The sequence below is a fragment of the Podarcis bocagei genome (genome assembly GCF_964188305.1).
Source record: "Podarcis bocagei genome assembly, chromosome: 17".
NCBI classification, from domain to species: domain Eukaryota; kingdom Metazoa; phylum Chordata; class Lepidosauria; order Squamata; family Lacertidae; genus Podarcis; species Podarcis bocagei.
Genome location: NC_138143.1, coordinates 5,094,971 through 5,208,253, shown reverse-complemented (window position 1 = coordinate 5,208,253; position 113,283 = coordinate 5,094,971). Strand labels below are relative to the sequence as shown.

Genomic DNA, 113,283 nt, shown 5'->3' with positions numbered 1-113,283 from the left:
ATAAACCAGCAGCTATTATGTTGGTGGACGCTGAAAAAGCTTTTGACAACGTGTCCTGGAAATTTATGAAAAAATTAATGGAAGAAATTGGACTGGGAGAAAATATTTGTAAAGGAATAAATGCCATCTATTCGGAACAATATGCAAAATTGATCATCAACGGAAGAATTACTGAGGTGTGCAAAATAAACAAGGGAACCAGACAGGGCTGCCCACTGTCACCACTGATATTTATCTTGGTAATGGAAGTCTTGAACAATCAGATAAGAAAGGATCAGCTTGTTAAAGGTATCACTCTGGGAAACAAAACATATAAAATTAAAGCTTTTGCGGACGATTTACTTGTTATGACTGAAAACCCTATAGAAAGTCTGAAAAGAGTGCTGGAATTGATTAAAGAATTTGGAGAAGTGGCAGGCTTTAAGCTGAATATAACAAAAACAAAAATGCTTGTTAAAAATGTAACCACAGAAGAAAAGGACGAATTAGAAAAAATATTGGGCCTGAAAATCTCCTCAAAAGCGAAATACTTGGGTATTTGGATCACCCCAAAGAACAAAAACTTATTTCAGGATAATTACACCAAAACCTGGTTAGAGATTAGAAAAAAACTTTTTAACCTGGAGTAAACTAAAATTAACATTTCTGGGTAGGATTTCCATTATAAAGATGAATGTGCTTCCAAAATTAATCTTTTTATTTCAAATGATTCCAATACTGGGCAAAGCAGGTTGTCTTAGGATATGGCAAAGAGAAATTTCCAAATTCCTGTGGGAAGGGAAGAAACCTAGGATTAAACACCTGATCTTAATAGACATAAAAGAGAGAGGAGGCTTTTCTCTACCCGACTTAAAACTTTACTATGAGGCAGCCTGTTTCACCTGGCTAAAAGATTGGTGCACGTTGCAGGATCCGGACCTCTTGGACCTGGAAGGTTTTGACAACCGTTGGGGATGGCACACCTACCTGATATATGGAAAAGCGAAAATTCATAAAAATTTTACCAACCATATAATAAGAAAATCACTCTTTGCTGTATGGGAAAAATATAAAGACCTGATGGAACCTACAGTCCCGTGGTGGACTTCTCCAATAGAAGCCGTAGCAGTAAAACGGAAAAATACTCAGGAAAGCTGGCCAACATATAAAACACTTCTAAAAAATGAAGATAACCAAATAAAATTAAAAAACTTTGAGGAAATAAGAGAACACATCTCAGACTGGTTCCAATACCATCAGTTATTTGAAAAATTTAAATCTGACAAACAAAAGGGGTCCTCAACAGAAATTTCCCGATTCGAATCTGATCTTGTAAATTCTAAAAGAAAAACTCTTTCCAAAACTTATCGACCCCTTCTTGACTGGACAGTCAAGGAGGAGGAGGTAACAGTGGCAATGGTGAGGTGGTCCCAGGATTTTGGCCATTCAATAACCATGGCCCAATGGGAAAATTTATGGAAGATCAATTGGAAATTCACAAATTGTTACACGATTAGAGAGAACTTTCAAAAAATGCAACATCGATGGTATTTTACACCATGGAAACTTTCGAAAATGTATAAAAATGTGTCAAGTAATTGTTGGAGATGCGGTGAATCAGGAACATTCTACCATATGTGGTGGATATGTAGGAAAATACAGGTATTCTGGGAGAGTATCCATGTAGAACTGCAAAAAATGCTAAAGATCTCTTTCAATAAAAAACCAGAGGCCTACCTCCTGGGAATAACAGATTTGGATATTCCACAAAAGAGGAAGGGTATCTTTTTTTTATGTGACAGCGGCAGCAAGAGTTTTGATCGCAGCAAAATGGAAGAGTAATGAAATTCCCTCTATACAAGACTGGATCCAAAAGCTGACAGAATATGCCGAATTAGATGGTTTATCAGAAAAAATAAAGAATAAATCAAAACAGGAATTTGTTTCAAAATGGGAGGTTTTCAAAGATTATCTGAAAAATATAGTAGTTTAAATTCTGTTGCAGCATTCGAGGAACTTCAGTAATATAAGAAATTAGATTTATTGAGAATAAGTTTAATTATGATAAAAGTGTGCACTGGCAAAAAGTAATATGAATTTGAAATATGGAATAGACGGGAGGTTGGGTCTTTAGTGTTAAGACCAATAGATGTTTTATTGTTTGCTAAGAAAATTATGTGTCTATGGTTATTTTTGTAATTTGTGTGTAATTTGGTATTTGTGTGTGGTTTTTTTTCTTGTTGTATAAAATTTTTTTTCCCCAAAAAAAGACATGCTTTCAAACTGCTAGGTGGGCAGGAGCAGGGACCGAGCAACGGGAGCTCACCCCGTAGCGGGCATTTGAACTGCCGACCTTCCAATTGGCAAGCCCTAGGCTCAGTGGTTTAGACCAGGAGTCAGCAAACTTTTTCAGCAGGGAGCTGATCCACTGTCCCTCAGACCTTGGGGGGCGGGGGGGGGGGAGCGGCGGACTATATTTTGGAAAAAATAATTAACAAATTCCTATGCCCCACAAATAACCCAGAGATGCATTTTAAATAAAATGACACATTTTACTCATGTAAAAACACAGATTCTGGGACCGTCTGCAGGCCAGATTGAGGTGGTGATTGGGCCGGATCCGGCCCCCAGGCCTTACTTTGCCTACCCATGGTTTAGACCACAGCGCCAAAGCCCTTGACAACTTGGGACTCATCTTACGCCACTTGCCCACTTTGACTGGCGGAATAGCCAGGTACACTCGCCCCAGGCCTTGGGAGGGCTAAACTGGTGTGAGTTTTTAACTTTTTTTCTAAGAAGACTCCCGCCCTGGGCCTCAGAGGAGCTCTGCACAGCTGGATTACAGATGCCACACAACCCGTTCTGCATTTGTAAGAACACAGCCCTTGAGTGTGGCACCACCAACACTTCGGAACTCCCTGCCTATGGAGATCAAGCAGGCACCTTCACTGTCCTCTTCTCGGTGCCTGCTAAAAACACATTCCTGCTTAGACAAGGCCACCCAAAGGCTTAGAAAGATGAGGTAATTTTAATCTGTTTTGGCATTTTAACTTTTGTACCTTGGGTTGGGTTTTTCGATTTTACTGTTTTATCTTTTTTAAGCCGCTTTGAGGGTTCTTTCTTTTTTAAAAAAAATTATTTAATCATTTTTTCAATACAAACAACCACCACAAAAGACATACAACAAAAACCATAACACTAATAACACAATTTGACAATTCAACTTTGAATACTGATGTACCTATGACTACAACTTTTCAACAATATTCCCCCCCCCCCACTTCCCACCACTGTCCACCTTATCACTTAAATATTCCGTCCAGATTTCTTCATATTTATCCATTCTTGGCCTGGGGCGGGGCCTGGGGCCTCACAAGGACTGCTCTGCTGCCCAGGAGGACTCCCCTGTGGTGAGTGCCTGAGGGCCCTGCTCTTGCCACTTACCATCTGGCCTGGGGCGGGGCCTGGGGCCTCACAAGGACTGCTCTGCTGCCCAGGAGGACTCCCCTGTGGTGAGTGCCTGAGGGCCCTGCTCTTGCCACTTACCATCTGGCTTGGGGCGGGGCCTGGGGCCTCACAAGGACTGCTCTGCTGCCCAGGAGGACTCCCCTGTGGTGAGTGCCTGAGGGCCCTGCTCTTGCCACTTACCATCTGGCTTGGGGCGGGGCCTGGGGCCTCACAAGGACTGCTCTGCTGCCCAGGAAGACTCCCCTGTGGTGAGTGCCTGAGGGCCCTGCTCTTGCCACTTACCATCTGGCTTGGGGCGGGGCCTGGGGCCTCACAAGGACTGCTCTGCTGCCCAGGAAGACTCCCCTGTGGTGAGTGCCTGAGGGCCCTGCTCTTGCCACTTACCATCTGGCTTGGGGCGGGGCCTGGGGCCTCACAAGGACTGCTCTGCTGCCCAGGAGGACTCCCCTGTGGTGAGTGCCTGAGGGCCCTGCTCTTGCCACTTACCATCTGGCTTGGGGCGGGGCCTGGGGCCTCACAAGGACTGCTCTGCTGCCCAGGAAGACTCCCCTGTGGTGAGTGCCTGAGGGCCCTGCTCTTGCCACTTACCATCTGGCTTGGGGCGGGGCCTGGGGCCTCACAAGGACTGCTCTGCTGCCCAGGAAGACTCCCCTGTGGTGAGTGCCTGAGGGCCCTGCTCTTGCCACTTACCATCTGGCCTGGGGCGGGGCCTGGGGCCTCACAAGGACTGCTCTGCTGCCCAGGAGGACTCCCCTGTGGTGAGTGCCTGAGGGCCCTGCTCTTGCCACTTACCATCTGGCTTGGGGCGGGGCCTGGGGCCTCACAAGGACTGCTCTGCTGCCCAGGAAGACTCCCCTGTGGTGAGTGCCTGAGGGCCCTGCTCTTGCCACTTACCATCTGGCTTGGGGCGGGGCCTGGGGCCTCACAAGGACTGCTCTGCTGCCCAGGAGGACTCCCCTGTGGTGAGTGCCTGAGGGCCCTGCTCTTGCCACTTACCATCTGGCTTGGGGCGGGGCCTGGGGCCTCACAAGGACTGCTCTGCTGCCCAGGAAGACTCCCCTGTGGTGAGTGCCTGAGGGCCCTGCTCTTGCCACTTACCATCTGGCTTGGGGCGGGGCCTGGGGCCTCACAAGGACTGCTCTGCTGCCCAGGAAGACTCCCCTGTGGTGAGTGCCTGAGGGCCCTGCTCTTGCCACTTACCATCTGGCTTGGGGCGGGGCCTGGGGCCTCACAAGGACTGCTCTGCTGCCCAGGAGGACTCCCCTGTGGTGAGTGCCTGAGGGCCCTGCTCTTGCCACTTACCATCTGGCTTGGGGCGGGGCCTGGGGCCTCACAAGGACTGCTCTGCTGCCCAGGAAGACTCCCCTGTGGTGAGTGCCTGAGGGCCCTGCTCTTGCCACTTACCATCTGGCTTGGGGCGGGGCCTGGGGCCTCACAAGGACTGCTCTGCTGCCCAGGAAGACTCCCCTGTGGTGAGTGCCTGAGGGCCCTGCTCTTGCCACTTACCATCTGGCCTGGGGCGGGGCCTGGGGCCTCACAAGGACTGCTCTGCTGCCCAGGAGGACTCCCCTGTGGTGAGTGCCTGAGGGCCCTGCTCTTGCCACTTACCATCTGGCTTGGGGCGGGGCCTGGGGCCTCACAAGGACTGCTCTGCTGCCCAGGAAGACTCCCCTGTGGTGAGTGCCTGAGGGCCCTGCTCTTGCCACTTACCATCTGGCTTGGGGCGGGGCCTGGGGCCTCACAAGGACTGCTCTGCTGCCCAGGAGGACTCCCCTGTGGTGAGTGCCTGAGGGCCCTGCTCTTGCCACTTACCATCTGGCTTGGGGCGGGGCCTGGGGCCTCACAAGGACTGCTCTGCTGCCCAGGAAGACTCCCCTGTGGTGAGTGCCTGAGGGCCCTGCTCTTGCCACTTACCATCTGGCCTGGGGCGGGGCCTGGGGCCTCACAAGGACTGCTCTGCTGCCCAGGAAGACTCCCCTGTGGTGAGTGCCTGAGGGCCCTGCTCTTGCCACTTGCCATCTGGCTTGGGGCGGGGCCTGGGGCCTCACAAGGACTGCTCTGCTGCCCAGGAAGACTCCCCTGTGGTGAGTGCCTGAGGGCCCTGCTCTTGCCACTTACCATCTGGCTTGGGGCGGGGCCTGGGGCCTCACAAGGACTGCTCTGCTGCCCAGGAAGACTCTCCTGCGTGAGTGCCTGAGGGCCCTGCTCCTTCTTGCCACTTACCACCTGGCCTAGGGAGGGCCTGACAGGCCTCACAAGGACTGCTCCTGCCACTTACTATCTGGCCCAGGGTGGGGCCTCACAAGGATGGTTGTTGCCATTGATGCTGCTACTGCCCAGGAGGACCCAGAGGAGTGCAGAGCTCTTTTTAACATGTTTTGTTTTGTTTTTGTTTTTAATATTTCCCTTTCCCTTTCGATTCTATATATGGGGGTGGGATGGATGTTTGGGTGGGCTGGGGAATTTGTTAGATTTTGATGAATTTGTAATTTTTGCAGTTTTTGTTTGTATTGTTTTATTGTTTTCTGGGTTGTTTTTGTTTTTTGTTTTTATTGTTTTAAGGTTTTATTGTTCTAGGCTGCGAAAGAATAATATTAATTGCCATCAATGGAGGCCACTATGAGGCCTGGGATTGCTACCGTGGAGGGGCGAGGGAGGTATGGCGGTGGGGGCAGATGTTACAGGCGAAGGGGATCGAGATATGGATACGCTCGTACCCTTTCCAATCTGCGCCCCATCCCGAGGGACGAGGGTAGGGTGAGCAAGGATTACTCACCTCCGTCACTGGTGCTGTGCAATGCCAGGTCTATAGGCAATAAAACCGCCACCCTGCGAGATTTCTTTATCTCGCAGGGGGTCGATCTGGCTTGTGTGACGGAGACCTGGGTGCGCGAAGGGGCAACAGTTACCTTACGAGAGATGGCGCCCCCGGGTTTCTCTGTCCTCCACCAGTCGCGGACTGTGGGCCGGGGGGGAGGGGTGGCATTATTAATCCGGGAAGATTGTCCTTTCAGGGCTCTACCATCGCCATCGATCCCCGGCATCGAATGTGTTGGCCTAGTGTGGGGCTCCGAGGAGAGCTTGGCTGTCTGGCTGGTGTACCGGCCACCTAGCACACCAGCAGCCACCCTGTCAGGCCTATTGGAGGCGGTGGCCGGCTGGGCCTTGGAGTTCCCTAACCTATTGGTATTGGGGGACTTCAACATCCATGCTGATGCCACTCCCTCCTCACAGGCTCTGGACCTGGTGTCTTCCATGGCGACACTAGGGCTCTCCCAGTTTGTTTCGGGCCCCACACATCAAGCAGGCCACACGCTGGATTTGATCTTTGGCGTCGGTATAGATGTGATCATGTCTCCTTCGATTAAGGTGCCATGGTCTGATCACTACGCTCTGAAAGCCAGGATTGACTTTCCACCCCCACCCTGCTTAGGTGGCGAGCCAATTTGGGCTCGCCCGCAGAGGCTGATGGACCCTGAGAGATTCCGCCAAGCCTTGCGGGACCTTGCTCCCCCTGGCGACTCATTGACTGAGCTTGTTGAGGGCTGGAATGCCCAGCTCCTGGCAGCCATCGATGAGATCGCACCTAAGCGCCCTCTGCGACCCCGCAGAAACCGGGCTCCCTGGTTTACCGAGGAGCTCCGGAAAATGAAGCGGGACCTCAGACGGCTAGAGCGAGTATGGCGGGGTGCCCGTGACGGAGCCTCAAGAACATCTTATAGGGCTTTTATGAAAACCTACGAGATGGCGGTGAAGGCTGCTAAGAAGTCATACTTCTCGGCCTCCATTGCATCCGCTAGCTCTCGCCCAGCGCAATTATTTAGTATAATCAGGTCTTTAACGTCCCTTGAGGGACAGCCAAATTTAAATAACAAATTGACACACGGCTGTGAGGCATTTGCGAGCTTTTTTGCGGAGAAGGTCTTGTCGCTCCGCCATGACCTCCCTGCCAATTTGGATACAATAAAGGAACTGGAGGCCCCTCGACTGTCCTCGGGTCCAGTATTGGACCACTTCGACCAGATATCCCCAGCCGATGTGGACAGACTCCTCCGAGCTGGAAAGCCCACCACCTGTCCTCTCGACCCGTGCCCGTCTTGGCTGATTAGAGCGTGTCCAGACGAGGTGCGGGCCCTCCTGGGGGATATCATCAATTTGTCCCTTGGCACGGGGACATTCCCAGGGGAACTGAAGGAGGCAGTGGTGCGCCCGCTCTTAAAGAAAACATCATTAGATCCTTTAGATCTATCCAATTACCGCCCGGTTTCGAATCTTCCGTTCCTGGGTAAGGTGATTGAGAGAGCGGTTGCTGAACAGCTTGGTGGGTTTCTGGATGAAACATCGGCTCTGGATCCATTCCAGTCCGGCTTCCGCGCTGGTCATGGGACCGAGACGGCTCTGGTCGCCCTAACAGATGACCTTCGTAGACAGCTGGATCGAGGCGGGTCGGGGCTGCTGATTCTTCTAGATCTATCAGCAGCTTTCGACATGGTCGATCACGAACTTCTGGACCACCGCCTTGCCGACGTGGGGATCCAGGGCACAGTCCTTCAATGGCTGCGCTCGTTTCTCTCTGGTCGGGGACAGAGGGTGGCGCTTGGGGGGGAATTGTCATCGCGCCACTCCTTGGTGTGTGGAGTACCTCAGGGTGCAATTCTCTCCCCGATGCTTTTTAACATCTTTATGCGCCCCCTCGCCCAGCTTGTTCGGAGTTTTGGGCTGGGTTGTCATCAGTATGCCGATGACACCCAACTCTATCTGTTGATGGATGGCCATCCTGACTCGGCCCCAGACACACTGACCAGATGTTTGGAAGCTGTGGCTGGATGGTTACGTGGGAGCCGGTTGAAGCTAAATCCTTCGAAGACAGAGGTCCTGTGGCTGGGACGGGGCGATATGGGATTGGGGGGGCAACTCCCATCTCTTGCGGGGGCGCAATTAGTGCCAGCACCGTCCGTTAAGAGTTTGGGTGTAATCTTCGACACCTCCCTTTCCATGGAGGCGCAGATTGCAGCTATAACAAAGGCGGCATTTTTCCATCTCCGCCAAGCTAAGCAGTTGGCTCCTTACCTCTCTCGCCCTGACCTAGCCACTGTGATCCATGCGACGGTCACCTCCAGACTGGATTATTGTAACTCGCTCTACGTGGGGCTGCCCTTGAGACTGACCCAGAAACTCCAGCGGGTGCAGAATGCTGCAGCGAGACTCCTTACGAGGTCTTCGCTGCGAGATCACATTCACCCGGTGCTATACCAGCTGCACTGGCTCCCGGTGGAGTACAGGATCAGGTTTAAGGTGCTGGTTTTAACCTTTAAAGCCCTATATGGCCTAGGACCCTCGTACCTACGGGACCGCCTCTCCTGGTATGCCCCACAGAGAAACCTACGGTCTTCAAATAAAAACATCTTGAAGGTCCCAGGCCTCAGAGAGGTTAGGCTGGCCTCAACTAGAGCCAGGGCTTTTTCGGCTGTGGCTCCGATCTGGTGGAACGCTCTGTCACAAGAGACCAGGGCCTTGCGGGACTTGACATCTTTCCGCAGGGCCTGCAAGACAGAGCTGTTCCACCAGGCCTTTGGCCAGGGCACAGCCTGACTCCCTCCCTCGGCAATCTTCGCAGAGCTCTGGCCCAATGGTTGCCAGTGGCTTGAATTAATTAATTTTTATAATGAATGATTTTAGAATGTTGTTTATGTTGTACTTTTGTACTGTTTTATTGTTGTTAGCCGCCCTGAGCCCGGCTTCGGCTGGGGAGGGCGGGATATAAATAAAATTTATTATTATTATTATTATTATTATTATTAATTTGCGTCGACATGCAATTTGTTCGTATGTGGCTAGTCTGTCCATATTACCAATCCATGTGCTCAGTGGAATCTTCCAATTCATCAAAACAAGTTTTTTTGCTTCTAATATGGCACGGTACATCCATATTTCCCCCCCCCTTGTAATCTCCCACATTTCCAGAATATAATTTAGAATTCAATTCCCCTAAATAACAATTTCTTTTTATTACTTTTTATAACTATCATCATATGTACTAAGTTCCCTTTTTTACTCCCAGCAGTTGTCTGCACTTGTTATTTTCTTCTGGTATAGTTTTGCTGGAGTCCAGTGGATTCTGAATATTACCGTATTTTTCGCTCTATAACACGCACCCGACCATAACACGCACAGTTTTTAGAGGAGGAAAATCCGTAGGCATGCCACCCGTAGGCATTCCCTCCATAACACGCACAGACATTTCCCCTTACTTTTTAGGAGGAAAAAAGTGAGTGTTATGGTGCAAAAAATACAGTATTTTCTGTTGTCTAAGTCTTAGTCTGTTTTATCTTTTTTAAGCCGCTTTGAGGGTTCTTTCTCACAATCAAGCGCTGTGTAAATTTTTAGAAACAGATAAAAATCAATATAGCATGAAAACAGCACGTAAAGGGAGAGCCATCCCCCTCCCTCACACCAACGACACCCGCGAAAGCAGCTTCCATAAGCAGAAAACAACAGCGTAGCAGGCTCTCGCGAGAGTTCAGCCCACTTCCTGCGTGATTACGCGAGCGGAAGAAAACCCGTCGCTCCTTCCCTCGTGCGCAGAATTGCTGAACAATCCGTCACGTTCTTTTAGCTCCCTGTTCCCGCGAGATTTCGTGGCTGGAGCTGCGCGCGCCACTCAGCCCCTTCCCTCGCAGGAGGAGCCACTGCGGACTTCCGCGTGACGTCATTCCCGTGATATTTCTCCTCAGCCGTCCCCATTACTCTGAAGCTCAGGGAGGCAGATCTCGTGACCAGATCTGCGAGCTCTCGCGGGAGCTTCCTCGAGATCCCAGTCCCCTCCCCCAACTCCATATCCCTTTATGGCTCCACATCTCAACCATAACCGAAGACATGTATGTATCTGAGGAGTTTCGTCACTAGAAGCAAAGGACGGCTACCCGCGTGATTTTATTCTCCAAATCTCGTGAGGTTTCCAATAAGCAAAAGTAGGAGGAGACCTAGTCCGCCAGAATTGCTCGAACTCTCGCGGCTCTTTGGGTTCTCGCGTGGAATATTTTGCCTCAGTTCTCACGGCAAGTATCGCGATAAACGCTCGTTAAGTAGCTCCCTTCCGAGGTCACAGACCTGCGGCAGAATAGGAAAACAACTCTGCCCTGTTTCCCGCCGCCTCATCCCTAGTAGTAACATCCTCCACCAGAGGGGGAACGTCACCGAAATCTCGCGTGATTTCAACTTCCTCTTTTCCCGTCTCGCAGGAAGCTGCCTTCTCAGTCATTGTATCGCGAGACTGTACTTTCCGCCATAACTCGCTTCGCCCTCCTCCTCCTCCTCCTCCCGCAATTCTCGTGGGCTCTTGTGTTTCCTCAGTTATCGCGTCTCTTCCTCCCTCCCTACCCGGTGGCGAGTTCTCGCGCGACCTGGCTAGGGCTGAGGCTCAGGGGCTGCTGTTAAGATGGCGGCGGCGGGAGGCAACGGGGTACGGCATTGACACCCCCTCCATTTCTGTCCCGGAGCAGGTACCCGCGTTCTGGGGCGGGGAACGGGAGAGCGGCGGCTGCGGAGGAGGGGACCCGTTGGGGAAAGGCCCGAGGCGGGAGACGCTCTGGCGGCACGGGAAGAGCGGTGTGAGCTGAGGCGGGACAATGGGGCCTGGCTTTTCCCCGTGGGGAAAGGGCGGCGGTGGTTGAAGTCAGGAGGGAGGGGGGGGCGCTTCTGCCTGGGCCTTTCCGTCAACTGGGACCTCGCTTCCAAGTGGGGAAGGAGTACGTCTCTCTGCCTACTAGGAGGCACTTCTCAATTCTCAACACCCCCCAACCCCCGCCGAAGCAGCTCTGTGGGCCTTATCACCCTTCACGCGCTTCCTACTCGCCTCATGTAGGGCTTCATCCCCTCCGCTCCTCAGTAGACATTTAATCTATAGTCGCATCTCGTGAGGAAAGCCGGTATTTTCCGGTTTGAGACAGGGAGCTTCGTCGTTTATGCAAGAAAACAAGTCTGGTCAACATCCCGTTGAATTCATTAGGAAACATTGCAGAGGATGCTCATAGTTGCAGCCTTGACCTGCAGCCTCCTTGGTTTCATTTGGGTCTAATTTCAAAACCTAAGGATAGATCCACACCATTGATTGAAAGCACATGACTTTTCCCAAAGAACTCTGGGAACGGTAGTTTCTCCCTCACAGAAGTACAATCCCCAGAACCATTAAGGAAACCTTAGTTCCCTGGACTGGGGGGGGGGGAGTCATGTGTTTTTAATGTACAATAGTGTGGATCTGGCCTAATTGGCAGGTAATTTCTCTTGTTTCTTCTCTCCTCAAAGGTGTAGGGCTACTTACACCTTTTGTCCTGGTACAGTGGGAGCTTTTGGCACCCATTCCATCTGTTCCTGTAAACTTGTGATAAAATCGCCCTTCCATTTCCCAGTGTAGGACAGTACTCAAAAATCTCTCTTTTGCCTGGGCTAGCTCATGTGGTATATTAGTTTATTCTTATAAGAAGTCTGGTAAAGATTGGTGTTCTTCTTTGTCCCTTTACCTGGTAGTTCCAAGCATCTTTGGAGTACCATTTATATGTGCTACATCAGTCTCCATTCCTATTTTCCTGGATAGAAAAATTATTGGGATATAAGCAAGATGTGTTCACACAGATGAGAAAAACTATTATCTGAGTCAGGACAAATGACTCAAATTGAATAGCACATTTCATTTGCATTAAGTAAGCCTTTTATTTTAACTGCATATACACTATGGTAGTTCTTATACCAGAGAGCCAAAAAGGGCAAGAACAGATTTAATTCTTACCCAGGCATTAGCTTATGTTGCTCCTAGCCTCTGAGGAGTATTAGTATAGTTCTAAGTTCTTTTTAAATATATTTTCCTATGATTCAGATGAGTTAATCCATGACACGATGGTCCCATTATAGTTTCATAGGTGCAGTTTACTCATTTTTCAGTAGGAATAGATATTGCTGGCAAGGAAAGTTGGGCACCTTATGGCATGGTTCTGGCAAGAAACTGATCCATGATCAGTTTTACAAATTGATTATTTTTAGTAGATATAGTTGATATGGCCATATTTGTCTCTGAAAACTTGCTTCCTAAGGATGCACAAGCTGACCATTTAATCTGAAAAAAAGAAAAGAAATCAAGCCTTTGGGGAAAATAGTACACAATGTAGAGCAAAAGCTGGTCATCTTAAAATTATTAAAAACTGTTACTTTACCACAGTAGAAGTAAACATCCTGTGAAAGCTTGTTTCTGCTGTCTCCTTCATTGTATGGAAAGCTTGCTAGATGCACAAAATGCCAAAGTAATGTGCTGAGTTTACAGCATTTCTTAGTTCTACTTGGCCAGTTCACTTTGGTATGATTAGGATGTCAAAATGTTCTTCCTATCAGTGAACTGTGCACCTCCTTGCTTGTATTCTAAGTTGTCCTGCATTTAAGACAAATATCCTAGCCAAGGGGAGCTAGATTAGCAAAGTCCAAAGCTATACCAACCTGAATGTCTTTTCAAAAAATACCTGTCAGTACCTTGAACTCTGCCCGCCTGAAGCCCAGTACTAACTTGTGTGGTTTTGTTGCAGACCCTAAAATAGTCTGACATAAGTGGATTAGAGTGACTGTGAAACCAGAAGGTGTTACCCTTGGCTGACTAGGGTGAGGCAAAGGTGCCAGAACAGTGACTTGGATAGTAGACCAGGCCAAGTATGGATTGGCTGTGATTCCAGGTTAGTATTGAACTTTCTTTGTTTAATCCTGCTTCTCTTCAAATGGTAGCGATTCCCTGAAATTTTCTTTTTCCTAAAAGGTACCCTCTGATCTCAGAACAACACTCGTTTAAGAAAGGCTTCAGAGTCTAACCTTGGTTTGTATGGGGTTATGGCTGGTTGTTTATGTGGAGTGAATGTAATTCCTTAGTGGGGTGGTCATGCCCCTTCTTTTTTCTTGTCCAAATGCAAATGGTAGCTTTATTTGCTGCATTAGAACTATTACTGTGCACCAGTTATTCTTTCATTTCAATGCTGTAACAGAAACCCGCAACCACATATGGTACAATTCTGCATCTGTTGATGCTACTTAAGAGTGTAATCTGAGGCTGAAGAGGCAACTTGTCCCAAGCCATCAACAAATAGTTTGTTTGCATACCAAAATCCTGACCAAATTTGGGAATGGGAGTTGATATTGCTTTCTATATTCTTTCTGTGTAGAGGGCTGCAAAACTAGGGATTCAAAAACCCACTTTGATTTTTCAAAGCTTATTGAAAGGAGTGCTCAGTTGGTAGAGCATGAGACTCTTAACCTCAGTTCCCTGGGTTCAAGCCCCATGTTGGGCAAAATATTCCTGCATTGCAGGGGGTTGGGCTAGACCCTGATGATCCCCTTCCAACTCTACAATTCTGTGATTCAACTAAGTAGGAGTGGTTAAACTTTTAATGTTTGCTTGTTGATTTTTTATTTTTATTTTAAAAATCTTGTTCACTGCTCATGTCTACAAATATCTTTTCACTACACTAACATTTTCATCAGTTTTAGATCTTAGTTCATTGTGGTTTTGCTGGATTAGACCAAACTTCATTAGTTCAGTATTTTCTATAGAGACTAGCCAGAGGCCTGTGGAAACTTGCAAACATTGTACAAAAGTGATGACAATGTCTTATTTATCTCAATATCTGTTGTTGGAATGTATATTGCTTCTATGTTGAGGTTCTGTTTAGCTGTTGTGGCAAATAATTTTCTTCCTTGATGCATCCCTTATTGATGTAATACAGAGATTACTTTCTCCCATTGCTGAATGATTTCCCAAATATTTCTATGTTGCAGTAGTATGCATTTGTTACTGTGTAGCTGTATGTGTATTTGATAAGCATTTGTACAAGGCTCTTGAGCGTTCAGAGCATTTCACATACTGATATCCTTGCAATAGGTAGATGTTATCCCTTTATTGCTTGAGGCTGAGAATTCATAGCTTGCCTAAAGCTTCATTGGCAGAGGTGAGATTCCAAGCAGGGACTTCCTCACTCATAGGTCTGTCTCGGAATGGTAGTATGTTAGTAAAGGTTAGTAAATATTTTTTTGGGTAAAGTGGATATTTGGTAGCATTTCTGTCCCCCACTGTAATTGTTATACAGTATTAACTTTAAAGTAAGAAAGGCAAAATAGATTGGTTCTGCATGGCAGTTCACACAACTCGTGATCTCCAGTGGCATTTATAACATCTTCTAATCTAACAGGTACAAGGAAATTTTAATTAAATGAGTGCAAGTTAGGGCCATTGAGTGATGGGGTTCATGCAGGAGAATATCCTAAAGTCCTTGGCTATCCCTAAGGAGAATGAATAATAATAAATATATTAAGCCATAATTCTCCTGCTGTATTGTGTGTGTATCCTCTGGAACATTTGATCCTTGTTTCTTTTTGTAGGCAACAAACTAGGTTAGATATTTCATAATCACCCATGGTGTATTCAGCTCTTGGGAATGTGAGTTTTTGCTTAATAGATTTCTTTGGGTCTTTGAAAGGCATTATGATTTGACACCTAGAGATCTAGTGTCCAACTTATCTTGGGCTATCTATCAAATCATTTAACTTTCTGTGTTTGTCAAATTCATCCTGAAACAATTCAGCTGGAGCTAGTGCTTCTAGAGAGCACTTGGTGTTTACATATTACTCATTCATAAGCATGAGGGCAGACCAGTTTTTTCTTTTTGCAAGGTCCAGTAGTCCTGTTTTGATTCACCATATGCTGACAGACTGGATATATGACCTGAAGGCTTTGTTTAAGGTTCTGGAAGGTAGATGTATGTCAATTATCCTGTGACAGCTAGAAATAAAGTATTTGGGGATGTGTCCCAGGTGTTTTTGAGCGTAATAAAATGTGCTATATTTATATATTATCCAGTGCTTTCTTGGGACTTAGGACTGATAATGTATTATAGCTATCAAAAGTTTCCTTTCCTGTACATACACAGCATAAATTACAGAACTAGTTGCTCCAGTTGTTGATCAGATGATTATCTCAAACGTACAAATAAGTCCACAGATCTTAGCACCTTAAGATTTAACCACCCCTGTCTCTAGCTGATATTTGCTTCTCAACATAGGCCATTAGAGAAGGGCCAAAGTATACATGTTGGCCTTGCTGTTACCATGACTGAGGAAACTGACTTGATTTTTTTTTGTACATGTATTAGTAATGGTTATTTTGTGCATGTTAGCTACTTTTATTCTGAGTTCCTACATACTGTATAAATGGCTTCTTGGCTTAATAGCTACAATATCACTGTCAGAGCCAGTTTTGCCCTCTGTCTCAGAGACTCTTAATTTGATGTGTCATAATAGTAGAGTTGCTAAAACCTGATATACTTGTTGACCAGCTTAACACATCTGGCTGTTGGAGTGACTTGCAAACTTGCAAACAAATGTTCACAGTGAGGAGATTAGCTCTGTCTTCTTTTTTGAAGGTCTCTCCTATTAAATCCCTCAGTTTCCATTGTTACTACATTATTCCAAGATGACCATTGGCCAGAATGCTCAAGATATGTGTGATTGTAGCAGGATAGAGGCTGTGGTAAAGAGCATTAGCCTCTTAGTTTACTGCATGTAGAGAATGTCTAAAAGTGCCACTATGCTAAACTGTACAGCCATGTGAAACAGCTTAAAATATTTATTTCAGGCTTCATTGTTTGCCCAGATCTGTGTGAATACAGTACAATTGTCAGGAGATAGACATTCTCTTAGATTGGCATGTCTGTTTACTTTTTCTTCTTCTTTGGTGATCACTCATAGCCGAGTAAGATTGTCTTCTATTATTGATACCTTTGTATACAGCACCCTGAAAAATGCTTTTGAAGGGCAGTATATAAATTCCACATATGGTTGTAACCATTTTCTCCTGAGACAGATGTATGCCAACAACATGTATCCAACATCGCCTTCCACTTGTGCAGTAGGACTTCCTCTTCCTCTCTTTGGCAGTCCTATAGATGGTTTTGCTGAATTGAATTGGATTTTAGAACTTCTGTCAAGGTTTTGTTAATGTGCTTGAAATACCAAAAATTATTGTATATTGTTAGTTGTGGCTATGCTGGGATGTAAGATGGATTGTGGTGGCACTTTTCCATTCAAACTGAAGTGTAATCCTTTATTTCCTTAGCTGTGCAACTTACTGCATGTTTGGCCTTGGTGGAATTGTTCTGCCATGTATCAGCTCCATCTCCTGTCTTGTTTATACTACACAGTTCCAAAGGGAAGTGATTTGTTGACCTTCCCTCTAAAACGTGGTAGGGATGCAGAATTCTAAAACATACAAAGACTTGATCAGGAGTGACAGATTTGTTTAACTGAAGAAACTTAAATATTATGGCAAGCTAAGAAGAAATCTCATTAAGAACCTAGTGAGGTGAACCTTTGGAGTACATGAAATCCAGAATATGGTCCTAAATTCACTAACAGAAAAGAAAGAATTTCAAGAGATGTTAATCTGAAATTGGTAGAGAATGAATGAATGAATGAATCTTTATTTGCATCAGGCATCGGCCATAGCAATAAAACAACAATACGATATACAAAGAATAGATTTTAATCGAGTGGTAGAGGCATGGTACCCTGTCTCTCTTTCACTTGATATTGGACAGATTTGCTAACGCTGGTAGTCATGGGTAGTTATACATTTTGAATCTGAAAGAAATCACTTCACACAACAGATCACAGAAACTTCCTTTGTATTATCTGCACCAAGCATTTAATGTATGGCAGAGGTTGAACCAGATAAGTAAATTATGCTCTTTAAAAAGAATTCTTACCTCTTCTCAAGAGGCAAGTTTGCAGAGCAGTTCCACTTATTATAAAACTTTGAATAAGGAAAGACCATGGATCATGTGTTTACTACTTGTACTGTAGATCAGCTATTTTCACCCACCCCCAATGTTTTGGGGAAACCTGTGCTTTCAGTTGGAGCTTATCAAGGATTAATGAGAAGATCACAACGTGCAGCCATAGTCTGGTGTTAAGTGTGCGTGCGTTCTAAGTCTTCTACTGTGCACTGAATTTCTATGATTGAGGTTCAGGAGTTCCATGAAGGTAGAACACTTTTGAAAACAGCAAGACTTCTTAATTCTTCTGATGAGGTTTTTTGAACTTCAGCAACTACAACGTGTACCACTGAGACTTGCTTGGTCTTTGAGTAAAATTTAATAAGCCAACCAAAAGCTTTTGCGTGTTAGAAAAATCTATAACTTGAATCAGAAATGTCAATTGATTTGAAGAAATGTCTGTTTCAGCAGTCTTTTTGAAGGAACACACTGCATAAAGTGGAATTAAAATGGAAGCTTATATCTTTGAAACTGCATCGAGTTTTCACTCCCACACTGCATTCCAGTTGAGGGACATGCACTGTTTGATGTTCGCTTTCATTCTGATATTCCAATCCAGAGGTTTTCAACCTTTTTGAGTCCATGGCTCTTGACCAACTGCATTCTTTCTGTGGCACCTCTGAGGCTTAGGAGCCCAGATTTGTCACCCCTTGCCTGCAGAGCTGGCAACCCCTCACCCCTTTTTGAACACTCTCTTGTGGACTGTTCCCTCAGCCTCCTCTCTTCTCCCCTCTCCTTGGGAGTCTTTCAGGCAGCCGCTGCTGCTGTCCCTGGTCTCTGAGCTGCCTGCCCCCCCCCCCTGAAAGAGAGGTGCCTCCTCACACTGCCTCACAGGGGCCTGGGAAGAGGATGCCCCCAGCCTTAGTGGCCCAACAGAGATTGGCCAAAGTTGAATGTGAGGCCAGCACCTTTACCTTGGGAGGCAGCAGCAAGCGCTGCTAGTCCTGCATGGCAAAAAGGCGCTCAGCACCAGGCACTCGGCTCCCTGGCAGGCCTTGCACACAGCAAGCACAAGAAAGGTCAGCGCACTGCCTGCCTCCCTGCCCAGCCTCCTACTTGTCTGTCCATTCCCAACAGCAAGGGCTGGTGGACCGGCTGGCTGGGCTCCCTAGTCTGCTTGCTTCCTTACTCCAAGGTCACCTCAGCTCCTGACAACCAGCACCCGTTGGCCAGCCCCAGAGGCACCATTCACCTGGGGAGCTTATAACCAGCACTGCTGCAACAAACAGCTGTGCAAGCCTTTGGGAGGCAGAGACGCGAGGGCATCAGAGGAGAGGGAGGGAAGGAGGCCAGTGTTGTCCGCGGCACCCTTGACCATCATTCAAGGCACCCCAAGGTACCATGGCACACTGGTTGAAAACCACTGTTCTAATCTAACAATTGAACACTTTCTGTGCTGGTTTGTTTTAAATGTCACTTACTGGGTTTTGGTTACCACCTGCAAGCTGATGGTGTTGAACCTTTACAGATCAGGTAGTTTCTGAAGCCATTTCAAGAAGAGTTAACAGTGCTTGGCCTCTGCTTACTTGGAGCTGCAGCACAGGATGTGTAAACTTAGTCTCTCCTTTGCTGCATGGTCCTGTCAGACCTCTATGTATGCTGTTGATGCTTCAGTAGCTGGGGGCACAATGAGTCACAACAGACAAAATGCAAAGGATGGTGCTGGGAGTTCCATCACTTGTGGACACTGTATGCCTTGCTTTTGGTGATGTGTTATGTTTCATAAATGAAACTTAAACTCGAAGTTGTTGCAATGACTAAGCATGTATATTACAGGTCTCATAGGAGTCTAAGAGGAAATCTGGCAAGACATGCTAGTCTTTTGGGATTTCCAGAGTGTTTGCTGTAGTTAGCCTCTAGGGTTTCTCATCATTCTTATCTGAGTAATTTTGACCCTTCAAAGGCAAGTACATGGATCTAATTCTGTCTTCATCTAGACTGTGTTTTTTTCGAAGTCTGAAGATTTGAGACAACAGTGAACAGAGAACTTGTGGTACTTTCTTTTTGGAACCGTGTTGCTGCAAGGTGCAGGGCATCCATATCAGAATGCTTCCATGGTCGCTCTATACAGTGGTACCTCGGGTTAAGTACTTAATACGTTCCGGAGGTCTGTTCTTACCCTGAAACTGTTCTTAACCTGAAGCACCACTTTAGCTAATGGGGCCTCCTGCTGCTGCCGCGCCGCCGGAGCACGATTTCTGTTCTCATCCTGAAGCAAAGTTCTTAACCCGAGGTACTACTTCTGGGCTAGCAGAGTCTAACCTGAAGTGTATGTAACCCGAGGTACCACTGTAATTACTTATTTATACTTAGACCCCACCCTTCACCAAATGGTCCCAGGGTAGTAAGTACAATTGCAGTATAATAATAAAAGAAAACCACAGAAACAGCCACTATCAGAATAACAAGACAGCAGCATAGAACAGCAGCGTTCAGCAGTATAAAAGGAAGGAATGCATCTACTTAACCAAAAACTTGGGTAAAGAGGTACATTTTTGCTCATATCTTGCACATGGAAAGATAACGCCTTGGGAAGACAGAATGTCTTAGCCTAATGTTTTGTCTACGGTGAACTTTTGATATGGGAGAGCTTTCAAAATCTCAAGCTTACATGCCCAGCTAGAATGTACCTCTTGCTTTTTCTTCTCATTAGGGGGCCTTCATATAAACTCTGTAACAGAGATTACAAGGTCATGGATGGATTATGTATTTTATCCAGGAAATATAGTGGCTGCTCCAGTGGTCAGATAAGTCCTTTTTTTAAAAGCATGAATCCTGTGGAAATGACAGTGTTATTTCTGTTTTATAAATGGTGGTTTGATTGCAGAAGGGTCCCTTGTTCAATCATCACTCAGATAGCAGGACAGTCTCTTAGACTTGAGAATCACCTACTCACAATTTTTGTGCTGGGCTAAAATTCAGTGTAATGCTTGTTATTTATGGTCCTCCTCAGTAGACCTGGAGAGCCACTCTTTTCTCATGTCCCTACCAAGATGTCTGAACATTGTTAACAAGTTAAAATGCCTAGAATGGCAGTGGGGCAGGGAGAGAAGAAAAATGTTAATTGTGTGCTTCACAATGGAAGTAATACAGTGGTGCCTCGCAAGACGAAATTAATTCGTTCCGCAAGTCTCTTCGTCTTGCGGTTTTTTCGTCTTGCGATGCACGGTTTCCCATAGGAATGCATTGAAAATCAATTAATGCGTTCCTAGGGAAACCGCCTTCAGACCAGGTCCGGGGACAGTCTGTCTCCGGACCTCTTCTGAAGGCTGGGGGGGGGGGAACAAGGGCTTTTCTTTTCACCCCCAGCATTTTAAAAAACCCTGGGACAGCGGAGGACTTCTCCGCTGTCCGGGCGATCTTAAAATGCTGGCAGGCAGCATTTTAAAATCGCCCCGGACAGCGGAGGACTTCTCCGCTGTCCGGGGCGATGTAAAAGCCCCTGGGAAGGCAGGCAGGGGGGGACAAAGACTTTCGCCCCCCGCCCGCCTTCAGAAGGTGTTCCCACCCCCCCGCCCGGCTTCGCAGCAGCGCTACGAAGCCGGGCGGCTGGGGCAGGTGTTCCCGCCCCCCGCTTCGGAGCAGCGTTCCGAAGCGGGGTGGCTGGGGCAGGTGTTCCCACCCCCCGCCCGGCTTCGCAGCAGCGCTACGAAGCCGGGCGGCTGGGGCAGGTGCTCCCGCCCCCCCACCCCGCTTCGGAGCAGCGTTCTGAAGCGGGGTGGCTGGGGCAGGTGTTCCCACCCCCCGCCCGGCTTCGCAGCAGCGCTACGAATCCCGGCGGCTGGGGCAGGTGCTCCCGCCCCCCCACCCCGCTTCGGAGCAGCGTTCCGAAGCGGGGTGGCTGGGGCAGGTGTTCCCAACCCCCCCGCTCGGCTTCGGAGCACGGGGAGATCGCTTCTCCCCACCACCCCTTGCTTCAAAAGAGGTCCGGGGGCAGCGGGAAGCGCTCCCGCTGCCCCCGGACCTCTTTTGAAGCAAGCGGCTGCGGAGAGAAGCGATCTCCCCGCAGCCGCTTGCTTCAAAAGAGGTCTGGGGGCAGCGGGAGCGCTTCCCGCTGCCCCCGGACCTCTTTTGAAGCAAGGGGCGGTGGGGAGAAGCGATCTCCCGGCCGCCCCTTGCTTCAAAAGAGAAGACCCGCTGTCCCCGGGGCAAGCTTCGTTTTGCGAAGCAAGCCCATAGGGAAATTCATCTTGCGAGGCAACTCGAAAACGAAAAAACCTTTCGTTTTGCGAGTTTTTCGTCTCGCGAGGCGTTCGTCTTGCGGGGTACCACTGTATGGCTACGTAAAGTTGAGGATCTAAAATTCCCTAAGTGTACCACTAACTGGAGCTCCAGCCAAACAGCGCAGAGTGAATCCACATGCCTCTGCTGCCCCCACTAGCTCCAGAGCTAGAGAAGGACAACAGAGGAGCTTCTGTTGGGTCCCAATCTTGTGCTGATGTTTACAGATGAAGGATAAAGTTGAGGGCAAGATCCTGTCCTTTAAGGGAAAGTGCATGTCCTGGTGAATACAGTTTTTTAGCTGACTATCATTGCTGCCCCAAATTTGTTGGCCATTATTTATCTCCCAGTTTGGGGTATGAGTTGCTCACGTGGCAAATTCTTTATCAGTGCTATGCATTCTAATTTACTTCCTTTTGGCGGACAGGTTCATTCCCTCACAGTTGCAGTGGACACTGGTTTCTCAAACTTGAACACTTCTTTCAACTAGGGTTTGTGTAGATAGAACATCTGGCATGGATAGAGGACGTTAAAATGTTCTTCAGTTATGGCCTGCTCTTTGTGGAAGTCCTATCTGACGTGTGTTGCCTGCTTTTTCAAATTGTTACTTTTAGGGCAGAAGAGAAAACGTTGCGCATGATTTATTCCTGTTAGTTTGAAAAAGCTAGTGGAAAGCGCTGTAGCTAGCAGATGTTGGTGTTTTCATGTGTACTGAATTTCTCTTGTATCATGAAGAGAGATTGGGAGCCAACAGAAACCTTCATTAAGTTATATTGATGTGTGACAAAGTGTCTTGGGTTATGGTTATGTTTTGTGTCTAGTCAGGATGCTTCAAGCATGAATGATGTGTCTGATCATGTAGATTTCTTAGCTGGGAATGCATATGGAATGGAGAGGAGAGAAACAGGCAACCGGCTGTTTCTAATGGGTGCAGGATGATTTGTGGAAATAGCTTTTGTGTTTTTTGTTGCTCTTTAGTGTTGAGCACACTTTGTTAGAACTGTAGAAAGATTTTGGAACCTTTGTGTCTGCAAGAGTATGAAGTTCATATTAGATGGATTGAGTGATACCCTTGATTCTCCAGAGAGGGTACCATGTTTTTACTGCATGAGACTAACAGAGTTTTGTGGCACCTTTAAGGCTAACAAATTTATGAAAGTTAACACTTCCATAGACACATGAAGTGTAACTTTTCTTCCGTATCCAGTGAATTGGATTATAGTTTGTGAAGCTTATGCCATAAGTTGGTTAACATTTAAAGTATCACAATATTTTGTTTCCTCTTCATTCTGGTATTCTTGGGTGATCTGTGAATGAAAATCCAGCTGCTAGAGCAATTTGAATAGGTTTGTTGTAAACTTGCTTAAGGATGTGTACTGGTGCGGGCATGTCATAAGGATCTCTAGAAATATGAGTCTTAAGTGTGTGCTTTTTATAGCAGAATTCTTTTCAGGGTCTTAAGGCACTTTCCCAATAGCTTAGTAGGTAGAGCATGAGACTTAATCTCAGGGTTGGCCCCACGTTGGGCAGAAGATCCCTTCATTGCAGGGAGTTGGACTAGATGACTCACATGGTCTCTTCCAACTCTTCCAACTTGGGACCGGTAAAGGGATCACATGGTGCAGCATTTTTTCATTGTGATTATATGATTCTAAGACTAACCACTGAAATGACTTGATGAGTTCCATCTATTCAGTTTGGAGTGCGTTTGGGTGTTTATGCAGCCCCATTCTTCCTACTTCAGACTGTAGCAAATTGTTTTGGTGCCAAGAATTGTTAGCATACTGGCCTTATGTAGGCATAATTTCTAATTACTTCTGAATACACATGCCATGGTTAAGAAAATAATAACATGGGATTGTATCCTTGTTAATCCTACTTAGAGTAGACTTATTGAAATCAAAAAGTGTGTCCAACTAAAGCAGTATGGTGTAATGATTAGAGATTCAGACTCAGAGCAGGATTGAAATCGCCACTTGGTCATGAAACTCACTGGTTGACCTTTGGCAAGAAACTGCGTCTCAGTCTATGGGAGGACAGGCAGGGTGTAGTAGCAGTGAAATAGCAGGTAGAACATAATGGCAAAATCCTGTTGTTGGAAGTAAGCCCTGCCCCCTGTTATGCTCAATATAGTTTCCTTCCTTTGTGAGAAGAGCACTTGCCTTTTATTTTGGAGTTTTCAGTGGCAAGATTCAGGTAGGTAGCCATGTTGGTCTGACTCAAGTCAAAATAAAATATCTGAAGAAGTGTGCATGCACATGAAATTTTATACCCAGAACAAACTTAGTTGGTCTCCAAGGTACTACTGGACAATTTTTTAATTTTTAATTAATGCAAGTAACTGTAACGGGACATACCTTTTCTCCATGCCTTCTTGATGTTCTAACTGTGTAAACCTATCTGTGTTTGAACAGCAGTTCTGTTTGGAATAGGGAATATTGTTGAGGTGCACATCTATTGAAAGTGCTGTATGTTTGAGAGTACGTATTATAAACCGATCCTCACAACAGTTTTAGGTATCTAGATATTGACTCTTGAGGCTGCTGTGTTCTGGACAATATCAGAACACAGCTGAAAGATTCTTTTTTGTTGGGACCGGTAAAGGGATCACATGATGCAGCATTTTTTCATTTACCATTTCTTGGTCCATTTCAAGCCTGCAAATCCCAGGTTGAATCCTGAATGCTCCTACCATCTTGTTGAAACTGGTGATGACTGGCTAGAGGACCATCAATTGTGGTTCCATTATTTTATATTTATGACCCACCTTTTTTCTTGACAGGGATTCAAGGCTGTTTACAGATAAAATAAAAGCAGCTTAAAATATGGGGGAGGGACTCATTAAAAAAGAAGTGAAGCATTAATATAAATAAATAATATTAGAATATTACAATATTATTATTTTTTTAAGTACAGTATTTCTCTCCCTAAGGAAGCTTGCCTGATGTGTATACTGTCTTTTTGTCACCAGGCTTTTAATCTTTAATCTGTGATGAGACTTTGTAGCCAGTTCTGCTTTGTGAATGTAAGTTGCCTTGAGAATTTGTATTGAAGGGTGGTATGCATATTTAATAAATATTGATTCCACAGTAAGTATGAAATCACTTCCATAATGGAGAGAGGCTGGCCAGTGAGGATTTACATAATGAGTTAATGTCACCAAACCTAAAATCTTCCAGGATTTAACTATTCTTTTAGAGAGATCTTACCAGAATATGTGTGTTAAAGAAATAAATCTGCTTAGCGTTTTATGCATACTATAAGTCTTCTCCACCAGAAGCTTAGCTGGCAACTTTTAATGAAGATGCAATTATTCACCCTTATATCTCTCTTCACTTCCTATTCCTTTTATCAGTTTTCCTTCCCCTCATCCTTCTGGACGACACTCGTTTCTTAAGACTGGGGTAGCTCAGTTGGGAGAGCATGAGACTCTTAATCTCAGGGTCATGGGTTTGAGCCCTGCGTTGGGTGAAATATTCCTGAATTGCAGGGGATTGAACTAGAAGACCCTCATGATTCCTTCCAACTCTACAATTCTATGATTCTATAATTCTGCTCTCCTTGGCCTGCCGCTGCTTATAGATTAGCCCTGTGCTACTAGTCTGTCATGATGAAGCAAAACCAGAGAGATAAAAAATTGGAAATTGTCAGGGAACTGCCATCAGCTCAGAGAGGAGAGGTGGAAGGGCAGTTGTGTTATAGGGAACCTCCGAAGATCTTGCGAAGCAGTTCCTCCTCTGGCGAGGAGGAAAGCCCCGCCTCCAGTGGGGAGGAGGTGCAGGGACCAGGAGATGCTAGGGAGAGCCTCAATACCGAGCCTGAGCAAAGCGGAGGGGAGGGAAGTACCCCTTTGCCAGCGCCCACTCTGCGCAGTAGGTTTCAGCGCAGAGAGGGGAGGAGAAGGATGGGGGGTCATGCGACTGTTATGCTGGGGGAGGTACAAGGACCGGCTGCTCCCAGATTCTGCTAGCGACTGAACCAGACACGAACTAGCGACGCTCTTCACTGTAAATAGTTTGCACTAAGAATAAAGCTTGGAAAAGACAGGTTGGAGTCTTGCCTGTTTGCTCTCAAGCAACCACACCACCACCTGACAGAAATCTTTACTCCTCCAATAGCATTAGATTTCATTTTCATGTGACTGAATATCTTTCCCCTCATCTTAAAGCAAGGCTATTGCTTGCCCTCCTTGAAGAACATGGCATCAGCTACATGCACACAATCAAGATCTGTGACCTGCTAAATGCAGCTAACTCATGTACTTATTTCAGCCAAATAAATGGAGATTTGCAGAATCACTCAGTGTTGTAATGGGCAGGAGTTCTATTTCAGGTAGTAGATTTAAAATAGTAACTAATTTGATCTTGGGAATGTTAAGTCTTTCAGCGTTTTTAGTTGAGGGTGGGGAAGGGGAATCTTTCAAGTAGTGCTTGAAAATTGTCTATTTTCTAATCATCACTTGGTTTTTGTGAGCCTTCTTCTTTCTTTCTTTCACATTCATTGTTGCGGGGAGTAGCTGCCATCTCCTGATCAGATGGCTTCAGAGCCAAGTGTCAATCTTAACTATGTTGCATCCTGGGATTTGCAGTTCACTCTGCCTACAGCAGATGGGAACGTACTAGTGTCTGTCTAACGGCAGACATTTATCCAGAGAAAGCTGTGCTTAAATTTTGACCCAGATGTATTAAGATAAAAACAGAAAACTGGAATGAAGCACTACTAGGTTAGCAGATGGAACAAGTTGTGATTTATGGACAAACACAGTCATTATTAAATGCTGTGGTAACTAATTTTATAGCTGATCTTTCCACAAGTTTGACTTGGCATGTGAATAAAAATGCTCATCATCCATCTGGCCCACAGAATTAAGCAGTTGACTATGTGGAGGGCCAATACATTGTGGAGATTTGCTGAGTCTGTGGCAAACCAACCCCTAGGGGTTGTAGGGGCTTCGGCCCCGACAATAAAATACTGTCTAGTGTGTAGTATCTGTAGTTCTACAAAGGAGAGTTAATGCTGTGGCAGCAGGGACACTAAGATCACAGTCCTTTGCACACTTGATAGGAAGGCTCATTGAACACAATGAATTTTCCTTCCAAGTAAGCATGCATAGTAACAGTGCAGCCCTTTGCATGCAAGTCACACTGTTCAATAGGAATTACTCTCCAGTAAGTGTGCAGAGACACACGCACAACAACAAAATAGGCCTTCCAATATAAGGATATAGTACCTTGAGAAGGGGAACACATCAACCATGAAGTTGTTGCTCCAGAACCAGCAGATGTGAAGCTAAGTAAAAGCTGAAAAGTTGGTCTGTTAGACTCCAGTATAGTCATGTTTGGGGGGGGGGAATCCACACACTTGGGTGTCTAGGTTTCTGTAGTTTTGATGTAGGTCATAAATTTTTCTATTGTTACAGCATTTTTTAAAAATATGCTAGGTATCTAACAAATATCGCAGTGACAGGTTTCTGTCACCAGGACCTTCCAGTTTAAAAGCAAAAGCTTTTGACTGTATGACAACCCAACCAGAAGTAAAATGTGGCTAAGCCAGAAAAGACAGTGGTGCAATAGCCATTCCCAACACCAATTTGCTACCCATAATGTGGAGAGACTGGGTTGCTTGAGAGTCACAGCTCTAGGTAACCTGACAGCGCTCAGTGTTGAGCTGAACTGATTCTCCACCAGAAGGTCTTAAAAAAAATTATTAAATTTTTTAATGAAATACAAAAGAACGTGCAACATCTGTTCTTTATGTTCATATTTTAAGTCTTTTGGTTACGTTCAGTGTAAGACAATATGGTCTCCAGAGGTAGGGGGAGAGGGTGGATGATAAACTTGCACACCATTTTTTCATTTTTCCAGCTTTGTATAAGTGTGAGGTTTTTATGTCAGCATCATTTGGGTAGGTTCTCTTTCTGTATATTTGTCAGCAAGGTCTTCCTTAATTTGATCTGGCTTGCCAGTGAAATGAGAATGTATTCATATTTTTGTGGCATAGGTACTCTATATACTATTAAATACAGTTAGATATGTTTTTCAGCATTTCTCTTTTTGGCAGTTTAAGACATTAATGCTGACACCTAAAAGTAAATTCCAGTGGAATAAAATTGAGCAGGCTCTGACCAGTCCCTACTTGAACTTGTGCATGACCCTTGGGGTCCCTTCCAGTTCTACAATGCTATGGTTCTTTGTTCAACCCTGTGCCTTACTGTCCTTCTCTATTGGAATAGATTTTCCTCTGCAACAACCTTTCAGTTTCTTGGTAGCTTTACTGGTCCCGTCCCCCCCCCCCCAGTTTGTGCCTCTTATTGCTCTCCCACAACCGGTATGCAATATTTAGGGTAACTGCGGACAGTGTCTTGGTCTAAGGATAAAATGTGTTAAGAGAATAGAAGCCTTTTCCTTTTGGGGTGGGTGGAAAATAAATGTCAGTAGTCCGCAGCTATTGTCCTGATTTCCAAAATGTGGCTGCCAACCTGTTTGTATGATTCCAGCATGAATCTGTAGTAGTAGCAAATTTGAGAGATGTACAACAAAGAGGTGCCTACAATGAAATCAGAATAAAGCAGGAAGTATTTTGGTAGCCTTGTGTGCTAATGAAGCGTTCATGTGAGCAGTGGAAGCTTAGTACAGTGGTACCTTGGGTTACATATGCTTCAGGTTACAGACTCCGCTAACCCAGAAATAGTACCTTGGGTTAAGAACTTTGCTTCAGGATGAGAACAGAAATCGTCCTCTGGCGGTGCAGCAGCAGTGGGAGGCCCCATTAGCTAAAGTGGTGCTTCAGGTTAAGAACAGTTAAGAACGGACCTCCAGAACAAATTAAGTACTTAACCCTAGGTGCCACTGTATAGAGGTCTTTGGTATACATTCAACCTCAGAAATTGCTTTTGATTCCTTATGTTTATCTAAGACTGCCCCCATTCTATGTAGTTTGAGCTTTTTAGGCTACCTTTGTTCTTTTGCACTGTCACTTATTTGTTAACTGATTAAAATATATCCTGTTGACAGTCAACTCTGTCATTTTTTTTTTACCAAGCAGGACCAGGAAGCGGAAAACTAATAAAAATGAAAGTGGACCGAACTAAGCTGAAGAAAACACCTACAGAGGCTGTAAGTATCACCTCTTGTTACCTTGAGCTCATCATAGGAAAAGTGTGAGAATATACTGCAATGGGATCAAGGAGATTACAGATTTGACTGTATCTACAGCAGTGCATTTCTGACATTCCAGTTTTGAATGTCTTGGGTTGTGTGATAGTTTATTGCTGGGATAGTCAATCCGTTGTAGGCTGCATTCCCTCAAGGGTAATCTTTTGGGAGGGGGTGCATGCTTTTAGTTGGTAGAGCCATACACAGTGATGAGCACAGACAGAAAATAAACCTCTGTGTTCCATTAACTAAACTGAAATAAAGACTGCCCTGCCTGGTTCAATTTTTACATGGCCACCTCACATGAGAATTCCTAATCCTATGCAAATCTACTCATAAGTAAGCATCACTACCTTTGGTGAGATTACTCTCAGATAAGGATTCAAGAGTTTTTTCATACAACAGATCAATATAGCTACTGTTCTGGAAAGCAAAGACAGTAAAAGCAGTTCCTTTCTGCCTTTGTGTGATATGGACACACCCATACTCCAGAAAACTACCATTTTGTTTTCAGACAGTTGGGGAGAAACTTGTTTTTTGTAAGCCATACAAAAAGTTGTTTTAAACAATCAATTTGTTTTTATCAAACACCACCCAATGGCTCTGAAACTACATAGAGGAAAAGAGGGAAGGGGAGTTTAAAGCCCAGAAAAATTAGGAAGTAAACAGGATTCTGGGATTTCAAGAGTGAGGTATCTTCAGGAAGCATGAGTGTATGTGCATAAAATGAGATTGGGTGCTGCAAGCCTCTTCAAAACGGAAAGTTCCCATCTGTGTTTTACTGAGTGCATGTTCCTTAGCAGCAAATGTGAAGATAAATGGGAGAAACTGGAGATCACTGTGTGCTAGAAATAAACAGACTTTCTTCCACTTGGCAGGTTATGATTGCCAGTATCTCAGAAGCTATAGAAATTGGTTTCTAATATACATTACTCCTACAAAATGGATTCCAAAAGAAATGGAATGAAGGCTGCTTTCTTTGATCAGTATCTTGTAGTAGATTGCAACTCAGCGTACCCCTTAATTGAGTTTAGTAACTCATTTAGTGCAGACAGTGAAGTGCTTTTTCTGATATTACATATCTGACTGTTTAAGCGTCACACAATGGGAAAAGGTAGAAATATGGGGGCATTTTGTTTTCTATAAATATAAACACAGACACCCAAGTTGTTGTTGGTAGGATCACATGTCTGTTTGTGCACATTAGGGTGAGGGAGAGAAATAAATATTTTTTTAAATTTAAAACAACACAACTCATTGCTTACCAGCATTTTCTTTTATGAAGAAGCATCCGTCGATGTGTAGCAATTAGTGTTCCTTATGCAGTTTCTTCACCTTTCAGCCTGCAGATTGCAGAGCCTTGATTGACAAACTCAAGGTTTGCAATGATGAGCAGCTGCTGCTGGAACTTCAACAGATCAAAACATGGAACATCGGCAAGGTATGTGGTAGCAGCAGATCATGTAGTAAAAAAGCAACTTGAGAAAATGCAATGCCTCTTGTCTTTTTTCCGACAAGCCTTGCGGAACCCTGCTCCTCCTGGCGACTCATTAGATGACCTTGTTGAGGACTGGAATAACCGGCTCTTGACAGCCATTGATGAGATCGCGCCTAAGCGCCCTCTGCGACCCCGTCGAAACCGGGCCCCTTGGTTTACTGAGGAGCTCCGGAAAATGAAGCGGGATCTCAGACGGCTAGAGCGAGTATGGCGACGGACTCGTGACGGAGCCTCAAGAACATCTTATAGGACGCTTATGAAAGCCTATGAGATGGCTATGAAAGCTGCTAAGAAATCTTACTTTGCAGCTTCCATTGCATCCGCTAGCTCTCGCCCGGCACAACTTTTTAGAATAATTAGGTCAATAACGTCCTTAGGAGGACAACCAAATTTAAGCACAAATTCGACCCACAGCTGTGAGGCATTCGCGAGCTTTTTTGCGGAGAAAGTCCTGTTGCTCCGCCGTGACCTCCCTGCCAATTTAGACACAGTGACTGAACTGGAGGCCCCTCGACTGACTTCAGGTCCAGTGTTGGACCATTTCGATCGGATACTCCCTACTGATGTGGATAGATACCTCCAAGTTGGTAGGCCCACCACCTGCCTCCTTGATCCGTGCCCGTCTTGGCTGATTAGGGAGTATCCAGATGTTGCGCGGACCCCCCTGGTTGAAATTATCAATTTGTCCCTTGACACGGGGACATTCCCAGGGGAACTGAAGGAAGCAGTGGTGCGTCCACTCTTAAAGAAAACTTCATTAGATCCCTTAGACCTATCCAATTACCGCCCAGTTTCAAATCTTCCATACCTGGGTAAGGTAATTGAGAGAGCGGTTGCTGAACAGCTTGGTAAGTTTCTGGAGGAAACATCGGCATTAGATCCATTTCAGTCCGGTTTCCGTCCTGGTTTTGGGACGGAGACGGCTCTGGTTGCCCTAACAGATGATATTCGTAGACAACTGGATCGAGGCGGGTCAGGACTGCTGATCCTTTTAGATTTGTCAGCAGCCTTTGACATGGTCGATCATGATCTTCTGGACCATCGCCTTGCAGACGTGGGGATACAGGGCATAGCCCGTAACTGGTTGTGCTCTTTTATCTCTGGTCGGGGACAGAGGGTGGCACTAGGGAGGGAAATGTCGTCACGCCACTCCTTGGTGTGTGGAGTGCCGCAGGGCGCAATTCTCTCCCCAATGCTTTTTAACATCTTTATGCGCCCTCTTGCCCAGATTATCCGGAGCTTTGGGCTGGGCTGTCATCAATATGCTGATGACACTCAGCTCTATCTACTGATGGATGGCCACACCAACTCGGCCCCTTACACACTGACCAGATGCTTGGAAGCTGTGGCTGGATGGTTTCGTGGGAGCCGATTGAAACTAAATCCTTCGAAGACAGAGGTCCTATGGCTAGGTCGGGATAGCATGGGGATGAGGGACCAACTCCCTTCTCTTGCGGGGGCCCAATTAGTGCCATTGCCTTCCGTTAAGAGTTTGGGTGTAATCCTTGACGCCTCCCTTTCCATGGAGGCGCAAGTCACAGCAACAGCCAAGGCGACATTTTTCCACCTTCGCCGCATCAAGCAGTTGGTCCCTTACCTTTCCCGCCCCGACCTGGCCACAGTGATCCATGCAACAGTCATCTCCAGGCTTGACTACTGTAACTCGCTCTACGCGGGGCTGCCCTTGAAGCTGTCCCAGAAACTCCAGCGGGTACAGAATGCTGCAGCGAGGCTCCTCACAGGGTCTCTACCATGGGAGCATATTCATCCAGTGCTTTTCAAGCTGCACTGGCTCCCGGTGGAGTACAGGGTCAGATTTAAGGTGCTGCTTTTGACCTTTAAAGCCCTTCACGGCCTAGGACCCTCGTACCTACGGGACCGCCTCGCCTGGTATGCCCCACGGAGAGCCTCAAGGTCCATAAATAACAACACCCTAGTGGTCCCAGGCCCTAAGGAAGTTAGATTGGCTTCAACCAGAGCCAGGGCCTTTTCAGCACTGGCCCCAACTTGGTGGAACGCTCTGTCTCATGAGACCAGGGCCCTGCAGGATCTGATCTCTTTCCGCAGGGCCTGTAAGACAGAGTTGTTCCGCCTGGCCTTTGGATTGGAGCCAATTTGATTCCCTCCGCCCCCTTTTTCTTTTTTCTTTTCCTTCTCCTACAATGAGGCTCCATTTTAATATTTTAATGTTCCATTATTTTAATGTTGTATTTTATTTTTGTTTTTAAGTTGTAATCACTCATCTTGTTTTTATTATTGCTTGTAAGCCGCTCTGAGCCCGGCCTTGGCTGGGGAGGGCGGGGTATAAATAAATATTATTATTATTATTATTATTTTAATTTATATTCATTTTGAGGCTTTATTATACAGCATTTTTTTCCAACTTGGTGTCCTCCGTGTGCTCTAGCACTTCAATTCCCATCATCTGACCATTGACCATGCTGCCTAGGGCTGATGGGAGTCCAACAAGTTTGGGGAAAGCTGTTGTGGAAGGTTGAGGATGGCATGGGCTTCAGACAACCATGACTGGTCCCAGAGGATTAAAACTTTATGATGCACTTCTGGTTCTGCAAACCAATTTATAGCTTTATCTGTTGTTGTTGTTGTTGTTGTTGTTGTTGTTGTTGTTGTTGTTGTTGTTATTTATTATTATTTTACAATATTACATTCAGTTGCACATTTTATCACTCTTTAGAATACATTCCAAATTGTGCTATATGTATATGTATATGTATATTTTCCTTATTTCTACCATTGTGTCTTCCCTTCACCAGAGCTCGACTTCTTTTGTTTTTCTTTACTTTTATATTGTGTTATAAATACTATTTATTTATTCCCCATTAGCCAACTTTCCATATTTTACCTTTAACTTTGTGGACTTCAGTCAGTGCATATCAAAAACTTTGTTTTATCATATATTGTTCTACACATTCCCATTCTTTCCTCAGTTTCTGATTTGATTGGATAGCTGCTGTCATTTTGGCCAACTCTATAAACTCACAGAGCTTGTTTTGCCACTCCGCTATTGAGGGAACAATGTCCCCTTTCCAATTTTTAGCTATTAGTATTCTGGTGGCAGCTATAGCATATAAAAACACTTCTTATCTCCAGGGATGTCTGTTGAGATTATACCTAATAGGAACTCTTCTGGCTTTTTCTCAAATGATGTTTTAAACATATTTTTTAGTTCTTCATGGATGCTACTCCAGAATTTTTTTTATTTTCCTGCATCACCACCATAGATGGTACATCATTCCTTCTGCCTTATTACATCTCCAACACATATTTGATTTTAATCTGTGTATCTTGCCCAGTCAGTCTGATGGGGGTCATATACCACCTGTACATCATCTTTATCAGATTTTCTCTTATTGTGTAGCAAGCAGTAAATCTAACGTCTTGCTTCCACAATTTTTCCCATTGCTCCATCTGGATATTATAACCGAAATCATGGGCCCACCTGCTTTATTTCCTCATCTTTTAATTCCCACTCTAACAGTAAATTATAGAAAATTCCTTCCAGTAGCACCTTAAAGACCAACTAAGTTAGTTCTTGGTATGAGCTTTCGTGTGCATGCACACTTCTTCAGATACACAGTGTATCTGAAGAAGTGTGCATGCACACGAAAGCTCATACCAAGAACTAACTTAGTTGGTCTTTAAGGTGCTACTGGAAGGAATTTTTTATTTTGACTATGGCAGACCAACACGGCTACCTATCTGTAACAGTAAATTATAGGTTTTAGATAATAATTTCCTTTTGTTTTGTAATAGTTCTTTTTGTATTTAGATTCTTCTTTTCTAAAGCCGATTTTTTTGTCCAAATTAAATATGTCGCGTAATTGATGGTATTGCCTCCAACCAGTACAATGTTGTTTAATTTCCTCAAAAGTTTTCAGTTTCAATTGGACATGTTCTTCTTTTAGTAGTTGGTTGTATGTAGCCCAGTTTTTCTCCATATTTTTCTTTTTTACTGAGATTGCCTCCAGAGATGACACCCACCACGGTGTTTTGGGTTCTAGTAAATTTTGATATTTCTCTTAATTCTTTTTTGTATGGCATTTTGTTGTATGTAATATCCTCTTATGAAGGCCTTACTTTCGTCCCATATCACTCTCCTATCTGTTCCTGAGCCATATTTATTTCGAAGAATTCCTTTAGCAGATCTTGAGCTTTGTTCAGTATCTTTTCATCATTTAAGATCTTTTCATTCATTCTCCATCTCCTATTTATTTTCCTGTTGCCCCTTAATTCTAACATAATTGAGTTGTAAAAGTTATAGCTTTATCCTATTTAGGCTTCCTTGCTGTGCCAGTTGGACTTCCAAATAAGCACACATGGGGGTTGGATCTAAAGTTTTACTCTCCAGTGACTTAGTCAGCTCTTGAGTCCACTGTATTTGGCTGATGAATATGGGGATATTGGTTTCCTCCCCCGCGAGGTATAGCTGACCCTTTCCCAAGAAGTCCAGTTATCTCTCCTTGTCACTGTCATTCTTTCCTGAATGTGCTTTTTCCCCTCTTTAAGTGCGAACTTTACCACTGGGTGGACCTGCTAGACAGATTCGATGGGATCCTAGCAGATGCTGGGCAGACAGTGGAGAACATGTCATGGATGCTGGTTTGCGACAGGCCGGAGAGGGAACAGCTGAAATCCTTACTGCTGTCAGTGTTGAACTTCACTGCCCTGCTAATAGAATACAGTTTTTCTCGCCACCTGTACAGCTCTATCGAGGTAAAGAACTCTAAAGTAGCAGGGTTGGGATTTAGATGGGCTGAAGGGCCTCTCATCTGAAACATGTTTTAGAAGCAGATGATGGCTTTAATAGTGTGAAGCCGCTTTTCTGTTGGGACAAGAATGACAGCCCCACTATATTGTTGATTGTGGGAGGCAGATGGACTCAAATATTTAATACTTAAATACTTAGCAATTTTATACAATGCTTTAAAGCATTCAAGAGGTTTACATAGCATACATTTAATTTTTAAATTTTAAAGCCAGAAGGCAGGGTAGTATTATGCTCCCCATATTGTAGGTTGAGGATGGTAGCTGATCTAAGGCTGCATATGGAGTCCATAGCAAAAGCAAGGTTTGAATTATGGACTTCTGGTTGATAACTTAGTCTGTTAGCTACGACACTACAGTGACTGAACATGGCAAGGAAGACCAGAGTATTTATCTGCTATAACAGGATAATATTAATCTCTTTGGAAATTAAGATTGTGGTAGTTTCAGGAATGTTTCAAATACTTTGCTCTTCGTTTAGCACTTGACAACATTGTTGGCATCCTCGGATATGCAAGTGGTGCTTGCAGTGCTCAACCTCCTGTATGTGTTTAGCAAACGCTCCAATTACATCACACGCCTGGGCTCTGACAAGAGGATGCCTCTTCTGTCCCGGCTACAGCATTTGGCAGAGGTAAGGAGCTGTAAAGAGAACTGCAAGAAAGTTGAAGTTCATTGTCTTAATGGCTTCTTTAGATAATGCACCTTTAGAAGCCATATTGATGGATCAAAAATGTAAAGAATTATTCTAATCCATTTCTCTCACATGGGACACACTTGGAGCTTTGGCAGTCATAATATAAATGGATTTGCTCAAAGCAATAGAAAATGGAAGATCTCTGACACATTTTCTACCTCTGCTTCCTAAATTTAAGGCTTTAGGCATCACATCTTAAATCTGGTTTGTCCTTTTGGGCTGTTTGCATCAGCCCATCTTACTTAGTGTTTTATTATGTACTGAGGTTTCCAGACAGGTATGTAGTTATTTGTAGTATTCCCATTGTCAAAGTATTAAGACTTAAAAGCCTGAATTGTCTAATTTTATTTGCTTTGGGGTCTTCTTCATATAGTCAACTTTTTATTTGTTGTGGGAGCAATTCCTTTTGAAAGGTTGTGTATTGTTAAACAGACTTTTGAGCCTAATGATGAAGCTAGTAATCCTGAAGATCATTGTGCTACAGTTTAGCCTGCTCTTGTGGCCTTCTGTCACATTGCAGGTGTGGTGGAATCTGAGACAGAGAGCAGGCGTCAGATTCCTTGAGCGCGGCCTTTTTATCTGCTATGTGATGAAAGCAGCATGCAGCCAGGGTATATAAAGGAAGTTCAGTCTGTGACTAGCTTCAGAGGTGGTATGTTTTTGGCCGACCAGACCTCTGAGCATGCTGAGAGGTACAGTCCTGTAACTGATTGTGAGATGGACTGTTTCACGTGATGTGTTTTCCCACCAATCCTTCTGCACAGTACAATGTAAAAATGTATGGTACAAAAGGTCTGAAGGCAGATGAAGAAAAATTGAGAGGTTAAAAAAAGCGGGCCGGCGGGACAGACACACAGCTAAAACAAAGTACTTTGAGGGAATTGTGTACTTTCAGGGGGAAAACAGGAGTGGCTTTGTAAAACTTTGCTTTGGAAACAATGTTTAAATACTATATCTGTTCTCTGTCTGCTCTATTTTATGTTCTTGATTTATTTTCTGTATTTTATTGGTGGTATTTCTGTTTTGTTTATAATTGGAAACTATAATAAAGTAAAATATAAGCCACTTCATTGGTGGCTCCACTCATCTTTCTCTGGATCCAACCTACTAAGTTTTAATCTGTTTGTGGCTTGATTACACATCCAGATTACAAAACAAAGGTAACTCAATTCCTTCTCTCATTTTCAAAGCAGTTGAAATTTACTCTCTGGTGTCACTTGTAATTGCAGTTATCACAGGAAGCAATGATGTACATGACACTGCAATGTGCAGCTGGTTGTTTTCTTAAAAGGTCCAGTTTAGGTGTGCCTGTGGCAAAGACCAAGTACTATCATCACAGGTGCAAACTATGATTCAGTGAGTCATTTCAAGCAGCTCTGAAGGCAGCTGAGCACTGGCGCTCTTTATCATAGCCTGTGACAGTTACTTAGCTCTCAAACTTCTGTTTTACCAGTCAACATTGTTGCATTGGGTCATGTTGGATGGTACCTTGGCAGTTTCTCAGTGGTATGTTGGCTTTCATTTTGGGTAGCCTTCATTACCACAAAGCAGATCTTGTCAATTGCTTTTTGGAAACAATCATGAGGACTGTTTACATAAAGTAGAATTTTGGAGTCATGGGAAGGGGGGCACTTAGTGAGATTTTAAATGCAGCTGTGAATAGAACATGCATGCCAGAACTTCACATAGCCAATTTTCTATTGATCAAGTCCAACTGAAGTGTACAGTTGAGTTTTCCTTCTGGATTGTTTTTTGTAGGGTTTTGGGGTTCATTCATCCTTTATGTTCTCCTCCTTCTGTCCTGCAGAGTTGGGGTGGCAAGGAGAATGGCTTTGGTCTGGCAGAATGTTGTAGAGATTTGCACATGCTGGTAAGTATTCTATTTTGAATTTTATCTCTTCTGCTACTTTGTGGTTGGTAGCTTGACTCATGGTGTGTAGAACTAATTCCCAGTTGCTTTTCTGATTTACGTGAATACATTGATAGTCCTTTCCCAAGTGTGTCTTTTATAGTGCCTCTCACGCTGTTCGTATTTAATAGCAAATTGGCAAATAGTTCATACTCTGCTCTTGCAGGAAGAAAATTTGGTCTTCCTAACGGGCAAGAGTCCATTAAAACACAGTAGGATTCTGCAATATATTTGATATAAAAGCCACTTTGCATTGTCTGGCATAGGCTTTGGAAAAGTTTGACTCCAAACAATGTTTTAGGGTTAGGGATTCTGACACCAAGATTTGGACACTGAAGCTCTCATTTTTTGCTGGTATATATAATCTTCCTTCTTGAGGGTAAGCATTGTGTGATTTGGAAGAATATTGTGTATTTGGGGGCGGGAGTTCTTGGGTGCCCTTTCCTTGCTCACTTTGCATAATCCTTTCCCCCGTCCATGGTGGTCCCCTGAACCGGAAGATATGCCAGCTTGTGGTCGTTCTGATAGTTACTAGCCTCATCAGAACTGCCCTGTTGCTTTAAAACTTTCCAGTGCCTGCTTTGCTGATTTTTGCTATGTTTTGAAATGGCTACACTCTGGAGTGAAGCAGCATCATTGTGGGCAGGATCATACATAGTGCATTTTCAAGATGTATTGTTTTTGAGAATGATCAGAGTAACAGTCCTTTACAACATACACATTCTGGGTGTTGATCCTGGTGGAGATCATTTTTTGCCCCAGTTGGGTTAGCATGATCAACACAGATGGTACAGCTGCTATCATACCAAAACAGTGGCAGTTACTGTAAACTTCTGGAAATAGGAAGCAAATCATTTTTAAGGTGCTTCCTGGTTTGCCGCTACCGTCACTGCTGACAGCGATGTCAGGAAGTGCACCAACTGTAGGGCTCATGAGTTGTGAGGCCCATAAGGTCTGATGACATGTTCTGAAATACTGCCCTTGACCTGGGGCCAGCAAAATTCTCCCCCACCTCGACTGCTTCAACTTTTACATTAAGCTTGCATGAGCTGAGTGATGCAAGGCTGAGTAGTCTTATATGCAGTGCTACTCGTACCCTGTGGGGCTGCTGGAGGCACAGGTCTAGGCCATTGTTCCATGTCTGTGCATCTTCTTGGATATTGCTGTTGTGATCCTAGATATCAGCAGGGCTCCCTCTGCATCACCATGTCTTCATACCTAATCCTAACTTCTTACATCTTAACTCTCTTCCTCCTCCCACGTGCACAAAAAGATGTAAGGAGAGTTGGGGTGGTGGTTATACTCACACTTCTGCAAGTGGGTGCTCTTAGCACCAGGGTGCATTGTCCTTTGTTACGCTAACGCCCCTCCCTTAACCTCCCCCTAGTCCAGGGTGAGAGTGGTTTGATTTTTTTTGGAGGGAGTGTTTGCCATCTGGTTTGTTCTGATTCCATACTGTGATCTGTACACAGAAATACCCTCCCAGTGCAACTACACTACACTTTGAATTCTATGCAGAGCCAGGGGCCGAGGTCAAAGTGGACAAAAGGGTGAGTCTCCTACAGACTTGTTCTTGTAGGGTTCTGAGGGAAGTGGGTGGGAGCAAGATTTGGCAAATAAGCCCACATTGGATTGAAAAAGGCTATAGCACGTTGCTCCCTATTCAGTTTCTAAGAGAAGTGGGGATCTCTACTCCCAGTGAGTGAATACTAAGATGGAGGAAGTTACTTTAGGTATGAGAAGATGCTGGCAGCCAGTCTTCCTATTCTCAGATGCTTTCAGTAGCTTGATCAACTCATTTTGGAGGTTGTCATGGTCCACTCAGTGTCCTACCTCTGCTGTAGCTGCTGTGCCCTGCAATCAAACATGCTGCTTTTAACTCTTGGAGGTGGTGGTGATGGTGGTAGGGATTCAGTGGTGTTGAAGGCCCACTTTGTTGCCCTCATATTTCAGGGAGAGTTTGTTTTCCTATGTCTTGATAAACACTCTATGAAAGGTCTCTTGTCAGGTGCAAACAGTTCAAACTTTGTCCTCCCCAGATTCCACACTAGGCCCTGTGAGGACCCTTACATAGTAGCTCCAGTTCCCTGAGTATTTGGGTGTAAAGTAGATGGCACACCTTGACAGTGTTCCCAAATTAAATGGGAACACTTCAGTGCCAGGTACATACACCATTGACACTTTCAAGGTAACATCTCTGTCCACCTGTGAAGAGACTTCTCCATTTTGCTTCTCTAAATGCTTGTTTTTTCTAGGTATGGGTTTATGGGGCAGATGTGGATTTATGGGGCAGCAGCTCTTTCTCAAATAGGGGTTGCCAGCACAGTAATCCATATTGGGATATGATTAAAATACCCCACGAAAGCCAGGTCTGATTGTTGGCCAAAGGCACAACTCATTTTTGAGCTGTTGCTCTTGGTGGCTGCCCTTAAGCAGTTCTGTGGCACAGTTATGACTTTGCCATGGCTTCCGAATGAGAGATCGGAAATGAACTCCAAAACCTTTTTGTTTCCTTTTCAGACTACCAGCAACACACTACATTATATTCACATAGAACAACTTGACAAGGTAAGCTAACTCCCCCTGCTTAATTGAATGATATTTTTAATTTTGCCTTTGTATTGGCTTCTAAGCCTCTCTTATTTACCCAATGCAGATTTCAGAAAGTCCCTCTGAAATTATGGAATCCCTCACCAAAATGTACAGCATCCCAAAGGATAAACAGGTACATTGACAGGAAAGACCAATGTGGTGCTCTGGGTGCATTACAGAATGAGGCTTCTGGTTTAGTTTCAAGGAAAACAAATTTGCTGTGCTTCGGAGATTTTCAGTAGCTAAACTGAGTTAATGAATCTCCTTGGTACTTGAAATGGATTTTTTTCTGGGCTTGGTGGGGCGCTTAATGAGTTGAGAGCTCTAGCTTCCAATACTGCTAACTTTGGTGTGGTTTCCACATTGTGTCCTCAAAATGGGGAGAGTGTGATGAGATAGAGAAATGGAAACCCATTGAGAATGACATGGTTACACAAGGTAGCAGCAGATACTGCCCTGGATTGCATCAGGTTGAGTGCATTAGGGCCACCTTTATACAGATGGCTAAATGAGATAATAGAGTAAATTGTATCATCTGGGACTTCAGAATAGGAATTGCATTTTGAACGTGTGCTCTGTAGACAAAACAAGGGCATTGGGGAGACTGGTTCATGCCCTGCCCTTGTTCTAGTTTTCTGCTTGCAATATTTACTTATATACACATATGACTGAAGTAATAAAATTCATTGCATCTCATTCTGCTGCATATGTAGATCCTGCCAGGTGACTGGTGTCAGTTGTAACCCTGTGAGGGATGCACTGTCCTGGTGGGTGCTTGGGCCTTTATTGCAACACTGCTAACTGTTTTCTTCTTGTAGATGCTGTTGTTTACACACATTCGCCTGGCCCATGGCTTTTCCAATCATAAAAAGCGGTTGCAAGCTGTTCAGGCCAGACTGCATGCCATTTCTATATTAGGTGAGCATGTGGCAGATGGATTCTTATCTGTGGCGCTGCCAAAGTAAAGGGGAAGAATATGAGTTTCTACAAGTGGACATTGGGATAGCTTTAAAGTGATACTTTTTATTTTGTTGCACGTGATTGTGTTTTCATGTACTGCCATGAAATAAATAGGCGTTTGATCAACCAGTGGGGCAGGACAGGAGGCATCTTCTCCCTGCCACTCTTGTCACATGTCCATGCCCCCATCCTGGCACTATTTCTGCTTTTGGCCCTCTCCTTCCATGGCCAGCTGCCGCCAGTGCATGCACTGGCTCCCCTCAGGCAGGCAGGCTTGGGACAGGCTAGGCAGTGGCCCCAAGCAATTTCCAGGGTGAGAGTCTGTCTCTGTCTGTGTCTCTCCTCCTCATGTGCCCTCCCCGTTAAAGTGGAGAGCTCTCCACTTTATGTAATTTCACATGCATGTGCGGGGTCCTAGAACATAACCCCTGCGTAAGGGCGGGGGAACGCCTGTACTATGCATTTCTGGGGACTCTTGAGTCACATAGTTTACTTAGGTATTCAAGCTGCTTTTTAACTGATAGATGTAGTGGCTCACAACAAATGAAGTGAGCAAGTCTGTGTATCAAGGAAATCCTACAGTGTAGCTACCATTGCTGAAAAAAGACTTGGCCCTGGACATGTCAGCCTGTGCTCTCTATATATCAGTATTTAGACCCGGATGAGTTAGAGCTATCAAGTCTTGACTTATTTCCCAGAGACTAACCGGTAACCAGCTGAGATCTTTTGGTACCAAGGAGATGATTCTAATAGTTCAGGCATAGGCAAACTCGGCCCTCCAGATGCTATGGGACTACAACTCCCATCATCCCTGACCACTGGTCCTGCTAGCTTGGGATGATGGGAGTTGTAGTCCAAAAACATCTGAAGGGCCGAGTTTGCCTATGCCTACAATAGTCAGTCCCAGCCACTAGCTTGGCTGCTGCACTAACTGAAGTTTATGAACAGCTTTCAAGGGTAGCCCCAAACTGAATATATTACAGTAATATAATATGGAAATTACTGTAGTGCAGATGTCTGCTGCTCCTACAGAGAAGGCATAACTGGTTGTACCTGGTAAAAAGGTACTACTTGTCATAGTGCCACCTTTATATATAAAAGCAGCAGTATCTTAAGATACAATCTTAATTTGTGATCTCTCCCCACCCCCCGAATCTAGATAAGATCTATTCCCAGTCCCCAAGATTAACAGGGGAGCAAACACCACAATATTGTCAATGAGATAAGTTTAAGTTTGCTGTAAGCTTCTTTCCTACTTAAGTACAGCTGCAGATACCAATTCAGGAATTTCACTGCCCCATATGGATCTGCAAAAAGGGCAAGCATTAATTGTTGCCTGTATATTGATGATACACCATTCAAATTCTGTGAAACATCTCCCAACAGTTTCATAAACATATTAAAAACATAGGAGAGAAGCCCAAGCCAAGATGGTTTTTAAGTAGTCTGAGAAAAATAAAGAACTTTACACTAAATTGCCATCTTTGAAAGCTGTAGTCTCTTCCCACCCCCTAATTTTTTAACAGGCCAGGGAACAAATGTTATTGTGCTTATTTGTGATGTTGCTTCATAGAGGCCTAGTTGACTTAAATGCTTGTTCCTTCATGGCCAGTTGGTGGGGTTGTGGTTATGTTCATAGCAATGAGAATTTTAGGTTGTGGACTAACAAATGCAAGGACCAGAGGGAAGCCAAACAAAGCCATATAGAACCATGTTTGCTTTCTTCCTCTGATCTGGAGCACCTGGACATAGCTTGTACAGTAGAAGCTTGTGCTTCTGGATCAGAGACCATAATTGTATTAACCAGCTATGTGTCACTTAAAATAATGGATAGGTTTGTCCGTCCCCCCCCCCCAATGTCTGTCACCTGCTGCAAATTCTTAACAAAGCCTCTCTCTCTTTCCACAGTGTATTCAAATGCCTTGCAGGAATCCGCCAACAGCATTCTATACAATGGGTTGATAGAGGAGCTAGTGGATGTACTGCAGATAACAGATAAACAGTTAATGGTACGTCATCTATCAACCTGCTTCTCCTGCCCAGACTTGTTGGTAAGGAAAGCTAGCTCAATGCTACTCACCTTAGTTCCTTCCCAAGGTATCGGCATTGGGTTGGACTGTAAAGATTCTAGAGTTTTTTTCTGCCGTTTTCCCTGGAGCTTGTCACTAGCCTATTCAGCTTCCTTTGATACTGACTGAATGTGTGGATATTTATAAATTATAGTATAGCACACGATTCTCCTCGGAGCTAAATCCCTAATCTCCCCATTTCTCATTGACAGGACATCAAAGCCGCCTCACTGAGGACGTTAACTTCCATTGTGCACTTGGAGAGGACTCCAAAACTCAGTAGTATTATTGATTGCACTGGAACTGCCTCCTACCACGGATTTTTGCCAGTCCTAGTCCGGAACTGTATACAGGCCATGATCGGCAAGTATTTCTAGATCTCACATGTATTTCGGTTGTATTCTGCTTGTTGTATTCTATTTTTTTTTAATACATTTTTATTAAAGTTTCACAAATTTTTAAACAAACACAAAAACACAAACAAACACAACACAAATAACAAGTATAGTTTCGGATCCTTATTTTCTTAACATCTTTCCCTGACTTCCCCACACCTCCCCTTCTTGTATTCCAATTCCAATAGTTAGCTCAGCAAGTTCTTGTCCCCAACTTTACCTTATTATTATTATACTTAATTCATCTTAATTAATCAATTTTAACTTATAGACCTCAATTTAAACAACAATACTCATTCTTTACACCCTTTTCTAAGGTCGACCCAGATTCCCTTCCACAAATTTCCCAATTTTTATATTAATTACAAAACAAAATAACAGAGAGAGAACATATAATTATACACCCTTTGGATTCCAAAACTCTCACCCCCCCCTTTCCCGGTTTCGATCCCCCAAAAATGTCCATCAGTCTATCAACTATCAGCCTGGAGATCTCACGTCCGAGGCCCTCAAATCTCTCTCAGTCCCTCTCTGCCGGTTTTTTTGGTAGTCCTTTATATTAGACATCAAGTCTCGGAGAAGCTCTGTCCCTATAGGGTCTATGTTTCTTCCAACCAGCCCTCCATGTTCAAAAGTGGAGCCCAAATCTTGTTTCTTGTTCCTTTTAAGTCCAAATGTCCCAAAAGCTCCAACTTTCGCCTTGATCAGATTTGTAATCCATAGGTCTTCAGATCTCCCCATAGGGAGAACCCTCCATTCTTCATTCTCCGATTCAAACCAAATTCTCATCATCCAGGTCTTGTTTTTCTTAGTATCCATCTTAGCAGGCCTCTGGCTCTCCTTTATCGTCTGTGGCATTTCAGCTCCTCCTTCCCACTCCTCTGAAACAGCACATATCTCTTCTTGTTCAGCTGCATGGGTTTCTTGAGTCAAGTCCTTGACAAATTCAGCAAGTTTGTTTACTTTTAAATTCAAAGTTGTAGCATTTGTAGCCAAAGCTTCACTCTGACCTTGTAACTTTCCCAAGAGAAAAAACATTCTGTCCAGCTCAGCCTGTATTTTTCCACCTGCAGCCATTGTAATGACTCAGAACCCCCTCTAGAGGGATTCTGGTTACTCAATATTCCTTCCAACTCCAAACCAACAGTCAAGTTAATTTGTTTCTATTCTTTGTTTTCAACAGTTTAAAATCAAATTGTAACAAAAATAACCAGCAAAGATAACAGAAGCCAATTTTTCTTTTTTTTTCAACTTTGACAGCTAATTTGACAGCTGTCAAACTCTTTATGTCTCCTCAACAGGCTCTCTCGCGGATCGCTCCCGGGTCCCGGGGGGTTGCACTTCAGCTCTTAAAATCGACTCTTATCCTCCAGCAAAATTACTTATACTGCCAAGTCGTGAAATTAGTAGCTTTTATCCAATAAAGAGAAGAATGTTCTCTCGACCTTAGTTATCTACTTCTTGCTTTAATTTATCTACAGGAAGGGGAGACGGACTTCCTTTTAGCACCTCCCCCGATCGTGCCTAATTCAGAAAAAAAAAATTAGTTCCAATTTCCGTACTACTCACGGGTTGTTACTTTTAAAGTCCAAATGTTCAAAGAAATAAGTCAGCGCTCTCCGGCCATGGCATGCGGCTTCGCTCCGTAGGAGAAGCGGTCTACTTTCAGACCACGCCTCTCCCCGTCCCCCGCTCCGCAGCCTTTAAAAAGGCTCCTTCGCGGGTCGGGGGGCGCAAATGGTGCCCGCCGAGTCACCAAGTCCACAGGCTTCAGCGCCTGTGGTTTCTGAGGGTCCCCACGTCACCGCCGCGGCAAGACCCGTCTTCTACAGAGCCGATTCCCTCCGGAGCTCGGAGGGAATCCGCCATTAGTCGATGGCGCTGACCCGGAAGTCTCTGCTTGTTGTATTCTAATGGTGCTTCCTTCCCTCTTCCCAGATCCCTCCATGGAGCCATATCCACATCAGTTTGCCACAGCACTCTTCTCCTTCTTGTATCACCTGGCAAGCTATGATGCAGGAGGTGAAGCTCTAGTCTCCTGTGGCATGATGGAGGCCTTACTGAAGGTAATGTATGCTCAGAAGAATGAGTAAGGCAGCCAGTTCCAAAAAATTAGAGAACTTTTTGCTGGACTCCGGTCAGACAAAAATTGGACATGCAGTTCTTTTGACTGTTGTCCAGAAAACTGGAGCACTGTTGTGTGTACAGATACCCTTCTCTGTCCCTTGCTTCCACATCTTGCTGCTGCTGTTCCCGTTAGACTACAGATGTTTGCCAATTTGTTTCTATTGAATTAAAACTGGTAAATCTTGAATGCCAGCCATAGGGAAGCCCAGTTTCTGGGCTGTTGAGGCCAAGAAACTATCTAAGAGTAGAAAAGATTGGCTCATAAGTATTGGAGCCTAAAGCATGCATGCATATGTGTATCTGGTTTGTCTCAACTGAAATACCTGTTCTGTCAAGCCAAGCTCTGATTTAATAGCATTTGAGATTAGGCATAGTAGCTGCCCTTTGAGAAATCAAACATGTTCATTTTCCTCCGTGGGGGGAAAAAAGCATCCCCACGTGTGCTGTCATGACCTGGTGGAGTCTCCTTCTTTGGAGGTCTTTAAGCAGAGGCTTGACAACCATATGTTAGGAGTGCTCTGATGGTGTTTCCTGCTTGGCAGGGGGTTGGACTCGATGGCCCTTGTGGTCTATTCCAACTCTATGATTCTATGGTGAGAGTCGATTGCCGCTCGGCTGCCGCCGCCACCCTGCTACATGGGTGTTTTGGAAGCCCCAGCCAGCAGGCTGCGACAAGTTAACTTGGGCAGGATCACGGATCCCTGGCCATGCCAGTTTACTCATGTGATCAGGTGGCTGTAGGCTGTTCCTGGCACTTGGCCTCTGGTTTCCTGCAACAGTTCGACCGGAGGGGAGTGGTCACAGGGACGAAGGCCCGTCTAAGCACTGTGTTGGAGGCGAGGGGAGAGTGGTGTATTGCTTAATGTTTTTAAAGCGATTTATGGTGTCCCCCCCCCAAAAACTCAACAAATTTGGCCTGGCCCCCCTAAAAAAGCTCAACAACTTTGGTCGCCCCCCCATGGGCAGATCACTGCCAGTTTTTCAAGAAGTGAAAATCTGGACACAAAAGTTGTTACAAGTTGTTGAGCTTCCCTCCCCCCGTCCCTCCCCCAACACATGGGCTGCCACACACCTGGGTTTTCATGGACATTTTAACCAACTTTTGAAAATAGCGCTTGGTGCCCTTTTCAGCGGATGAATCCTGACTTTGTCTGGGAAATTCCGAACTTATGGCACCCCTCTGGTTACTAGCAAAGATGGCCATATGTTAACCTCCAGTATGGAGGCAGCGTGCCTCTGAATACCAGTTGCTGGGGAATTTGAGAAGGGAAGAGTTGAGTTATATTGTGCCTCGGTCCTGCTTCATTCACATGGAGGCATCTGGTTGGCCACTGTGAGAACTGAATGCTGGACTAGATGAACCATTTATCTGATGCAAGAGACTTCTTAGGCGTTTTCTTTCGAAATTCTGGATTCTCCCCAGTGTCAGTTGAAAATGGTGGGTTGTTGTACCCATGGGTTTATCACTTTTGTGGCTCCTGCATTCACATGTTCTTGTCTGCTTTTACATCTTTCTTCCCAGGTGATCAAGTTCTTAGGAGATGAACAGGACCAGATCACTTTTGTGACCAGAGCAGTCCGTGTGGTGGACTTAATCACAAACCTAGACATGGCAGCTTTCCAGTCTCATAGCGGCCTCTCCATCTTCATCTATAGACTAGAGGTAGCTGTCCTTTATTCTTGTGTCAGCTGCTATTCATTGCATACTCTTCATGTAGGCCTGACTTCAGAGCCATTGTTTATTTTTATTGCAGAGTTCACCATCACTGATACCAGTGATTCAGTTAACTCTACTCAGGTTGTTTTAAAGCTCTTTTTACATATAGGTCCCTTTGTGTTTTAGCATGAGGCAGACCTGTGTCGGAGGGAATGTCCCTTTGTAATAAAGCCAAAGATCCAGAGACCTGCTGCTACCACTACACAGGAGGGTGAAGAGATGGAGACAGACATAGAAGGTATCTCAGAAGAGCTATTGGTTACTTTTACAGAGATGTTTATAGCTTACTGAACTAATAAATGTAGAGAGGAAAATCTACAGAAACAGTATCTGTTGATAGTATTGGATTTTATTTTAATTGCAACTTGATGTATTTCTGTTAGCTTTTATTACGTTTTAAAGATTTAATAATCCTATATTTTATAGAGCTATAGCTAAAATGTTACATGTTAGATACAGTTGGGATGCTTCTGCTGCCTTTCAAGAACTGGATTTTGAAATAAAATGAATTAAGTAGAATTGTGAGATGAAAGGTAAACTTCATGCATTCTCCATAGATGGCAGATTTGACATGCTTAGCCAGTTTTGTTGGGGTGTGTGGTTTGGCAGAGTTGGTTCAGCACTTTTTGAGTGTTGGGGGATCCTCTGGGATTTTTGCTTTAGAAAATGGGTGAGGTAGGGTGAGACAAGATAGAATTATACATGGTGTAGAGAGAATGAATAGGGAGTACTATTAGTCTGTTGCTCTGGGGCAGGGTAGGTTGTTGAGTTTTGAAAAATGATAATAAAGAAGTCATGCCTACTGTCATCTTGTGTCGGCAAAGAGAAGATACAGCTTCTAAATGAAAGATAGGGTATTCCAACAGCTATAGCTTTGCAGACATAGGGTGGAACTTGTGAAGGGCCTGTGCTAATTTGTCTTATGCAGAGTACCGTATTTTTCGCTCTATAAGTCGCACCAGACCATAAGACACACTTAGTTTTTGGAGGAGGAAAACGAGAAAAAAAATATTCTGAATCTCAGAAGCCAGAACAACAAGAGGGATCGCTGCGCAGTGAAAGCAGCAATCCCTCTTGCTGTTCTGGCTTCTGGGATAGCTGCGCAGCCTGCATTTGCTCCATAAGACGCACACACATTTCCCCTTACTTTTTAGGAGGGAAAAAGTGAGTCTTACAGAGCAAAAAATACTGTATATCTCTCCCTCCCCAGCGCCCACGCACAATTGAGTCCAATTATTTCCTTTAAAATATCTTTCCATTTCTCTAGTTTCTGACGTAGCCATGGAGAGCAGCCCTGGGCCTTCCACCTCTGGAGAACATCGACAAGAAGTTGTGGTTGAAACAAGGGCCCCAAGTGCCATCACTCCTAGCAGCAGCAGCAGCAGCAGCACAAACATGGTAGTCTCACCCCGAAGTGGTACGTATTGACTTGTATAAAATAGCTTTTGTTGTACCACTGGAGTGTTTGCCATTGATTGATTTCATTTTCTGGATTCCTTCTTTATTCCAGGAGTTCAGTGTATCCCTCAGCGAGCAGCACTTCTCAAGTCCATGTTGAACTTCTTGAAAAAGGCCATCCAGGACCCAGCTTTTTCAGATGGCATACGGCATGGTGAGAGACTGCCTTAGCATTTGGGCTAAGCCGCAGTTCTTGAACCAGCTTTTCCCTTGACCATCTTCTCATAATGACAAGATGCTTGTCTCTTTGTGGTGTATAGTAGCCTGTAAATGCTGGTGGCTACACAACTAAAGGCAGGAGTCTCCTGGGACGCTTCCATCCTCCTCCAGTTTGGTTCTACTTGGGCAACAGATCTCTCTGAATTCATTAGCTTTCTTTTCTTTATTTTTTTGTAAATATTTTTTATTAAATTTTACATCTCAGATGGTGAATGTTATGTTTGAATGGAAATCTGAGAATTCATTAGCTTTCTTTGGTGACTTTTGTATTTCTATCCTACACAGATATAAAAGTGTGAAATGTCACACTAGACCTCTTTTTGGAAGTTGCTCTTGTTCTGTGGAATGAACTTCCCAGCAATAGTCACCAGTGTCTAATCTTGTGCAAAGCAAACCACAAAATGTGGAACTGGGGGTGGAATGTGACTTCCTTAGAATCCCAGTTTCATTGTTTAAACCCAGAGAAATTTGCTAGCCCATTATTGTAAAGATATGATTGGAACCGTGCAGAGAATAGTTACTGACATCCTTGGAAGCCAAATGAGTTGTTGAATAATATTTCTGGTGGTTTGGGGGTGGGGATTTAATTGCGCTATGAAGCTCCTTGTCCTTTACCATTACTAGTAAAACCAGAATAAATTGTACAGAGTGAATATTTTGTACATTTCTGCATATTATAAAGGTGATAAAGTAAAACTTATTGGTGCAGCATTTTTAGTGGAAACTTTGCTGAAAGAGCTTTATGTAATTACTGCATTATCCATGCCTTATTCATTATGTCTCCTCCTTGCAGTGATGGATGGCTCTCTGCCTACCTCTCTGAAGCACATCATCAGCAATGCAGAATACTATGGGCCATCACTCTTCTTGCTTGGTAAGTGTGTCTTTCATGCATAATAAATAATACATTTCTTAGCTGGTTTCCCTGGACCACATCCCTCTTGATTTGCTTCCCAGGAGTGACAGCATACTCTGGGAATGGGCCATTGTAATGGGAGGTGTCATCTCTCAGCCTAGCTGCGAAGTTGTCCTGCCTAGGAAGACCTGTACTGGTCAGTGACTCACCTCATTCTCTCTTCTCTCCTGACAGCCACTGAGGTGGTAACGGTCTTTGTATTCCAAGAGCCTTCGCTGCTATCCTCGCTACAGGACAATGGCCTAACAGATGTCATGCTGCATGCTCTCCTTATAAAAGACGTGAGTTTTATTATTTTTGTTACCTGTGTTCCTATAAAAGCCTCATGTTGTTGGTTTTTTTAATCTGGGAGCTGAAAGTCTTAGTAATTTTTACACTTCCCATTTTGCATTCCAGCAGTTGCTAATTTCTGGCACTGCAATCTAATTCATTTCGTAAATGAATATACTTGATAAAAGCACTTCATATAGTTCATGTTAAGTCTACTCTGCTGGCCCATTTAGGGGTTCATGGCACAGTTGGAATTGCACTTGTGCTACTTTTTTGACATATCTCCTCAGCTACTCTTTTATTCTGCTCAAATGGAGGGTGAATGTGGAAATACGTGGATTTACCGTATTTTTCGCCCTATAGGACGCACTTTTTCCCCTCCAAAAATGAAGGGGAAATGTGTGTGCATCCTATGGGGCGAATGCAGGCTTTCGCTGAAGCTTGGAGAGCAAGAGGGGTCGGTGTGCACCGACCCCTCTCGCTCTCCAGGCTTCAGGAAGCTATCCGTAAGCCTGGGGAGCCCGTGGGAGTTCCTGCAGGGCTTCCTAGGCTGCGGATAGCAGCCTGCTTGCCTGGAGCGCGGGGCGCACTGAAGCAGAGCACCCCACGCTTCGGGCAGATATCCGCAACCTAGGGAGCCCTGCGGGAGTTCCCGCGGCGGCGGGGGGGAATAATTTTTTCCCCTTTATTCCCCCCCCCCCAAAAAAAAACTAGGTGCATCCTATGGGCCGGTGCGTCCTATAGGGCGAAAAATACGTCCCATTTCGTCTTTCCACTTTATTTACACTCCTGCTCAGTCAGTTCACTCTACCATTTCTTTCCAATTTCCACCTTTGAATCTCTGCTTTCCTGTTTATATTGTTTTCTCTCAACGTAGTCCCTTGAAGCTACTATTTTTCTCTCAAGTCATTCAACTCAGTTAAGAGAGTTCTCTGGCTCCTATACATAAGAATGGGTTCCCCATTCCACATAAAAATTCCTCTTTTCCCACATTGCTTTTATGCCATATCTCACTGCATTTTGTAACGTTAGGCCAAAGGTGAGCAGATGGTTGATCAGGATCTGCTGGCAGATTTGTGTGATAGGAAGGAGATTGGAAAAAGGTTCCGACTCCCAGTTCATTAAGAATAGCAGCAACAAATTGTCTTTTCCATGTAAATCAGGTACTGGGGGCAAATTCCTAGGCTCAGAATGTGCTTGGAGGCAAACCTCTTTTCAGAATTTCAAGATCTTCCATGGAGTAGCCATGATTATGTGTGTCTCCTCTTTCTCCAAACAGCTCAAGGCGACTGACCTTGTGTTATCCTTGTGAGATAGGCTAGGCTGAGGGTTTCTGACTGGCCCAAGTTCATTCAGGGATTCTCATGGTCTCCATCTGCTAAACAACTTTGCTCCATTAGATAAACAACTTTTATCTACAAGGACATGTAGCTAGAACTGAAAAAGCAAAGTAGATCTGACAAGCCTGAAGTCTAACCACCCTTGTGTTAGGTTGTTAGGCCTCATTTGCATCAAATAGTCGTTTATAAAGAAATGTTACTTTTATAGCTCAAGTGCAACTTTGTGACCCTTTTGGCATTGCGGTGCACGTCTCTCCTGACAGGTCCCAGCCACACGGGAAGTTCTGGGCTCCCTTCCTAATGTCTTCAGTGCCCTGTGCCTGAATGCCCGGGGCCTCCAATCCTTCGTTCAGTGTCAGCCTTTTGAACGCCTCTTCAAAGTGTTGCTCTCACCAGACTACCTCCCAGCAATGAGGAGGCGTCGCAGTTCAGATCCACTTGGTGAGTATCTTCCGGGGTCCATTTGTGTTGGGCATTTCTCCCTACTTGTCACCATCCTGTGGTCCAGATAAAAAGGTAAAGGTAAAGGTATCCCTGCCCGTACGGGCCAGTCGTGTCCGACTCTGGGGTTGCGCGCCCATCTCGCTTAAGAGGCCAGGGGCCAGTGCTGTCCGAAGACACTTCTGGGTCACATGGCCAGCGTGACAAGCTGCATCTGGCGAGCCAGCGCAGCAAACGGAAACGCCATTTACCTTCCCGCTAGTAAGCGGTCCCTATTTATCTACTTGCACCCGAGGGTGCTTTCGAACTGCTAGGTTGGCAGGCGCTGGGACCGAACGACGGGAGCGCACCCCGCCGCGGGGATTCGAACCGCCGACCTGACGATCAGCAAGTCCTAGGCGCTGAGGTTTTACCCACAGCGCCACCCGCGTCCCGTGGTCCAGATAGCCATCTTCAAATATATTAAGGGCTGTCACGTGGAAGAGGGAAAAGTTTGTTTTATCCTGCTCCCTGGAGACAACTAGAGGGGGTCCCCCCATTTTAACTTTTGGAAATCGTTTTGAATTTTACTATTATCCAGTCTAATTAACAAATTAATCCTAGTGTTTTATGGCTCATATGTCGGCTCTGTTCCTAGGTGAAATTCTTATAAAGTGGACTGTTAACAACCTGTGATGAGGAATTCCCCATTTCCCTTTTGAAAACAAGCTTCTATTGTTTACCATTTCTAATGATTAAGTTGAATGGAAGTGCAGTTTTTCTGCCTCAGAATCCTACTTTCCTGATGACTTAATACAGCACCCAATGTTGTGCTGCTTGTGGTGTTTTAACACGTGAATGTGCAGCTTTCCACCTGGCATCTTTGTCTTCACAGTGGGTGATCTTGTAATCACAGCCAGAAATTGTACTAGCAGCAAACAAAATGAGATGGCTATGAATCTGAAAGGTTTCATTCCATCATTGATGGAGCCTTAGAAATGTAATGTATTTGGCATACTTTTATCAGTTACAGCAAGAGTTGCCAATCCTTACTATTATTATTATTATTATTATTATTAGGAATAAAATTTTATTAGTTTTCAATTACAGTCCAATAATAGCCTCATTATAGCAATACCAATTTATAATACAATTATTAATACCAATCATTCAAGTACTGAATTATATAATTTAAAGTGGCCCCCTGCATGCTTGATTTGATGATTTGATAATTTTCTTTATTTCTGCTTTCCAAAATCTTTTTAGTGTCAATTGCATTCTGGTTATAATAATAATCCCTTATACAACATCTGCAATATTAATAACTCTAATCGTGTTGATACATTAAATGATTTTTAAATTTCAAGTGATGATCGCCAGCCATATCCTTGTTCTTGTGTGTGGCAGTGTTCAGAATGGAGGGAAGGATGGGTGTCCAATGCTGGCATCCAGTGAAATATGGGCATGTTTAAGGAATGTGTTCTGTGTAGAAGAGGCTGAGCATGTATAAACAGAAAGTGAACAGAAGGAACATACACTACTCGGGCTGCCGTGGTTGTGTAGAAAAATAGATTCTTTTGACCTGTGGGGACCCATATCTGATTCTTAAAAAGAAATGCAACCCCACTCAATCTTGAATTAGTAGCATACCCAGCCAACGGTGCTTCCATCTTGTTTGGTCAGCTTGTTTACTCACATCCAGTTCATCACCTTAGACACCAGTTCGGAACCTTAGTTAACTCGTTGAAAGCAGATGTAAAGGAGAGATAGCATTGAGTGTCCAAAATCTCCAGACAGTTTTGTGTAGATTGAACCTTTTGGCATTCTGCACGTGGAAGGCCTTTGGATGGAACAGTAACTCCACCTGCCACCTTTGTAGACCCAACTTGCATGAAGGAGAGACCACAGTATGTCTCCTCTTTGCTCCAAACACAAGAGGCAATCCAGAAGCATATCAGGGGATCTTAGAGAATAAACAAGATCTTATTCTCACTTTCCATCTCCTATCTATGCTCACCCACAGTTTATAATAAAGACATTCGTGCCTGAAGATTAAACACCACATGTAGAAGTTGGTATTCTTGAAAATATTATGCTAACTTTTTATGAAAGCAAGTTCCAGGCTTATGGATTTGGAGATTAATAGGTGGAAAACTCACACAGTGTCTGCAAAAGAGTCATACCTAGAAATTAGCTGTTACTACCATCTGGCCTTCTGTTATTTTCCCTTATACCTTGTTTCCCTTTCATGCAACACTGAACCTTTTTTTTTTTTAAGTTTCATTAGAATATTGAGTTATGTAGACTAAGAGGACAAAAATAAATTGTTACTTACTTGACTGGGCTGGTTTATGCCAAGTACCACAGTCCTTTATAGCGTAAATCTAATTTGCTCCCCTTTCCCGGTGTTCATTCTAGGGGACACTGCTTCCAATCTTGGAAGTGCTGTGGATGAGCTCATGAGGCACCAGCCCACACTCAAGACAGATGCTACTACAGCCATAATTAAGGTAGGAAACAGAACAGAATGGTTCCTATGCTGTTTGTGTCTCTATCTTGCCAACCTCCCAAGTTGTGCACCTAGATGTTGCCTCTTTTACACTGTTTTTTCCTGAATGCAGTCTTATTTGGAGAATAACATCCTAGACTGGTATTCTGGAAGTCCTAACAAGAACCTGTTCCATGCCAACATGCTTGTTCACTGTTCTGCAGTTACTAGAAGAAATCTGCAATCTGGGCCGAGACCCTAAATACATCTGCCAGAAGCCCTCCATTCAGAAGGCTGATGGAACAGCCACTGCTCCACCACCTCGCTCAACTCATGCAGCAGAGGAGGCCTCCAGTGAGGATGAAGAAGAGGAAGAGGTGCAAGCTATGCAGAGTTTCAATGCCACGCAGCAGAGTGAAGCAGAATCCAGCCAGCAGTGAGTAGCTGAGGCTAAAAGTAACATACAGCAATCCTGTGAATGGTGGCTTGCTGCAAAGTCTAGCCTGCACTTGCTTTCTGATCAGTTTTTAAAGCTGCTTGAAAACAACCTGTATTTGAGGGTAGGGTGGGTGGGGGGCTTGGCAAAACAACTGGGCTGCCCTTCATGTTTAGGAAGAGCACGGTGATGGTTCAAAGAACCCATTAAGTTAATTCCATGAATCCAATGGGGTCTTGTTTTTCTTCAGTGGCAATCCAACATGCCACATGGCAATTAGTTTTGAAACGGAGAGTTTCAGAGCAGCTGGAGCCGGCACGGGGTGTGTTGGGACGGGTAAGCTATACAAAAGTTACATCCCACTGGATTAGCAGAGGTTCTCTGAGTAAGCTGAAGCAACTCTCTGGATCCTAGTCAACGTGCTTCACATAACTGTCAAGGTTGCTGCATATAGCAGAAAATGTACTTGGGCAGCTGTTACCCATGTTGACTGGCAAGTACATTGTACACAGCAGAAAATGCATTTGCATAGCTCTTCGTGTGTTAGCAAAGCATGCATTTTCCTGTGTGCTATGATCACTACATTGAGGGAAAAGCAGAATTTGAGGCAACTCATTTAGTGAAGTGTACTGTTGCAAAAAAGAAAAAAGCCCTTCATAAGAGTAAAGTTTGATTCCTTTGAGCATTTTTGGTAGAGTGTTTGAGAAATGGTGCATTTGTTTGAGTGTATGTTGACTTGTCTTGCTGTTCATGCCTGCCTTGTGGTTTTGAATCAAGACAGGATAAGACCATGGTCATTTTACTGTTTAGCATTATTGTGATATTGACCCTTCAATACAAGGTTGCTAACATTTAATACCTGTTTGGTATTGAAGCAGGCCACAGATTCACAAATAACGCTTTAGATTCATGGTTTGCATTTGTTTATTTAGTAGGTTTACAGTGCCACACAATGAACAGAGTATCTAGGCAGTGAACATAATATAGCCAGTGAATGGTAGAGTGGGCTTCTGGATTTATAGCCCTGAGATGTGATTGAAGTGATATATTACACCAGGGGTCAGCAACCTTTTTCAGCCATGGGCCGATCCACCGTCCCTCAGACCATGTGGTGTGCCGGACTATATTTTGAAGAAAAAAATGAACAAATTCCTATGCCCCACAAATAACCCAGAAATGCATTTTAAATAAAAGGACACATTCTACTCATGTAAAAACACGCTGATTCCTGGACCATCCGTGGGCCGGATTGAGAAGGCGATTGGGCTGCATGTGGCCCACGGGCCTTAGGTTGCCTACCCCTGTATTATACAAAGCACAATTCTAAGAAAAGAGGGTGGGTGAAGCTGTTATAAAGATCACTTGGACCACAGCAGAACCCAGAGGTGGGTTTCAGTCAAAGTGGTACTGTTAGCTTTTCTTTCTTGTTTCTGCAAGCTGATTCTTCACTTACCTATTTCCTGCCTTACATACATTTTACTCGGAAGTAAGCAGCACTGGCTTTCAGAGAAATTCACTTGCAAGTGAGAGTGGGTGGGAATATTTAATTTCCTCCTCTCAGTTTCATTCTGTGCTGTGCATGTGTAATCTTCCTGCTCTCCTGGCAGGCTTAATTTTTCTCTGGGGAATGTGCTCATAATTCTATTGGCTTGTGACTAGGAGAAATTGGCTTTTGTGAGCTTATGGGTAGGGTTGGCATGCCAGTCAATTGACAGATTAGACATTATAAATTTGCTATCTGTTATCATTTGACCACAATCACATACCTCATCAAGCCACAATGGTTGAACTTACTAGCTGCCTAATTAGCACAACTGCATTAAAAACCTACTTTTTAGTTGGTTGCTGTTGCTATACTTTATTTGGGATTTTATTTCATTATGTAGTCATAGATTGATCCTGGTGTTCGGGATAAAAGCTAGAGAACAGTTCAGCGAATTCACATTTCAAATGATTGAAAGTTATAATTCACTACAGTTCTTTTTGTTTTAAATATGGTAGTAACTTTATTATTTCATTAACAGATAATTTTGTTTTTGTAGTTAGTATAAATATAAAATATGTTTATCTTTCTGTTTTTGTTCTAATTAATACTTTCACAGTTAACCACTATTTGGTCAGTTGACTAAATCTTTTTTTGATCGTTCAGATGACCAAACCTATCTGCAAGTGCTTTCTAAAAATTGCATCAACACAGAGTACTCATTGCTTTGGAGAAACTCCCAAATTATAACTTACCAAGGACCACAACGTGGCTGGATCTTTTCAAACCTTGATAAACCTGCTTAATCCCACGACTGGGCTTTCAGATTGGCCATGTGACTAAAACATGACAGGAAGGAGCTGCTGTGAGCCTTGGGCTTGTGTTCTTCCTCTCACCCCAGAGGACATCTACAGGGTTTAGTTTCACTTTCACAAAACCTGACTTATTACATATAAATCAGAGATTGTGATTTTTAAAAACCTGTTCTGTGTAAACCAGCCAACTTCAAACCATGGACTGTGAAACTGTCTTATTTAACTAGCCCAGGGCGTGGGAAACCTGTGGCCCTCCAGATGTTATGGGACTCAGTCAGCCTCAGGTAGCATGGCCCAGTGGCCAGGTATGATAGGGGCTGGAGTGCAGCAACATGTAGTGCAACCACAGGTTCCTCAATCCTGTTTTTACACAGGTTCCTCATTCCTTTTTTACACCATGATACCTGGTTCATAGGACATGATAAGCCAGGTTTTGTGGAAAGTGAAACTAAATTCTCTCAGCCATGTAGTAAGTGGTGTGTGAATTGTGTTTCCCCTCCTAAATGTGGTAGAACCCTAGAAACATGATGCTTCAGGTACCTTCTGTTTTTACTGGAGTTTTATGTTTGATTGTTTTACAGAGAAGAGACTTGGGCTGTGGTCTTTTGCAGACTTACAAGGGAGTGAGAACAATTTTACTCAGTAGAACATACACTATAAGTAAACATTCATAGGATCAGTCTGCTTTCTTTAGCTCTGCCTCATGATTGTGTAGATGCTGAGGAATAATTTTTATCACTAAAATGTGTTTCTGGTGACTAGAATTCTGTACTTAATGTGTTTTGTTGTGAGTATGACATAGATTGAGGAAAGTCTGTAGCTGAGCTCGTGAAATCTAGTCTGCTGACTGTTTACAGGTAGAATGCTGAGATCTTGGCAAAACCAGTTATAGAGAAGGTCCCTGAGCCAATACATATTTCATCGAACTGGTTTTGATCAATGATTGCATTAGTTCTTGGGACAAGGAGCCCCCTATTGCACTAGCAAAGGGCAGGATTACATTTGGGGTGGATGGAGGGTCGCCTTGAACATTTTTGGCATAGTTTTGCTTGCTCCCTGGCACCCTGATCCCAGCTGCGCTGAAGGCCTTACTCAGAGACTCTTGGCTCTGCAATGCTTTGGCAAGCTCTGCAGCAGCTTCTGAGTGCCTGCCAGCTGTTTCTTTGTAAACTTCTGAACTCTGAAGTTTCCTGTCTATGGGGTTTCTTAACCCCATAAACTCCTGGCTATGTGGTACTTTGTATGTGTGCCATATGCTGGGTAATGCCGCGGGGGAAATGAGAGAGGAGTAGTTGCGGTCCTGCATTGAGAACCTGCTGGCCCCGAGATGGCATGATGCTTTGCAGAGTGGGTGGGTGGAGGAAGAATGTTCAGGCACTGGGAAAAAGTTTGCCCTGGCAGTTCTGGTTTATAGGGAGTTTTCTGGCTTAAGAAGCTCTGGATCCAGTTGTTTGCTGGCTTGAGGATCCTTGTTTAGAGTAGACTGTTTTGAATTAAGCATTTGTTTCTTTGTATTGCCTTAGTTGAGAACAGACCTGTGTGCGTGGCGGTTTAGAAACAGTTAAACTTCCTTCTAGTTTCAGGGAGGCAGCCATGTTTCTTCTGGCCAAACTTGCAGGGCCGGATTTCCTTTTGGCTTGCTTGCTGCCATGTGGCAGGTGCCTGGTGCAGACTGGAGAGGTCCCAGTATCCTCCACTTTTCTCCCCCCCCCCCCCGCCCATCCACCCCAAGCATTTTGCCTGGCCCCTCCTTGCCTGTGTCAGACTTCTCTTTCTTCTCTTCCTTCTCCGACCAAACCTTGCACCGAGCATGCTCTTTACGTCACTGCCCAACTGTTCCCTCCCCTCCTTCTCCTCCTCCCCAGCTCCATTTTGCTGCAGAACTCCATGGCGCCTGGCAGTCGACCATTCATGGCCCCTGCCACATTCCCATCTTTAATCCAATTTGAGGCCAGCAGCCAAGATGGGCAGCACAGTTATCCCCCTCCTTTTGCCTTTTTCTGGTGTCTCCTCAATGCTGGTATCTTTTGTCACCATGATGCATTCTGGACTGCTTCAGGCGCGGTTTTGCCGCAGTCCTGGCGCAGGGCTGCCCTCTGGAATTTTTGTTGTTGTTGGAAGAGAACGATGGTACTTTTGTTCTCCCAGTTTATCTTTTTGGGAAACCTTAATAGGAGACAGCTTTGCATAAAACCTGGGATGTGGGAGCTGGATATTGCGCGTCTAGGACTAAGAAAGGTGAGCAAAAAATTTGATAGTGTCTTTCGTGCAGTTGCCCTCTGATAAATTTGATTGGGAGCTGGGGGAGAATACTGTAAGGGGACCGCTAGCTCACATATATACAACCCAAAATCGAGTGTCTGGAGGCCTGTATTGAACAATATGGTTGCAGTAATGGGCTTTTTCCCCCCATCTAGGGTGGTCGGGACAGAAGAACGGATACCAATCCCACTCATGGACTACATCCTTAATGTGGTAAGTTCTCTATTAGTGGGTGGTCCTTGAGGGATACCTTGGCAGGATTGGCTTCAGTGTGTCTAGGGCAGGGGTCAGCAAGGTTTAACTTGCCTGGGCCAGATGGGTCCTGCGGAGATCCCTCTGTGGGCCGGATTGCGCGCCCGTGTGAGCTTATGCCCCCCATGATTTTCGGTGTCTGCGCATGTGCAGACGCAGTATTCGGTGCCGCGGAAGCGAGTCCCCACGCTGCACCAGTTTAGCGCAGCACGTGAGCAGGCAGCTAAGTTTGGCGGCAACTCATGGGCTGGTCAAATGACCTCCGTGGGCCACTTCCAGCCCATGGGCCTTAAGTTGCTGACCCCTGGTCTAGGGAGATATTCAGGCATCCCCAGCTCTTTTGGCTGACACCTTTTTTGTCTCCAGCCTCACATGCCATGTTGTTAGAATGAATTTGTATGGCTCTTGTAGCCACAGTTTTGTCACTCAGTAATGCTTCCTGAACTTGCTTGGTGTTGGTCTTATTTAAAGACACAAATACATGTTCAAAATAGCAATATTTTATCATTTTTTTCCAGCTATAGAATTATTTTAAGAGGTAGGAGTTTGAGCATGTAATATTCACTTTCTTAACATATCAGTTAAATAAAAAAAAGATACTGCAGGTTTGCTGATTATCTGCAGAGAGAGAGTGGTTTCCTTTTAATTAAACCTGGAATGTCAAAGTAAACTTTGCTTTACTGATTGCTTTTTTTGGAGCAGCTAGCCTTGGAACCCATCTATCACAGGGTTGTGAGGATATTGGACCAAGAAAACACTCCTTCTTTGGCTTTACGTAGTTGCCTCTTGAAAGATGGATGAATTTGGATTTAGAGAGTGTGTCATAGAATCTAAGAAACTATGGAGTTGAGAGCTCTCCATGCTTCACTCTCCATTTGGCCTTGGTCTGGGTGTAGGCTACCCAACCTTCTGTTTTTGTATGAAGTGTTGATTATTTTCTTCCCTACCCTCCTTCTTCTGTCTCCCAGATGAAATTTGTGGAGTCCATCCTCAGCAACAATACAACAGATGACCATTGTCAGGAGTTTGTGAATCAGAAGGGCCTGCTGCCCCTAGTCACCATCTTGGGCCTGCCCAACCTGCCTATAGACTTCCCCACCTCAGCAGCCTGCCAAGCTGTGGCTGGAGTCTGCAAATCCATATTGGTAAGGAGGAGAATACAACATTTCCCTTTCCAGAAGGTAATTATCACTGCCATCAAGTTGGAAGTACACACAAGCCTCTGGAAATCCTACTCTTTAACTCCTACTCCCACCCCAAAATGCATCTCCTAGACGTTCCTGTTGACTGTGTCATTACAGCAAACAGGTCATATTTTTGAAGGGCTAAGAAGCCCTTTAATTGGAGATAGAGCTTTTTGAGAAATGTAGCTTGGCAGAGGACCTCTGCACCTCTCCCAGCATTCGTTGTGGTCTTGTGCATAATTTTAGTGTATTGCCAGAGAAGGGCCAGTGTCTCAAGACTCTGTCACCTGGATGGAGTTGTAGAACTCTTTTGTAGGAGCATGGGAAACCTGTAGAATACGGTACCAGCTGAAGAATTATGTTTCCTAAGAATCTCAGCTTTTTATTTGATTTCACTGACTGGGGTGGAGTTGGGAGAGCAGCAACAATTTTATGGTTTAAAGAAACGTTTTGAGGGTAAAACCTCAAATCAGAAGGGCTAGGATAACGTTTCTGGGGAACAGAGCTTTAACATTCTGTTTTAGCTCTTGGCTATTCCATATGATTTTCAGAAGCAGAATAATTTATGCTTCAACAGTTTAAACTGCATGATTATGCAAAACAAACCCTGCTGATTTGCTTGGGTTCCAGAATTTATACCAATTGCAAAGTTCAGCTTTTGGGGTTGCGGAACTTGGGCTATGTTGTTACAGAATGCTTAGTTTCTTTTTAGGACAGAGGCCACTCAGCCTTAACTGGTTTTTCTGATGAAACATTTTACTTTAGTTTAAAAGAGCAGCCTGTTCTCTGGAAGAAGCCAGGAATTAGTTGAAGCAATTAAAAGATGTCCGACGGTGACAGTGATTCCATGTGGTGGCAGCTCCACATTTTGGCATGTGCAGTAGTATTCATAAACTGGTCATCATGTGGATCTCAATTGCATGAAGTCTCTGCCGGGGCTTAATTTGTGCCAGAACTCACTAAGCTGCAGCCTCATTGTCTGTTGGTTTAGAGTTCATTTCCTTCAGACACTGCACACATCAAGAATGGCCCTAGTGGCCCTAGATCAGAAATGACTGTTTGGAAACAGACTTGAGGCATAGCATTTTCCCCTTAGAAATTAAGACTGGTCTTTTATGCTGCTCCTGCTCTTGTTAAACTGATCAAGGAATAATAAACTTTAGGTGACCAGAACCACTACTTGATCAAAAGCAATTTTAGAGCCCTTTTGATGAAATTGCTCCTCAGGCAAATCCGCTAATGTTGCATCACCACATGACATAAATGCAATGATCAAGGAAGTAAAAAATCAACAAACCAGTTACTGTAGTTTTAGTAGCAGTGCCAAAAATCTTCTTAATCCTCAAAGCAATACAAACCAAAGCCAGTTTTTCCTAGATAAGCACTGTCAAATTGGTTCCATAGATAGACTTCTTACTTTCAGCAAAATAACCAACAATTTTTCATTTTCCAGCTTTGCATATAGAAGCTTAAAATAACAAAAGCATTGAGTGAGTGTTCTCAGCTGATGCTGATTAGCAAATGTACAGCTGCTAATTCAAGTTCATTCTTTTATAGTGTCTGTCCAGGTGACATAGTCTGGCTGTCAAGGCTTCCCTGTATAAACTCTGAGCAATGATGCAGGGCCACCACATATAAAAGTTTAGTAGTGATATACACACTGCTGGAAAGACTCTGCCTATTCCCTCCCCTCAAACAATGCTTGGTGAGGGTTGCAGGGAAAGCAAACAACACCCTTACCATCCTATTTGTTTGCTATGATCTATTGCTTACAAGTCTTTGTAGTCTCAAATAGGCTGTGGCCTCCACTTCATTGAAACCCAGTTCTTCACTTTAACATTCAACATTTGCTTGCAGTGACTGTTGATACGTTCATAAGTGTTGCTTGTCTCCAAAAGACCTGGCAAGTGACATGGTACTTGATTCCTGGATCTCAGGCCATATTAGAACATAAGAGGAATCCTTGTGGCCCAGAGTCCAGCACTCTCTTTTCACAGTGGCCAACCAGATGCCATCCAGTTTGGGTTAGTTTAGAGCATGTGTCAACTGCATGAAACCAAGGTGTATTATGGGATGTGTGCTGGAGAAAGGGGCTTTGTGCATTCATAGAAACAAGACAAAGCTAAATCAATCAGTACTTTAAATGCTGACTGGTGAATAAGCTGTGGCAGCACCTTATACAGCCTTCTGGTGTTCAGCAATCCATGGTAGCGACACTTCCTTGAAGCTCTGGGTATAATGTTATGCTCGGCTTCTGGGTGTTGGAAGGCCTTTTTATGCAGAAGATGTGCATTTATAATAGCGCTTACTGACATGCAGTTGTGTCGGGTCATTCTCAGCACTTGCTGTTTTGTTCTGAGAATATGTGTGCCCATTTGTATACCAATATCATTCCACATGCCCACAATCTCCCACCATCTTTGCTTCATTCAGTGTGCCAATATTACAGACTTTCTTACCTTGCAACCTGTTTCTAGATCCATGATTAGCCCAATCATCACATTCATTTCTCTTCAGGAAGGCCAGTTTAACTTTGACAGTTGAGGAGTGGTAATAATTAAACTTGGAAATCCACAGAGTTTACTTGGAGCAGTGAACTTTAGGGGTTTTGTTTTTCTCATTCAGTGTACCTGACGTGCTATAACTTTTTGTAGACACCTGAAGGCAGTCCTGTTTGGGGAAGCTTTTAATGTTTGGTGTTTTGTTGTGCTCCTCTATATTTTGCTGGAAGCCGCCCAGAGTGGTTGGGGCAACCCAGTCAGATGGGCTAGGAACAAGAAATAAGTTATTGTTGTCATTGTTGTTATTATTATCTACATAGCACCACTTTTCTTACCAGGTCCGCTTCTGCCAATCTAAGCAATACCTAAACAGATCAAGGGACCAAAAAGGTCATGTATCAAGGATGCTGTTGTGGCATGAGTTTAAACATCTGTCCCATCAGGGATAAAACCACATAATTTAGATTACCGTGTTCTTTGCAGGAGCTCAACATCTCTATTAGTTTGAGCAGGCAGTGATCAATATGCTGTGATCTCTTGACTTGGGGAAACCACATCTGAACTGTAATATGATCAGCCACTGCTCTTCTAATTCTGTCATGGTAGCTTAGTGGGTGGGTTTGGAGTGCGAGTCTGCGCACTTGTTGCTTAGCCTTGTGTGGGCTAGTGAGTAAGCTGGTGGTACTAGCTTGATTAGTGGGGAAACATTATCTGTATTTAGCCTTAAGTCACTAAATGTTAACAATGTGGCCTTAACAGCTAGGAAAGTTTCCAATATTTCCCTGAGAGAAAGTGATGAATACTTTCTGAGTGCTGCTAGGTATTCAGTAATCCACAGGCCACTACTGTAAAATGAACATCCTGAACCAGAGATTGGTATAGTGGGTGGTTTTGAGGCAGAGATCTGCACTTACTGAGCCTTCTTTAATGGATGTCACTATTTATCTTTTCTACCTTAGACGCTATCTCATGAACCGAAGGTCCTGCAGGAAGGCCTGCTCCAGCTGGACTCCATCCTGTCTTCCCTGGAGCCTCTACACCGGCCCATTGAGGCGCCTGGTGGCTCGGTCCTGCTGCGGGAGTTGGCATGTGCTGGCAATGTGGCTGATGCCACCCTCTCAGCCCAGGCCACACCCTTACTTCATGCCCTGACAGCTGCCCATGCTTACATCATGATGTTCGTACATACCTGCCGGGTAGGACAGGTAAGAGCAGCCCCCACACCTTGTTAATGACCCACCTGGTCTGGCCGCTGCTTTCTGTCAGCAGAATGTAGTCCAGGCACTTAACAGCGAGCAATCTCTTCTATTACAGAGTGAGATCAGAGCCATCTCGGTAAACCAGTGGGGTTCCCAGTTGGGCCTGAGTGTTCTGAGCAAGTTGAGCCAACTCTACTGTTCCCTGGTGTGGGAAAGCACGGTGCTGCTGTCACTGTGTACACCAAACAGGTATGGAGCATTTGGTGGTTGAGAGGCTTGGGCTTGGCAGCGGTGGACAGTTTTATCATTTACTCCCAGAATTTGAAATCAGTAGCAGCCAGGTTAATGTCTTCCAAGAAGTCATTTGGCAGACAAGAATTTTGAGGGCTGAAGAGAGCTAAATGTCTTAGTCTTGTTCAAATGCATGCCTTCCTTGGGTCCCTTAAGGAGTTTATGTGTAACATAATATGGTAAAGTAGAAGCCATTAGTACATGCTCCCTTGGCAAGCAAAGGCTACAAGGAGCTTTCTCTTGTCCATCATACCTAGAGTCAGTTTCTTGGGGAAAACTCATCTGTAGATTAAGTGAATTTTGACCCAGATTCCATTTAGCAGCTTTGGAGCATACTCAGCAATTTCAGTTCTTATTTAGCCAGACTTGTTCAATCATTCTAAAAGCTGATGTGGCTAAAATGATCAAAAGCATGGGAGGAAAACGCAAGAATCCAGATGGAAATGTGGAGAGGGCTTCATCTAGCCCAAGGAGCATAAACAGCTCAGCACTGACTAGAGAGATGTCTGTGATCCTTCATTTCTGTGCCCCATGCATGAAGGGTAGTGCATCCCCTTGCTCCATATTGCTAAATGTTTTTCTACGGTGCTGTAGGCTAACGTGCCCTGCCAGATGAGTGCCACCTGTGGCTGTGTCTTACCTTTCCATGCTTGCAGTTTGCCTTCAGGTTGTGAATTTGGCCAAGCTGATATGCAGAAGCTGGTGCCGAAAGAAGAGAAAGCAGCCCCCAATTCCACCCAGGGAGCCAAAAAAGCAGGTACGAGTGGGAAGCAGGATCCTTATCCTGGACATATTGAATACTGTGGCATCTCTAGAGGAACTTTGATTTTGTGGTACCTATGCAGTGCAACATGAGCATGGTTGTAGAAGATATGTTTTGTAGTTCAGTCACTATATATACTACATGCCAAAATATAAACACCCTCTAAGACATACTCTGTGTGGTCATAAAACACTGATTACATTTTACACATTATTCAGGGCTACAAAACAGATGTCTTTAGCAGGGTGAGCACAATTGACCTAACGAAGGGTATTGCATTCTGTAGCATCAGCGCGCTACTAATATTTCTGTGATTTCAAACTTCACTGTCTGAGCTGCAGTCAAAACTTTGGTGTATCAATTCAGATTGCCCTGAAGGTTTTTGGTGGAAAACTAAAAGTTTAAATGTGTGATATTTTAATGTATTTTTAATCTTTGTTGGAAGCCACCCAGAGTGGCTGGGGAAACCCAGCCAGATAGCCGGGGTTGTTGTTTAGTCGTTTAGTCATGTCCGACTCTTCGTGACCCCATGGACCAGAGCACGCCAGGCACTTCTGTCTTCCACTGCCTCCCGCAGTTTGGTTAGACTCATGTTTGTAGCTTCAAGAACACTGTCCAACCATCTCATCCTCTGTCGTCCCCTTCTCCTTGTGCCCTCCATCTTTCCCAACATCAGGGTCTTTTCCAGGGAGTCTTCTCTGCTAATGAGGTGGCCAAAGTATTGGAGCCTCAGCTTCACGATCTGTCCTTCCAGTGGGCACTCAGGGCTAATTTCCTTAAGAATGGATGCGTTTGATCTTCTTGCAGTCCATGGGACTCTTAAGAGTCTCCTCCAGCACCATAATTCAAAAGCATCAATTCTTCAGCGATTAGCCTTCTTTATGGTCCCGCTCTCACTTCCATACATCGATAGCCGGGGTACAAATAATAAATTATTATTATTTTTAAAAGCCCCCTGGTGCCACGTGAATTAGTAAATTGTGTGTGAGGTGTGTGTGTAAAAATAAATAATAAAACTAGTGTGGCCCCTGGGGGAGTATGACCCTAACAACCCATTTAAGTTTGACACCTCTGCCCTTCCATGTGCCCTTTGTTGTCCAGTCCAGTTCCTGATTCTCTTGGCTCTAAAGTACTTCACTTGAAATGACAATGTTGTAAGATGCAGACATTTTTGAACCAGTGGGCACATTTGGAATTTTGAGGATGCTGTGGATGCCAGTCACAAGATAGTTGCTGTGGGTGTACGGTTTAACACAAAATGTTTGCCATACCTGAAGGAGTAGGAGGGAAATATATAGATAAAAAAGACAGGACCACAGAATTATGTGAGCATGCCCCTCCCCAGTCAGTGTGGGAAGGAAGACATCTAGATCCATCATTGATGTGCTCGGTCACAGAAGCTCTTCGCATCTTTCCTCTGGTATCCAGTGACATGTACATGCTTAAGGGGGCATGTTCAGTGTTGGAGAGGCTGAACCAGTCAGGGCAAACAGGCACTCATAAGGAAGAGCAAGCCATGTTTCATGCATTATGAATATTTAAGGATTATTTACTGAGACCTTTGTGGTGCCATAGGAGGTACCTGTGAACAGAGTGACATCTGCTGGCACCACGTTGGTGACCCCAATGTAAAAAAATTAATAAATCCCTTTCCAAACTCCTAAACTCAACTGATAGAGCTACATTCTTCAGTGCTTTCTTTACCTAGGACCTTTTGCCTGCACATTTGAATTTATGGACTCTCGGTACCTCCTAAGTAGAATTGTGGAAAATAGGCTGGCAGAACCAGTTTTCCAAGTGATCTTGACTTAGAACTGGAAGAATACAAGACTAGTAATTTAACATATTCTTCTTGCAGATGGTGAATCGGAAGCAGTCACAGCTGGGAGCATGGAAGCCTCTGCTCAAGGCCTGCTAGAAGGAATTGGCCTGGATGGTGACACACTGGCACCAATGGAAACAGATGAGCCCAGTTCCTCTGATCCCAAGGGGAAGTCAAAGATCACTCCAGCCATGGCAGCCAGGATCAAACAGATCAAGCCCCTCTTGTCAGGTGAGAGCAGGAGAATATTGGGGGTGGTTAAGAAAAGAGACAAGAGCTTAAGCAGAATATGCAGCTGGGAGTCAAAAATTCTTTGTATGCTATTTTGCTCCTTGTTTTCCTTTTTATGCTGAAGTACAAAGAGAAGGCACTGGAATATAACATGTCCCTTCCCTTACTGAAGCTATAAGATGTGTTAGGTTTTGGGTACCCTTTTTAAGAAAGAAAGAATAAAGTATGTCTCTGGAGCTACAGAATTGATTTCATGCTCTCACTGTGGACACCGCTTCTCGGCCAGAGGAGCAAGAACAACTGTTGCAGACCTCAGAACACACTGAGGTGGCGGTGGAAGCTACAGTGTACAAAACGATTCCTGCTGCTCCTTAGAGAAGGAAGAGAGGGGTGGTGGTGACGGGGGACAGAGGCAGCAGTGTGCAGAAGAATGACTCTTGGCTTCAGTTGTCTCTACATGAATGCAGTTGTCTCTATGGGAGACGAGAAATAAGAACTTGAGCTCTTAATGCAGGATGGCAAACATGACCTGACGGGCATTACTGAAACCTGGTGGGATGAGTCTCATGACTGAAATGTAGAAATTGAGGGGTACAACCTGCTCAAAAGCAATAGATCAAACCGGAAGTGGGGAGAGGCCGCATTATATGTAAGGGATATGTACACTTGTGAAGAGATTCATGACTTGGAGCATGGAAGGCAGGTTGAGAGTACATGGGTAAAAATTGTAGGGGAGGAAAACAACAGTGACCTTACTATGGGTGTCTTCTATAGACTTCCAAGCCGGACTGAGGACTTGGATAATGCATTCCTCGAGCAGGTTACCAAACGTTCAAAAAGGAGAGGTACAGGGAACTTTGGAAGGAAGTGATCATGTCTTCTTGGCTTTTATTACACACAGACAAGGGAAAGCTGAGTGTAGTCAGACATGCACTCTGGACTTTAAGAAGGCTGATTTCAAAAAGCTTAAGGAACTACTGGGTGTAGTCCCATGGTCAGAAGAGAAGGGAGTCCAAGTTGGATGGGAGTTTTTTAAAGGTGAAATATTGAAGGCACAAAAGCATACAATTCTGGCAAGAAAGAAAAGTGGGAGGCACTTGAAGAAACCAGTGTGGCTGCATAAGGAGTTTACAGATGAGCTGAGATTTAAGAAGGAAATGTAAAAGTAATGGAAGAAAGGAGAAATCACAAAGGAGGAGTATACACGAGTTGCTTGGAAGAGAGGTTAAAAATAATAATAAAAGGTTTCATTGGCTATGTTTGAAGCAAGAGGAAGAACAAGCAAGTAGTATGTCTCTTGCGTGGAGAAGATGGAGAAATGTTATTGGATGACAGAGAGAAGGTGAAACTGTTCAACACCTACTTTGCCTCTGCACCCAAAAGGAAAGTAGTGCCCAACCAGGTGATAACAGAAGAAACGATGCAAGGAGGGAGCTGAAGCGCAAGATAAGAAAAGAGGTAGTAAGGGAACACCTTGCTACCTTAAATGAATTCAGTTCTCCAGGGCCTGATAAGCTACGCCCATCTTGTTGCCCTCCAGCTGTTGCTGGACTCCAGCTGCCATCACCCCTAACTATTGACCATGCAAATGAGCTTGGAGGTGTACTCTCAGAGCTTTTGTCTATAATCTTTGAGAATTCTTGGACAACAGGTGAGGTCCCTGCGGGCTGGAGGCGGGCAAATGTTCCCATCTTCTAAAAGCAGAAAAAAGAATACCCAAGTAACTACCGACAAGTGAGCTTGACATTAGTAGCAGGAGAAGTGCTAGAACATATAATTAAATAGTTGGTCTGTGAGCACTTAGAAAAGGATGCTGTGGTTACTAAGACCCAGCATGGGTTTCTCAAAAACGAGTTCTGCCAGAAGAATCTCATTTTGAGAGGGAGAGTATGTTATAAGGTTGGTGGATCAGGGGAATGCGCTGGACATAGTGTATCTTGATTTCAGTGAGGCTTTTGATGTCCCCCATGGTATTCTTGCAGATAAGCTGGTGAAATGTGGGCTGGATGAGGTAGCTCTTAGGTGGGTTTGTAGCTGGTAACAGCTCCTCACCATCCTGGGAAAAAGTGGCGTGCCACAGGGTTCTTGGGCCTGTTGTTCAACATCTTTATAAACAACTTGGATGAAGGAATTGGGGGGCTGCTCATCCAATTTTCAGATGACACCAAACTGGGAGGGGTAGCTAGTGCCTCAGAAGATAGAATCAGGATTCAAGATGATTAAGGGAAGTAATAGTCCTGCTCAATTCTGGCTTGGTCAGACCACACCTGGAATGATGTGTCCAGTTATGGGCATCAAAATGTAATAAGGATATTGACAAGTTGAAACATGTGCAGAGGAGGACAACCAAGAGATTATCAAGGGCCTGGAAACCAAGCCTTATGAGGAACGGTTGAGGGAGTTATGTATGTTTAGCTTAGAAAAGAGGAGATTGAGAGAAGATATGATAGCTTTCTTTAAGTATCTAAAGGGCTGTCATATGAAAGATGGAGCAAGCTTGTTTTCTCCTGCTCTGGAGGGTGCGACCTAAACCAAAGGCTCCAAGTTACAATAAATTCCTACTAAACATCAGGAAGAACTTGCTGACAGTAAGAGCTGTTCAACAGTGGAACAGACTCCTACGAGAGGTGGTGGACTGTTCTTCCTTTGAGGTTTTTAAGCAAAGGTTGGATACTCGTCTCATTATGATCTAGCTGAGATGCCTGCATTGTAGGAGGTTGGACTAGTTGAACCTCTCCAGTTCTATGATTTTATAAGTTTATGGTTCTCAGTAAAGCAGGAAATTAGAGATTATGCCAACACCAGGTGGAATGTCCTCATAAGCTTCTTTATTTTGCCACAGTTTACTCTACCAAGAGTTCCTGCAAGTAAAGAAAATCACTTCTTCATTCTCTCTCTGTATCTCAGCTTCGTCTAGGTTAGGCCGTGCCTTGGCTGAACTGTTTGGGTTGCTGGTCAAGCTGTGTGTGGGTTCTCCAGTAAGACAACGCCGGAGCCACCATGCTGCTAGCACCACTACTGCTCCCACACCGGCTGCTCGCTCGACAGCATCAGCACTAACCAAACTACTCACAAAGGGGCTTTCCTGGCAGCCCCCACCATACACGCCCACCCCCCGCTTCCGGTGAGTCCTGTCTACTATAAATTGATCTCAAGTTCCACAGTGTTTGCAGGAAGAAAGGAAATTTTAGACTTGGATGCTTGTAAATACTCTTCCTGAGGTGCTGGGACTCAGAGAATACAGTGTTTAATCTTGCAGAATCATCAGCCTAACTATCTAAATCTGTTTTATTTCTAGGTTGACTTTTTTCATCTGTTCTGTGGGTTTCACCTCGCCAATGTTGTTTGATGAGCGGAAGTATCCCTACCACCTAATGCTGCAGAAATTTTTGTGCTCAGGGGGCCACAACGCACTCTTTGAGTAAGCATCTATCTACTGCACGCCACATTTTCTAGTGTAGGAGACTGAAAATTGGGTTTGAAGGTTCTGTAGTTTTATGTGCTGTAGTCAAAAAATGAGATTGAAAAACTAAGGCCTCTGTCATCCATTGTTTGCTCAATTACTTAATATAACATACATTGCTAATGACACTAATTGTGTGGCTGATGGAGGTGGCACAAGGAGTATGTGAAAAGTAGCTTTCAAGTCAGTGGGAAGATCAATAAATGGGGCCCAAATGCGGGTGCATAACATTGTGGAATCCTGTAGGAAAAACATTCAAGTCCAAATGCTTAGAGGTTGTGACACTGTTTGTGTTCATTCCCTTGTTCTTTTAGAACATTCAACTGGGCCCTTTCCATGGGTGGCAAAGTTCCTGTCGCTGAGGGCCTGGAACACCCAGACCTACCTGATGGCACAGGAGAGTTTCTGGATGCCTGGCTTATGCTGGTGGAGAAAATGGTGAATCCCACCACAGTGCTGGAATCTCCCCATTCATTGCCTGCCAAGCTGCCAGGTGGGCAGAACTACCTGCAGTTCAGTGCCCTGCGCTTCCTCGTGGTAACACAGAAGGTGAGCAGCCTCTCCTATCTAGTTTATACTATAGGTCTGTAGGCACCATTATACCAGAATCTGGTGCAATGTGACTTGACTGTGGCAAGGACTTTCAAATCATTTATTTTATTCTAATGTTAAAGCTGACCTATGTGGTGCTCTCGGTAGTCCTTACAACAGACCTGTTCATCAAACGCTTTATAGAGAGTTCAAAATGCTATATAAATGCTAAATTATAAACATTTAATTTTGTTAATATCCCTAGCCAGGGTTTTGTGTTGCACAAAATTTGCAAGCACAGAATTTGCTACTTAATGCGGAATGCACCATACTGAGAAATCTCTTGCTCTTTTCTTTTTGAATGATTCCCCTCCCCTCCACACGGACACATATTTTGCCACCTTCTGCTCTAAGGAATGTAACCCAGGTAGGACTAAGTTTGCTAATTCTTTCTCCGTGGTGCAGGCAGCCTTCACTTGCATCAAGAACTTATGGAACCGCAAGCCACTGAAGGTATATGGAGGACGCATGGCAGAGTCCATGTTGGCCATTCTGTGCCACATCCTGCGTGGAGAGCCTGTCATCCGTGAGCGCCTTGGGAAGGAGAAAGAAGGAGCACGCAGTGAGGAGGAGGCAGGGCAAGAGGAAGGTGGTGCCCGAAGGGAGCCCCAGGTCAACCAACAGCAGCTGCAGCAGGTAGAAATCAACTTATTATTCCACAAAACATCACCCTCCCATCCAAAGATACTCCATCCAAACTGTGTCTTCCACGACAGTCTCTTCAGTCTGCATTTCTGATCTTTTAAAAACCTGTCTCTCTCTCTTCAGTTGATGGATATGGGCTTTACACGGGAGCATGCCATGGAAGCTCTGCTGAATACCAGCACCATGGAACAAGCTACAGAGTATCTGCTGACCCATCCTCCTCCACTTATGGGTGGTGTTGTTAGGGTAAGGCCACTTAGCAGCTAACACTAAGTAGCAGGGGAAGGGCATATTCCTGGGCTGCCACTCTCTCCAGCTTGATACTTCTGAAGGAAAATGTGTACTGCAAGCTAATTTAATGTAGTTGTGGTGGCCTTAGCCAGGAGGATAAGCAGTGTACCCAAAGGGTAGTCTCTTCCTACTTGAATTCTGTAATTTAGGCCCTGTAGACTGTTTGGAGAACTGTTTAGTTTCCCTTGCATTGAGTTCTGTAACCTCACAGGGTTATTTCTGTGTTGTATGACAGGATCTGAGTATGTCTGAAGAAGATCAAATGATGAGGGCCATTGCTATGTCACTGGGACAAGACATCCCCATGGACCAAAGAGCTGAATCACCAGAGGTAAAGGCATCATAAGGGGATTCCATAAAGTGCTGGGTTGAAGGAATACTGGTGAGGTTTTTGGAAAGAAGTTGGGAGTGGGCTGGCATATGCATCCTGGAATTCTAAGGTTGCAGAAATGTGGTGAGAACCTGTGGTCATGACAATGTAAATATCACAGACTCGATTTTCTTTGATAATAATAGGACAGCTGCAAATAGCAGAGGAACCGTGCCTTATCCTTGAGGGAGGGAGGCAGGTGAGTCTGTGGTGCTGTGAAAGCAATATTTATAACCAGCCATTTCTGCTCTCTAGGAAGCTGCCTGCCGAAAAGAGGAGGAAGAACGTAAGGCCAGGGAGAAGCAAGAGGAGGAGGAGGCAAAGTGTCTAGAGAAGTTCCAGGATGCCGAACCTCTGGAGCAAGAAGAGCTGCACAGCTTTACAGACACCATGCTTCCTGGCTGCTTCCACCTGTTGGATGAGCTGCCAGACACGGTGTACCGTGTCTGTGACCTCATCATGACTGCCATCAAGCGCAATGGGGCTGACTACAGAGACATGATCCTCAAGCAAGTGGTGAATCAGGTGAGTGTATCTACCAAGACCACACAATCTCTTTACATTGGGAGGCGTTCTGAACAATACATTTTATGCTATTCTTGCCCTGAACAAGACTGCATTATCCCAGTGCTCTGTTAGCCTAGGTGATTATCCAAGATGCTCTAGAAGAGGAAAAGGCTTCTTTAGGTACTTAAGTTCACCTGGTTTTCAGGGACAACCTGGAAGACAGGCTGCAAGCATTGGGTTCAGTTAGAGCTTGGATTTGAGATCCTAGAAGATAATGATATCTGAATTGGGCCTCACAATGTGTGCTGGATGACAGGACTCCCAAGGACTGCTTAATGTACGATACATTAGGAAAAATCCAGAACCCAATTGAAAACTGCATGTTTTCTTCTTTGTGTACAAAGCAGGAAGCTCAGTTGGCCACAGAGGCTTTGAGGTAGATGTGTACACACATGGGTAACTCAGTGTAACGGTACAGGCGACTCCCCAATTATGTAGCGGCTACGTTCCGAATCCCTGCACGTGTCACTGAAATCTCATAAAATGGGGAGTTGCCTGTCAGCTCAACAAAGCCCCGCTGATGTGTGTGGAAGAAGTTTCTTCCCTGTGCATCAGCTGAGCTGGTCAAGAAGACCCGCTGCCACTTTGGCTCGCGTGAGCCGGAGGCACAGCGGGGCTTTCTGCCTGATGTGCAGGAAGCTGCAGCAGCAGCCGCTTTGCCACACGTCAGCTGTCAGCTGGGAGCCTCAGCAAAGCCCTGTTGCATCTCTGGCTCATCCCCAGAGTCCAAAAGATGTCCCCTTCGGGGAGGGTCTCCTCACGAGCTAGAGGCGCAGCAGGGCTTTGCTGAGGGTCATCAGGTATCTCCCCCCACTTTCAGGTTTCTGGAGCCATGCATATGTGCGGTCACACGTGAATTGAACACATGTAAGCGGGGGGATACCTGAATATACATGCTATACGTCTCTTTTGAAATATAAGCATTTATCTCAGTGGGGAAAACTCTGTTTAAGTAGCTGGGGGGCAGCAGGGAGATAATGTGGAACCCAAGGTATAACAAATTAACAAGAGCATGTCTCCAGGTAGAATTCATAGAGGTCAGTGTTTGATATGCTTAGGTCTTAATTTTAGAAGTTAACTTCCTGTTGCCACCAGATGCCTGTGGAGCCTAGCGTCATAGCCTTCTGAGCAAATACCTTAGTGCCATTGTGTTCTGGATGTTCTGTAATGGATTAAGACTACTGTCCAAGAAAGGCTATCTTGCTGATAATCCACTCCATTCATAACATGCCCTTTCTTTGGCAGGTGTGGGAAGCCGCTGATGTCCTCATAAAAGCAGCTCTGCCCCTCACCACTAGCGACACCAAGACTGTCTCGGAGTGGATCAGCCAGATGGCTACCCTGCCACAGGCCTCCAACCTGGCCACACGCATCCTGCTGTTAACTTTACTTTTTGAGGTGAGTCCAAGGAAAGGGGAAGGAGACGTACCCACCCCCCACCAGTTGCCCCGTGTCTTTGTTCAACTTTTACCTGGGGTGGGGTTGGAGGGTCAGGACTGGACTTTCAAGCCTTTGAGGTGATGGTTATCATGTTTTCCTATAGAATTTGGATTGCTCTTTACATATAGCATTTATCTCATAGCCCTCTCTTGCTGTTTTATTGCTTTAATCACTAGATGCTTTCACTTCCCAAAGTCCAGGATATAGAGCATAAGGAATGTAATTATTTGATAGAGAGAGTGGACCTGATCACTTTAGTTCATGATACTTCGTCATTTAGGGTTTTCCATTGTAACTGCTTAGGCATCTATATGTTAAGCAGTGTCTGTATGTGTTATATAACATTAACATTAATAAATTCATATTTCATATTTGACACTGAAATATATATACAACCACAAAATACTCAACTTCAAATAATTTTGGTGAACACAGCTACAGATTGCATTCTACTAGGCCAGCCTTCCCCAACCTGATGCCTTCCAAATTCTTGCTGGTACTGATGGGAGCTGTTGCTAACATCTGGAGGGCACCTGGTTGAGGAATGCTGTATTACAGCATACAGTTGTGTGGGATGGGGTAATTTTTACAGGACAGTTGTGCTTTTCATTCATTCATCATCATCAACAATTATTATTATTATTAGTAGTAGTATTAGTATTACCACCCTACCCATCTGGCTGGGGTTCCCCAGCCACTGTGGGCGGCTTACAGTATGTCAAAAAACACTTTAATAAACTTTGGATAAAGAGGTTGATGTATGCTGTTAGATGTGAACTACTCTGAGGACCTGTACAATAGAGCATGCACTTGAAAAGAAAATGCCTCACGTTCTCCCTTCACTTGGCTGTAAAGTGATGATAGCACTTAGAACTTTGAATGTAATGGTCAATTTGTGCTCCGATTAGTCCTATCTGCTGCATGGTTGCCAACCTCTTTACCTTTGTTTCCCTGCAGGAGCTTAAGTTGCCATGTGCTCGTGTTGTAGAATCTAGCGGCATCCTCAACGTTCTGATCAAACTGCTAGAAGTGGTGCAGCCCTGCCTGCAAGCTGCCAAGGAGCAAAAGGAAGTGCAGACACCAAAGTAAGCAACAAAACAGGATATAGGGTGGAGCTAGAAAGCCCCAAGCCAGGCTTACCCACACTTTGATATACAGCACCTGGGTTTTGCTTCTGGTCTTACTTGTGAGGAGAAGCTACCAGTTTTGTATTTGTACCTAATGAAATACATAATGGTTTAATACATAATGGATGCAGTTACTAACCTGGAATGAAATTGGGTTTGCCTCCCTCCTTGAGTCCAGTGTGTTTTTTTAAGCTAGCTTGCCTGGTGGCCAAAAGGTCTTGCTACTGTTTCCTTGACAGGGTTTTAGTCCCAAAAATGGCTGCAGTATCTTGGCTTAGGAACCCGTGCAATATATTTTGTTGGATGCCTTAGCTGATGTCATTAACTTGCCTCCCACAGGTGGATCACCCCAGTGCTGTTGCTGATTGACTTCTATGAGAAGACAGCTATCTCCTCCAAGAGGAGGGCCCAGATGAACAAGGTATGAGCTCAGGGTGGTGGTGTGGGAAATGCAAGCTATTACGAAGGGGACTGGGAGAAAGGATCCTGGCCACTGTGGAATTGTGAGTGTGCACAGCAAATAAGCTGTGGCATTTGCAATACACCCTGATACAACCAGGCTGCAATCTTTTATTAGAACTGGGAGCAAGTTCCATTGAACTTTATGGATCTCACTTCTGAGTAGACATGGAGAGAACTGCAGTGTAGGTCTGCAAATGCTAAGAATCTGTATTCTTTCTCTCCAGTACCTCCAAGCCAATGGCAACAACTGGCGCTGGTTTGACGATCGCTCAGGCCGTTGGTGTAGCTATAGTGCAAGCAACAACAGCACCATCGACACAGCGTGGAAAGCAGGAGAGACCAGTGTTCGTTTCACTGCTGGCCGTCGGCGCTATACTGTGCAATTCACTACAATGGTGCAGGTATAGGCATTGGGAATGTTGTCATGGGTGTTCTCTGAGGTCGTTGGGCACATGGGGTATGGTAGTCTTAACCTCCCTCTTGTTTCCTTAATCAGGTGAATGAAGAAACTGGGAACAGGCGTCCAGTAATGTTGACTTTGCTCAGGGTGCCCCGGCTCAGTAAGAGTATGAAAGAGGGCAATGGACAAGAGCTGGAGAGAACCTTGGAGGAAGGCAAGGAGGTCGAAAGCAAGCCAAAGGAGGAGAAAGCAAATGGTACTGAATATGTAGTCTCATCACTGAGTTACCTATAAAGTAGGAGACTGGAACTTGTAACCTCAGACCTATTTTATCTTCCCTTAACAGATAGCCCTGCTTCTACTGAGAGTCTCACCCTGGAGAAGGAAGCACCTTCCGAAGAGGCCAAACCATCAGAGATCCTCATCCAGGGCCTGACAGAGGAAATGGTTACCGTGTTGATCCGTGCCTGTGTCAGCATGTTGGGTGTTCCTGTGGAACCAGACACACTACACGCCACGTTGCGCCTCTGTCTGCGCCTCACCCGCCACCACAAATACGCCATGATGTTTGCAGAGCTCAAGAGCACACGCATGATCCTGGGTCTCACGCAGAGCTCTGGCTTCAACGGCTTCACGCCTCTTGTCACCCTTCTTTTCCGACACATAATCGAGGATCCCTGCACACTCCATCACACCATGGAGAAGGTATGGCTTGCTTCTGCTGACTTCACCATAGAGAAGGTAGAGTCTTAGAAGCTTTCTTCTGTATAGGTCTTGCACACTAAAGAGGAGACTTGACTCAGCTCAGACAGCATATGGAAAGTGTTGCTGCTTCAGTAATTGCTCAGGCTTCCTGAAATCCCCATTGACTTGTCCAGTAGAACTGGCTTTTTCAATTGCCAGTATGAACGCACATTTTTGTTTTTGTCTGTTTCAGGTTGTGCGCTCAGCAGCCACCAGTGGAGCAGGCAGCACAACTTCAGGTGTCGTGTCAGGCAGTTTGGGTTCTCGGGAGATCAACTACATTTTGCGAGTGCTGGGCCCAGCTGCTTGCCGCAACCCAGAGATCTTCACTGAGGTGGCCAATGGCTGCATTCGCATTGCCCTGCCTGCTCCCCGTGGCTCTGGAACTGGTAAGTAATTCAGAACCCTGCTGGTTTTCCTACAGTGTCCGCGCTAATGCTGTGTGCCCATTTGCACATGGAACTTCTTCATAATTTGAGGTAGAAGGAGGTCTGGGTCAGGGATTTTTAGCGGCAGCTAAAAAAGCCAATGCAATTCTGGGCCTCATCAATAGGAGTATAGCATCTAGATCAAGGGAAGTAATAGTGCCACTGTATTCTGCTCTGGTCAGACCTCACCTGGAGTACTGTGTCCAGTTCTGGGCACCACAATTCAAGAAGGACACTGACAAACTGGAACGTGTCCAGAGGAGGGCAACCAAAATGGTCAAAGGCCTGGAAACGATGCCTTATGAGGAACGGCTAAGGGAGCTGGGCATGTTTAGCCTGGAGAAGAGGAGGTTAAGGGGTGATATGATAGCCATGTTCAAATATATAAAAGGATGTCACATAGAGGAGGGAGAAAGGTTGTTTTCTGCTGCTCCAGAGAAGCGGACATGGAGCAATGGATCCAAACTACAAGAAAGAAGATTCCACCTAAACATTAGGAAGAACTTCCTGACAGTAAGAGCTGTTCGACAGTGGAATTTGCTGCCAAGGAGTGTGGTGGAGTCTCCTACTTTGGAGGTTTTTAAGCAGAGGCTTGACAACCATATGTCAGGAGTGCTCTGATGGTGTTTCCTGCTTGGCAGGGGGTTGGACTCGATGGCCCTTGTGGTCTCTTCCAACTCTATGATTCTATAGAAGAGAAGTGTGAATCCTATAGTAATCTTGTGCCAAAATAAAAAGCAGCTGGAAAAATCGCAAAGAACTAAGCCCCTTCCCTCCTTAAGTCCCAGGTTCCTTTACCAGTGTTGGCTGCTCTAGTTTTTTTTATTATTTCTCCTTTTGCTCCCCAAGCCTCTGATGACGAATTCGAGAACCTGCGGATCAAGGGCCCCAACGCTGTGCAGCTGGTAAAAACCACTCCAGTAAAGCCCTCACCGCTGCCTGTCATACCTGACACTATCAAGGAGGTGATCTATGACATGCTGAATGCTCTGGCTGCCTACCATGCCCCTGATGAAGGTACATGACAGGATGGGTGGGAATTTCCGTGCATGGGGGAACCAAGGGCCTCGTTCCGTTGAGGAGGACTTCATGTTGCCTGAACAGAAGCTCCCTTCTGATCAGTCCTTTTTATTAAAGCTGGAACCCAGTATTAACCATTTCACTTCCCATCCCCAAAAGACTAGTAATAACGGAGTGCTTTTCTTTCAGCAAGTCTTCAGATCATGGAATTGGGTGTAAGATAAAAACCACACCAGCTTCTTGAAATAAACACTTTGAATTTGCCATGTATATATGTATAACCGTTCTCTGAAGAGACATTGTCATTGGTGGTCATGGTTTCATTTCCCCTCTCCAGCAGACAAGTCTGAACCCAAGGCAAGCAGTACTAACCAGGAGATGAGCCAGATCCTGCAAGAAATTGGAGATGATATGTACCAGCAGTATCGCTCTCTAACCCGTCAGGGCAGTGACTTTGACTCTCAGACCGGCTTTGGCATCAATGTGAGTCTGCCAGAAGCAAAAACCCAAACTCGACAGTAACATCTATCAGCTGTCAAAATCATTGAGCCATTTTTTCTGCAGCAGTATCATAAATCCCATAGCATCTCATTTTTGGCTCTTTTATTTCCTTTTGCTTTTTGAGGTTTTCAGTTGTTGGGGGTTGTGGACTGTTTCTGAAGCATTGTTTAGATGTTGACTGCTCCTCTGATTTCTTATGGTTTGAGACCTCTGTGTATTCCACCTCTCTGTTGCTCCAAAGTAGCAGATGGCAGTGAAAACTGTAGTGCCTTGTCATGTGTGGAACTCTGTTGGTGGATTTTAGGCCATTCGGCACCATTTTGTTCATTGCCTTTGTTCTTCTTCTCTAGGCTCAGGTTTTTGCTGCTGATAGTGCAGCTGCTGAGACTCCCCAGTCTGGAACTCCCCAAGGAGATGGTAAGTCTCATTTTTGTTGATTAGACACAACAGTGTCTTAATGCCTCTCCGGGGATCTCCCTTCAAGCTACCCTGCGATTGGAAATACTAGTCCCTGATTAAAACAGACCCAAAATGACATTCCCCTGCTCAGTCACTTCAAGTGATGGGACGCCAGTCTCATTTCTCTTAGTTGTAAAGATGGGGCCCCTCAGTCTTTTTCCTGAAAGTGAGATCAAGCCCCATCTGCCATACTGGAACCACATCTCTCCTGAAACTTTGTGGGGAGGGAGGCAGGGACCAGTTCTTTCACTGGTTCTCCTTTTCCCTTGTGTCCTACAGCCTCCACTCCTGAAGAATCAAGAGAAAACAAGAAGGATAAGGAGGGTGATAAAGCAGCAGAGGAGAACAAGCAGAAGGCTAAGGGAAGCAAGCCACTTATGCCTACATCCACCATCTTGAGGCTGCTGGCAGAGCTTGTGCGCTCGTATGTTGGCATTGCCACCTTAATTGCCAACTACAACTATACTGTGGGCCAGTCTGAGCTGATAAAGGAGGTGAGAAGCTCTGGAAGAACGAAACAAACCTAAGGAACTGTGGATTAGGAGTGGGGTAAATGCAAAATAAGACTTGAGGCCAGCACTGCTAGGTTCCAGAGAAGAGGAGTGAGTTTGGGTAGACTGCTTGGGAGGAGGAGCTGCTGATGAAAGAAGATGACTAGGCCATCCTGGCCTGCTCTCGCTACTATCTTTCATTTTGTCTTTCCAGGACTGTAGTGTGTTGGCCTTTGTGCTGGACCATTTGCTCCCTCACACCCAGAATGCAGAAGACAAAGATACACCAGCCTTGGCGCGCCTCTTCCTAGCCAGCTTGGCTGCCGCAGGTAGTGGCACAGATGCCCAGGTGGCCCTGGTGAATGAGGTGAAGGCAGCCCTGGGTCGGGCACTGGCCATGACAGAGAGTACTGAAAAGCATGCCAGGTGAGCTGGAAGGTGTTGAGGATTGATTAGCACTTGAGAAGAGGATGTTGTATGACAACTCTCCTGTAATAGGTTCCTTTAGCTTTGCACCCCAGCAAAGGTCTTGACTAAATCATGTTTCTTTTTAGTAGTACCGTCGTACCTTGGAAGTTGAACGGAAACCGTTCTGGAAGTCCATTCAACTTCCAAAATGTTCAGAAACCATAGCATGGCTTCTGATTGGCTGCAGGAACCTCCTGCAGCCAATCGGAAGCCACGTTGGACGTTCGGGTTCCAAAGAATGTTAGCAAACCGGAACACTCACTTCCGGGTTTGTGGCGTTTGGGAGCCAAAATGTCCAATTACCAAGGCATCCAGGAGCCAAGGTACGACTGTATAAAATTTTCAGGTACAATATTTTGTAAATCAGGGATGGGGAATTTCTGGCCCACCAAAAGTTGTCGGACACTAGCTCCCACTGGTCCCAGCCAGCATGGCTAATGGCAGGGAGGATGGGAGCTGTAGAATATCTGGAGGGTCACAGGTTCTTTGTCACTTCATTAAATTAGAATACTTGCTGCAGGAAAATAGATCTTTCCTGTTACAAGGATTAGGGCAGGTTATTGCAGGATTTGCTAACCATGACACTGTTCTGGAAGTAAAGAAATGTCACTTTCCACTTTGACACTCTCTAGGCTGCAAGCTGTCATGTGCATCATCAGCACCATTATGGAATCATGCCCATCCACCTCTAGCTTCTACAGCAATGCCACAGCAAAGACCCAGCATAATGGCATGAACAACATCATCCGCCTCTTCCTCAAGAAGGGGTTGGTCAATGACCTGGCCAGGGTGCCTCACAGCCTTGATCTGTCCAGGTAAGTGGCTTATTTAACCGCAAGGAGACGGAACGGAGCCTCCTTCATGATCAGGGATGATGTTGAACAGTTGGTGTAGGGGACAAGTACAAGACCAAATGTAGAAGACAGATACAATCCCTTCCATTAAGATTTGGCCTTAGAAAGTTTTTTTCCCCTATCTCTAGAACATAATTGAATTGGCATATTGAGAGAGCAGGCAGAATCATGACATCTTCCCACTAGAGGTTTCTCTTCGTTCTACCCCAGCTAAGGTTAGCTTTGCTATTAAGACCTTTGTTCACAGTCTGGAAACTCATATTGGCATGTGTTTTTCCTCCAAGTCCCAACATGGCCAACACAGTAAATGCAGCCCTGAAACCCTTGGAAACGTTATCACGAATTGTCAATCAGCCCAGTAGTTTCTTCGGTAGCAAAAGTGCCTCGAGCAAGAGCAAGGCGGAGCAGGATGCTCAGGGAGCAGCACAAGATGCCAACAGTGGCCAACAAGATGCAGGTATGCCATCCTCAGCATCCATTGTTTATGGGTCACGTACCTCTTCTCTGTGATTTTTCATCAACCTGTTCCACGATAAGATCCACACCTGCCATCCCCTCCTTTCTTTGGCCTGGAATTTTTCTGACTTCCATTATGAGTCTCCATTAGTCTGTCTGCCACTTAAGCTAATTCAAGGATGACTTGAGAAGGTAATATTGAGACCTTGACTTACAGGGGAGAGCGGGGAAGCAGAGGCCCCGGAGGAGGACCATGATGTGGCCCAAGCAGAAGTGACAGATGGTGACATCATGGATGGTGAAACGGAGAGTGATGCCGTGGTGATTGCTGGACAGCCTGAGGTGCTGAGCACGCAGGAGATGCAGGTATTGATGGTGGCTTGCAGGGACCCTGCCTGTATTGCATGCAGGAGGTGGCCACAGGTTTTAAGGCATGGGATGTTGGTGACATATAGCTGGGATCACTTCCATTCCTGCTTGTGTTGCTTAAAGTTGCAATTTATTTAGGGCTATATGCAGAGGAGTGTGTAAATGAAGACTTGTTGATCACAGCTTTGCTCTGAGATTAATGAGTACAATCTGGATAGCTGCACAAACTGAAATGACCCTTTGCTTGCTTAATTTAGATTGTGATACCTGAGGCTGGGGTGCCTGTCGTATATAGCATGTGACTTGGGTAGAGCACAAATCAGACTTGTTTCAGAAGTCAGGGTGATGCAGCTTGTTTTACGGTTTTGAGACTTGATTGTAAAGAACTGGAGATCACCAGTGTGTTTGTCTTTACCATCTTCTAGGTGGAAAATGAGCTAGAGGACCTGATCGATGAGCTTTTAGAGCAGGATGGTGGCTCAGGGAATAGTACAATAATAGGTGAGTACAAAGCCCCAACACTTTGCCTCAGAACTTTCCTTCAGGATCTCTGGACTCTCTGCCTTTCCTCTTCTGTGTGGCCTCTGAGGGAACCAAATGCATTTTTTGCTTTGCTGTAGAGAATCCTACCTCACAAGACCACTCCAGGTAGAGATCATCTACTGTTCTTCTCTCTTCCTCCTCCCTGCAGCTCTTCTTTATCACACAGCATGGGTGCTGTATCAGACATATGTCCGTGTTGCTTTTTCGCCCATTATAGACATAATCTATTCCTATACAATTATTGGTGGGTGGGGTGACTTCTGAGAGGCAAGAGGCTTGTCATGGTAGCTTTATAACTGCCAAGAAAATCGCCATCTGTATATGGAAAGCAGCATCACATCAGGACCATAACGGGCACTCAAAGATAAATGGCCATCAAGTTTAGGGACTGCCCAGAAGGTCCTCTAAAGGGAGAGGGTTGTTTGCTCATAACTTTGCTAAGCCCTATACACTTCCTTTATGTCCTTCAGTGGGCCGAAGTGGAGAGGATGAGTCTCAGGAGGATGTGTTGATGGATGAGGCACCTTCCAATCTCAGCCAGGCTTCCACATTACAGGCCAACAGGGAAGGTGAGGCATTGCCTACGATGTTACATGGAGTCAGTAGAAGTGCCTATAGTCCCTGGAGGGGGAGGGGGAGGGTAAGTGCAAGAGAAGGGTGAACTAGCATGATGCAGAAGGGTTGTTATAGGCTTGCGCTCTCATAAGAGAAGCGGGAGGAGGGGGAGGTTTCTGAGACCTGGCTTTGTGAGGTTTTGCCTGTCTGGCAAAAGGAGTTTGAAGATAGAACTTGCCAGAAAGGTAACTGGAAGAATCTTCGCTTGACCTGCAGGGGCCAACTCACCATAGCTACACTCTCTAATCTTCTCTAGATTCTATGAATATTCTGGATCCTGAAGATGAAGAGGAGCACACACAGGAGGAAGACAGCAGTGGCAGCAATGAGGATGAAGATGATAGTCAGGATGAAGAGGAAGAAGAGGAGGAGGAGGATGAAGATGACCAGGTAAGGGCATTGAAGGAAAGGCAGTGCAGAAGTCTTTCCAGTGGGTGCTTTATGATCTTAACAGGAGGCTGTGGGACAGATGTCAAAAATAACGGGGAAGGGGTGGTCACAATTGAGGACAGCATGTAATAGGTTTTTATTGGGGAGCTAATGGGAGCTAGGCACCATGATGTTTGGGTTTTAGATCTAGAGTAATTTATAGTGTGAGAGCCAACAATTTCCTTGCCTCAGTTTGTGGTTCCAGGTAAAGAGAGTGACTAAAGTTGGAGTGAGGAGGTATGAAGACTGGTTTTCAGGATGCCATATTCTAGCCGGCATTTGCTTAGCCTTGTGTTTGGTGATAACTTTCCCTCCAGGATGATGAAGAAGGTGAGGAAGGCGAAGAGGAGGAAGATGACGATGATGGCTCCGAGATGGAGTTAGATGAAGACTACCCTGATATGAATGCCTCCCCACTGGTGCGTTTTGAGCGCTTTGACCGTGAAGATGACCTCATCATTGAGTTTGACAACATGTTCTCCAGCGCCAGTAAGAACTCTAAAAACTGGAAAGCCACAGGACATGGCTGATTCTGGGGGGGCTGGGAGCCAGGATGCTAAGCTTTCCCCCACATTCTATGGACTAGGGAGCTGGGGTTTTATTTGAAATGGAATAGCATTCTCTGTCCAGTGGGACGGAAGCATCCACATAATGGGTTGTCTCCTCCCACTGCCCAGAACAGGCAGGATCAGGCAACCAGGCTTTGGCCACATTCAGCTTCATCTCAGTTCCTTTTCCTGCCTTATCCATGATCAGTGCTGTGTTCTAGCACATGATCTGTTTTCTAGCTCCAAAATGTTGCTCTGAAATTTGGGAGGCTTTGTAATTATGGCTTTGTTGACCCTATTTCAGGCTAGTTCTTGTCTCCAGGGAAATTATATTTGTATGTCTTCAAAGCTCCATCTTGGCTTGCTAACTTTGCCTATTTCTATTTCCAGCGGATATTCCTCCATCACCTGGTAATATTCCTGCCACTCATCCACTCATGGTACGGCATGCAGACCATAGCTCCTTGACTTTGGGTAGTGGCTCCTCCACGACGCGATTGGCGCAAGGCATTGGCCGCAGCCAGAGGACCCTTCGGCAGCTGACAGCAAACACTGGCCATACCATCCATGTTCATTACCCTGGCACCCGCCAGCCCAACCCACCTCTGATCCTGCAGAGGTGAGACTTGAGGGAGTGGAGGAGTATCACATTTTGCCAAAAGCTGTAGAATACAGAACAGTGAATTGTTCTGGCAACATCCCAACCCAGTTTGGTTTGCCTCAGTGTTCCCCATTATCTTGTTCTGAGAACTGGGGGACTCTTTTAGAACTCACTACATCTCTGTGTAGGAAAACAAGTGTTCCTTTCATGTCTTCCTTAGGTTGTTGGGCCCTTCAGCAGCTGCAGATATTCTTCAACTAAGCAGTAGCCTCCCACTACAAAGCAGAGGTCGAGCTCGCCTTCTAGTAGGCAACGACGACGTGCACATAATCGCTCGCTCAGATGATGAGTTGCTGGATGACTTCTTCCATGACCAGAGCACAGCCACCAGCCAGGCAGGCAAGTCCTTAAGACTATTTACTAGATTTGTAGGTAAAATCAAAAGGATCAATAGATTGACATTCTACAGTGGGAATGGCTGAGCCTTTTTGGGCCACATCGACCCTATTGTCAGCCATCAGGGAGCCAAAGTGTAAATATGGGTGCAGTGAGAACTAAAGTTCTCAAGGCCAAAGCAGGACTTTTTGGGAGTGGTTGGTCAGTGACATTTTTTGAAATTTCAATTTTTCATTTTTAAAAAAATTAAGTGGAAAAATTTGGGATGCTTAGGAGACTGCAAAAGAACCTTTTGTGAATTAGCAGCCAGGTGCCTACAACATTTTTATACCATTGTGCATTAATTCAAACATCTTTATCAATGGAGTCAGCTCACATTTTCAGCTGTCAGGCAGATGTGGAGAAATGCAGAATGGCTGGCCAACGGCACAGCTGTGGGTCTTGAGGGTGTTGGTGAGCTGTTGTATGGATTGGCTTATCAGTAATATATCCTCCACTTTTCTTTCTATAGGAACCTTGTCAAGCATCCCTACTGCCCTGACACGCTGGACAGAAGAATGCAAAGTACTAGATGCAGAGAGCATGCATGACTGTGTGTCAGGTGAGCTAACAAGTAACTTTCCTTGCTTCAGCCAATGCAGGCCCTTCTCTGTTTGGCTCTGTTTAATCTGGTGCTTTTTCTCCATTCAGTGGTCAAAGTTCCCATTATTAACCACCTGGAGGCATTGAGAGATGAGGAACTAGAGGAGCGTAGAGAGAAGAGGCGAAAACAGCTGGCTGAGGAGGAGGCCAAAGTTGCAGACAAGGCCAAGGAGGCAGAAGACAAAGAGCAAAATGCCCAGGTTAGAAGCCCAACTTGAACATCTGTGACCTTTTTTTAAAGCTTGTTGAATGCAAACTTTCAGCAGGGCTGACTTCATCTGGTATGGTTTTCATTATGGAAGCTGCATTGTGACTGGGGCGTGGGGACAGGACTAAGAGTTGTATTCATTGTAGCACTAAGGCAACTGTTAAATTAGCATAAGGCTTTCTGCTTGCACAATGGAACACTCTCCTCCTGTGCATCCCTAAATCTGTTCTAGGGGTGTTTCCCCAAATCCTCCAGAGAAGTTTCAGGGAGGGCATGGGCTGCAAGCAGGGAACGTGATAATGCTTGCACTAGTAAGGCGAATCAGTTGAATATCACCTTGAATATATGCAACTGGGTTGTAAATGAGAAGCAGAGTACCTATAATTTGGAATGAAAATGCCAGCAGACATGTTTAGGTCTTGGTAGCTTGATAAGACAGCAAATCTGTTTTGCTCCAGAGCAAAGACGTGAACTGTTTTTTGGTAAACTTTAAATTATGGCAAGTGGGCCACCTTAAAATAAAGTTGGGGATGTTCATTCACTTAGGTATATAAGGGAAAACACAAAAAACAACCCTGCTGTCATTTCAGTATATAATTCCACATGTCTGTGTGCTCTTTTGCACATGACAGACAGAGATGAAATCAGAGAATAAACCTCTGTTCCTTTCTTTCCTATCAGGAAGGCAAGCAGAAACTCAGACACTAGACTGAGAACCGATCTTTCTTAGTACAGTCATACCTCAGGTTACAGACGATTCAGGTTGCGCATTTTCGGGTTGTACACCGCGCCAAACCCGGAAGTACCAGAACAGGTTACTTCCGGGTTTTGACGCATGTGCAGAAGTGCTGAATCGCAACCCATGTGGCGCTGCAGGTTGCGAACGCTGCGGGTTGCAAACGTGCCTCCTGCACAGATCATGTTTGCAACCCGAACATCCACTGTAGCTCTTTGTAAGAAGGAAAGTCACCACATTCCCTTCCTAGAGCCAGGTCTTACACCTGTTCTTTTTTTAAAAAACACCCCACCCACACCCTGTTACAGGAACAAAAGAAACAGTGTTATCAAGAATAGAGACACCGGCAGTAAGTGGAATATGGTAACAGTCATAATAGTTAGCAGAGACCGGGATGGACACACTTTAATGTGTTTCTTCATATCTCTGCCTGTCAAATGAATGCTATGAGGACATTGTCAGGAAGTTTACTCATTGATGTAATTCTATTGGATTGATATCTTTAGCCATTGTTCCAAACATTTGCAGAAGAGAAAGTGGTCATTCTTTTATTTTTTCAATAAAGAATTTAGCTGTTAAATCTCAACTAAGGAGAAGGAAATCTAAGGCAGTTTAGCAAGATTGTTTTTGGATCTGAGGGAATAGAATATCTTGACATTTTTCTGTATATAATCTGTACAAGCCGGATATCTTTGTCAACCAATTACAGAAAGGAAAACTTATCGACACATTTTCCAGCAGTATTTAGAATGCTTGCTTCTATGTAGAAGAGAACATTTTGATAGATGTGCCTCACTGGACTAGATGAAAATCGGGCAGAGCTGTTGTAGCAAAAGGCATACAGGTTACGTACCGTCCTCCTTACAAACGCTTTGGGTAACGAGCTCTGCTAACCCGGAAGTAGGTCTCCTGGTAGCAAACTTTGCCGCAGGATGCGAGCAGAAGTCGCGCACTGGTGGCGTGGTGGCAGCGGGAGGCCCCATTAGCAAAAGTGCGCTTCAGGTTAAGAACGGACCTCTGGAACGAATTAAGTTCGTAACCAGAGGTACCACTGTAGAGGGAAGGTACAGCTGTGACCTGAAGCTTCTGCCTCCTTTCCTTGTCCTGGGTGTCAGAAGCTACATAGGCAGTTTCCTGTTCCGATGAGTTTTAATCAGATGAATCTTCACTTACTTTTTTTTCCCCCTCTGCAGGGAGCCTTACCCCAGTCAAACAGCTCTGCTGAGCAGAACCTTCCAGGTAATTTGTTCCCTTACTCTATGTCTGTATGGTGTCTTCTTCCCTCAGCTCAGCTGAAGCAGATGTTATTCCTGGGCCCCCTGGGATGAGGTAGTAGATTGTATAGTTTTAGGGTCACACCCGGTCTTGGAGATAACTATACAATCTACTGTCTTTCCTATGAGGACTCACAATTCGTCGTGCCAGCACTGAAGAAGAGAGAAGCCACTGAGAAACCACGCCTAGCTCAGGAGGAAAGAACATGGGCTCAAGAATGAAATGTGGAATCAAAGCCCCTGAGTTCCTTGGTTCCATCCCTAGATGTGGAAAGAAATTTGGGGATGGGGGTTAATAGTGGGATAGTGTGTCATTAGATCTTGTAGGCAGGATTCCCTGGATCTTGCTGTGGCTTGGGGAGTGGATCGTCTGCATGAGTGTTCTCCTCAGATCTATGTGAAAGGATTTTGCAGGATTTTTAAAAAACTGGCTGTTCAGATGGGGGAAGAACCAGTTGCCTGACGCTGAGGCTTTGTGACGTTGCTCTTGCTGGGGTGAGGTAGTAAGTTGTATTGTTGTGGGGTAGGGATTTGTGCCCCAAATCAGAGATAACTATACAACTTACTACTTTCCCTGGGAGGAGTGAAGTACCCAGGACTGAGGTGGGTGTTTGATGTGCCCAGCTTTTGAACTAACCTTGAGGGTGCAGGGTGAAGCCAATTCCCTGATTGAAATCCGGCTGCTGCTCAGTGGTCTGGGTTTTAAGACAGCCTCCCTCCCTCTCTTGGCTCCCAGATGGTGCTGCCCATCCTGATGGCTATCCCGCAGTCCCAGCTGCAGCTGAAGACGCCTCTGCTGGCCCCAAGCAGACTCTGGTCACGCTGGAGAGCCCCCAACAGCAACAGCAGCAGGTGACAGGGGCAGGCGAGCTTCCTTCAGAGCTGGCGGGGCAGTCCAATGCCCAGGGTTCTGGGCAGTTGCTGATGCCGGTGGAACAGGAGGACTCAGGCCCTGGGAGGCCAAGCACTGATGCTGAGGCCACACAGATGGAGCTTTCACCTGCTCCCACCATCAGTAAGTGGCCCCAGGCTTCACCCTGCAGCAGATGTTACCCCCTTTCTGGCTGTGTGTCACTTGTACGTGTATAAACATACTCTGATTCCTACCATCTTCCACATGTTCAGGAGAAGGCAGCAATAGCTTTAAAGTGCATATATTTTCATCAGCCACCTACCTACTCAGCGGCCAGAAGCATCATAACTAGACACTGGAGAGAACATGAACCAGTGGTACCAAACCATATGGGAAACAGCCCATAGAGAAGCTAACCAACAGACTGAAACTGACAGAGGGGCAAATAAAAGAGGACACCTTCACCCCAGTGTGACTCCCCTTTATTACATACACAGCCCAACAAGACAAGAACCCACCAGCAGCATACAAATCAGTATTGCTAACTTGACCCTTACAACAACTCCCCGTTATACACGCAAACAAAACTCACTACAGCCAGCTGAAGGCAACCAACCATGCCCTGCCCCCAACCTCTCTCACCACCAATGAAAACTAATAAATGAATAGAGAACCTGGCCACATGACACTGACACAAAAACCTTGCACATATGCTCTCCCCACTTCTCTTCTCCCCCAGTCTTATACTGTCTATAACATAAGTGTCTCATATTGAGTATAACTGATCTGTAGAAAGGGTCCTATGAACGGAAAGCAGAAATGCTGTATGCACTTTTGTAACCCAAGAGAATCTTTAATAAAAACAATTTTTAAAAGTGCATATATTTGCATATTAACTAAAATTTGCAAAGTGAAACTAAAAGCCTACTCACCCACCTAATGATTTGATCCTAGCTTTCAAAATTTGGCTGGATGTTCGTTTGGTTTTTTTAAGTAGGTTTTTATTAAGGTTTAAGCTCACGTTTTGAATCTCTCATTTTTAAAAATAAAAATGCTGTGCTGGATCAGACCTGTCAGTTCAGCTCACTATTCTGCCTTGACAGTCTTCACAGGCAATTTCTGAAGCCTGTTACTCTATAGTAGGTGGTAGTGAAGGGTATATCACAGCCAAAACAAGAAGTTTCCTTGCTGAATTGGAACCAGAGCCCAGTCGTAATGGGCAGCAGAATTTGAATCCAGTGTATCAGATTTTGAGGCAGTGTTTCTATCAATGCTTCTTAGGAAGGCTGTCTAAAAACCAGAAGGAGGTCAATGGGTAGGTTTCTGTCCTTTCCATGTTCTGGGCTGAATCTGATGAAAAGAATTCAGGTTTGACAGACGTTTGTCAGACTTATCTCTCAGTCCTTTCTTTCCTTTCCCACCAGCTTCGCTTTCTCCAGAGAGGGCTGAAGACTCTGATGCCTTGACAGCAGTCAGCAGCCAGCTGGAGGGCTCACCCATGGATACCAGCAGCCTGGCCTCTTGCAACCTCGAAGAAGGAGTTGGAGAGGCTGGTGGCCCTAGCAATGTGGACCAGGCAGGGGGAGCCACTGTTGTAGCAACGGCAGACACCGCCCAGCAGGGCTCCAATGCACAGGCCCTCAGGGAGGGCCAGCCAGATCCCAGCCAGCAGGTGGATGATGGGTAAGGAGCAGCGATGAGGTGCAAGGGGGTGATATGCCAATTTTAGCATTAGCACTGCACTTGCTAAGACTGTCACTCCTTGCTCTTCAGCTCCCCACCTGCCTCATCCTCTGAGAGCTCCTCCACCAGAGATTCGGCGGTGGCCATTTCCGGTGCTGATTCTCGGGGCATCTTGGAAGAACCCCTTCCTTCTACCAGCAGTGAGGAGGAAGACCCCTTGGCAGGTAAATACTAGAAGAGGACATAAAAAGAGGGAGCTATACTAAGTCAATGCCATTTTTCTTAGTAGGGATAGCAGCTACCTCTAACATGCTTTTTCATAGGGATCAATCTTCCGGAAGGTGTAGACCCATCTTTTCTGGCCGCTCTGCCCGATGACATCCGGCGTGAAGTGCTACAGAACCAGTTGGGTATCCGGCCTCCTGCCCGCACCGCCCCGACTACCACAACTGCTGCTACCCCAGCACCGCCCGTGGTGGGAAACCCTAGTGTGACAGAAGTCAGTCCAGAGTTCCTGGCTGCACTGCCTCCAGCAATCCAAGAGGAGGTAAGGTGGCACTTTTAAAGATTATGGGGTAAAACACAGTTTAGGAACAAGTATAATAGAACTATGAAATCTGAAGGAAACTCATGTAGCCTGTGACCCTGCACTGTACAAAACAAAACTTTCTGAATTTAGGATTCCTGACCTCTTAATTAAAAAATAAATAAATAGAATTTTTCCATTGCTTGAATTGTATTGTTTAAAACTTGTAACATACAAACAAAACATAAAATGGGAAGTCAAAATAGGAAAGTAGGTGTAAAAACAAATCTACTGGACTGCCAACTACAAGTCACAAGAAAATCTGGGCAGTTGCATTTCTCTTCTTTGCGCTTAAGTTATAAATTGCATAAGGACAAGATATGCAAGTTATTTGTGTGGATGTGTTTGGCTCACCTTATTGCATGCATGATCCATAGTTCATTGCCTTGTGGGAAATTCCACATAAGGGGGGTGTAGTTCAGTGAAATATGTATTTTTTTGAAATATAGTGAAATTTCCAGGACTAAATTAATAATGACCAAGACTTCACATCCTAAAAGGGGCTTTCAGCTGTGGAGTTCCACCCGTCATGTGGTCGCAGAACCCAGTTTCTGTCCCACATCCCCATCACCTCGGAAAGAGAGATAACAGTTTGTGGTTGAAGGAGGAGAGTCATTTTAGAGAGATTGGTTGGGTCTTTTATTTTTGCTCTGTTCTTGCTTAACAGTAGAAGTTGTTTTTATCTTTCCCCCTCCCATCTCAGGTGCTGGCACAACAACGGGCAGAGCAGCAGCGTCGGGAGCTGGCCCAGAGCACAAGCTCAGACACTCCCATGGACCCTGTGACTTTCATTCAGACGTTGCCATCAGACCTGCGGCGCAGTGTGCTGGAGGATATGGAGGACAGTGTTTTGGCAGTCATGCCTCCTGACATTGCTGCTGAAGCACAGGCTCTGCGGCGTGAACAAGAAGCACGCCAGCGCCAGCTCATGCACGAGCGTCTCTTTGGCCACTCCAGCACCTCTGCCTTGTCTGCCATTTTGCGTAGCCCAGGTAAAGCACATCTGTTTCTGACATACTACTGTTTTTAGTTCTGTATGTCTCAACTCCCGATCTGATTGCTTTGCTTATTTTCTTTCCCCTAACTCAGCCTTCACAAGCCGACTGAGTGGAAACAGAGGTGTCCAGTATACACGTTTGGCTGTACAAAGAGGAGGAACCTTCCAGATGGGTGGTAGCAGCAGCCACAGCAGGTACAAGATCAGTGTTCAAAACTCCCATAGTTGTAGGCACATTTTGCACAGGGAATTTCATTAGCACGAGCAGTTTCTGAGCTCTGGGTGCAGTACTGCACCTAAGATTTCAGATTAAAACTGCAGAGTGGAAGGAAAGGATGACTTTTTCTGCCTCCTCACTTCCAACTACTCTCTGAAGACTGGAGAAGAGACCCTCTTAAGAATATATGGGGGGCAGGGTAAGGACTAGACCATGTGAAAAATGAATATAATATTTTAGCTGCAGTTCATTCATTTTCAGCCTTGTATTCTTGTTATTTAAAAAAGTGTGCATAGACATTCTGTTGTTGCACCCATAAGCTAAGTTTAAGGTGCCATTTAGCTCTTAGCTTTCATATCTCAGTTTCTAACACTGTGCTAGACTTATGGGGGAAGGTGGTTCAGTTTCTTTGGAGGGAATAAGCTGAGGGTTAGGATTCCTAGGGAAAAACCAATGTAACTTATTAGTTAAGTTGGGTATGCTTGGGCTAACTAGAAATATAAAAACTTTCCCAAATTGTATGGTACCTAAGGTTAACCTTAAAGTCTGGAAACCAGGGGTATTATCTTGCTTCTTCCAATTATCAATCCTTCCCAATAACCCCTAGTTCTTGTAGGGCTGCCATGGATTCCTTTGGGAGGAAGGGTGGAAAAATGTTTAATAAATAATTCTCAGATTGAAAAAACCACTCCCTGCCCCATTGTGTAAGCTGAAAGATGGGCTCGGTGATCACTGGATCAGTTCAGGGATCAACTTGAAAGCAAATGGGCAGAGATGCCAGGCCAGCAGGATGTGCTGGTTTACAGGAACCAGCTGCAAGGCATGTCATGTAGACTGTGCTGATATTTGTCTTCTTGTTTCCTAGGCCATCAGGCAGCAATGTGGACAGCCTGCTCCGCCTGCGTGGACGCCTTCTGTTGGACCATGAGGCCTTGTCCTGCCTGCTGGTACTGCTTTTTGTGGATGAGCCAAAGCTGAACACTAGCCGGCTACATCGGGTGCTGCGGAACCTTTGCTACCATGCACAGACACGCAGCTGGGTGATTCGGAGCCTGCTCTCTATCCTGCAGCGCAGCAGCGAGAGTGAACTGTGTGTAGAGACACCTAAGGGGACTGCTGCACCAGACGACAAAGGCAAAAGAGCAGCCAAGGCCTGTGCCCCTGACAGCCGGCCACTAGACCTTCTGCACAAGATGGAATCCAAAAGCTCAGGGCAGCTTTCTTGGCTCTCCGTCTCTATGGATGCTGCTTTGGGTTGCCGAACCAACATATTCCAGATCCAGCGAGCAGGAGGGCGTAAGCACACGGAGAAGCATGCTGCTGCCGGTTCCACTGTTCATATTCACCCCCAGGCTGCTCCTGTGGTCTGCCGCCATGTACTTGACACGCTCATCCAACTTGCCAAGGTGAAGACAAGGGCTGTCTAGAGTGGTGCTCTTTTTTATGCGATGGGTGTTCTGTCATTCTGATGAAAGTCTGAAACTTCTTGGTCTGCATAGCTTAAGAGAAAAAGTTAAGGATTTAGATTACAAGGAGGTAGCTCTCTAGACTAAATATTAGGGTGAGTTCCAAACTGAGAGCAAGCAGGCAGTTAAGCTCCCTGTAATTGTTGTTGTTATTTAGTAGATTTAGATCCTGTTTGTCCATCAGCATGTTCAAGGTGGCTAACAAAATCACCATTGCATAAAAAGTGCAAATTTTCAACAAAAGGTGTAGGGGTCATCATTTAAAAAATGGGAGAGCAGTTACTTTAGTATTTCTAGGCTGCATTTCTACCCACAGACCTTCAGAACAGCTAACAAAAGTTTTTTAAAAGTTTTGAAATTGGTTCCTCTCTCCGCTGCAGTTGCTGCCAGCTAATCAGCTGGTCTCTTGCTGTGCAGGGATTAAGGAAAATAACGGGCAGGCGTTCGTAGCATATTCTGTACCAGGAAACATCCAGTTGTGCTAGAAAGGAGCTAGACAAGTTAACTTCTTGGTTCCTTTGCTGTTCAGAATAAATGAGATTAGTAAATAATAGCCATGGAAACTTCTTCTCCGTGGGCTAGTTTGCACATCATGCTTAAACCATTATCAGTGAGACTTGCATGAGCAGAAAGGAGCTGCTGTGAGCCTCTTGCTTATATATGCCCCCATCTTCCTGCACAGCCAAGAAGAACAGCCTTTTCCTCCCAGTCTCTCTCTCCTTCTCCCTCTCCCTCTCTCCTTGTTGTGTCATCCACACCAGGGATTGTTTATCACAACCTCTGGTTGGTTTCAAAACAAGCTGTTTTGCTTGAACAAACCAGCATTTGGGACAAACAGTAGTCCCTGGTCTGGATGCCCTGACAAGCCAAGATTTAGGGAAACTGGTGTGAGGGTAAGAACTGTTGGTCCTCCGGATAGTGGAGGAAAGGAAGACTGGGAAGCACATGAGCCCACGGCTTGCAGCATCTCCCTACTCATGTGTGACTTGCTAAATCATGTGAACACAGCATGGGCCCTACTTTTGTTAGCATGAAGCATCCTGAAAACCTGTGAACTTAAAAGTGCAAGTTTTCTTTAAAAAATAAATAATAATAATTACATTTTTTTTATTTAAAACAATTTAGTATCTTGTCAACAAATGGTTCCAGAGCAGTTTTTAATATCCTTTCCAATTTTTCAGTGATGATGGTTATTCAGGAGTGGGTTTCTCCTTACAGCAGGCCTCAGGGGCAGTGCTAATGTAACTAAATTTTGTGCTTGGTCCCTCCTCACTTCTAGTCCTGCCAGTTTCAGGGTAGCAGAACTTTGTCAGAGCTCCACCTCTTATTTTTTTCCATTGTGATGATATGGTGGGATCAGCATTTGTAAATCTGGGAAGTTTTTCTGACCCATGGAACAGGGAAGACGCTTCTTATTATCTGCTGTATGTCCCATGAAGCAAAGGACCAGAACTGGCGACAAAGAGGAGCATAGCTCTCAACTTCTTTCTGGCAAGGGGGGGGCAACTTGTTTCCCAGGCAAGGTTCATCCTCCTTTGGTGGGCAGAGGGGCCAACACCTCCTATATGAAGACTAATACCTTGTTACTATCTTATTAGCTCTGAATATGCTCTTTAATATAGCTGTTAATAGTTCTGTCTTGCAGCAACCCTGGGGAATAAGTAATTACGTGGGTCCTGAGGTTATGTGCATGAGTTGCCCCAAACCATCCAGTGAGTCTCTCGCCTGTACCTGGAGTAAGGGCAAACATACATGGGGAGAGAAGTGAACTTGGTGCTCTGTAGATTGTTGCCACTCAGCCAAATGCTGACTGGGAACCTAAGGAGTCTGGCACACACGTGCTGCTCTGCATGGTCCCCTTTCTCACTCTCTGCTAATTTGAAGGAAGCTATAGAGATTCCAAATACTGGCTTTGGTGAAAAACTGCTGTTGGAGGCCTGTGTTAATGCTGCCTCAAAGGCATAGTTGTACTATTTATGGACCGCAAGGTAGATATTCCATGTGGGACACCTTCCAATTACAGAGTGGAGACTGTCTTCCTGGAGCAAGGCTCTAGGGGTCGTTGCTCTGTGATTTAAGCTTATTCTCCCAGGACATAACTGCTGCTGAACAATTTGTTCTTTGCTGCGACTGGCAGTGCGGTATATATCTATGTACTCTAGGCATTTTCTAGAGAGCATCTACTTGGTTCAGGTTTATCTAGAGCCAGGTGTGCCAGTAGACTTGGAAGGTGAGGGGTGTGTGGTTGGGTTTTTTTAGGGATGCTGGTTGGAGAGGGTGCTGTTGTTGAACCTTGATTCGGTGGGCAGAGTAATAAATAATCCTATAGAACTGGAAGCCACATTTTTCAATGAGGGATTCCAGAACATGATTTGACTTGCTTCTCTCCTCCATGCCCCCTTCCAGGTGTTCCCCAGCCACTTCACACAGCAGCGGACCAAAGAGACCACCTGTGAAAGTGAACGGGAGAGGGGCACCAAGCAATCGGGCAGCCCATGCCCAGGTCAAATGGGCACCAGTGGCATCTCCACTGACTTCTGGGACTTGTTGGTCAAACTGGATAATATGAACGTAAGCCGCAAGGGCAAGAACTCCATCAAATCTGTGCCTGTGAGTGCTGGCTCTGAGGGAGAGAGCTCTCCCTACAGTCTAGAAGCCTCTCCTCTGGGTCAGCTCATGAACATGCTGTCCCATCCAGTGATCAGACGGAGCTCCCTGCTGACAGAGAAGCTGCTGCGCCTGCTGTCACTCATCTCCATTGCTCTGCCTGACAACAAGACCACGGCTGAGGGGGTAGCCAACCATGCTGCTGCTACTACTGCAACTACCACCCCAGCACCTGCTCCCGCCCCTGCCCTGGCTGCTGCCGCCGCTGTAGCTGCTGCAGCTGCCGCCGCAACTGCTGCTTCTATGGCCACCTCTGGTGCTGCCTTGGTAACTGTGTCATCTACTCTCCCCACCACTGTGTCCAGTAAGTATTCTATTGATTGGGGTTTTTTGTGGGGAGGGTGCTCGGAGACGAGAAGGGGAAAGGATACTTTTCTTCTCCTTGTCCCACATTCCATTTTCTTTCTTCATTTGAGTTGTGGAGCAGGACATGTCTAAAGAGAAAAATATATGTAAATTTCTACATCCAGGCAATCCAGACTCTGTGACCTGTACAGTCATACCTTGGTTTTCAAACAACTTAGTTCAAACGCTGCAAACCTGGAAGTGATTTTTCTGGTTTTTGAACTATTTTTGGAAGCTGAATGTCCAACGGGGCTTCCAATTGGCTTCAGGAGCTTCCTGCAGCCAATCAGAAGCTACTCTTTGGTTTCCGAAAGTTTTGGAAGTTGAATGGACTTCTGAAATGGATTCTGTTCGACTTCCAAGGTACGACTGTATGTGTATTTGCATTAATTTAATTTATTTTTCATAATTCTGTGTTTTGGTGGCCATGGAGACGAGAAGGGAGCTATGAAGGACCCCAAATATTTATCTCAGTTGCTAGAAATCTTATTTAGCCACCTTTTAAGACTTCAGTAGGTATTGCTGCACACACTTTCATGCCATCATTGCAGCCCTGAGGAAAAGATTTTTGAAACAAAATAGAGAGCTGGGATTCTCAACAAGGCAAGCTCTTAATATCGCACACTGTTAAATCTGTGCTGTCACTGAATTCATAGAATTATAGAGTTGGAAGGGATCCCAAGGGTCATCTACTCCAAGCCCCTGCAATTTAGGAATATTAATTAGATCATATATGACAGGTGACCATCCAGTCTCTGCTTAAAAACCTCCAAGGAAAGAGTCCACCACCTCCTATGGGAGTCTGTTCCACTCTGTGCCAAACAGCTTTTACTGTCAGAACGTTCTTCCTGATGTTTAGTCAGAATCTCCTTTCTTGTAACTTCAATCCTCTGGTTTTGGTCCTACCCTCCAGAGTAGGAGAAAACGAGCTTGCTCCAGTTTCCATTTACAAGTGTGCACATCCCTTACATACAATGCTGGTGCTCCTCTCTTCCTGACTGATCTGTTCCTTTTGAGCAGGTTGTACCCCTCAATTTCTACATTAAAATTATGAGCCTCATCCCACAAGGTTTCAGTAATGTCTATTAGATTATAGTTGACATTCTGTATTAAGAGCTCAAGTTCTTCTTGCTTGTTTCCCATATTCTGTGCATTTGTGTAGAGACAACTGAAAGCATGAGTCATTCTTCTGCACACTGCTGCCGCTGTCCCCATCTGTAGGGTGTCACCTGCCACCACTACATGTCTCTTCCTTCTCTGGGGACAGGCAGGAATGGTTCTGTACACTGTAGCTTCCACTGCCACCTTGGTATTTGCAAACTTATCACATATATGAACACAGCCCTGATCAAGGAGGATATTGCCTACTTATAGAAGCCTGATAGAGAGAGGGTGTCTCTGTGACTTCTGTGTAGGGATGGAGGTAGATGGTAGGCAGGTGCTCAAAGGAGACCCAGACTTCAAAAAATAGCTGGTGGTTTGTTTGGTCATTCTCTCATTGGTTAATTGTCAAATCCCAAGTTGGTTCTAGCTTGTATCTTGTCGTTCTCTGCAGCTATCCCAAGAAACAGCAAATCGCCAGCCAAGGTAGGCGAAGTGGGAGGTGGAGGTGGAACTGACAGCAAAATGGCTGCCTCAGGCCTAACGGAGAACCAGCTACAGCTGTCTGTGGAGGTGAGTGTGGTGGGTGTGGCCAACACACAATATGGGGAGGGGAGAGGAAGGGATTAACATTTTGAGCTGTCAGCGGCACAGTGACTTTCTCATCTTCCATTCCAGGTGCTGACATCTCACTCCTGCTCTGAAGAAGGCCTGGAAGATGCTGCCAACGTTCTTTTGCAACTGTCACGGGGTGACTCAGCCACACGTGACACTGTGCTCAAGCTTCTGCTTAATGGGGCCCGGCAACTAGGCTACACTCTTTGCAAGCAGATAGGTAAGGAGAGATGAGACTGGAGAAGTGCCAGTGTGAGGAGCTGGCATGGTTAAAGGTCCTGCCCTGCCTCAATCACTGAGTACCACAGTGAACAGTCAGAAATGTGAAGCTAGAAATATTAGCCAGTAGCTAACAGAAACAATGGGCTTCAGTGCTCTTCTCATGTACCAGTGTGATAGTCTGGGTATTTACATGTGCAAGCATGGGTAACATTTAAAGGCACACCTCCTCACAGAGGATAGTAACTCATAAGACTGTTTTCCTTGCTGTCAGGTTTGAATGAGCTATAGTCTCTTTTGGAACTGTCTCTGCTAGAAAGAGTCACACCATAGCATAACAGAACTGCTTCTGGTGGTAGGGCAGGGTGATTCAACCAGATAAGGGATTTCAGTCAGTTCTGAACAAGGTAGCAAGCATGGCAGAGGAATCACCCTTGTGCTAGTGGAAGCCCTTGAACTGACTTCCACTAGTGCACCAGATAAGTTGAGTCTGGGCCCTAAATTGTACTCTTACATGGCCACCCATGTTGATCCAGAATATAGCAGCTGTAGGGTGCTCACATGAACACAACTATGTAAGCATGTTACCTATTTTAGAACAATTGCACTGGTTACCAGTAAGTTCGTGGGTGCAATTCAAAATGCTAACCAACTTGGCATCAGGCCCTAAATGGCTCACATCCAGAACCATTCATACCATCTACGATCTTTCCTCTGTGTCTCAGTGTAGGCTTATTCTAGGTTGGCTGGGATGTGTGAGAGCCCAGTAGCGGAATGCTCTCTCACTGGGACATTCAACTGGCCCTTTTAGTTTCTACTTCCTAGTGAAAACAATTCCTTTTAGGCAGGGATTTTTTATTGCCTCGGATTTTATTCTGACTGTTTTAAATTGTGAACGCATCATCTTTGTTTTCTGGATTTTAATGGTTTTACCATCATGTGTTTTGATATTGTTTGTCGTGTTGGGTATAGTTTTATAGTGGAGAGGTGGGATCGATTTTCTTAAATAGCACTCACTAATTCTCAACTCTCCCTTTCCAGGTACTCTCTTGGCAGAGCTGCGAGAATACAACTTGGAGCAGCAACGTCGAGCCCAGTGTGAGTCCCTGTCACCAGACGGGCTCCCTGAAGAACAGCCTCAGACCACCAAATTGAAAGGCAAGATGCAGAGCAGGTGAGTCTCCTTCAAGTTGGCCTTTCTCTTTGTCTTTTGAGTGGCCTTCTCTGACTTTCTTCCCCACCTTCTTCCTCAATTGTTAGGTTTGACATTGCTGAGAACGTGGTGATTGTGGCATCACAGAAGCGCCCTCTGGGTGGTCGTGAGCTCCAGCTACCCTCAATGTCCATGCTGACTTCTAAGACCTCCACACAGAAGTTTTTCCTAAGGGTGCTGCAGGTCATCATCCAGCTACGGGATGACACACGCCGTGCCAACAAAAAGGCAAAACAGACAGGCAGGCTAGGTATGTTAGGCAGGAGAGCAAGCTCTGTCTGCACAAGGCCTGTTTGTAGATGCTAGAGCATGGGTGGGAGATCTCCTGATACTGGTTCAGACCGGTCATACTTTACCTATAGAAGACCTGAGAGGCCCATTGACCACTGCAGTTTTTGGGGGTCTGTTCAAAGCTTGAGTAGGGGATTAAATCATACAGGTTCAGCTGTAGAGGCCAGCCCTCATTCTTCTTTTTCTCTCCCCCTCTTTTTGCAGGTACTTCCGGTCTGGGCTCAGTTAGCAGCATCCAGGCCGCTGTTCGGCAGCTGGAGGCTGAGGCTGACGCCATTATACAAATGGTACGTGAGGGTCAGAGGGCCCGGAGGCAGCAGCAAGCAACAACGGTTAGCATGGTGCCTGTGGCGCTTGTAGGCCACTCATTTTGTTTATTTGAACTACCCTTTTTCATTATTTTACATTCCTCTCTCCATCTTTTCTCCTCCCTTTTTATGCCAACTGGTTTGTCATCAGAGGAGCCTCTTTGTTCAGGGAAGGAAGAAGCTTCAGCTCCTTGCTGCTGTTGGCCCTTGATCCTGAAAAGCTGTTCTTCAGAGCAGGCTGAGGAAGAGCTTGTGAGGACAGTTTGAGATTTGGATTCTGGGTTCTGTGCAGTGCTTTTTTTCTAAAAAGATGCTTAGGGGTACTTTTATTTTGACTCAAGAAAATCACCATTTGATAGTTCAAATCGGGGGAAATAAATACAGTAAATGGACAAAAGTACAAAGATTCACAAAATGTTTAGGGGTATGCGTACCCCTGCGTCCCCCCAGAAAAAAGCACTGGTTCTACGTATTTGGTAGAGGGATGAGAAAACAGCTGGTTTCAGCTGAAGTGTAAGAAATGCTGAAGACAAAAGAAGTCTTCCTTCTTTGTACCTGGCTTATGCATACTCCTTGGCTGTTCTCCCAACAACCTCAATATACCTCCATGGGCTCTGGTGGTGGTTACATTTTATGAAGTTTGCTTATTGATTTGAAAAATCTGAGTTGGATATTTGCATAGTACCTTTTAACAGATTGTGGTCTTCGGACTTTTCACTCCTGCGTACACCCCTTTGTTTTCTATTATTTTAGTTACTCTTCCAACACTTTAAAAATGTCTTTAGCTTCTGTATGTCTTGGACACTTCTATGCCAAATAGTTCTAACCTTATTTGCTTCCTCTTCATACGATTTTGGGTTATCTGCTGAAGGCAGGTTGAATGGGGGAAGGGGTTTGTGGTAGGAGACAATGAGCTGGGTGAAGAATCCTCTGCAGCCTCAAGATGCCTTCCCCATTTTGAAAGGGCGTCCACTTCCATGGTGGATACATCACTAACTCTGCTGCTTATGAACTGAGAACTGAGCTTGGGGTGGGGAATTCCTTTATGCATCTCCCCTTCCTTACTAATGGAAAGCCAAGGCCTGACCAGTTACAGAAGGAATAAATGGAAGGCTCTGCAGCTGTGTAAGCAGGGTAGGGATTGTTTTTCTGGTTTCAGCTGCCTTTTTCATACACTGTTTGGCTAGGATTGTTGGTTGAAAAGCTGGGCGTTAAAAGCTGAGAACAAACTAGCCATCTCTACAGTGGCAGATACTTAGCATTGGTGATCCACCCTGGATTCTTCAGGTGAAAAGCAAAACGCTGCCTGTAAGAAATAACCTTCCATTGCCTACAGACCAAATCAGTTGTGTGAAGTTTAGCATTCTGATTGCTTAAGTTGTTGGAATTTCGACATTTTAAAAGGTGGGCATTGTGGCGGCGGCGACAGCAAGTATTATTAGTGAAGAAAAAGACAAGCGGTCAGGGGACACTCTGCTGTGGTCTCAGCTGTTGACACTTGCTTAGTGCTTCAGATGTTCTGTAATTAATAGTAAATCTTTTGGATTTCTGTGGAAGTTTCAAAAAGCGCAATCAACAAGGGAGCTAACCCAAAGCTGTACAAGTTGTGGACTGAACATGTAATCCATAGTTTTGGTCTGCCTCCTTCTGCTCTTCAGCCTTATTCTCTTCTCCTGGCTCAAAGCCACTCAAATTGGAAAGCCAACTTGACATGGCTATGAGTGAGCTGACACCCATGGTAGCTCTAAGAGCTCACTTCCACTTATAAGATCCAGCATGTATTCAGGGTACTTCCACTGTCCGTGTGGCCCCAGGGCAGGACCAGCACAGCAACCGCACAGCATGGCTTGAAGCCCAAATTCTTAGGGCTTGTACACACATTGCTTTCCTATGAGAAGTAGCTAAGCAATAAAAAGTAACTGCTGCATTTACTTCTGGGTTGCAGCAGGTAGAGAGAATGCATTAGAGGTCAACAAGAACCAAGCTTGTTTGCAAGCACAAGTGACACAACTGAATCACGTTGGTGTACTTTTCAATCACAACTATTGTGGAGTGGATGTGATAATACAGTAATGTGTGTACAATCCTTGAGCCTACCTCTCTCCAGATTGTTGCATCTTAGAGGCTCCAGTCCTGTCCAGTTTCTCTAGAGAGATGTGGGCTGCCTTTGCCCCTGGCATATGGGCCTTGCTAAATATGAGGTTATCCCTGCAGGAAGGTCCCTGATGACAACTTTCCTCTTCTCTCCACACCTGTTCTTTGCTTTCCAAGAACTTCCCCCCTCCCCCACCATTGCTCCTGGCTGTAAGTGCTCCACCTTCAGATTCACGCATGTCATGCTTTCTGCTAGCTTTTTCCCCCTGCTCCCCTATTTCTCCTGTGGCTGTGTCATTTGGCTCATTCCCTCTGCAGATTTTAGCTTGTGTATAGCAGCATGTTTAACCTCTTTTGGTCTTTGTAAAGGATGGGGAAAGTGGTAGGGCCACCATGCACAGTTCTGTTGTTGGTCCATTTTCTTCCCTGTCTTTTGGGAGTTACTGGGCTGACCTCCCAGCACCTGTTTCCTAAGTGCTCTTGGGAAGCTTCAGCCCTCACTAATGTGTGCGTCTCTTCTGTTCAGTCGGAGCCAAACCAGGCAGAGGGTTCTGTACGAAGAGACGAATCACCTATGGATGTGGATCAGCCGTCACCCACCACACAAGACACCCAGTCAGTTGGTTAGTATCTGCTTTTTGCAGTTGAGGGGTGGCTGTCTCTGAAATAGAGAAGCTGTTTTAACTGCCATAGGCCCTCCTTCTACAGGTCTGAAGGAGTTGCTTGACTTGGAACTGGGAAGGCTAAAGTGTGAAGGACTGATCTCTTATTCTTACAGTGTCAGAAGGGTCCCAGCAGGGTGAGAAGGAGAAAGAGGAGCGTCCTCCGGATCTGCCTCTGCTAAGTGAGCAACTCAGTCTGGATGAACTATGGGATATGCTGGGCGAGTGCCTGAAGGAGCTGGAAGAATCGCATGACCAACATGCTGTGCTTGGTAAGGTTCTGGGCTGCTGGAAGGTTGGTCTGCTTCAGGCCTCTCTGCCTCTTGGAACTTCACCTTCTGCTCTCTCCCTACAGTGCTGCAGCCTGCAGTGGAGGCCTTCTTCTTGGTGCATGCTACAGAGCGGGAAAGCAAGCCCCCAGTGCGTGACACCCGGGAGAGCCAGCTGGCTCACATCAAGGACGAGCCCCCACCCCTTTCACCTGCCCCACTGACCCCTGCAACACCCTCCTCCCTTGACCCCTTTTTCTCCCGTGAACCTTCTTCCATGCACATTTCCTCCAGCCTTCCCCCAGACACACAGAAGTTCCTCCGCTTTGCAGGTTAGTTCAAACTGCGACTTCTCTGGCTGTGTCCAGGGTATTAAGACTAATTCTTTCATGAGGGCTTCAAGTGGGGGTTTCTCAGCTGTCTCTATCTTAGAAGGGCAGCTGGTTTGATGAGGGAGGAGTGTGTGGATCAAGGTGTGACTAACTAGGGAATATACTTGTGGAGGAATTTCATTAATGGGTTTCTGCAGCATGCCTGGAAGAAACACAATAAGGAGCGTGCAGCCGAACCTTCACTTTTGTTCTCGTCTTGCAGAAACACACCGCACTGTGCTGAACCAGATCCTGCGCCAGTCCACCACCCATTTAGCTGACGGCCCCTTTGCTGTCCTCGTGGATTACATACGTGTGCTGGATTTTGACGTCAAACGGAAGTAAGTTTCAGGGTGGGGTGTTAGTATTCTGTTTCCTATTCATTTTAAATAATAATTAAAAAACAAGGAGACGCCAGAGATTGATTGTAAGCATGAGTATGATGTCTCACTTTTAATCTCTAGGGCAGATTGCTTGAGTGATGTTCTAGGCTTGTGTGCTGACTTTTCTATTGGCTGTGATGCCCTCTAAGTTGGCTACCTACACATTTCTCATTTCTTGGCATTGTTCAGCTCCTCCATTGGCAAAAAGATCAGTGTGGGGCAGGAGAAGTGGTGGTGACTGAATGGGTGGTCTTATTCAGTTTGATATGCTTCTTCCCCTAGAATGAAGTTTAGCCAAAAGTGTCTCCCAGCCCCAATTCTGAAGCCACTTTGTAAGGGCAGGAGAGATGGCAAACCCACCCACTTTTCATCTACATCTGTAGAATATGTCATCTCTTGTATTGTTAGTGCTTTGCAACTGTAACTGTGAATCGGCTTCAGGGAGTCCCATAGTGGGGGCTGCCCGATGTGAGAGGTAATGGCTACATGCTTACTCTTCTTTCCAAGGTACTTCCGGCAAGAGTTGGAAAGACTTGATGAGGGGCTGCGGAAAGAAGACATGGCTGTGCATGTGCGTCGAGATCATGTCTTTGAAGACTCATACCGGGAATTGCATCGCAAGTCGCCCGAGGAAATGAAAAACAGATTGTAAGCAACTTCTTCAGCTACTAGAACTTTTAGCGTGCTGCTGTAATCAGTCTTCTTATGTGCACCGTTTTCTTTCTTACCCTTTCTGAGGACCTTTGCCCACGTTTTGTCTAAATGTTGATTTTTCCTTATTTTGTTGATGGAACCTATAAACCAGACATTCAGTCCCTGCCAGCCTTTTTGTTCTCAACCCATCCTCCACTTCTGACGTTTCCTAATTATTATACCCTCTTCTATTTATCAGGTACATAGTATTTGAAGGAGAAGAGGGTCAGGATGCTGGAGGTCTCCTGCGCGAGTGGTACATGATCATCTCACGGGAGATGTTTAACCCCATGTATGCGCTCTTCCGCACATCGCCTGGCGATCGAGTCACCTACACCATCAATCCTTCCTCTCACTGTAACCCCAACCACCTGAGCTACTTCAAGTTTGTAGGGCGCATTGTGGCCAAAGCAGTATATGATAACCGGTTGCTGGAGTGCTACTTCACCCGCTCCTTCTACAAGCATATCTTGGGCAAATCTGTCAGGTGAGTAGTGCCTTTACTTTTAGGGTTTTTGTTGAACTAGTCCATCTAACATGCTTTCCTATCTTTCCCAAAACATGTTCCTAACCCAGTCGGCTTCCTTCAACCGTACAGGTACACAGATATGGAGAGTGAGGATTACCACTTCTACCAGGGACTGGTGTATCTTCTGGAAAACGATGTCTCCACACTGGGCTATGACCTCACCTTCAGCACAGAGGTAACCTGTCCCCTTCTCATGGAAGTATTTTGGGGCAAATCGTTTGGAAGTTGAAGGATATTGAAGCTAAAGAGACAAAGGGCTATCATATAAAATGGGCAACCATTCAATTTGGACAATTGTGAAGATGATGGATAAAAATCAATTAATTGGTAGAGTTCCTCACCCAGAAGTTGTACAAATCCTGCCATGTGTAATAATAGGTGAAGTTGACTATATATTTGCAGGGATTTTCTAGCAGTGGATATAGCTCTTTCCTTTTGAATTCAGATTTCTTTTGATCTTAAAAAAATAGAACTCTCTAAACAGTGTGAGAAACAATGAGACTGTGAACATTGGCATTGTAACAAGAATGGCATTCGGACACAGTGTTCCAAAATAGTAAGGATGTATTTATTACCTGGTGATAACTGCCAGAGTCTTTCATTGCCCCTGAATGATGGCTGCTGCTGTTCTGTTTTGGTTGTGTATTTATATTTTACTATGCACGAGGGCTAAATATGATTCTTGCAACTACATTATGGTGTTTTGTTAAGAGAAGCACCCATTGGGTTGTAATTTGAGGCTGAGGAAGAATTTGTGAAACTGAGAAAGGATTGAATCATGGCCAGTATTAAGTCAGTCTGACTTCTGGTCCTTGTCAGGAAGAGCAAGGCAAGCCTTCTCTTTTCCCAAGAGATGTTCTTGTTAATCCAGTTTCTACTTATTTAGTACACTTCTGTCTTTCCTCCTCCCCTACCCAAACAGGTTCAAGAGTTTGGTGTGTGTGAAGTACGTGACCTTAAGCCCAACGGAGCCAACATCCTTGTGACTGAGGAGAACAAGAAGGAATATGTACACCTGGTGTGTCAGATGCGAATGACAGGTGCGTTGGGGGAGTACACCTGAGAACAGTGGAAAGAACCTGATGATCTAAACCCATCTCTGCTAGAAGATGGGATCCCTCCACATATTAACTTGCGTCTACCTTTTGAATTAACATTCCCTCCCAATCTCATAATTCATACTAAATTCTAAGCAAAGAACTAGTGCCAGAGTGTCCATGAGTTGCTGTTTCACCAGATATAACAATAGCCTGAAGAAGGAAGCCAAACTGTTTTTTAAGGAAAAGTGTACAAACAACAGCAACAACAAAAACTTTAGTTGTCTAATTGGGTCTAAGGTCAAGCTGGTCATTACTTAGACTGTACTTGAGGCAAATTCATCTACCAATAAGCTGTGAGAAGTTGTAAATTTTACATAAATGTGCACATTTCAGTGTTTAGATTTTCTTCCCTCCTGAGCAATAGTTTCCCCTCTTCTTGGGCTACTTAGAACTTCCATTGCCTTCCCACCCAGTGATGATAATCCATATTCCCTTCTGGCAGGAGCAATCCGCAAGCAGCTGGCTGCCTTCTTGGAGGGCTTCTATGAGATTATCCCCAAGCGCCTCATCTCCATCTTCACGGAGCAGGAGCTGGAGCTGCTAATCTCGGGGCTGCCCACCATTGACATAGATGACCTGAAGTCCAACACAGAGTACCACAAGTACCAGGCAAACTCTATCCAGGTTAGCCTTTCCTTCCTAGCAGGTTGCCTTTCACCAACTCTCTCTTCTCCAGAGTGGAAGTGTCAAGGCCTCATGGAGAGGAATCCTCTTGATTTTTCTTGGCATGTAAACAATTTCCTTAGTTGGTTGAGCTCAATGAGACTTTGGGTAAACTTGTATAGTATTGCAGCCTTGATATGTTTGACTGCAAGTTTGATCTTGGAACTCTGTTTGCCGCTAAGCACACAATGAGGTGGCTCTTCTCCTGTTGGGCATATATCACCACTACCTCCTGCTTGGAAGGCAGGAAATGTGTGACCCCATCCCTTCTGCAATCCTCTCCCCCTTTTGGCTCCTCTTTGTGTTGGTCCTTCTGGTCCCTTCACTTCTGGAGGCCTGCAAATTTCTCATGTTCTCAGAAATGCCAGCATCTCTGACCCCGGTCTCCACTCCTTTTGTCCTTCTGCACAGATTCAGTGGTTCTGGCGAGCCCTGCGTTCCTTTGATCAGGCAGACAGAGCAAAGTTCCTGCAGTTCGTCACAGGTACATCCAAGGTGCCCTTGCAGGGGTTTGCTGCCCTAGAGGGCATGAATGGCATCCAGAAATTCCAGATCCACAGAGACGACCGCTCAACAGATAGACTGCCTTCTGCTCACACGTGGTAAGAAGCAAATGGATAAGCCCATTGTTAGTGTTCAAATTATAGTGTTGCATTATGCAGGAAATATTTTTATGTAAATGGAAGTGTGTCATATAATCACCCTAACTCCAAGAGGCCCTCCAAGCTTCTGTAAGTGCTAGAATTCACTGGTTATCATCTTGAGCCATAACACGTATACCATGACACCGCTGAAGGTTTTTTCCTATGAATATCTGTAAGGGCCTAGGTATTTTACAGGAGCTTCCCTTCTACAGCAGTATTGGTTGCTCCTTTACATAGAAACACAATTGGGGATTTTGTGAGCCGGGAGGGGAGAAAGGGAGTGAGTGTGTTTCTAAAACAGAGACTATCTATAATTTCAGTCATGGGTCAGTGGTAAAGTCCTAAAGAAAGAGGTGCCAGAACTCCAGTTTTGTGCCTTGCAAATCCAAATCCCAGATGGAGAGTTGGATGGGGTGACAATTGTTTGGGATAGACATTCTGCACATGTGCAGAGGATTGTTCATCACTTCCAAGGGCTGAATTTTGACCTTCAGAACAGGTTCTTGGGCTGTCCTCTGGTTGTAATTAAACATTGCTAAGAATCAAATGTGAGCAGGCTGTAGATCTGTAGGTTTTTGTCAGTAAAGTGAGCACATCCTACAGATTAAGATTTCTGGCCAGTTTGGGGAGGGTGAAAGTGTCTTTTGCTCTCATTTTGAAAAAAGAAAGGCATTGACTTTGCAGTCAAGCTGGTTGGCCCCACCCCCTTACACTGATGCTTTCTTCCTCCAGTTTCAACCAGCTGGACCTCCCTGCCTATGAGAGTTATGAGAAATTGCGTCACATGCTGCTACTGGCCATCCAGGAGTGCTCGGAGGGCTTTGGCCTGGCGTAAGGGTGGCTCCAGCTGCCATATTTTTCTACTGTCAGACTTGGGGAGCAACAGGAGGGAGTGGAACTGAGCGATGCTGCTCCCCCTTTTCCAACCACCTGTGTGTGTGTGTGCGTGCCCTGCTGCCCCCTTACTGAAGAGAGCCAGAGACCCCCAGCCAATCAGCCGTCTTCGGAGGTGGGGCCGGGGTGCAACCCGGAGAGAAAAAGACAAATTATATATATAAATATATATATATTTTTTGGTTTAGTTTGCATTTCTTAATTTGTGCTTGGAATGTGTTGATGAGGCGGCGGGAGGGAGCGTTTGGATTCTTTTGTTGGTCTCTTTCCTTGGCACCCATTTGCTGCTGGAAGGGAACCTAAGGTTTAAAAAATTCCAAAAAAAGGAAAAAAAATAAAAAAATAAAAGCGCACTCTTGATAAGAATGTACTGTGCTTGTGTGTTCATTTTGGTAAGCGTGGAGAGTTCACCTGGCTTTGGTAAGATCTTCTGGAGATGAGGAAGGAGTCAGTAAGGCCATAGCTGAATGGTAACATACATGCTTTGCATACAAAATGTTCCAGGTTCAATCCCAGACACCTCCATGTACAGCTGGTTAACACTTGTGACTGAAATTCTAGCAAGATGAAGATTAGTAGGATGGGAAGTCTCTTGACAACATGCCCACTCCAAATAATGGTCCTCCATGTGGTTGTTTCCTGTCTGCATAGTGTTCTGGCAAGCTGGGGTAGATCTTGTTTCTAGCACCTTTGACTGTAGTTCAGTGGTAGAGCATCTGCTTTCCATGCAGAAGGTCCCGGGTTCAATTCCCAGCATCTCCAGGTAGGACTGGGAATGTCGTCAATCTCAATATCTGGAGAGCCTCTGCCAGTCAGTGTAGGCAATACTGAGCTAGATAGACTAATGGTCTGACTTGGTATAAGGCAGCTTCTTGTGCCAGTTTTCACCACTAATTTTATTTGCTGGAAACGGGGTGTGTATATTCAACATGAGAGGGAAGCAGCTCTCTTGATTTTGGCAGTTTCGGGAAGGCAGGGTGGCATCTCTAGTTATGTGTCAGAGGTAGCCAACAATAAATCACACAGAATATGTGGAGTTAACTCTTCATTAGAAGATACAAGGTCTGCTCAGGTGAGCCAGGCGTAATGAGCACAACAATTCTTGGTAGGTATTGCCCCTTACAGAGGCCCCACAGCTGTCTAAATCTCGTCCTTTCCAAACAATCTGAGACTGTGACAACACAGCTGTCTCTGCTCCTCTCCCTTCACCCCTCTTCTGGTCCTGGGCGACCAGGGGGATAGGTAGCTTGTTGCAGCAGGCAGCGGGGAGACATCCTAGCTTCTTCACCAGCCTGTCTCATCTCTGCCTCTTGGACTCCCTCCTCTCCTGCTTCACCTTCTGATTCTGGACTTCTCTCTGACACAGACCCTTCCTGCTCACTAAACCCTGTTACCTTTTCAGCTTCTGACACCTCCTCCTTCCAGGCTTCGCCCTCTGACCACTCATCGTCATCCCACCACCATTCCCTGGGCTCTGAGCCTTCGTCCCTTGGGGGTTCCCCAGCCAGTACTTCCAACCATTCCTCTGTGTCCAGCCAGTGCATGACATGCTTGTATTTTATGAGATCACTAGCCAGCATGCCATTTTGCATCCTGAGCAATCAAACCTCACTTCCTTTAACCAGGTTTGTACCACACATCGCTTTGGCAAAAATCCCTTGGGGTTATGTCTGAAAAGGCAAGATGCTAAGAAGCTGGCAATGCTTCTCATTTAACAGGTTGGGGCTTGAGTGTCCAACACAAGCTCCCTGTCCTCCACGACACAATGCAATTTCCTGTCGTCCTATTTCTATCCCTTCTGCCACATGAGTCCTTGCCAGAAATTCCTCCGTGAACTCAGTGAACAATCTCGGAAGACCAGAATAACTTCTGAATCATTTATTCTGGGCACTGAATCTCAAAGTGGAGTGTTTTGTTATTTCCGAATACCTAATATTAATACATATTGCATCACTACCTATTGTTTGTTGCTTTGGTAGAAGATTAAGACTCCCAGATTTTGAAATGGGTGGTCTGGTAGTAAGAGGGCAAACGGGAATGGGGAAACTCTGGCTCTCTAGATCTTGTTGAGTTGCATCTCCCATCATCTGTGGCCATTGACCATGCTGGTCCCAATATCACCTAGAGGGTCACTAACCCCAGCACTCCACCTGGAGAAACATCACTTGGAGGCAATTAATGAGCCAGCAGAATGCTGATGAAACCTCTTGAATGGTTTTCTTATGTGAGAGGCAATGGCTTCTTGCCCACTCCTCCTTTTTGTCCTCTGAAAGTCTCTTTAAAATCTCCATGTCTATTCCTTTCTGTACCCTACTGCTTCATTTAGGGCAAAATTGAATGACGCTACTACTTTCATGCTTGTGGTCAGGAGGGAGGAAACAAGTTTGTCCAGTTTCACACGGGTGGCGCTGTGGGTTAAACCACAGAGCCTACGGCTTGCCGATCAGAAGGTCAGCGGTTCGAATCCCCGTGACGGGGTGAGCTCCTGTTGCTCAGTCCCAGCTCCTGCCAACCTAGCAGTTCGAAAGCACGTCAAAGTGCAAGTTGATAAACAGGAACTGCTCTGGCGGGAAGGTAAATGGCATTTCCGTGCTCTTCTCTGGTTCGCCAGAAGCGGCTTAGTCATGCTGCCCACATGACCCGGAAGCTGCACGCCGCCAGCTCCCTCGGCCAATAAAGCGAGATGAGCGCTGCAACCCCAGATTTGGCCACGACTGGACCTAATGGTCAGGGGTCCCTTTACTACTTTCATGCTTGTGGTCAGGAGGGAGGAAACAAGTTTGTCCAGTTTCTGTCTCCCCAGCAATAACAGCTGGGCCTAATGTACAGATTTCTCCTAAGGAAGGTAAAACTATCATTCAGAGGAAAGGAAGATGAGCACTTTTCGGCAATCTGCTTGAACTTTTCAAAATGAAGTTACAGAGATCTGCACTTGGGAGGCAGCAGCCAGTTTGCTGACTTTTTAACTAGTAGTGAAGCTACAGCTGGGCTTAACAACATGAGGCCTATATCCTTAGGTTTTGTGAGTGGCAGGGGAAATGTTCTTGTCCTCTGTCCCCTTTGCCATAAGTTGGCAATGGGGATTATTGTTTCCTCCTCAAAAAAATGACACAAGAAAGCAAGTGGGAAGAGTGACTCCCACTTCCTCTTTTAGCTCTCTCTGCTTCTCAGGGCTCAGCTGAGCAGCTGAACAGAAAGTGGATGATGGGGGAATAGGAGGAAAAGGGAAGGGAAATGGCCTGACTGAGGAGAAGGCGGGGGCAAGATAGTGGTATGTCCTGAAAGGAGACAGAATAGAGCAGGCTTCCTCAAGCTCGGCCATCCAGATGTTTTTGGCCTACAACTCCCATGATCCTTAGCTAGCAGGACCAGTGGTCAGGGATGATGGGAATTGTAGTCTCAAAACATCTGGAGGGCTGAGGTTGAGGAAGCCTGGAATAGAGCAAGAATGAAAGATGAGTGGAGGCAGAAAAAAGAGGGAGTGGTGTCAGATTGGGTGAGAGGC

At 45.2% G+C, this 113,283-nt stretch overlaps 1 protein-coding gene across 2 annotated transcripts; it reads left to right on the top strand.

Moving 5' to 3' along the window:
• Nucleotides 1-10,590: 10,590 nt before the first annotated feature.
• On the top strand, nt 10,591-110,144 carry HUWE1 (HECT, UBA and WWE domain containing E3 ubiquitin protein ligase 1). Of its 2 annotated transcripts, none has more exons than XM_081175634.1 (84): nt 10,591-10,949; nt 13,017-13,160; nt 28,569-28,639; nt 30,021-30,119; nt 34,704-34,910; nt 35,443-35,595; nt 37,466-37,528; nt 39,040-39,117; nt 40,088-40,135; nt 40,224-40,292; nt 40,978-41,077; nt 43,028-43,170; nt 43,401-43,551; nt 45,522-45,649; nt 47,233-47,373; nt 47,554-47,665; nt 48,695-48,844; nt 48,938-49,039; nt 49,898-49,978; nt 50,195-50,301; nt 51,894-52,071; nt 54,469-54,560; nt 54,763-54,974; nt 59,690-59,747; nt 60,755-60,967; nt 64,431-64,676; nt 64,786-64,919; nt 65,618-65,718; nt 67,583-67,777; nt 70,685-70,901; nt 71,076-71,198; nt 71,555-71,789; nt 72,237-72,467; nt 72,600-72,722; nt 73,003-73,098; nt 73,393-73,662; nt 74,950-75,102; nt 76,102-76,229; nt 76,611-76,692; nt 76,958-77,134; nt 77,230-77,389; nt 77,480-77,838; nt 78,071-78,266; nt 79,155-79,322; nt 79,663-79,808; nt 80,177-80,243; nt 80,565-80,779; nt 80,991-81,202; nt 81,877-82,059; nt 82,383-82,555; nt 82,772-82,920; nt 83,349-83,424; nt 83,937-84,035; nt 84,338-84,471; nt 84,828-84,999; nt 85,449-85,677; nt 85,880-86,058; nt 86,567-86,656; nt 86,746-86,897; nt 88,835-88,880; nt 89,652-89,930; nt 91,193-91,451; nt 91,542-91,675; nt 91,775-91,998; nt 92,741-93,029; nt 93,127-93,229; nt 94,117-94,657; nt 97,124-97,688; nt 99,285-99,403; nt 99,509-99,665; nt 100,706-100,838; nt 100,925-101,127; nt 101,373-101,500; nt 104,097-104,193; nt 104,349-104,504; nt 104,588-104,833; nt 105,096-105,213; nt 105,763-105,903; nt 106,148-106,435; nt 106,547-106,652; nt 107,400-107,517; nt 108,020-108,201; nt 108,652-108,842; nt 109,617-110,144. In XM_081175634.1, exons 3-84 carry the CDS (start codon nt 28,595-28,597, stop codon nt 109,717-109,719), a joined length of 13,326 nt encoding a protein of 4,441 aa, XP_081031760.1. In that variant the 5' UTR covers nt 10,591-10,949; nt 13,017-13,160; nt 28,569-28,594; the 3' UTR covers nt 109,720-110,144. The 2 variants fall into 2 exon arrangements, with proteins under 2 accessions (XP_081031760.1, XP_081031761.1); XM_081175635.1 differs by having other exon boundaries at nt 10,592-10,949; nt 60,755-60,931; nt 79,146-79,322.
• The last annotated feature ends 3,139 nt before the right edge of the window (nt 110,145-113,283 follow it).

Excerpts from the sequence above, each read along its gene's own strand:
- HUWE1 (XM_081175634.1), top strand. The coding sequence starts at position 28,595 with ATGAAAGTGGACCGAACTAAGCTGAAGAAAACACCTACAGAGGCT. Across the intron at positions 34,911-35,442 it reads ACCTGTACAGCTCTATCGAG|CACTTGACAACATTGTTGGC; the intron begins GTAAAGAACTCT and ends CTCTTCGTTTAG. Across the intron at positions 49,979-50,194 it reads GCCATCACTCTTCTTGCTTG|CCACTGAGGTGGTAACGGTC; the intron begins GTAAGTGTGTCT and ends CTCTCCTGACAG.